Genomic DNA, 117,173 nt, shown 5'->3' on the forward strand with positions numbered 1-117,173 from the left:
CCCTTTGAAAGCCTGCTGTGATAGGAGTGGGTGTGCCCTAGCTACCTCCAAGGGCGACTAGCTTAGCCTTCTTCTTCCTCTTTCTGCTTTTATGAAGTGACATTAGGAACTCATGGTTTTTTGTACTTGCAACATGCCTGGCTAATTGCGGTCACCTCATTATTCTTTGAAAGCTGCCTTTCCCCCCACGTAAAATCATGTTGCAAAGATCTCCATCATTCCACTAAGTCCAAGATGTCATCCATGGTAAGCATGACACTATTCCCACGGCTTATGTGTTAGTGAGAAAGAAATTACATCATCCATCAATCTACATCACACAATTGATGGTAAGGAGCATCTTAATTTCAGTGAGATTAAAACAGGAAGATGCAGGGGCGCCTGGGTGGCTCAGTCGTTAAGCGTCTGCCTTCGGCTCAGGCCATGATCCCAGGATTCTGAGATCTAGCCCCACAGCGGGCTCCCCGCTCCGCGGGAAGCCTGCCTCTCCCTCCCCCACTCCCCCTGCTTGTGTTCCCTCTCTTGCTGTGTCTCTCTCTGTCAAATAAATAAAAGTCTTAGAAAAATAAAATAAAATAAAACAGGAAGATGCAAACACATTTGAATTTTTCTTTCTTTTTTTTTAAAGATCTTATTTATTTATTTGACAGAGAGAGACACAGCAAGAGAGGGAACACAAGCAGGGGGAGTGGGGGAGGGAGAGGCAGGCTTCCCGCGGAGCGGGGAGCCCGCTGTGGGGCTAGATCTCAGAATCCTGGGATCATGGCCTGAGCCGAAGGCAGACGCTTAACGACTGAGCCACCCAGGCGCCCCTGAATTTCTTTTAAAAGTCATGTTGTGTAACAGTCTACTGTGCTCTTTTTTTAAAAAAGCTTTTTATTTTAAGGGGCACCTGGATCGAGTCCTGCATCGGGCTCCTTGCTCAGCGGGGAGCCTGCTTCTCCCTCTCCCACTCCCCCTGCTTGTGTTCACTCTCTCTCTCTCTGATTTAAAAATAATGATAATAATAATGCATCGCAATTCTAGAACACTTACTGGGTGCCAGGCACTGGGTGAGGTGGCCCTGTGGTCACCCAGGAAACAGATGCTGTTTGCGGCGGCCAGCCTCTGAGATGGTCAAAGCAATCCTCACTCCCTGGCATCCACACCTGCCTTTCAGCGGCCCCCACTCACACTGAACAGGGCTGAGCTTTGTTACCAACGGGATAGTGTGATGATGGTGCAGAGTGACTTCCAAGACGGCATGGGTCCCTCATTGCTCTGGCTCCCCCATCTGGGAAGCCAGCCACCATGTTGTGAAGACGCTCAGGCCTAGATCCACGTGGTGAAGAACAGGCTTCCCACGAACAGCCATATGATCGAACTACCTTGCAAGTAGAACTTTCAACCCCAGTTAAGCCTTCAGATGATGGTAGCTCTGTCCAACATGCCATCTACAACCTCATGAGAAACCCAAGCCAGAACCACCTAACTAAGTTGCCCCCAAATTTCTGACCCACAGAAACTGGGCGGGATGACAGATATCGACTGTTATCTGAAGCTGCCAAATTTGGGGGTCATTTGTTACATAGCTATACATAACCAATACATTATTTCCTTCCTCTTTTATCGCTGAAGAAAATGAGGCTCTCACAAGTTAAGTAACCTGCCCGAGGTCACACAGAGCACAGGTCCTAAACTTGGTATTCAAATCCAGTATAACAGCCCCAGAGCCATGCTCTTCCACCAGGTAAATAGCAACGTCATTTAGCAAACCAATCCGCTATGGCTGAGCACGTAAGTTATTTCCAGATGGTCACAGGTGTGAATAGCTTGGCCACAAATATTCAGGTGCATACCTTTTTATGCATTTGTTTTCCTAGAGTGACCCTGGCAAGTCACTTATTCACTCATGACCTCCATTTTCTCAGCTGTAAACTGGAACCAATAAAAGTGCCCATTCCATGTGATTTCCATGCGGGTAAAGTGATAACATATGTGAGCTGCATAAAACAGGACTCAGCATCTAGTAAATATTAGCCTGTATTATTATTATTATCGCTGTCATCGTTATTGTTATTTCCTGGGGAAGATTCCTTTTCCAGAAAGTCAATCACCTCAGCCCTTTTACACACTTGCTCTTTGAAATATTATCAGCTTCTCTTTCTTCCCATTTAAAAAAAAAAAATACTGGGGCGCCTGGGTGGCTCAGTCGGTTGAGTGTCCGACTCTTGATTTCTGCTCAGTCACGACCTCAGGGTCCTGAGATTGAGCCCAGGGTGGGGCTCCACGCTCAGCGGGAAGTCGGCTTGAGATTTTCACCCTTCTCTTTCCCTCACCCTCTGCTCCTCCCCCTGCTTGCACTCTCCTTCTCTAAAATAAATAAAATCTTTTTTTTTTTCTAAAGATTTCATCTATTTATTCATGAGAGACAGAGAGAGACAGAGAGAGAGGCAGAGGGAGAAGCAGGCTCCCAAGGAGCAGGGAGCCCGATGCGGGACTCGATCCCAGGACCCTGGGATCATGACCTGAGCCGAAGGCAGACGCTAAACCATCTGAGCCACCCAGGCGCCCATCTTTTTTTTTTTTTTTTTTAAGATTTTATTTATTTGACAGAGAGAGAGAGACAGCGAGAGAGGGAACCCAAGCAGGGGGAGTGGGAGAGGGAGAAGCGGACTCCCCGCGGAGCAGGGAGCCCGATGCGGGACTCGATCCCAGGACCCTGGGATCATGACCTGAGCCGAAGGCAGACGCTTAACGACTGAGCCACCCAGGTGCCCCAATAATAAACAAAATCTTTAAAAAATAAAATACTAAAAACCTAGAACAGAAAAGGCAAGAGATAAAGCAATCACAAAGATCAACTGGGGAAGCAATGGGTTTCAGCAATAGAGGACCGGGGCTTTGCCTATTTTGAACATTTTGTCCCTAATAAAAAAAGGCAGTCGAAGATTACTTATTTGAGAAAGAGAGAGAGAGAGTGAGCGTGCATCCGTGCAGAGGTGGGGAGGGACAGAGGGAGAGGGCAAGAAACTCTCAAGCAGACTCCTCGCTAAGTGTGAACCCAAGGTGGGGCTCAGTCTCACGACCCTGAGCTCATGATCTGAACCGAAACCAAGAGTCAGAGGCTTCAACAACTGTGCCACCCAGGCGCCCTGATAATTTTTTAAAAAGATTTTATTTATCTATTTATTTGAGAGATAGAGAGAGGGCACGAGCAGGAGGGAGGGTCAGAGGGAGAAGGAGAAGCAGACCCCCGGCTGAACAGGGATGCCGATTAGGGACTCGATCCCAAGACCCTGGGATCCTGACCTGAGCAGAAGGCGGATGCTTAACCGACTGAGCCACACAGGCACCCAATTTTTGTCTTGTTTATAGATAAAAAAGTAGTAAAATATACATAACATAAACTTTACTCTCAATTCTATTCTGTTGGTCAATGTGTCTGTGCAGAGGCCAGCACCACACTGTTTTAATCACATAGCTTTATAGTAAATTTTCAAATCAGGAAATGTGAGTCCTCATATTCATTCTTTTTTTTTTTCAAAATTGTATTGGCTATTTGGGGGTCCCCTGAGATTCAGTATGAATTTTAGGATGGATTTTTCTATCTCTGCAAAAAAAGTGATTGGGATTTTAGTGTGGATTCCATTGAATTTGTCAACTGATTGCTTTGGGTAGTTTTTGACATCTTAATAATATTAAGTCAGGCACCCAGGGAATAGGAGAAAATATCTGTAAATCATATATCTGATGTGGGGTTAATGGCCACAATATATAAAGAATGCCTATAGCTCAACAACACAAAACACAAACAACCCAATTAAAAGAAGGCAGGGGGTGCAAAAGACTTGAATAGACATTTTTTTTTTAAGATTTTATTTATTTATCTGACAGAGAGAGGGATAGAGAAAGAGAGAGCACAAGCAGGGGGAGCGGCAGGCAGAGGGAGAGGGAGAAGCAGGCTCCCCGCCAAGCAAGGAGCCTGATTCAGGACTCGATCTCAGGACCCTGGGATCATGACCTGAGCTGAAGGCAGATGCTTCACCACCTGAGCCACCCAGGCGCCCCTTGAATAGACATTTCTGCAAAGAAGATATACACATGGCCAATAATTGCATGAAGAAATGAGCATCCTGAGCATGATTTCTTAGGAAATGCAAATGAAAACTCCAATGAGATATTAATGGCTTCACACCCATTAGGATGGTTACTGTTAAAACAAAACAAAACAAAACAAAAAATCAGAAAGTAACAAGTGTTGTCGGGAGAGTGGAGAAATCGGAACTCTTGTGTACTATTGGCAGGAACAGAAAATGCACCAGCCACAGTACAAAACGGTATGGCAGTTCCTTAAAAAGTTAAACATAGAACTACCACATGACCCAGCAATTTCACTTCTGGGTATTTACCCAAAAGAGCCAAAAGAGTTGAAAGCATATTCTCAAAGAGCTATTTGTACACCCAGCGTTCATAGCAGAATTATTCAGAATGGTCAAGGGGTGGAAGCATCCATCGATGGTTGAGTGGATAAACAAAACGTGGCCCATCCATCAGACAGAAGATGATGCAGCCTGAAAAACGAAGGACATTCTGACACCTGCTACAACGTGGAGGACATCATGCTCATCAAAATGAGCCAGACTCAAAAGGACAAACACTGTATGAATCCACTCCCAGGAGGTCCCCAGAGGAGTCCCGTCCACACAGACAGAGAGGAGAGGGTGGGAGCCGGGGCTGGGCAGGGGGTGGGGAGTCTGTGCTTCAAGGGGACAGAGTCTCCGCGTGGGGAGATGGAAAGTTCTGGAGACGGAGGGGGGGGTGGGGGGTGGCTGCACGACAGTGTGAGTGTGCCTCATGCCGCTGAGCTGTGCACTTTAAAATGGTTAAGATGGTACAGTTTTTAAAGATTTATTTTATTTTAGAGAGAGAGAGAGAGTGAGAGAGCGGGTGGGGATAGGGGCAGAGTGAAGAGAATCCCCAAGCAGATGCCCCGCTGAGTGTGGAGCCTGCCGTGAGGCTCAATCCCACAATCCAGGAGACCACGACCCGAACCAAAATCAAGAGTCAGACGTCTAACCGACTGAGCCACCCAAGTGCCCCTAAGATGGTACATTTTATGCTTTGTGTATTTTATCACAATTGGAAATTAAGAAAGAAAACAGAATGGAAGGAGAGAGAGGGAGAGAGGGAGGAAGAGCCAAATCTAGCCTCACAACTGTTTTTGTAGAGCCCTTGAGCTAAAGATGTTTTATCTTTTATTTTTTATTTAAGATTTTTTTTTTTTTTAAGATTTTATTATTTGTCAGAGAGAGAGAGCACAAGCAGGGGGAGCGGCAGGCAGAGGGAGAGGGAGAAGCCGACTCCTCACTGAGCAGGGAGCCGGATGCGGGGCTGGATCCCAGGACCCTGAGGACGACCTGAGCCGAAGGCAGACGTTTAACCGACTGAGCCACCCAGGCGCCCCTAAAGATGTTTTATCTTTTAATGTTTAAACAAAACAGAAGAATATTTCATAACAATGACAAAGTTCTAAGATACAGATACCAGTATTTATAAAGTTTTATTGGCACATAGCTATGCCTGTTAGTTTGCATATAGTCCACAGCTCTGCCCCATGAAGGCAAAGTTGAGCAGTTGCTAGAAACACTGTATGTGTCCTGCAAAGCCAAAGATATTTCTTTTTGGGGGGGGAATCTTTTTTAAGATTAATTTATTTTTCCTCTCTCACTGTATCTCTCTGTCAGATAAATAAATAAAATCTTAAAAAAAAATAAAACAGCCATAGTATCACAATCGCACCTTAAACCATTAGAACCATGATAGTGGCAAGAATCTACATGTGTGATCAGATTTCACCACCACCAAAAAGTACATGTAAAGCTGGAGAAATCGAAACATCTGTACCTGAGTGGACTGTATTGTACCAACATCACTTTTCTGGTTTTGACAACACACAGTGTTTATGGAAGACGTTATCATTGGGGGAAGCTGGGGGAAGGCCAGGTAAAACCCTGTGCTATCTTTGCGATTTCTTGCAAATCTGAAAACTGTTCGGAAAACTTAAAAATTGTAATAACAATAAAACAAACCCTGTAGGGATGCCTGGCTGGCTGAGTCGGTGAAGCCTCTGCCTTTGGCTCAGGTCATGATCCCAGGGTGCTGCGATCGAGTCCCCCATTGGGCTCCTTCCTCAGCCTGAGCCTGCTTCTCCCTCTGCCTGCTTCTCCCCCTGTTTGTGCTCTGACAAATAAATAAAATCTTATCTTAAAGAAAAAAAAAAAACCCTGTAAAATTAGGGTTTGGGTGAGGTCAGTGAGGTCATGCGTAACTGCAGAGTTGGACTCTTAAAAATTCTGATGTTTTCATCATCATTAATTTTTTCTATTGCATTCTTATTAAGATTTTATTTATTTATTTGACAGAGAGAGACACAGCGAGAGGGGGAACACAAGCAGAGGGAGTGGGAGAGGGAGAAGCAGGCTTCCCGCTGAGCGGGGAGCCCGATGCGGGGCTCGATCCCACGACCCTGGGATCGTGACCTGAGCCGAAGGCAGACGCTTAACGACTGAGCCACCCAGGCGCCCCTATTGCATTCTTATTTTTTAAAAATCACGCTAACAGGGGCGCCTGGATGGCTCAGTCGGTTCAGGGTATGCCTTCGGCTCAGGTCACGATCCCAGGCTTCTGGGATCGAGTCTGGCGTTGGGCTCTCTGCTGAGCAGAAGCTTGCTTCTCCCTCTCCCTCTGCCTGCCGCTCCCCCTGCTTGTGTTTTCTCTCTCTCTCTCTCTCTCTCTCTCTCTCTGTTAAATCAGTCAACATACTTTGAGCTATTTGGGGTGCTTCCTTAAATTTCTCTTAATTCCTGCCCTGAGAATCATGAACTCAGGGTATGAGCCCTGGAACACACATTTTTCAAAATTTAAAAATAATAATTATTTCTAAAGTAAACTCGCCCCCCAACGTGCGGCTGCAACTCACAATCCCGACATCCAGAGTCGCACGCTCTCCCGACGGAGCCAGCCGGGCGCGCCTGGAACACACATTTTTGTCCTCTCGCCTCCCGCCTTTGACACAAGCAAGTTGGAGCTGCGCTGCCCGCGGGCGCTGGGGAGCCGACGAGGGCTCTAGAGCAGGGGAGGCTCCAGTTAGCACAGATTCCAAAGGTTACTGTGGGTGGGGAGGCGGGACCGGCAGAGGGTCGCCCGCAGGGGCGGGGCAGAGCGAGCCGCGGGAAGCTGCGGAGAAGGGCCTCATTCCTCGGCCGGGGCCCCGCCGGGGGGCGCCGCGCCCGCTCGCCCTCTGCCGCGCCAGGACCCGGATGTGCAGCGCGCCGGGCCCGCCGGGGCTGCGCGGTGCTGGGCGGCTGGGCGCCCGGCTGCACGCGCTGGCCACCGCCGCGGTGGAGCACCCGTCCCCTCCCCCGACGCCGCCGGGCATCCGGGCGCGCACCTGGCTGGCCGCCCAGCGCGGGGACCGCAGCACCTGGCTGCATTGTTGTCACCGCCGCCCCCTCCCATCCTCCTTCCCTCCCCACACAAGACCCAGCACTCGCCCCCACCTGTGCGGGGCTCGTATTCCTTTAAGTAGCCAGCCGCCGCGAGGGGTGGGCGTGGTGGCCGGGGGAGAAGTGGGGGGGGCGGTGTCGGGCCGCCCTGATTGGCCCGAGGCCCGGGCGGCGGTCGCATGCGCCTGCGCACTGCGCAGCAGCGCGCGCCGGGGGGGGGGGGGGGCGGGCGCGCGGGCTCTAATTGGCTGCCGCGGCAGCCCCGCCCGCGAGTGGCGGGCGGTCACGTGACGCGACGGCTGGGGGCTCCCGGCGCGGGGGACGCTGGTGGCCAAGATGGCGGCGGAGCTGGTGGAGGCCAAAGTGAGTGAGCGGCGGCGGCGCCGGCCCGGGCGGGCGGGAGAGTGGGCGGGGGCCGGGCGGCGGGCGGAGGTCTGCGCCTTCCGCTTGTGGCCCTACGGCGCGGCCAGCTCGCGGTTCGCCGCCCGGCCCCCTCGCCCGCCCCTGGCCCTGGCGCGCCGGGTGCGGGCGGGGGGCGGGGAGGCCGGGGGCGGGGCCCCCCAACCCTTCCCCAGCCTTCGCGCTGGGGGTTGGTTCTCGGGCTTGAGGCGGGGTTGCCCCCCCACAGCCCGAATGGTTAGGGTCCAGTCTCCTTAAGCACGGGGACAGGGCCGCGCCTCCCGGCTAGAGGCACAGTTCCCCCGGACAGCAAGACGGGCTGGACTGTTCATCCCCTCCTCGCCCTGAGTCGGGGTCCTGCTCTTTGGCCTGGGGGAGTGTCTTCGCCTCCCGTGGCACCGAAGGCTGGCATCTGGGTCTTCAGCCTCCCCACCCAGCAGGCCAGCTGGGGTTGGCGACTCCCTGCTCTGAAGGGTCCGCTGACCCTTCTGCCACCGATTCCACCATCCAGGGTGATGAGCCAGGATCCTGAAGCATCCCCACAGTGTTTTCTTGGGGTTCGTACCCCGGGCTGGAGTTTGGACCCCTAGTTCAGGGCCCGCGTTGGTCCCAGAGCCCCGCCCCCCTCCTGACACCATCTCTCTCGCCTTCGGAGTGGGCACCGTGTCACTCGAGTTTGCTCTCCCGCCTGGGATGGAGTCCTGACCCCTGTTCTCTGTTCAAATCTTTCCTAACTCTTTTCAGTCTTGGGTCCTGGGCTCTGCCTTCCTCCCACTTTTTATCCTCCGGACAGCATCTGTGAGGTTTTGGACTCTGCTCCTGGGGTCTCTAAACTTCACACTAGCAAGATCAGACCCCATACTAAGTTTCCCCTATACTCCCTAGTGAGGCTACTAAGATCATACTTCCTCCATACAGCTCCCAAAACCCTGCTTTAGATCCTTTTATGCACCCCAGCTCTGGCTTCTGACGCTCCCTCTCTTTTTTTGCTGGTTTCTTGTGTTGATCCATGGAGAGTCCCCCACCTCTTTCTTCAGTGCCCTCAGTGCTTCTCCCTCATACTCCATTTTGGGGTTCAGGTTCCACATCCCATAGGTGCCATCCCTGTTCAGGGATGTACCTTCTTCCAGGTACCTCCCCAACGGTGAGGCTCCAGAGCCCTTGCCCTGAACTACGCTAGGGTTGTTCCTTTCCTCCCTGAGAAGTTTACTCAAGGTCTTTGGTGGCAGGGAGGTGGGGGACTGGACCTTTGCTGGACAGAGGCTCCTCCCCCTCCCTCCCCGCTGGTCTCCCCTCCCCAGGGTCCTGACCTGTAAATGTTTTCTTTCTCCTGTTCCTCTCTCTCCTTCCATCTCCCTTCCCTTCCTGCGGAGATCTGAAATGGAGCTCCCTTCCCCCTGGAGCGTCCCCCTCAATGCCTGTACTACACACTCTGCCCTTCTCTAGGGTTTTGAGAAATTGGGACTTCCCCTGGAGATGCAGAAGTCTGAACTCTGCAAGCCCAAGGTGGCAGTGGGTGGGCCCGAAGTCCCCTGGAGCCCTGAAATTCAGTGGTCCCATGGGGCTGTGTCACTCTGTGACTCTGGGCCCGGGCACCCACCCCCACCCCCACGCCCACCCGCACCAGAGGGTAGGAACTAAATTCTTTTATACCATCCAGGGCCTTGAAATATGATCTGATGAACTCTACTTGACCCTCTGGTGGCTGGGGCCCCCCACCCCAATTAAATCAACTTGACCCTTTTTTCAAGTTCTCTAGAATGTGAGCCTCCGTTCAGTGGCACAGCTTGCTCTGAGCCTCGGGAGCCTTTCTTCTTTAGTCTCTGGCTGTCACTGTGGAGTGTCGTACGTGTCATTGAAGTGTTCTCTTCTTTTAGGTGCTTACCTAACCTTTTGTATTAGGAGCTGGAGATTTCGTCTTTTGGGGTACAAAACTGGCTGCTCTGCGGGGAGAACAAAGGGGAGGTTGTTGGTAAACTTGGAAATCAGACTCTTCACCTGAGGCCCCTGAGAGGGCTTGGGGAAAGAGGTAGTCTGGGAACCCCTTGGGATGGTAGCATTTTGCACAGATCTCCCATTTCCTGGAGATAAGGACCTTCACTTTCCCCACGTTCAGAGGAACCTGTACCCGAGACTGATTAAGTTAAGCCCAGCAGCTCTATCCAGGCTGATGTTTTTCCACGCAGCTCCAAACAAGCCCAGAGTTGAGACTATGGAAGCCGTTGGGGCCTGGTGCTGTTTATAAACACAGATCTGAGGGGCAGGCGGGGTAGGATGAAGCCATGGCAGGAAGTGATTTGCAAAGCGCTTGGGGCTTCTTCCTGAATGTTTGTGCCCCTCTCACGCTGTCCCCCCTCCCAGTGTCAAGGGCAGGCTCCTTGGTGGTGGCAGCTGCTGAGAAATCCGAGTCGTGAACATATGGCAGCTTGAGGGACGTGCCCCAGGATGCTCGTGCGGCAGATCCGGGTGTCCAACCTGGTGAAAGGGCTAGGCCTCGGCGGGGGCAGGGTGCTCCCAGGGGCGGGGTGATGTTAGAAGATGTGGTATGGTCAGACTCGGCGTCCCAAGCCCACCTGCCTTTAGCTCCATGGAGGGCAGTCAGCTTTCACATGACATCGCTTCTCCCCTCCAAGGCCTTGGGCCTCTTCCAGAAGAAACATCTTGTCTGCAAGCCTATTTTCTCTGCTCAAGGTAGGAAGTCAGGCCAAGGAAGGTGAAGTCTTTGTTTTCATAAGCGTTCCGGGCTCTCTGAAGGCCAGCACACTGCTTTGGTCCCGAGGCAGGGCGTGTGCTGGGATGTGAGGGTCCCCAGGCCCCCAGATAGCTGGGTGGGAGTGGGAGGAAGTGCCCTTGGGACTCCGATGGACCCTGCCACTGCCACGTGGGAAGAGCCCTCATGCTTGGCATGCGGCGGACACTCCACGTCTGTAGTGCAGGAGCAGGAAAGGGCTCTCTCTTGAGATTTTGCAGGCAGGACAGGGCAGCTCCACACGTCTGTCTCTGTCGTTTTGTGCCTCGACAGCCCCTCCCCGCCATCAGCTGGAGCCTGGTGTAAGGCTGGGAGTGATCTTAGAGGGTTCCCATCCCACGTAGCTAGATGAGGTGCCCAAGGTGCAGAGAGGCCTGACGGAGGACCCACCGGGAACCCGGGGCTCCCATCAGTCTCCACGCCTCACCCTTCCACAGCCGGGAAACGGGAAACACCAGAGCCTTCTGGCATTGGGGCCGCTACGTAAACACCCTGGCAGGATTCCCACCCACCTCCAACTGTCAGACTCTCAAGTTGAATTTAAGGGCTTTATTGGTTTCCTTGGGTGCTGTCCTGCCCTGTGCCCGCCAGCTTTCGGTATACACCCTCGTCACTTGTACCTGTTTTCCCCATTCCCCTGGAAGTTTTTTTTTACCCACCACCTGTGTCATTCAACACAGGCCAGCTTTGGGGCTCAGTGTGAGTGGCCCTGAAACCCTGCTGGTGCATCCATCCTTCAAGGACGCTTTGCTCATGTAGCGTATGGGGAAGTGTCCCTCCGCTTGGGGTCCAGGGTCTCACAGAGGGCAGGCCATGGTCAGGCCGCCCCAAGGAAAACATCAGCTGAGCTCTCGTGTTTGGCTTGATTGAGTTGGAGGGACCCTGCCAGACCTCTTTCATCACTTCGCCACAGCTCACTTCACAGCCTCTGGGGCTGCCGGATTCCCAAAGCCTTCCCCTCAGACCCACGGTTCTCAATCCTATTCCCAGGGGGCACTTGGCAGTGTCTGGGGGACCTTTGTGATTGTCACCGCTGGGTTTTGGGGGGGCTCCTGGCATCGAGTGGGTGGAGGCCAGGGATGCTGCTGAGTACCCCACGGTGCTCAGGACAGCCCCACCCCAGAGAACAATGCAGCCCCAGCGTCCACGGTGTCGAGGTGGAGAGGGCCTGCTGGAATGATGAGCAGACGTTTGATGCTCGCCTGTGCTCAGCTCCATGTGGACGCTCGTCGTGCGGTAGAGAGAAATTATCCCTGGCTTTAGAGTCAGGCCTAGGTTTGAATCTTGGCTATAACGTGGAGCTCCCCCCAGCCTGGCAGGGCTGTTTGAAGAATCAGAGTTAAGTATATGATTGCATGTGCAGCTCAGCCCCTGGCAGGTGATTAGTATTAAATCGTGGCTACCATCCTCCAGACTGAAGGGAAAACATGTTTGTGGCCAACGTTGATTTACTCTGCTTTCCGTATGTTACCTCATCTGGTCCTTCCCACATCCTTACGAAGTGGATCCTGTCATCCTGACGAAGAGACTGAGGGTCAGAGAGACCATTAGTGTTCTTGGCTAGGGAGTGGCTGAGGTTGTTTACGGGTAAAGCAAGATTCCCAGTTTCTGCCCTGGGGATGCTCTCAGGCTTGAAGATGGGAAAAGAGAACCTAAAATAGAAGGCAGTGGTGTGTGTTGGGGGGGCGGTCAGAAGCTTTTGCTGCGTTGGCAATGCCGAGGAAGGTTTGAGGAGAAGGAGGGGAGGAGGGCTGAGCTGGGAGGGGGCATCACAGGGAAGGGTGAGCAGGAAGCCTGAGCAAAGGCATGGAAGTGGGACTGAGCCTGGGCCAGTGGGCCTGGTGCCAAAGCCGCCGCCGCCTCCTGCCAGCTAGAGTGAAGGGGACCTGGGGGCAGGGCGAGGCAGCACCTGGTGGGCTGTCACTTCGCTGTCCCCCAATTTAGGGCCCAGGTGGCTCCAGGAAGCCCCTTGCTGCATTGGCAGTCCCCGAATCTGGCCAGGTCTCATCTGAGCATGTGTGTCTGTTGTTGCTCTTCCCCAGAACATGGTGATGAGTTTCCGAGTCTCGGATCTTCAGATGCTCCTGGGTTTTGTCGGCCGGAGTAAGAGCGGACTTAAACACGAACTTGTCACCCGGGCCCTCCAGCTGGTCCAGTTTGACTGTAGCCCCGAGCTGTTCAAGAAGATCAAGGAGCTGTACGAGACACGCTACGCCAAGAAGAGCTCAGAGCCTGTCCCCCAGCCCCACCGGCCCCTGGACCCCCTGACCATGCACTCAACCTACGACCGGGCTGGCACAGTGCCCAGGACTCCCCTCTCGGGCCCCAACATTGACTACCCCGTGCTGTACGGGAAGTACTTGAATGGACTTGGACGCTTGCCTGCCAAGACCCTCAAGCCAGAAGTGCGTCTGGTGAAGCTGCCCTTCTTTAACATGCTGGACGAGTTGCTGAAGCCCACAGAGCTGGGTGAGTCTGCCACCGCCCTGGGGGAGGGGTGTCCCACCTTCTGCATTGCCCCAGTGCCTGCGGCCAGTCACGTCACCGACCTGGAGTGTCTCTCGGGAAGCAGCGAGGGCCAGGGGGTCGTGGGGGGCTTTCCCTCCTAGGAGGCATAGAAGCTTTCTCTGGATCTTTATATTAGCGATTTGTAGGGTTGTCTCACGAATAAGCCTGAATCGCAGCAGCTTAGCACAACAGGCACTTAGCTTGTGAGGGTGAGAACTTGGGAGTGGCTTAGCTGAGCGGTCCTGACGCACAGGCACTGGTGAGGTCTCCCGTTAGGCTGTTGGCTGGGGGCTGTCTCATCTGAAGGCCCGACTAGGGCTGGGGGCCACCCACTCACATGGCTGCTGGCAGGTCTTGGTCTCTTGCTGCCTGTTGGCTTGAGACCCTGGTTCTTGGCATGCGGGCTCTGGAGACTGTTTAAGCGTCTTCACAGTGTGGAATGGTGGTTTGCTTCGTCCGGAACCAGTGATGGGGGTGGTGGGAGGGTTAGTGTGCGCACATATGTGAGTGCAGGGGCAGCTAGAAGCCACGTCGTTTCTTTGACCTCCGCCTGGAAGTGACCTAATTTTGTGTTCCACATTCCGTCGGTCACACAGACCAACTCTGTACATTATGGGCCGGGACTGTTCCAGCCTGGACCATCAGGAGGCGTGCATCACTGGGCGCCTCCAGGGACGCTGGCTTCCATGTTCTGACTCCCTGTGGCAAAAGGGCTGGAAGTTGGATCTGACCTTCCTTCCTTCCTTCCTCCCACAAAAGGCTTGTTTCCTGGTAGGCAGCCTTGGGAGCAGCCTTGGCCAATGGGTTCAGGCCGATCACCACGGGCCAGCTGGTTAGGGAAGGCTGGCTGTGCTCCCAAGAGGTGGGACACCGCTAGGACTAGAGGAGACAATGCCAAGGCCTTGTGGTTCCTTTCTGCTCATTTCTCTGGCCCCCAGGTTGATGGCGCGCCGCGTGTGGACAGGCCCCTGGCCCCTCACTGGCAGCCGTGATGATGGGGCAGGGTGGGTGTCAGCCTGGTCTCAGCCTCACGTGCTCCCTCCAGCCACAGCTGCTGGTGCCTCCAGGGCTCCAGGTAGCAAGTCTAGGGTGACGGGCTTCTTGGCGCCCCTCGGATTTGACTGGCTGCCCACGTGGACCTGGAGGCCCCTCTGGTCGTCATTCTCACCTCTTCCGTCTTCTTCCCCTTGAGGGCCTGCCGGGTGGGTGCTCGTGGAATCCCACCCTGGGGAAGCAGCAGGGAACAAACAGAGCCCCCCACCCTTGTAAGGGTTCGCTCTGGCATTCCTTGTTTAGGGCCTAGAGGTGCCCCAAGCGCGCGTCGGTACTGTGGGTCCAGCTGCCCCCCTGCAGCCCCTCACCCACATCTCCCTTTCAACCCCTGCATCTTTACCGAGCCCCTCCTGCACACCAGGCTCTGGCCCTGGTTGTGAGTTGGTCCCTGCATGCCGTGGCAGAGGTCACAGCCCCACCATGCCCCCGGTCGCCATGCCCCCTGCGGCGTGCTTCACTCCCTCCTGCCCTGCTGACTCAGCATCCTGTCTTGCTCAGCCAAGGGGGCCCCTCTGTGCACGGAGAGTTCCACACCAGCCCCGTGCCAGCGAGCCCACTCTGTCCAGCCCTAGCTGCGGGGAAACGGGGAGATGCAGCTGCCTCTTTTCCTCCTTCCTGTAGCCCTTGAGCTTCGTGAGGTTGGACAAGGCGGCTGTGGTTCCGGTGAAGCTGGAAGGAGTTGCTGCTGGTCCAGGCCCTGGAGTCCCAAGGCCCCATATCAACCCGAGTCTCTGCCCTCTCCTGCCTTCCCTCTGGCAGTGTTGGTCACCAGCCCCCGAGTGGGGAGTAAGTTGTCCTAACAGCACCTGTCGTGGGGTTAACATGGCACCACTGGAGACCCAAGGCCCTTTCCTCAGTTTCTCCAGGACAGCCCCCACCCCGCCCCGGGTCTGCTCCTCCCGACTTCCCCGTGTGCATGTTGGAACCCATTCTCCCCCTACTCCCGGGGGTTCTCTGGCAGGCTCTGGAGGCCTGGGGACTGGCTGGCTCTGAAGGTTAGGCTGATGGTTCAGGTTCCTGAGGACTCAAGGGTGATGTTTGTAATAAGGAGGCTGGGTTTTCACTGGGAAGCAGTAAGTCGGGCTTGGCACTGGGCGGGGGACAGAGGTGACTTTGAACTCGAGGGCCAGCAGCCTCCCTCTCCTGCCTGGACCACGAGCTTCCTTCCTGCGTGGCCCACTCCCACTCCTGCCCCACAATGCATCACTTTGCCCTGAGCCCCCGGGGACCCCAGTCACCTGATCTCCGGGAGAGTCTGCTCCCCTGTCTGCACCAGGAATTACTCTGCTGGCAGCTCGGAACAAAGAGGCTGACCCCGCCCTGGCCTGGCTCCCACCTACTCCCCGCCCCTATCCTGAATGTACCCCTGTCTTGGGACTCCCATCCTCAGGGACCCTCCGGTGCCTGCTAGGTTCCTAGGGAGAGTCCTCGTCGAGCACAGGTCTGGTCCTGAGGGCGTCTGGCCCCCTCTATTCCGGGACCAGCAGTTTTGGCCCCCCGCTCCTCAACCTGGGGGCCTCCCTGTGGTGACTTCTACAGCGCTGGCATTGACCAAGAGCCACTTCACGGGGCTCGGGCTCAGCCAGCTTCCCCTTCCCCCTCGTTCCTGACCATGACCTGCTGACCAGAATGAGGTCCAAACACTCTGGTCTGTTTCCCCGGAAGAGCCGCCGGCCAGCTCCAGCTTCAGGATGGAGACTGCGCCGGGTGCAGAGGAGACATAAATCACAGGGAGTGGAATGTTTGGGTTGGGGGAGGGGAGGAGAATAATGGAGCTGGAAGGACCTTAGAAGACAGATGATCTGCTCCAGCCTGGCTGGCACCTAGAAAGGTCGGGAAGCTGGTGCAAGGTCACACGGCATCCTGAGGAGGGGGCCCTGGGGCCGCCGGCTCAGCCGTCTTCCTGACTCTGACCCCTCCCTGAGTCATCAGTGCCCTGCACTCCTGTGGGGAGATACCCATCTTGAAGCATGTGAAGGTCCTGGACCTCAGGCCTCTTCTTAGCTCAGAGAGCCTGGCTGTGCCACCCATCCCAGCCAGGAGAGGGGCACTTGCTTCCCAACCCCAGGAGACTCCAAGGGGGGCCAGGGAACACCGTCCTGGGCATGCCACTGCAGCTGGGGGCTCACTGGGCATCTGACAGCCACCCAGGGTGTGAGCGGCCGGAGTGTGACTGAGGAGGCCCCGAGCCCCGTCAGGGTGCGTGGGAGAAAGGAGAGGCCATCATGAGACTTGCGGGCGGAAGGAAGGAAACACGACCTGATGCAGTGCTGCTCTGTGAGGCTCGCCATTGTCCTGTGGTCAGCGTCTTGGGCTGTGGGGCAGGGTCCCTGCTGCTGCGAAGTGAAGGAGCCACCCCATGTCATGACAACTCCGAAGGGTCTCCTGATTGTCTCCGTGCCCCGAGGGGTGGCCAGCACCAGTGCTGGCTGGGGGCTGCTGGTCCAGCGCCTGCCCCGTTGTGCAGGGCACACGTGTGTCCCTCCTCCGGCCTTTGGCTGGTATCACCGAAGCAGCAAGGGAGGTGTGGGGTCCCCCAGCTGGCGTGTTTTGCCGGGAAGCTGCACTTGAGGTGAACGAACGGTGCCGGGAGAGCAGTGCTCTGCTTGGGGAGTGCAGGCTTCCTAGGGGGCGGTCAGGGCCGCGAGCTCCTGCTGATGCATTCGTGGGGAGGTGGCAGGCAGGAGGCTTCCTGGAGGAGGCCACGTTCCAGACCTGAGGGGTGAGTAGCCATAAGCCTGACAGAGAGGAAGGAGCAGGGAAGTATGTCCCAGGCCCAGGCCTGGCAGTGAGCGAGGGCTCGGGAACTGGAGCGAGGTGCGGCATGAGACGAGAGAGGGAGGGCGAGGCCGGAGAACACAAGGTGGGTGGGCCACGGGGCGGGTGGGGGCCGGCTGGACCGTCCCGAGGGCTTCGGGGTCGTCGAAGATCTGGTAAGCTTTCCTGGGGTCCTCTCTGAGGTGGGTGCTAGCTCCCGAGGTGCGCAGAGGCAGGGCGGCCTGCGTGCCGTCCAGGGGCCAGGCGGGGCTCACACGCAGGTGCGTGCGCCCTCCCCGGGCCCTGGGGGCCGGAGGGGTCACGTGGCATCCCAGGTCCGGCCTCCCAGCTCCAGGGGCCGGCAGGGCTCCCCCACCGCCCACCCGCCCAGCCGTCTCCCTGGCTCCTTCCCCCCACTTGCCAGTCTCCGCCAGCAGCCGGAGGGGGTTCTTTAAAACAGCCGTCTGGTTCTGTCCTCCCTCTGTTCCGAGCGCTCCCGTGACGCACTGACTTTTCTGCTTGGTTTCTTCCCTCCCCTCCGCTCCGCTCTCTCCCTTCCCCTCCCCTCACTGTTCCTCCAGAACACCAGGCCACGGGGCGCCTGGGTGGCTCAGTCGGTTAAGCGTCTGCCTTCGGCTCAGGTCGTGATCCCAGGGTCCTGGGATCGAGCCCCGCGTCGGGCTCCCTGCTCCGCGGGAGGCCTGCTTCTCCCTCTGCCCCTCCCCCTGCTTGTGTTCCCGCTCTCACTGTCAAATAAATAAAATCTTTAAAAAACAAAACAAAACACCAGGCCGTGTTGCCCTGGGGCCTTTGCACATGCTGTACCTTCTGTCCGTCACACTTGCTCAGACCACCACATGGCCCTTCCCTCCCGAGGCACCTAACCTGAAGCTCATTTTCCTTTCCTCCTTGCCTTTGCCTTCTCGTCACCACCCTCTCCCCCTCCATGGCCTTGCCCCCAGCCCTGGCGTGGCTTATTCATTTGTAGGTGTTCTTCTTTAACATCTGGGCCTGGGACTGGTTCACTCCCTCACTGCATCCACAGTGCGGAGCGGGGCAGGAGGTGCCCAGTCTGGGAGCTGAGAAGCAGCCAGGGAGCTGCCGTGAGAATGACCGAGAACTAGCATTCTCCGGCTGTCCTTCAGTGTGTGACCCTGTTGCATCCCCATGACCTCAGGAGTAGCAAGTCAAGAGCCCGCCAGCTGGGTCTGGGCACCCAAGTTCTGCCCCTGTGATTGGAGGAGTTGGGGTGTGAGCCCAGAGCCCCTGACCCAGGGTGGGTGCCTGCTTGCTCCCTGCTGTTGGCAAGGCCCCCTGCACCCATCTCCTCCCCTAGCACCACCTGCACTGCCCACACCATCTCTTAGACCTTGACTTCCGCGTTTGGAGAGCCGGGGCCGGAGTCAGGGACCTTATGTGGGTCTGGGGGCATTGGCCTGGAGGACGGGCCTTGATCCTTCTCTGAGGCCCCAGGGTGCAGGAGGCTGCAGACTAGTGGGAGGGAGGCCAGGCCTCTCTGACTGATTGGAGATCCCGGTTTCTTTGCCTCTTATTTAAACTTTTGTAAAATTGTGTGTGTGTTGTAGAAAATAGGATTAGGCCCCTGTTGGAGGTTTGGGCTTGTTCTTGCCACCCTCTTTTTTTTTGCATGTGTGATCCTCCAGAACAGTGGCTATGTCCTAATTACTGTTTTACCCTCCCCCCATGCCCCCCGTATCGTGTTCTCTGCCGGTGGTGGTTTGCATGGTGGCCTGGCAGCCAGGGTAGAGATGGTCACGCTGGGCTCCTTTGTTAGTGTCTTGGATTGAACCAGAGGCTGGTTCCCAGTCCTCCCAGAAGGCCTGGGAGCAGGGGATTCCCCCACGTTTAGTCCCTGGGGGACTCTGAAGCCTGGGGTGGATACCTCGTCCTAGCCCACGCGGGGCCCTCGTGGCTTTGTGGCAGCCTGTGTGACACGGCAGAGGTACTTTGGGGTTGGTTCAGTGTTCATGTCGAGCCAAAGACCCTGGGAAATTGTGTTGATTCTTAGGAGGTAAAAGTTTTAAAAACCGAGCGGGCAAGGAGATACAGGCAGTACCAGGATTGCAGGGGGCTGTGGGGGGGGGCTGGCAGTTTTTAAAGAAAAGCGCTCAGGGAAGTCTGTCGTTCTGGTGGAGTTTGGGCAGACCTCAGAGACATCAGGGCCATCTAAGTAGCTGGGGGAGGAACGTTCTGGACGAGGGGATGTTGAGTGCAAAGGCCCCAAGGCAGGATGTTCTTGGCACTTGGGGAACACGAGCAGGTGGCCTGGGAATCAAGGCCACTAGGGGTGGGGACAGCATCCCTCAAGGGGCAGGCGGTGAACTCGGGGGAGCCAGGGGGCCATTGAGGGGTCAGTGTACTGATCGGAGGGGTAAGGGTGGGGGGAGAGGGACCTCGCTAGTGTGTTTCGAAATTGGAGCCAACTGGGAATTGATGCTGGGGGGTCAGGGGGTGCCGAGAGTCGTGGATGCTGCCCACAGCCCAACCCTGAACAGCCAAAAAGGTGGAGCTGCCATTGGCAGTGGACGATGGAGGCTTGGGTTTGGGGGACCCCCACCCCCCTCCTATAGTGTAGGGTATGCTGTGTCCTGACCAAGGGGGCGGCTCACCTCCCACTGGCCACTTGGCTTCCTGAGGGAAGTCAGCCACCCGGGGCCCATGGCACAGCAGAAAATGTGAACGCTGTCCCCACGGTGGTGTCATCTAGGAGGGGGAGCCGTGGAAGGGCCCCCAGACTCTTGGCCTCCCATGATACCGCTCACCTGCCTGCCTTGTTTCTGGGGACGGAGCTCCCTGGCCAGCAGGTGGGATCGGCTTCTCGCTCAGTCGCCCGCAGCGCAGCTTGGGTATGGTGAGACCCCACCCCCACCCCCACCCCCCCGCCCTGTCCCATTGGAAATAATTGCCCTTTGGCTCTTAGGGCAGGTCTGGGCATGTCTACAGGTGGCCTGTGGGCCCCCCCCCCAATTCAACGGCCTTCCTCAAGGGTGCCAACCAGGACCGCACAGGGACTCGGCAAACAAGCGTGAATTGGTGGCGGCAGCTTGGTGGTTACAGCAGCAGCCTCTTGCTGAGCTCCAGCCTCATGCCCAGCTCTGCGCCCCGAGAACTGGGTCCCGGGGACGGAAGGCACCCAGCCTGGGGTGGAGGTAGGGATGTGTGCCCCAGGCAGAGCTGGGTTATGAACCTGGTGGTATGGCTTCTGAGTCTGAGCTGGTTTCAAATCCGAATTGTGTTTGCTTTTTACTTTTTTTTTTATTTTTATTTTTTAAAAGATTTGTATTTATTTATTTGAAAGAGAGAGCGTGAGCGAGAGAGATAGCATGAGCAGGGGGAGGGGGAGAAGCAGACTCCGCCGCTGAGCAGGGAGCCCGATGCGGGACTCGATCCGAGGACCCTGGGATCGTGACCTGAGCCGAAGGCCGACGTCCAACGACTGAGCCACCCAGGCCCCTATGTTTGCTTTTTAAATAGGTTACCTGCTGTTGTGGTTTGGAATTCAGAAGGTTCTGGAGCAGCGGTTGGCCGACTAGGGCCAGGGGCCAATTTCATTGGCAGCCTTTTTTCCTAAATCAAGCTGTATTGACACACAGCGACACCCATTTGTCTGTTTACTCTCCCTGGTGGCTTTCGTGGTACAAGGCAGAGTGGAGACGTTGAGGCAGAGACCATGTGTCTTACCAAAACCAAAACTATTTATGCTCCAGCCCTTCATAGGAACAGCATGCACACCACTGTTGGAAGGGTTGGCAGTACAAAGAAAGCTGGCTTCTAGCCTCTCCCAGTCACTCTGAGGCAGTGACTATGGCCGATTCTCAGGGGGCTCCCAACCCAGAGATGTCTCTTGTGCAGATGAGCAGACCTGCACTTATGCAGACCCTTCCCTCTGTCGGTGACACGAGTCCGGGTGTGATGCACACCCGCCCGCACCAGCTGCTTTTACCTGGCAAGAACATCTCAGAGGTTACTCCTTATCGTCCTTATCAGAGCGTGAAGAGCTTCTGGGTCCTTCGCTGTCTGTGTCAGGGTTGCGTAGTATTCCTTTGTAAGCTGCTCCGGAGTGCATCTTCACCAGACCAGGTCGGTGGGCATAGATTTAGGTCGTCAGCCATCGTTGGAAACCATTCTGAGTAATGGCTGTCCGTGGGCCTCAGTCATCCTGTGTGTGGGAGCATGTCTGCAGTTGTGGCTCTTAGAACAGAGGGGCCGCTGTGTCCACGTTGTGTGTTGGTGATTTTGGCAGATTGTGCAAGACGGCCTGCCCTCCCCAGAGGCTTTCGCTCCTGCCAGCCACGTCTCATCCAGTCTTCTGATCGGGTGGCTTTTCAGTGTGGTTGGTTGGTTTTGTTTTTGTTTTTGTTTTTTTAAGATTTTATTTATTTATTTGACAGAGACACAGCGAGAGCAGGAACAGAAGCAGGGGGAGTGGGAGAGGGAGAAGCAGGCTCCCCACTGATCAGGAATCCCGATGGGGGGCTCGATCCCAGGACCCTGGGACCATGACCTGAGCCGAAGGCAGACGCTTAACTGACTGAGCCCCCCAGGTGCCCCTGTGTAGAGGTTTTAAACCAATCTTGCATTCCTCGGCTAAATCCCAAGGGCCTGGATATTTGCTGATATTTTCTAAAGGGTTTTTCTGTCTGTGTTCGTGGGGGATGTTTATCTGTAACTTTCTTTTCCTGATACGTTTTTGTCAGGTTTCGGTATCAGGGTCGCGTCAGCCTTGTAAAGTGAGTTACTTGTTGTCTTCTTTATTTTCTGAAAGTTCATAAAAGTTTATACAGTTTCTTAAATATTAGGTAGAACTCACCAGTTGGATCTGCAGCTTTCTTTGTGGAAAAGTTTTTAATTATGAATTTAGCTTCTTTAACTGATAAAGGGCTTCTCAAACTTCTTGTATTTTTTGGTGCTAGTTTTGGTAATTTGCAACTTTGGAAGAATTTGTCTATTTCATTTAAATTGTCAGATTTATTGCCATGAGGTTGTTGGTTTCGTTCCTGTATTAAACCAAAAGACTAGGACCTGCACTACTGTCCGTTTTTTATTTGTGGCAGTGGGTGTGCTTACGGTCTTTTTTATTGTTTATTCTAGTTAGCTTGTCAAAGAAGGCTGGCCTGATTATTGTTTCTTGCTGACTTTCTATTTTTAATTTTCTTCTAACTTCAGCTTTAATTTGCTTTTTTCTAGTTTCTTGAGGAAATGCAAGGCCTTCATTTGAAACCTTTTTCTGTCTTTTTTAATAGAATCCTTTTAAAGCCATGATTTTGCTTCCAAACGACTATGTTAGCTGCTTCCCCCAAGTTTTGGCGCACTGTATATTCTCATTTAGTTAAGGGACTTTCTGATCACCCTTGGGGTTCTCGATGCAGTTATAATTGTGAAGAGCCCGCTTGTCACCACCATGGTTTCCATCCCCTGGCAGACATTGCTCTACTTCTGCGCCCCGGTGGGCACTTCGGGATGGCTAGTGTGGCTCCGTGTGTGGTGCCCCCGCTGCCCTCCTTGTGTCCCCTGCTGTGAGCCGGGCTGCTCCGTGACTCTTGTTCTGTGCACTTGGAGGTTCAGGGCTGTTTCACTTGCCTACCTCCTCTGCTGGCCATGAATGCCCGAGGCAGGACCTCTGTCCAGCTTGTCCCTGTCCCCTCCAGCAGTGCCTTGCAGGGCCTTTGCCGAGCACCACACAGACAGGCACACGCTTGCCAGGTGCCCAGAACAGTTGTGTGAGGTGGGGACAGAGTTGTTGGCATCTTACAGGGTCCAGGGGAAGCAGCTGGCCCAAGGGCGTGCAGTCTGTCCCACTGCATCCTGCCGGCCCGGCAGGCTCCTCCGTGAGCTGAGCGCTGCTTTTTTTTTTTTTTTTTTTTTTTTTTTTTTTTTTTAAGATTTTATTTATTTATTTGAGAGAGAGAGAGAGAGAGAAACAGCTTGAGAGGGGAGAGGGTCAGAGGGAGAAGCAGGCTCCCTGTTGAGCCGGAAGCACGATGTGGGACTCAATCCCAAGACTCTGGGGTCATGACCCGAGCCGAAGGCAGTCACTTAACCAACTGAGCCACCCAGGTGCCCAGGCTGAGCGCTTCTGTTTTCCTTAGAGACCCTTGAACCCCGGAGGGCTAAGAAGTGTGCTGCTTCCCAAGAGGCCCTTCCGGGGTTAGGGATGTTCCCTGAATCGTAGGCTGTGGTGTGGCACCAGGAAGGGCTGGGCGTCCCCTGCACCCTCATCCCTAGTGGCCCTGCTTCCATCCCACAGGCCTGGCTGCCAGGGTGAGGCTCAGCCTCCTGTGCCCTGCTTCCGGGTCTGAGGAGGGTCCGGCCCCTGGAAATGGGTGTGGCTGGCCCCCTTACTGGGGACCAGACATCACCCTGACCCTGAGTTTTGTGTTTAGTTCCACAGAATAACGAGAAGCTTCAGGAGAGCCCATGCATCTTTGCGTTGACGCCAAGGCAAGTGGAGCTGATCCGGAACTCCAGGTGCGCTGTGCCCTGCACCCCTGCTGGGCCTCCGCGGCAGGCAGTGGACCAGCATGGTGTTGGGCCATCTAGAGGGCCGGGCTAGGGGAGCCTTCTGCAGACCCGATGTGGACCCTGCGCTCCGCGGTGGGGGGAGGGGAAGCCCCACCCCCGCCCTGTGCTCGGCACCTGCCGTGTGTACTGGGCAGTGCGCCCCGTCTGCATGCTCTCACTGCCTCTGATGCGCAGTCCCCGCTTTAACAGAGCTCCCCTTGGCACTGTTGACATCGGGGCTGGATCCCTCTTCGGGGGGGCGCCCTGGGCACTGTGGGGGGCTGAGCAGCATCCCTGGCCCCACCCACTTGATGGCAGGACTCCCCTTGTTGTGATGGCTCTAGCTGCCCCAGACGCTGCCTGGGGTCCTGCCAGGGCAGGATCTCCCTGATGGAGACCCCGAGCCGTAACAGCCGAGGGTCAGAGGCATTCCCGGTGTTTGCTGTCCAAGACCCTTTGGTCTGGAGCAGCCGTTTGTTGCCCACTTGGCACATGCTGGGCTTCTACCCACCAACCTATTAACTATATCCGTGTGGATGCCCCCGCTTCAGTTGTACAGACGGGGAGGTCACCTGCCCAGGTCACCAGTGAGTAAAGAGGAGAGAACGTTTCAGTCAGCTCCCAGAGACCTCCGGTTGCCATGGGAGGTGGCAGGTGGAACCTGTCCGGCTAGCGCAGCTGAAGTGATCAGCGTGCCATGCTGGGTGCTCTCCTGCCTCACTGACCCCCCCTTCTCCTCCCCTCTGCTTCCTCGGCATGCGCAGAGAACTGCAGCCCGGGATCAAGGCCGTGCAGGTCGTCCTCAGGTAAGCCTGGGCCTGCCCACGTGCCCCGCTGCCCGTAGCCCTGCCCTGTCCACCCCAGGTGCATCCCCGTCGGGCCCCTCTCCCTCCCGACGGCTTCGCTGGTCCTACCCGGTCAGAGGTGGAGGCCTGCCCCTCCTGTCTTCCTGCTGTCCGTCCTTGCCTGCGGACACATCACCGCCCAGCCTTGCTCAGACCAGATCTGGGGCCCCGAGAGCCCCTTGTACGGTCCAGGACGGCGATGCATCTGCTGGGCAGAAACGGCCCTTGTGGCCTCCATGCCGGCCCTGCGCCCACCCCCCTCTCAGGGCCACCCCTCCGGCCAGAGCCCCTGCTGGCCTCACGGTCCATGTTGTTGTTGCAGAATTTGCTACTCAGACACCAGCGGCCCTCAGGAGGACCAGTACCCACCCAACATCGCCGTGAAGGTCAACCACAGCTACTGCTCGGTCCCGGTGAGTGTCCCCCACCACCCGCGGTCCCCCTCCCCCCCCCCACCCCTGCAGGCTTGGGCCACTGTGGGGTGGGGCAGAGAGGGCACCATGGAACCTCTTTCCGAGCTGTGAGCCCCCGCATCTGCTTCCAGGGCTACTACCCCTCCAATAAGCCTGGCGTGGAACCCAAGAGGCCCTGCCGCCCCATCAACCTCACCCACCTCATGTACCTGTCCTCGGCCACCAACCGCATCACCGTGACCTGGGGGAACTACGGCAAGGTGAGTGGGGTGGGGCTGACTCCCCTCCCCCCCGCCCCCCGCAGGCCCTGCCTCGGCCTCACCGCCCCTCCCCCACCTCTGTCCCCAGAGTTACTCCGTGGCCTTGTACTTGGTGCGGCAACTGACCTCTTCGGAACTGCTGCAGAGGTTGAAAACCATTGGGGTCAAGCATCCAGAGCTGTGCAAGGCACTGGGTGAGCTGGTGGGCCCGTGTGTCACCCCGGGGGATGTGGAAGGAGGGGGAGCAGAACAGCCGGCACAGAAGCCCTGAGGCAGGGACGTGGGAGGCAGGCCCTCCAGCCCAGGGAGCCTGTGTGGTGCGAGCCAGGGGCAGGTCTGGCATGTGGGCAGGGTGAGCACATGGGAGTCATCCCCACAGCAGCGAGGCGGGAAAGATCCTGGGGGATGTGTGCTGGAGGCTGATGCTTCTGACTACTGGGTGGGGACCAGGGACACGGGGGAGGGAGCAGACCCGATTCACAGCCGCAGGTACCGGGGAGTGGTGGAATCCAACCTGAGACCAGACCAGCTGTGTTGGGGGCGGTGGGGGGGACACAGTGAGCATTGAAAGTGAACCACCACCAAGACGGTCCTGTTTCTTGTCTCGTGTCCGTGCATGCGGTGGCTGTGTGGCCTCAGGCAAGTCACTGACCCTCTCTGGTCACTGCACCTTCTCACCAGATCCTCACAGTAGTCCTGGGCCAAGGGACTTGGTGATGTCCCCATCTGACCATTGGTGACCCTGAGGCGCAGAGTGGCAGGGCTCCCGCCCATGCACCCCACCTCACTGCCTCCCTTTCCCTCGAAGAGCCCTTTCTTCAAAATCAGCCCCCCACCTGCCCATCTCCCTGCAGGGACAATGACCGACTTGACCAGAGGGGGCAGGCATTGGCGTGGGGGCCAGGCGGGATTCATCCAGGCCGAGGCCCACGGGGCGGGGGCAGGGCACCCAGAGGTCTGGCGGAAGTCTGGGAGAGGCGGGGGTCCGCCAGGCTGGAGGGGCTGGTGTGTGCGGGACCGCTGGGGCCCCTGCGTGGCGCCGATGGTTCCGTCTCCTCTTGGAAGCCGCCCGCGGGCTGGCTCGCTGGCTGCTGCATTGTTAGCTGCCGCGGGAAGTCCTGCAGCTGTCTCACCGGTGGCCTTTTCGCTGCACCCAACCTTCTGTTTGTTGGGTGCGGAGGAGGCGGCCTCTCCTCAAAACCAGACGCACCTGAGTCCGTCACTGGCGTTTTGGCCACAGAGGCGAGCCCTGAGGTGGGAATTCAGGAGAAGGTGTGAACGGCTGATGCGGCCTTCGGGACATTGGGGAGAGGGGTGGGCCCAGGCCCCCTCAACCCTGTGTGGGAGGGAAGAGGAAGCTTCTGGAGGAGGGGCTGCAGGGGTTTCATGGAGGAAGGAGGGGCAGCTCCAGGGTCAGTCTGCCCTGAGCCCTCTGGGGGTCTGTCAGCCAGTCTCCCCATTCCCACTGAGAGCAGAACAAACGCAGAAGGAGCCTGAAAGGGTTCAGAGGGAGGGAGACTGTGCTCCTCCTTGTGGGCCTGCCCCAGGGTTTGCTCGCGTGCATTTCCTTCCAGTCTCTCTCCCAGCCGTGTTCACCGGCAAGAAGGGGGCCTTGTGTGTTGTTGTGGGCATTTTCCACGAGGCCTTCGGCTTCAGGTCACCCGAGAGGCCGTGCTCGTGGGCTCGCTCCTGCCCCTGCCAGGGTTGGGGGTGTCCGGGGATGGGGCCGCCAGGACCATCCTGGAGCGGCCCATCTTCCTTCTCGCTGAGCCCTCTCGGCTGGTTGGTGTAGGACGCACAGTCCCAGCGAACAGCCCCGTCTGCGGCTGTCGGTTGCCTTCATCCTTCTTCCAAAAGAGGCCTGTGGGCTGTGAAAACGGGCAGCAGAGGGGGCTTGTCAGGTCAGCCTGCCCCGTTGGCGTGCCAGGTTGTCCGAAATTACCGGCCCCTGCCCAGGACGCTTTCACAGGTGACCCTCGGGGCCCTGGGCCCTGGAGCTAAAACGTACATCTCGTCATCCTGGGAGGTGGATGTTGGGGTGCTCCGTGTGTGGACCGTCTTCCCCCTGAGATGGAGGGGTTGAGGCTGCTTGCCGCTGCCTTCCCCGGCGTCCATGGGTGCTGGAAAAGCCTGCATCTTGGCTCCGACCCTGCAGACGCCTCTGTCCCTTCTGCTAACAACGGCCGCCCCCTTCTCCGCAGTCAAAGAGAAGCTGCGTCTGGACCCCGACAGCGAGATCGCCACCACCGGCGTGCGGGTCTCCCTCATCTGCCCGGTGAGTCGGGCTGCGCGTCCTCTGCTCCCCACCTGCCCGCCACGTGGGGCCGCCTGGTGGGGCGGGGGGCCACTCACGCCACCCGCTCCCCCCCCCCCCCCGCAGCTGGTGAAGATGCGGCTGTCGGTGCCCTGCCGGGCAGAGACCTGCGCCCACCTGCAGTGCTTCGACGCCGTCTTCTACCTCCAGATGAACGAGAAGAAGCCCACCTGGATGTGCCCCGTGTGCGACAAGCCGGCCCCCTACGACCAGCTCATCATCGACGGGTGAGGCTCCGGGCGGCGCTGGGCAGCCCCTGTCCTCCCTGCACCCACCCTGTGGCAGGAGAGGCCACGCCGCGCGACTCCGGAGGCCCCTGGGTCTCCTGACTGTCCGGGGTCTGCGGGTGGCTCGGAAGCCCTGGCCGCAGGGAAGGCAGATGTCCTCCTCGGGCTCCGGGGCCTTTGTGTGCCGGCGGGGGCTGCTAGCTTAGGCTCTCTGGGCCCAGGAGGTCGGTTGTTGCTTGTGACCCCGCGGACCTGGAGTCTGCTTTTCCCCACATGAGGCAGGGACCCCGAGAGCCCAGTCCCACGGCCGCTGCGCGAGCCGGAGAGCTGCTCCCCACACCGCATTTAGCACTGCTGCTGGTACGCCGTCTGTACGGAGAGCTGGGAAGCACAGTCTCCCCGACTCTGGTCTTGGCTCTCATGTGCCCCTCTTCCCAGGCGGCGTCAGCCCCCCTCCAGGCCACGGGGGTGAGGGGAAAAGGCCGTTCTCCCCAAAAGGGAGACTTTGCTCAGGTCTTAGGTTTCCAGAAACCGAGCCCAACACCTGACCGAGCAGCTCCTGCCAGGCGCCAGCCACACCCACAGGACACCATGTCCTGTCCCCCGAGCTGGGGGAGGGGCGGGGGGGTTGGTTTTGGGTGGGTGGGGGAGATGCGGCCGCCAGGCTGGGTCTGTGCTTACCCTCTGCGCCTGGCAGTGCGTGAGGGCCGAGTGTGTGCGTGGGATTTGTGCATGCTGTGGGCCCGGGGATGGCCCACGGCCGGCAGGGGCTTGGCGTGAGTCCGTCCCCACGTTGGGGTGCTTGTCTCCATCTGGTCACTGCCCTCGGGCTGTTGTCCAGCCACCCCTCCCAGCCGTGCCAGCAGGTGGGCCTGGATCGTCCCCACCTTACAGATGAGGAGACTGAGGCTCAGAGGGGGCAGTCACCTGCCCTGGGCATGCCCAGCTCACAGGTGGCCGGGCCAGCACTGGAACCCGGGTCTGGCCAGCTCTGAGCCTGGCTCCCCTCCCCGGAGGAGCGGAGCTGCCGTGCCCCAGTGTCCCCACGCCATCTAGCCTTGCGGTGGAGTGAGGAGGCCCCTGGGGCCGGGCACAAGGGTCAGGGCTGAATGGCTGCTCTGTTCCTGGCCTGGCAGCTGTGTGGCCCCGTGCTTGCCTCTCCCCCCACCCCCACAGGCCTAGAGCGGGTCACCCAGGCTCGAGTTGCGGCAGCTCCGACAGCTCCAGGGGCAGATGGGCCTGGGGTTTGGGGGTGTGGCTGTGCCCCACACGCCACAGTCCCAGCATCCCACGGGCTCTGGGCATAGCCAGGGAGGCTTCCTGGAAGCGGGGTCCTTGATTCATGTGCTTCCTCGAGGATTATGCTCTTTTGTCCCACGCTTGGCCCTGAGCTGGGTGAAGCTGGGGTCCTCATAAGGACTCTGCCCCAGACTCTGCCTTCCGAGAACCCCCAGCCGGGCACAGGGAGCGTGGGGCACGAGCCAGCCAGAGGCACTCCTACTGCTCGGGCTGCGCACAGGGGCGCTCCGGTGGAGACGTTCACGGCGGGCGGAGCTGTGTTGACACCACAGAGTGGCCCCGGGGTGGTGGGTCTGTGAGTGGCCCCGGGGGGTGTCCTGGAGCAGGAAAGGGCCTCCCTCCTGTGTGATTGCGTTTGAGGTGGTTGAAGTTACGTGGAGGCAGGTGCCGCTTTGACCTGGAGTAAATATTGGGGGCCACATTGGCCCGTTGCCACTGCGGCACGTGTGTCCCCTGTACAGGACCTGGCCTGGCGTGGGCCCCCCTGGCTGCTGGAGTTGGTGGGCGCTGCATAGGCCTCAGAGGTGGGCAGACGGAGGCCCAGTGACCGGGAAGGGGCGGGGCCAGGAATGGAGCCCAGGCGGCCTGCTTTCTGGCCTCATTGGCTTTGGGGAGCTTCCCACCCCTCCCTGGGCCTCAGTTTCTCCATCTGTAAAATGGGTCTGGCTGGCAGTACCTCAGTGAAACAGTGCCAGGGCGTGTCCTCCTGGGCCAGGCTCGCGGTGGGTGCTCTCGGGGGTGTTGTCGTGTGTGCGGGGAACACAGTGGCCTCCCTTCTACTTCCTGCCCCACCCCAGGGCCTCTCCCGGGGCGGGGGTGGGGGGTGGGGGGTGGGGGGTGGGGGAGGGGTTGGGCTGTGAGCAGGGTGCACGGCCTGTACACGCCTGGCGCCTCATTTGTAGCGAGGGGCGGCGCAGGACCAAGACGGGAGGGCAGGGGGCCGTGGGGCAGAGGGGTGGCTGTAGGCCCACGGAGTGCTGCGCGGGCAGGCCCCTCCCTCCCGCGGGGCCGCCGGACCTCGGGCCCCCAGGCCCTGGTGGGTGCTGTCCTGAAGCCACTGCCGCAGAGAAGGAAGGGACTTATTTAGCAAGCGTCCCACCTGAGTCTGGGGGGGTGGGGGGGTGGGGGCAGACAGCGGCCCAGGAGTCAGCCCCTCGCCCCTCCAGGCTCCTCTCCAAGATCCTGAGCGAGTGCGAGGACGCTGACGAGATCGAGTACCTGGTGGACGGCTCGTGGTGCCCGATCCGCGCCGAAAAGGAGCGTAGCTGCAGCCCGCAGTGCCCCATCCTCGTGCTCGGTGAGTCAGCTCCCCCCCCCCCCCCCCCGGAGCCGGGCGGGGCGGGGGGCGGGGGGGGGGGGCTCTGGCTAGAGGGCCTCCCGTGTGCCGCGCCCTGGACGGGGCTCTGGGGACCCTGTGGCGCTCGTGGAGGCGGAGGAGCGGCCCGGGGCCCCTGCCCCTCACCGGCCGCCGCGCGCCTGCTCTGAGCACCTCTCCCTGTTGCCCGCAGGCACCTCGGACGCCAACGGGCTCCTGTCCGCCCCCAACGTCAACGGCGGCGGCGGCGGCGGCGGCGGCGGCGGCGGCGGCGGTGGCGGCGGCGGCGGCGGCGGCGGCGGCGCGCTTGGGGGCGCCGGGGGCGGGGGCGGCGCGGCGGGCGGTGTTGAGAACGGGAAGCCGGGAGCCGACGTGGTGGACCTGACGCTGGACAGCTCGTCGTCCTCGGAGGAGGAGGAGGAGGACGACGACGACGAGGAGGAGGACGAGGAGGGCCCGCGGCCCAAGCGGCGCTGTCCCTTCCAGAAGGGCCTGGTGTCGGCCTGCTGACTGCTCGCCGCCGCCGCCGCCGCCGCCGCCGCCGGCTGGACCCTCGACTTTCCTGGTGCTCACCCACGCGGATGGGGCGCAGGCGGGCCTCGGGGTGCAGAGGGAGGAGTGATTTTTTTCTTTTTATTGTTGTTCATTTCGTTTCTCCACCCCTTTCCCTGGCTCCTGGCACCTGTACCTCGGGACTCTCCTCTCGGAGAATTAAAAAAAGTAAAATGACAAAAGTACAAAAAAAAAAAAAAAAAAAGGAAAATGAAACAAAATCAAACTTTTACAGACAAGGCGAGCCACCCACACGGCTGCTTCCCCAGCCGGAGCTGAGCCCCGGGAAGGGGCAGGCGGACCCAGGGAGCCGCGCTCGGATGCCCCGCCTCCCCCCTCTTCCAGGGACCATTCCAGCTGGTGCAGAGGGACGGGGCGCGTGGGGGCGGTGGGGGCGGCGGGGAGGGGGGGGCGGACGGGCGCACGGCCCCCCTCCCTGGCAGCAGCCACGACTTTGACATGCGTCTGTTCCTTTGCTTTTTTTCTCTGCAAACACGTTCTCTCGCCCAGAGACCCTGGAGCGCACCGCTGAGCAGGGAGCATTTTAGCCAAGAAGCCATGGAGTGGGTTGGGGCGGGGAGGGGGGCGGGGGGGCACAGGAGGGGCAGTGGGGGGTGTGGGGGGGGGTCCGGGGAGGGTTTAGCCACAGATGTGTTGTATTTTTTGAAAGTGCAATAACTTGGTATTTTGAAGACCCAGCATGTGGCCAGGACCCCCTGTGGAAGGCGGGGGCCCCAGGGTGCGGCAGCGTGTGGCGTGGGGGGGGTCTCAGTTTTCTAGCCAGCTACCTCGGTAACTCCAATTCAGGTTAACTTCCCTACGGAACAGCGCAGATGTCCACAGACACCACCACCACCAGCCCTCCTCAGGGGGCCGGGGCGGGCGGCCACTTCCCAGGGGGCAGCAGGGACTCCCGCCCCACCCTCTCCACGTGGGGTGGCTCCTACCCCCCTCTTGCTCTTGGGTTTTCCGACGGGTAGAGGCCTGCCTGGCCACCACCCCACCCCCCCCCGGGAGCCTCACTCTCGTCTTCCAACAGGACCAGGCTGAGGGCCACCCGTCAGCGACTCGCCCAGCCCCTGGGGGCACCCGGCTTTGGGGGGGGGGGTCCCTACCGCTGTCCCCGATGCCTCCAGGAACCCACGGCTGGGTGCCCGGCCCAGCGTCCTTGTTCTCTGGAGGCCGCGCTCGGTTCTCCCACCGCCTCTGCCCTCCGTTCTGTTCTGCTTTTTTTTTCCTTGCTGTCCCCCAGCCCCGGAATAATTTCCTTTGTGCAAACAGCTCTTCTAGTCAGGAAGCAATACCGTTTCAGGTCTGAAGAAGAAAGGGACATCAATCTGGCCGAGGGCAAATTCAGTTTTACTGTATAAACTCGGCCGTGCAGCTCGGCCCCCCTCCGGCTGCACTGGCAGCTGAGGGCCGCGGTTTTCTAATATTTGTATTCTAATTTAATTGTTTTTTAAAAACGCAAATAAAAAAGGTCAAGGTGAAGCCACCGAGGCGTCCGCTTCTCTGTGCGTTGGGGCGCCGGCTGGGGGTGAGGGGATCGAGGGACGCAGGCTCCCCGTGGATGGTCCCCTTGGGCAGCATGGCGCTGGGGCTCCACAAGGTGCAGCGTTCGGTCAAATGCGGAAGGTTTCGCTTTGCGCTGCCGGGCCCGCCGTGGTGTCTTTCTGCTAGGCTGGGCAAAGGAGCCGAGGCAGATCTGCCAGATCCAGGATTGTCCCCGCTCGCCTGGGGAGCCGCTGAGCTGGTGGGAGGGACCTCGGACCACAGCCCGGAGAACCCAGTGGAGCCGCCGGGCGGGGGGCCTGCAGTCAGACAGTAGCAAGTGTCGGCGAGGATGCGGAGGGGCTGGAACCCTCACAAGGGCTGGCGCCCTGGAGGACAGGACACCAGGTCCTCCCCCAGGTGAGACACGGGGCGACCACGGGACAGCCACCCCTGTCCTAGGTTAGTGAGCCAAGCTCACGTACAAACCTGCACACGCATGGGCACAGCAGCCAGAAGGCGGAAACGGAAACAGCCCCGTGTCCGGCGACAGGCAGACGGATAAAGGAAAGGGTGTCCACCGCGTGCGGGCACATCCCACGACCGCGAGCAGGAGCGAGGCGCCCCCACGCGCTGCCCCGGGGCCGGACCCCGAGCCCACGACGCTCAGGGAGGGAACCAGGCACAGACGGCCACACGGGGTGTGAGTCCACGTGGTGACACGTCCACGGACGGGAAGGGGGCTCGCGGGACAGTGTGTGGGGGTGACTACTAACAGGGATGGGTTTCTGGGGGGATGGAACGTTCTGAAACCAGACAGGGGTGGGTTCCTGGAATAGGCTGCAGGATGAGTCTTGTGTGAGTACTATTTCAGTTAAAAACAGACTCCTCCCTCCTAGCAGGGGTAGGGGCGACACAGGGCACGTGGGAAGAGGCCCTGGTGGGCCGGTGGCTGCCTCAGGCCGCCGGCCCCACCCCCACTCTGCCTGCGTCTGTCCCCACGGGACCCCGAATCCCTCCCCGAGCCCTCGCTGGTGCTCTCCCAGGCTGTGGCATGGCCATCCCGCCCCTCGGTCCCCTCCATCACCCACCCCCCACTCCCCACTCGGGGCCCTGAAAGTGGCCATGTTTGGTAACCCCAACCCGGACGTGGAGGCTGCAGTCCGGGACCCCTCGTCGTGGGTGGGCAACGGCCCCCCTTCCTCCTGGGGGCGATGTCAGGGGAGCGGCCAGCGCCGATCCTTGATCATGTCATGGGGCCCAACGTGGGGCCGCACCCGGGGACCTCCAACAGACTTGGGGCTCCCCAACCAGACGCCCCGCCCCCGGCCTCCAGAAACCCTGGAGCTGGAGGTGACCGAGAAGCCTGTCGGGCCAGTTCTCCCTGCCCGCCCCTGGGGGCCCCTTCCTGGTGCCACCTGCCCAAGCCGGGGCGTAGGGGCCCCGGGCCTGCCAATGCTGGGGACCCCCACCCAGCCCGGGAGCCCAGAGGCCAGCTCCCACACTGCCTCCCAGGCCTGGCAGGACGGGTCAGGCTGAGCATGGGGCCCCAACTGGTGTGGGCGCTTAAGAGCCAGACCCTTGGTGAAGGGGCCCCCGGGCCCTCCGTCCCCGCTCCCCAGCCTCCCCCCCACCCACCGAACAAAACACAAAGAACATCAAAATCAGGCAAATGAGGCAGCAGCATTCGTAACAGGCTGCGTTTAGTGGTTTTTTATGTACAAGAAAAATGATTTTTTTTTGTCTGGTTTTTCATCTTTTGTCTTTTTGTTGTTTTTTTTTTTATTACTTTTAAAGCTTCTCCCCCCCACCCCCAAAAAGTGCATTTTTATCAATTGATTTTTTTTTAAATCTCCCACACTTTTATAAAGACTCTCAAATACAGTCTATGGAATGTCTGCTCTGTGCTCTGTGCCCCGGGGCGCCGCCCCTGCCCCCCATTCACCAGGCCCGGCCCCCCCAAAGTCCAAGGCACCTCGTATCCGGGCCTGGGCGGGGCAGGGGGGAACCTGGGTATCTGAACCCCTGGCCGCGGCCTCCAGGCAGCCTCAACTCCGGGACGGGGGTCTCCCCGGCCCCCTCCATCTCCTGGCCCTGCCCGCCCACCCCCCATGTAAATCTATGTATTTAGTGCGAGCTAGTCTTAACTCTGAGGTTATGGTTCCCGGGGCACCTGAGCCCCCAGGCCCTGACCCGTCCTACGCCAGCCACCCCTCCAGGAAGGCTGCTTCCTCAGCTTAAATAACTTTTTAAAATAAAACTGCAAATATAAATATCTTTCTTTCTCAAAAAATAGGATTTTTGCTTTTTTTGTTGGTTTTAAAATTTTTTGTCCTGCTTCTCCTTTCACTCTGTCTGGCCTCCTACAATCCCGGCTGCCTGGACTGCCTCGGTCCTGGGGGGGGGGGGGGGTCCCCGGGCCCCGGCCCCTGTCTCGGTCCCACCGCGTGCCACACGTCCGCCACTGCCCCCCCCACCCCCGACTCCGGCCACCTGTCAAAGGGTCTCAGTAGTGCAAAGACTCCCCAGAGGGCCCTGGAAGGGACTGACTGCGGGACCCTCCCCTCCCACCTGAGACCCCCTCCCCCCGGAAGGAAGCAAAGGGACAGCCATGTACAAACGGAAACGGGATGAGATGGCCACATGGGGTCTCCTGGGCAAGCCACCCAACGGGGGCAGACTTTGGTACGGCCTGCTGGAGCCCCGGCTGGGCGCAGGCCCACACCTGCGCCAGGCTGGGCCTGCTCCGGCACTTTACATACATTCACTGGGTTTTAAGGTTTTGTGTGTGTGTGTGTGTGTGTGTGTGTGTGTGTGTGTGTGTGTGTGTGTGTGTGTGTGTGTGTGTGTGTGTGTGTGTGTGTGTGTGTGTGTGTGTGTGTGTGTGTGTGTGTGTGTGTTTTGTTTTTTTTTTCTTAATTTTGTGTGTGTGTGTGTGTGTGTGTGTGTGTGTGTTTTGTTTTTTTTTTTTTTTCTTAATCTCAAAAGGCGGGGTCAGGGTTGGGGTGGGGGGCTAGGCAGGGAGGAGTAGCAAGGGTGTTAACCTCTCTCTCCCAGGTCCTGCAGGCCGGTGGACAGCTCGGGGGAGGGGGGCCTCCGCCACCCCAACCCCGAGCGCCCCCCCAGAGCCCCCCAACCCGGAGCCCCAGGCCGGGACCTCACTCTTGCACACGCGCGCACAACACACATCCACGCAACTTCACCAAGATGATGGAAATAACAATTTCGCTTTGTTTTTCTTTTCTTTTTTTTTTTTGTACCAGGCAGTTAAAAAAAAAAAAACACCCCAAAAAAAGAAAACACAAAAAAACCCCAAACAACCAAACAAAAAAACGTTTTGCTGTGTCCCTTCTGACCAGTCAGCACGTTCCCCCTCAAATATTTTTTGTTTGTTTGTTTCCTGAAACGCGAGAATTCAGCAGTATCTTTGGCAACACTTTATCACGACCTTAATTTAAAGAATAAAAATAAAATCGATCCACGTCTATATACAGTATGTGATTGCGCAGAGTTGGGGGGGCTGGGGTCCCAGCGCTGGGCCCATGCAGACGCTGCGGCCCTAGGACGGGCTGGCGGGCAGCAGGAGAGGGGTTAAGGCGGAGTGGGTGGGCAGGGCTGTCAGAAGCTGAGCTCAGAGCTAGGGGCAGGGGTTTAGTGCAATTCCCGAGGAAGTTTGTGTTAAAAGTGTGCTCGGCGGGGGTTCAGCCCTTGCCCCCGCCATAGTCCCAGAGGCCTCCATCCCCCAAGTCCAGTCGCCCCCACTGGCCAGGACGACAGCTGTGATTTTTCAGTTGGTTTTATTGCGAGGGGGTATACGGGTAGGGTGGGGGAGGGGGGAGAGGGCTGTCCCCTCAGGGAACCTCTCAGCTGGGGTTGGGGTGGGGGGGGAGGTCCCTGGCCTGGGCGCCCGAGCTCTCTGCTTGGCCTCCACAGATGGTTCTCTGAAAGAGCTCACTCCGTGACACCGGGGTGTGAGCAAGGCCACCCGGCCCTGGGCTCCCCTGCCACCCCCCCTCAGGAGGGGGGGTCCTGAGACATTTGGGGGGCTGACGGGCTCGGGGGTGGGGTGGGACACGAAAACTATCCTGTAGAAACAATGATGAAAGTTGCCTTCTTAAAAAGCTTCCCTTTAAAAAAAAAAAAGAAAGAAAAAGAAGACGAGAAGACGGAGTCTGTGTCACAGAGCAAAGGGGCGCGGAGAGACGGGCCAGCAGCTGGAGGGGGGGGAGCAGGGGCACCCCTCACCTTGGGCTTTGATGGGGAAGGGTCTCGGCTTGGCAGGGCGTCTATTTACAGGGTCCCACGCTAGGCATTGCATATGCGAGAGGGCGTTGGGGTGAGGGTGCCCTGGCCTCTGGCAACATGGTCCCCCGAGCCCTGGCCCCCTGTCCGTGGCCTGTGGCTCGGTCAATACCGGGCCTTTGGGGAGCCAGAGGCTGGGGGGAGGCAGGTGCCAGCCCCCAGATTACAGTCAGTGCCTTTGAATAAAAAGAGGGGTGGCTTGGGGGGGGTGTAAGGCCCTGGAGGTGGGGCCCCGTCACCCACCTCGACGGGGATGGCATGTCCAAGATGGCGGCTCCTTGGTGGCCACAAGGAAAAGCGGCCATGCTGGAGGGCGGGGAGCCCCGAAGTGGGCAAGGGATGAGGGCAGGGGCGGCAGGGAGGGGGCTGGGGGCTGGGGGCTGGGCTGCTCCGGCTGGTCGGAAGGCCAGCCCTCTCTCGGGCCCATCCCTGAGCTGGGGAGTCAGTAAGGAAGGTCCCCGCGGACACGGGTTGGCCACTGTATGGCTGGCGGGTGATGAGACATCTCCAAATCAGAACCAAAAAGGGACAGGAGTGGGGTGGGGGTGGGGGGGACACGGCAGAAACACAAAAACCCCACGGTCCTGCCTGCAGGGCAGGCCCCCGTGGCAAAGCACGAAGACCACCTCAGAAGACCTCGCCCCCGTGCCTTCCTGACCCCCTCCTCACCTCGGGGAACAGAAGTGGATTCTGCGTCTGTGGTGGGTTTTTTTTTTTATTATTTTGTACAAAAATAAATTGACTTTTAGGAATTTCTTTTTGCTCTCTCGCTCGCTCGCTCTCTCTCGCTCTCTCTCTTTTATTTTTTTTGTCTTTTCGACTTTTCATAGAAGTTGGTTGTAACTTGTAAACATGTTTTTAAATTAAGAATTAAGATAAAGTGTAGTACCCGTTCTGTTACAAAGTGCCAAGACTTCTATTTGTGGTTGGTTGTCTTTTTTTTTTGTTGTTTTTTTGTTTTTTTGTTTTTTTTCCTTTCATTTTGTAAAATCTTGTTTTTATTGCTTTTGTGACACTGGAACTTCTGGACTCTCTCCCCTCCTCCCTGCCGCCATGAGACCCTGGGCTCCCTCTGCTCTGGGCTCGTCCACCCCACACTGTTGCCTGCTCCTCTGAGGAAAGTATATTTTATATATATATACCTATATATATCTATATATAAATTTTGTTTTTAAGGAGGAAAAGAAAAAAAAAATCTAAAAAGTGCTTTAAAAACTTGGGAGAGGGCAGGGGCAGGGGAGGGTGAAGACAAAAAAGTTTTGAATCTCCAAACGTCTCGTGGGGTCTGGGCAGCCTGGGTCAGGGAGCGAGGCTGGGGGGCGGGGGGGGGCGCCCTGAGCAGCGGTCCAGGGTAGGGGTCCGCCGGGGTGTAAGTGCCGTGAAGGGAGGCGGCGGCAGCCCCTGGGAGCCGCCCTGGCACCCCCCGCCGCCGCCCACTGCCCCCCTCTCTCCAGGCCTGGAAATAAATAGATTTGTGTCACATCGGCCAGGAGACACAGAGGACCACAGGCAGGAACGGGAGGCGGGGAGGCCATCGGGGAGATGGAGGGGGGGAGACCCCCACTTAGTAAGTGCCCTGAGGAAGGAGGGTGGGGGTGGGGACAGGGTGCATTTTAACGTCCGCTCACAGCGGACAGAGATCGTTTAAGGTCCTGTCTGAAAGACTCCTAGAAACCAGCGAGGGGATGAAAACAAAAGCCCGCCCCCACCCCCAGTCCCCCGTGGCCACCCTCACCCCCACCAGGGGCCCGGGGCCCGGACCAGGCCTCAGAGGGGACCCCAGGCTCCATGCCGGGGGATGTCCAGGGGGCCTCCGAATCTCTATGTCCCACAAAAACCCCAAACCGAGCCCCGAAACCCATCGACGGGGTGGGGGGGGGGGGGGACGGGGAGCCGGAGCAGGGGCGAGGGTCCCCGTGGAGGGAGAGAACATCATGAAGGAGAAAAATCTGAGAAAAGCACTACCCTAGATTCTGTGACGCCTCATATATATATCTGTATATATATATATAGATATCTGTATATAGATAGATTTTCTTTTTTTGTGTTTTTTGGGGGGTGGTGGGTGATTTTCTCTCTGTCTCTCTCTCTCTCTCTCTCTCTCTCTCTCTCTCTCTCTCGGGTTTCTGTTTTCTCTTTTTGGTTTTCAGGCAAGTCCGGCCGCGAAGCTGCCATCGGCGGTGGGCCCGGCGCCCCCGTCGCCTCCCCCTCCGCCGGCGCCCGCTACATTCAACCTGCTCAGGCCGTCGGGGCTGGCCGCCTCCTCGTCCTCCTCCTCGTCCTTAAAGTGCTTCTCCTGGCCGTTGCGCCGGGCGTCGGGGGAGCCGGGCGGGGCCGGGGCGCCGGGCGGCGCGGCGGCCCCCGGGGAGGGGTCGGGCCCCCCGAGCCCCCCGCCCCGCACGCGGGGCTTGCGGCCGCGGCGCGAGGGAACGCCGTTGCAGCCGTCCTTCTTGAGGTGTCTGTGCAGGTGGTCGGAGCGGACGAAGGTCTTACAGCAGCTGTCACACTGGTAGGGGCGCAGGCCCGTGTGCACGCGCATGTGGTTCTTCAGGTCGTAGTTGTGCGCGAAGGCCGCCCCGCACTGCTGGCACAGGTACGGCTTCTCGCCCGTGTGCTTCCTCATGTGCACCTTGAGCTTGTCCTGCCTGTGGGGGGGGGGGGGGCGACGGGTCAGTGGGCACCGCCTGGGGGCCCCCCAGCCGCCCCCCCACTGGCCCGGAGTTGGAGACGGCTGGGGCAGGCGGGCTGGGGGACGTCGGCGCTCGAGCAGGGACAGTCCTGGGCATTATGGTGCCGGGGGGGGGGGGGGGGGGGCGGTGCACCGAGGGCCCACGGGGACTGAAAAAGGCCTCGGACCCCACTTGCTGTGTGGTCTCGTGCAAATGACTGAACCTCTCTGAACCCCTTTTCTTATCCACAGGAGGACGACGATAAGGGGCTTCCCTCCTGGGGCATTTATGGAGTGCCTGCTGAGTACCAGGCTCTATTCCAGGGGCTGAAATACACTACAGGGCACAAGGCAGGATGCCGGGGGCGGGGGAGGGGGGGTCTGGTAAAAGACGATGGCCAGCTGTCCTGGTTTTTAACACTGAAAGTCCTGCATCCCGGGGCGGCAAGTCTCCACCCCGCTGCCCCCAGTCCCTGTCAACTCTCCCAGCACCTCCGCCGCTCTCTGCTCTGGCCACACTGGCTTCCTAGCTGTCACCGCAACATGCTAAGCACGCGCCTACCTCAGGACCTTTGCACATGCTCTTCCTGCTGCCTGGAGCACTTTCTTCCCAGATCTTCGTATCTGAATTCCAGCTCTACCGGCACTTCCTCGGAGAGGCCACTCCCCGCTGCTACAGCCTAACCCCACCCCATGTCCCTCATACCACCACCACCGACTCTTCATCTGTGTGCAGGTTTCCTTGTTCCTCCTCTGTCTGCCTGACTGGATTGTGACCCCCAAGACAGCAGGGTCTGGGTGATTCCGGGACCCCTCCCTGCCCATCTTGCCCCATAGGGAACAGCATGGACCCCGCTCAGCCGGGGGCCTTTTGGCCCACAAAGCTGGTCAGCGTCTCAGCCCAAAGCAACTACAGGCTGGCTGCTGCTCAGTCGCCCACAGCAGCTACTGCTCACACGTGGCCCCGAGCCCTTGAAATGTGGCCCGTCCCAACTGAGATGCGCTAGAAGTGCAAAAGGCACCCCAGATCCTGAAGACTTCATCTGCTTAATGTAACGCAAAAAAAAGCTCATTTATGATTTGGCACATTGGTTACATGTTAAATGTAAAAAAAAAAAAAAAAGGATGTAAAATACGATTCAAATTACTTTCACCTGTTCCTTTTACTTTTTAAAAATGCGGCTATCAGAAAATGTAAAATCACAGAGGTGACTCACATGATGCTTTACTGCACTGTGTTGGTCTACAGTCATAGGAGAGGACTCCTGCCTGGACCCACCAGCAGGGGCAGAGACCTGGGTCTCAGGAGCGCTGGCCAGCATCTGACCCACTCCTCGCTGCGGCCTCTTGCACCCTACGTACGAGATGCCCTGGGTCTCTCACTTTTCAGACGCCCCAGACTGGTCAGTGCCAGGACTGACAAACTCCTATTCATCCTTCAAAGCCCCATATCAATTGCCCTCCTCCTCCAGGAAGCCTTTCCCACCCCTCAGACAAAGACTTGGTCTCCCCTAGGCTCGTCTAGCCCCAGGTCCCTCCCTCTGGAATCACTCACACAGCTGGTGTCCTTACCTGCTCTAACGCTTTCTCGACTCCTTACTGCTCTGAGGGTCAAGGCCTGGCCCTCTGCAACCACACCCCTGCCCATTCTCCAGCCTTATTTCTTCTATGTGCATCAAAAGAACTCAGGCCACAGTGAACTCATCGTTCCCAAGACTGACCGGGTCTGTCAGCAGTGAGGGGATGCAACTGCCAAGCTCCTTTCCTCTCACCCCCTCTAAGTCCACTAACGTGGTCCTCCAGCTGCCTTGCCCAGATCCCAGCCCAGGACCAGGTCCAGAGGGGACAGTAGAGGCTCGGACTGTTCGAGCAGTGGGCAGAAATCTCCCCAGGTGAGACTCAAGAGGCTCAGAGAGGGAAAGTGACCTGTCCCAAGTTGCACAGTGGGTCAGGGGCCGCACGGTGGTGGGGTGGGGGTGGAAGCAGCCTGTTTCGTCACCCCAAGCCCTGGTCTGGGTAATTATAGCCCCGGCTGCCACAGGTCCCGCTTACTCAACTCTCTAGTGTGACTCAGAGGGGCCCTGGGCTCCCTGGCCTGGAGGAAGGCGTGGGGGCTGGGGCCCTGGGTTGGGGGCAAAGAGGAGCCGGGTGGGCACATGCGGGCAAGAGGCGTAGCCCGGTGGCCCTCTCCCTGACTCAGTTTCCCTGACTGGTAAACAGGATCAGCCCGAGTCAGGGTGGGGTGACCAAGAGAACAGCAGGTCGGAATGAAACCGCCTCAGGCCTGTGCTTAGGGGTGCTGGGGCGAGTGGGGGGGCTCCAGGCCTCTGCTCAGCCTGGTCACCTCTCCAGACCGTGGCTTGCTGGGCCTCTGTCAAGCTGCCCCTCCTGGGCCCAGAGACCCCGGCGGGCAGGGCCCACAGCCACCTTAGGACTCCTGTCTGGAGGAAGAGGGAGGCCCCAAGACTACCAGCACCCCAATCTTACCGAAGGGGCGGGAGCTGGGCCACCAACTAGACTGCCTCCCTCCCAGCTGGCACCCTTTGCCCCTCGCCTGGGCTCCTGGGCCCTGCAGTCTGGGCCACACCCTCTTCTCCTGGCCTGCTGGGGAGGGGGCCAGGGGTCGGCCCCTAGGTCCTGTCCCCATGGGGCAGGGCCGGGAAGCTGGGACAATGGCCTCTTTCTTCAGCCTGGGTGGGCGTGGCTGGGGGAACCCCAGGGCGGGTGGGGGTAGGGGGTGATGCTGAGTCACCCAGCCTGGCCAGGCCCCTGCACGCCAGCCCCCCACCCCCACTGGGCTGGCCCACGAGGCCCAACCAGCCAGCTCTGGACTCTTAAGATCCAACCACAAATTCCCTTAGCCTGGCCTCCAACTCCTCCTGCCTAGAGACCAAGCCCAGTGGTGGCTCCTAGGCCCGTTTCCCTCCACGGGCTGTGGCGACCCCCAAGCTCCACTGGCCTCAGGGCCTTTGCACTAGCTGTTCACTTGGCCTTCCCCTTGCCTCCTCGGGGTCTCAGCTCTCTGTTTAAAACAGCTGCCGCCCCCCAACCTTGTTCTCTGCAGCTCTGCCAACTCGCGTTACCAATTCCGTGGTTTCTGATCTCAGATGCGCCCCATCGCCCCCACAGGGTCTCTAGTGTGTCTCTGCACTTCTGGGTCCCCGCTGCCTAGAACAGGGCCCGGCACCCAGCAGGTGCTCCATAAGTGCTGGCTGAAGACAGCGAGTCCTCAGGGCTCCCGGGAGACTCAAGGAGATCACACGGGCTCCCCGCGCCCCACGGGGCAGCCACCCTCTCCCAAGGCAAACATCTGCCTCCAGAGCAGTCGAGAAGAACCACCCCCCAGAAAAAGAAGAGCGACTCCCTGCGCCTTCCCTCAAGCCTCGTGTGGTTCGGCCCCGCCGCCCGCACGCTCACCCTGGTGAGGGCCTGAGCTCTCCCCGCAGCCGAAGGCTGGTCCCGAGGGGTGCAGGGGAGGCAGGCGCCCAGAAACGGAGGCGGCACCCTTCCAGGCAGGACAGCGCCGCTCCTGCGCGCGCAGGTGGTGTCTGTGTGTGGCAGGGGAGGGGCCCACACGCGGCTGCAGTTGAAGCAAAGGGCCCCCGCCGCCCCCGCCGCCGCCCCCGCCGCGGTGCCGCCGGCTCACCTGGTGAAGCGGACCTTGCAGATGTTGCACTCGTAGGGCTTCTCCCCGGTGTGGGTCCGGATGTGCCGCGGCAGCTTGCCGGCGCCCTGGATGACCTTCTCGCAGATGGGGCACTTCTGGAAGGCCTTGGCCCGGATCTTCTTTTCCACCTTCTGCGACCAGGCCGGGTAAACATCCCCGTCGTGGGCGCCGCTGAAGTACTTCAGGTAGTAGTCCACGACGCCCTTGTCGTCCGCCCGCGACTCGTCGTCACTGTCCCCCGCCGCCGCCGCCCCCGCCCGGCCCACCGATGACATCATCTGCTGCAGCAGCGTGCTGGCCGCCAGCCCGTCCGCGTCGGGCCCGTCCCCGTCCCCATCCTCGGCCGCACCCGACAGGAAGCCCGGAGAGTCGCCCGGCTCGGGGGCTGCCTCCGACAGCGAGGCTGCCTCCTCCTCCCCACCCCGGCCGTAGTGGCCATTCTGCGTGGCGGTGGCCGGCGGGGCCACAGGGGGCGGGAAGAGGCCCCCGGCTGGGGCGTCCTCGTCCCGCTCTGGCCATAGACCTGGGTTGCTGTCGCCCTCGTCCCCATCCCCGGCCGAGGGCCGATCGGCCGGTGGTCCCGGTCCGTAGAAGTCCAAGCCGTTGCAGTCGCCGGCGGCCACGGCAGCCACGGCTGCGGCCACGGCCTCCTTGGTGGCATCCAGGTCGTCGTCGGACGCGCCGAAGGCAGACCAGGGGAAGGCGGCGGCGGCGGCGGCGGCGGCGGCGGCAGGGGGCAGGCTGTTCATGGGGTTGCTCTGGAAGAACTCGAGGTACTCCTTGGCCCGGAGGAGGTTCCGCTGGTCGGTCTGATCTACGAGGTCCAGTTGCCCGGCGTCGGCGCCCGCGTCGGCCGCCAGGATCTGCCGGTCAAGGAGGTCGGCGCAGACATGGCTCACGGCGGGGATCTCGAGCAGGCGGGCGGCGCTGAGGATGTCGCCCACGTTGGCCGTGCTGACGGTGAGCGTGGCCGTGTAGGCGAAGTCCATGAGAGCCGTGAGCGCCTCGGCACTGACGAAGTCGATCTCGTACACGTTCTGCTGGTCCACCACGGCGCCCGACGTGAACAGCTTCTTGAAGTACTGGCTGCAGGCGGCCAGCACGGAGCGGTGCGTAGGGAACTCTCGGCCCTCCACCAGGATCACCACGTCGCACAGCAGGCCCTGCGTCCGCTGCTCGTTGAGTCCGCTCAGGATGTCGCTGCTGTGGTCAGGGAACGGGATCCCGATGGGGCCATCCACGCCGCCGGCCATCTTCCGCGCCGAGACCTGCAGCGCCAGGGAGGGAGGGGGTGCCGGTGAGGGACGCCGGCCGGGGCCGGAGACCCTCGGAAAGGAGCGCCCCGCCCCCAGCCTCAGTTTCCCAGCTGGGCGCCAGTTCCGTGTCATCCGTTGGCAAAACCCACGCCGGGTGCTTCAGAGACGGACCCTGGCGCCCTCTCCTCCACTAGAGGGCCCACTGCACTACTCGTCCAAGGGCTGAGCTGAGGTGGGATGAGCACACAGTAGGTGCTCAACCAATGCCTCACGTGACTTGCTTCCTAACGCGTCCGGGCGCTGGCTTCCGCCCACAGCCTCCCAGGAGGCAGGGACCCAAGGCACCCACTGTGTGCCACCACACCCGAGCCCCCAGCAGGCCTCCGGGCAGCACCATCCCCACGGTGGGAGGCGAGAAACCAGGACTCAGGCAGGAGCTGTGCCAGCGGCCCTGCAGCTGCAGCCCAACTCAAATCTTGGCTGCATGACCTGAGGGTCTGTGTCCGCCTGGCCCCTTGGCCTCTCTGACCCTCACTCCTGCCTCCCAGTGAGGCCCGGTTCTCTTTGGGCTGGGGGGCTCTTGAGTCAGAGGGAAAGGGAGAAGCCGAGACCCAGACACCGGGCTGGGGTCAACCGGCCGTAGGCGTGCCCCGGAGGGGCAAAGCCAGCGACGACGGCACAACAAACCCCCTCCTGCCCCGGGGAGGCCCCACCGCGCAGTCTGGCCTTGGTCGAGTAATGGGGGAATGGCCTGACACTCCTTTTCCCGGCCCACCCAGGCTGAACCCCACAAAGGTGAAACAAGGGGGACAGGGGCTTCCTGCCCACCTCAGGCCCACCCAGCCCCTCCCCAACTCTTGGCGACCCTGGCCACTGCTGTTCCGGCCCAGGGCCTCAGTCTCCCCATCCGTCAAATGGACAGAGGCCTTTGGAAGAGCGGGCCATGGCGGGGGGCGGCATTCTGTCTGTCCTGCCCCTCTCCTCCACTCCTTTTTTCCGCCTTCCCCTGGGCTGTGACTCATCCACCCACCCGGGCGCTTGTGCAACCCTCTGGCTCCTGTCCCCACCCCTCCACCCTCTCTGGGGAGCACCCGGCTGCCCCAAGCCACCCAACACAACCCACATTCCTCTGGCTGGTCAGCTCTCAGGACAGAGCCCCCGGACATCTCCCGGGGCAGGGATGAAGCTGTGCCTTCCCTGGCCACCTCAGGACCCCCCAGCCCCCCGTGCGGAGCAGCCCAACACAGGTCGAAACCAGATCCCTCCTGCCTTGAGGGGCCAGCCTGGCCAAGGACCCCAGGGTTGGTATGGCCGGACCCAAGGCCAGGGCGGGACTGTCCCAACCCTGGGCCGCCCTGGGGCTGACACAGAGGCCTTTGTGCGGCCACCCAGGCACGTACTACACTTCCCAGGACGCCTCTCTCTGCAGCCCGCCCCCTTTCCCCGCTGACCACACCAGCTGCTCCGTTCCCCGCTCTGTTCCGCCAGCCCGTTGGCGGGCGGGGCGGGGGGGGGGGGAGAGGCTCAAATGTGGCTGCGGGGAGCAGGAAGATGGGGGGCTGACCCCATCTGAGGCTCAGCCCCAGGAAGCCTCGGAGGAGCCCCTATGGCGGCTTCCACCCCCTGCCACCATCTGCTGTCTGGCCCCAGGCCCCAGGGAGCAAGTGGGCAGATGGGCTCCGGATCAGACTGGCCTCGGCCCTCCTCACCCCTTTCTGATCCGCCTCAAGATGGCCACCCTGGCCCTGCTCACCATTGTGCCCCCAGGTGCCTCAGCGTCCCCTTGGACCAAGGTGTCTCTGGGGGCCTCGAGGTCGGGACCTGAAATGGTTCAGATGATTCACCAGCCACCCCGCCACGGGCCGCTCCGCCTCCGCCTTCCCACGGGCACTGAGGCCGCCGGGCAAGGGGGCTGGCACAGCCCTACATCAAGGCTGAAGATGCCCGGGCTCTCATTCGCTGGAAACCACCCAGCTGGGAAGGAGGCAAGCTTGGGCCTCAGACCTGGCATGCGGCACCGGACCAAGACTGGGGGTCTGCGCGGGGTCCGAGAGTTTCTCTTTCCCCACATAACCATAAGGGATCCTCCCCCAAAGGGCCAGGCCTGGGAAGATGGATGCCGGCCAAAGAACCCCCCCCCTCCCCGTGAGAGCAGCATGACCCCCACCGAGAGAAGAGAACACAAAGGCCCAGACACACTCGGAATCCTGGCCAAGGGCGCCCGGCGAGCCTGACCCGCAGGGTCTGGCCTCCCACCTCCCCGCTCCCCCCACCGGCTCAGCAAGCCGTCACCTCGTCCCTCACCCTGGAAACTAAACTGGCTCTGCAGACACCTGGCCCACACCCTCTCTCCAGGAACACATGCCACCTGCCCGCCACGCCCTGGGCCACTGCCCCCACCCAGGCCTCTTGCAGCCCTCCCTCTAAAGAGGCAGAAGACCGCATGAGACGGGAGAGGGAGGGCAGGGCGGCTGAGCCCCCCCTGCTGGGTCAGGTGGGCTCGGGGCAATAAACAGCCCCGTCGGCTGAACACGCACTGTGCACCGCATCTTCTCACCGGGAGAGCCTTGTGGCTTCCCGTGCTCTAACAGGCCCGGCTGGCACCTGGCACCTAGCAGGTGCCCCCACACCAGGTGGTTTCCTTGGCAATGACAATCCAATGAAACTGCTCTCCTCTGGGAAGCCGCACCCCCACGCCGACCAGGTCCCCACCCTCAGCAGCAGGCCAGGGTCCCCGAGCTCAGGCCCACACCCACCCAGCCCATCTTTCATCAGAGCTCCGCCCCCGCGCTCGCCTCCGTGGGATTTCCGGGGCGCTGGGTGCTGACTCGGCGGCCGAGGGGCAGGCCTCAGCAGGCTCCTCCCGGGCTAGAGGTGGGGCACCCCTTCCCTCTGTGCTCGCCACCCCCACTGCCGCGGATGCACAGTAGGGGCGCAGCAAACCGGATGACCCGAGGACCACAGAGCTAGGCGCTGGAGAGAGCCCACACCCAGCCCCATCCACCTAGCTGGCGGGGTCCCCCCGTCCCACCTCCCATCTAACCCGGGGTTGCTTGCTGCACTTTCTCCAAGGCAGCAGAACCCAAGCCGGTTTCGGCCCTTGTGGGGCCTCCTCTGTGCCCCGGACATTTCAGGAACTAATTGAGGAACGAACCAGGCATCTTGACTTCATCCTTCCCGCGGTAACCCTGGGCTTTACTAAAGACGAGGAGAGGCTCAGAGCAGTGAGCAGACCAGCGGCCAGGCTGGGACTCGGACTCTCGGACCCGAGCTGCAGCCACTCAAATGCTGGGGCCCCAGGGTAAGGTCACGAGTGCCTTCCTCTGGTCCCAGGAGTAGCAGGTGCCACCCAGGAAGGACCCCAGGATTGTGGGAAGGGCGTCCTGAGCATGGGCAACAGCAGAGGCCAAGGCCCGGAGGTGGGCGCCTGGGAGAGGGACAGGGAGAGGAGGCTGCATCTACCAGGCTTCCCAAGGTCAGGCGCAAGGTGAGGGCTGGGGCGGGCCTCCTCCTCCTCCTCCCTGCACTCCTCAGGAAGGAGAGGGGGCGGCCAGCACGGGGTGGGCAGGTAACTGCCACCTGACATCTTCCTGGAGGAGCGGGGTGCAGCCTAATGAGGGGTCAAGGCCTTTCCACCCCCCACCCACGGACAGTACGACAGGAAACCAAAGGGAACTCTGACACCTACTATGTGCCACACACAGCAGCCTGGGCCCTCATCCCGGCTCTTGCACTTCCGAGGCTAGGACACTGGGCAAGAGGCGGTGCCTCTCTGCCTCGGTCTCCTCAGAGGTCATGACAGCAGCAAGGGGACTGGGTCTGCTCTAGGCCCAGGGTCCCGCTCTCGCCCATTGGGCAAACTCCTCCTGGGGACCTACTGTGTGCCTGCACCGGTCCCCAAAGGCCCAATGAGGCTGTTTACTGTCCCCCTCCTTGTGCATGGGGGGCTCTGAACCTAACTTCTGAACGTTACTGCAGGAATTCAACCCCTTCCCCACCAACGAACGATGTGTCAGGGGAGTGTGTGTGGGGGGCCCCAGGAGGAAGCCAGGGGAGAGGAGCCGTCACCTGGAGGGGAAAACCAGGCCCAGAGAGGGTGGGTGGCCGGGCCAAGGTCACACAGCAAGTCTGGTGCCCAGGTGCGGTTGCCAGGCCCACGCCCAGCCGCCCCCGCCCCCTCACAGGCCAGCGGCCTGTGTTGCAAGGTTGGTCCCAACGGGTAACCCCGCCCTGACCTGGTGCCAATCCCTGCCTGGCCCGGTCCCCGGCCTGGGGTTTAATGGGACAGGAATGCAGCGTCCCAATTAGGGAGTGGGGGGCACCAGCGGCCCGGCGTGGCTGCTGGGCTGCCAGCCCGCCTGTCCTCATAGGCCTCCCTCCAGGCCAGACACCAGCAAACAGGCCCTCGGCCATTTTATGTGTCCATTTATTGCCCTAAATGGGGAGGGGCTTCCTGCCCAGGCCTTAAAGGGCCAGAGGCAGGAAGGCTGCGGGCCCAGTGGGAAGTGTGTGTGTGTGTGGGGGGCGATGAGGAGGTCATGGGGATCCCATCTGACCCCCAACTCATGGGTGGGGCTGAGGCTCACCCTATTCCCACGCTCTTGAGTGCCGTCACGGGTCAGGAAGTAACAGCCCTGACACCAGCACTGGGTTCCAAGAGGAAGTCCAGGGAAGGGAGAAGCCGTTCATGGTGAGTTAGAAGGAATGAGCTTCCCATCACCTGGGGTAAGTAAAGCCAGGTTTCACAGAATCCCATCACTTCCTAGCCCGCCCCTGCTCAGGCTGCACCTGCTTGTACAAACTGCCCTAAGACGCCTGGGTGGCCTGTAGGAGCTGGACTCCTCTCTACCTCCAGACCCCGAGGCCTGCTTGTTACCAGGAGGTACCTGCACCACCCCCACCCCTGTCCCCCGCCTGGGCAGCTGGAGAGGGCTCAGCCTGGACGCCCCAGAGGGGAGCTCAGCCCATCGGGGCCCTAGTGTCCTGTGCCCACAAACCCGCCAAGTTCCCTCCCATCAAACACATCCTGGTGGGAGGTGGGACGAGGCCTTGTTTTCCAGTTAAACCAGAAAGGCGTGGGTGGGGACACTTCCACTGAGTGGCCGTTCACAGCCTGCTGGGGGGACAGATGGAGCGGCTGGTCCTTTGGCCATGCTCCTCACAAGCGCCAGATTCTCCACAGGGCATCTTCCGTGCTTTGGTGCTCCTGCCTCAGGCCCCGAGGGGAGGGGCTGCTCCCCCACAGGCTCCAGGGCAGCAGGGCAGGGCAGGGCAGGGCAGGGCGGGGGGGGGGGCGGCTGACGTCCTAACATCAAGCATTACAGGGTCTGTAATCATTGCCCCACTTCACAGGTCAGGAAACTGAGGCTCAAGAAAGGGTAAGGGACTTGCCCAGGGTCACACGACAGAGCTGAATTTTAACACAGACCCACTGGCTCTGTACTAACTGATCCTTCCAGGGCTCCATACCGCCCCCGCCACACACCACCCCTGGGGCACCAGCAAGGGACTAAATCCCCCTCCCCTGGGGGCCTTGGAGCTGAGGACAGCTTATTCTCATGCCCCCTCAGAGCTGCCTTGTGATAGCCCAGAAGAGGGAGAGGTTTGCCTGAGGTCACACAGGGCGCCTGGGGCAGGACCGGAGTCGGGCTGACATCTGTGAACTCGTGGCATCTGTGAACTCCGGGACAGGGGCCCCGGAGCCCTAGTCATCAGGACAGGGATGCAGCAGGGGCTCTACCCAGCACGGCAGGGACCCAGCAAATGCTCCTTAGGGCTCCTGGGGAATGGCTGACCAAACCCTCAGGCCTACAGATTTGGGCTGACAGCAAGACTGAGGCTGACAAGAGGGGCAGTGACCTCCCCAGGTAGACCTCAGGTGGAGGAGAGGGCTGGGCTGAGGCTGGACCACACCGGCCCCCACCCAAGCCTGTTCCTCTGGTCCCCACTGCCCAGGGCTGTTGCGGGGTGGTTTATGGCCCATCAGGTGCCTGGAGCACAAGGTGACAGGTGCGGGTGCTGCGTGTCTCAAGTGGCTGGCCTGGCGACACACTCCAGCAGAATCCCGGTGGCGCCCTGAGTTGACCGGGGTGCTCCCTCCACGAGGCAGGGAAGGAACAGGAACGCAGGTAGATCTTCAGGCACCACCCACAGAATACCCTATAACCCCATTTTACAAGGGGGGACACCCAGACTCCCAAAGGCCGAGGGGCTTGTCCAAGGTCACAGAGCAACTAGTGGGCCGTCATTCGAACCCCCCACAGGCCTCGGGCCAGCTCTGCTGCAGAGGGGCTGGCCCTGAGACTTGGCTTTTTCGAGGTGACCTCGGTCATCTCAGGTATAATGGGTCATAAAACCCAGAGAGCCCTGCCCGTCTCCAGGGGCCAAGGGGCCAAGGTGCCAAGGCGAGGGACTATGGCTCAGAGGGGGTGGGAAAGGCCCCAGAAAGCCGTAAAAGTGCCTGCCACAGAAGGCTGGCAGGCGAGAGGACAGGGGCTCATGCTGTGTGACCTTGGGCACCTTGCTGGCCCTCTCTGAGTCTCACTGTCCTCTTTGCGCAAAGGGTTTCATGAGCCTCAGGAAAGCTCCATGTGGCCTACAGGCGCCTGCTCTCGACCCCCAGGCCCTCTGGAAGACAGGTGGGTGGGCGCCGCTCAGCTGAGAGGAAGGAAGCAGTGGGCCTCATCCCGAGCCAGGAGGCAGGACCACGATGGTCAGACCCAGCTCTAGCGTGGTGACCTTGGGCTGCTCTCTGCTTCCCCCTGGGCCTCGGTCTCCCCCCCACCCCCCGCCACGCCACCAGCTCCCCGGGTTGCTGTAAGCCCCGCGCCAGGCCAGGCTCCTCTCCCAGCCTTGGTTTCCTCGTAAGGCAATGGGGACTGCCACCAACCTGCGCCAGCAATAGATCAGAGGGCCCCAAGGAAGAGAAAGCAAGGAAAAAAGCAAACGCAGGTACTTGCTACTGCCTCGGGAACCTTCCCCACTGGATGGAGGCTGAGCTCTGCCGGGCCTCAGTATCCCACACAGAGCGAAGGGTGCACCAGCGCTTGAGGCCACCCTAACCGCGGCTTCTCCCAGGGCCTGCGAGCGCTGAGAGTTTCGTGGCGCCCGGCCCGGGCCAGGGTGCTGACTGGCCACCACGCAGCCAATCAGAACTGAATAATAAATACCCCCCCAAAGTGACCCACGAATTAAAATTTCAGTGTCCCCGTTGGCTCCTCTTTCCTTCATTAGGCATGCGGATCCCAGGGCTTCGCTCTTCCAGTCACTGGCTCCTGCCCCCCCTTCTCCCCGAGGCTCCCGTCTCCACAGCGATGGCAGGCGGTAAACAGAGCCCCGAGCCCAGCCGACAAGTGCCAGGCCCGGTGTGCTCCAGGGGCCCCACGGGGAGGGGGGAGGGCGGGTGGCCCCCGGGGGGGGGGAATGCCCCCTGCCCGGAGCCGGCCACCGGGCAGCAACAGGGCCCAGCCTGGACTCCCCCGACCTCTCCCAAGAGCAGCTCTGCCAATAGGAAGTGATCAGCGGGTCCTGTCGAGGGCCCCCCAGTGTGGGAGCGGCACACTCAGGGTTACGCCCTGGCCCTGTTGTTGGGGGGGGGGTGCTGACATGGAATCCCGGATGCCCTCTCCAGCCGGGCCTGCTCCCGGAGGCAGCTGGCAGGGAGGAGGGGGGAGTAAACCAAGCCCGCCACCCATGGGTGAACCAGGTGGGCACGCCCGGGGAAGGGGCACCAGCAGCTCTCTCACTTCCGCCGCCTGCCTAGGGCGAGAGAGACGAGTTGTCGGCCTCCCCCTGCCGCTCACTCAACTGCTGGCTACATTCCCCAAACATTTAGCGGGCGCCCACTGGGTGCCCCGGCCGCGTTGGACAGCAGTCTCTTGCTGCGGTCCACCCGGCTCCCCCGCAGCCAGCCAGCGCGGGCAGTGCCTCCCAGAACCCGCAAAGGCCTGTGCCTGGGGGTGCACCCAGCCCCAGCGCTCAGCTCAGGTCCCTGCCTGCTTCCCAGGCCTGGGGCTGGGGGAGGGGGCTGGTTCCCAAGCCAGGGAGGGAGGAAGAACGAGGGAGGGGGCCGGATCCCACCAGCTCACCCCCTCCTCTGCCGGGGCTCAGGGTTCGCACGTGGTGGTGGCGTCAAGGGGAAGGAGGGGGGTCCGAGCCAGAGGAGAAGGGGTCACGCGCTTTGGGGGCGCGGGCGGGGGGAGAGGGGTGCTCTCCACCCCCTCCCCGGGGGCCGGAGCCGCGCGGCCGCGCGGGCGGGGCAAGGGACCAGGCCGGTCCCCCCACCCAAGGCTGAGTCAGGCCCGGGCGGGGGCAGGAAGCGGCCCCCTCCCCCGCCCCGGCCGCAGCGCGCGGCCCCCGCCCCGGCCCGCGGGCCCCCGCCGCGCCGCCCGCGCGGGGGGCTCCTACCTCCTTCCCGGGGCAGCGGCAAGGGGGCCCGGCCCCGGCGGCGGCGGTGGCGGCGGCTGCGGCTGGGCTGGCTCCCTCCGAGGGGCCGGGAGGCGGCAGTGAGCCTGGCCCCGCGCCACCCCCCGCCGCCGGCGGCCAATCCCCACCCGGGCTGGGGGGAGGGCGATGCAAATTACCCCGGATCTGGGTCCGCCCGCCCGCCTCCCCCACGCCCGGGCCCGGCCTGCACTAGGCCGCGCATCCCCGAGCTCGCTTGCGCCGCGCGGCCGGTTGGGCCGCCGCCCTCCCCGGGGAGCGCCGGGTGGGTGACCCCCCCCCAGGGCGGGGGGCCGAGGGGAGGGGGGCTGGGGACGGTTACACAACCAGGCGGGGAGGGGCCCCGGGGCGGGGAGGGGGCCGGCCCGTGGGCCGCGCAGCCGGAAGCCGGGGACCGCCACCGGCCCCCGGCGAGGGGAGCCCGGCTTCAGACCCCGCCCCCGGGCCGGCTCGGCCCGCCCCCGCGCCGCGCCGCGCGATCGGTCCGCGCCCATTGGTTCGCCGGCCCGCCGCTCACCGCCCCTCCTCCGCACCGCCCCTACCCGCGGACCGCGGCGGGCCGCCGGCGCGAGGCACCCTGGGACTTGTAGTCCGAGCCGCCTGCCACCTGCCAACCGCAAGCGGCAGGGGGACTACGACGTCCAGAAGCCCCCGCGGCCGCGCCCGCCCACTAGGACACTCCACCCCTTCCCCCTCCTTTGCAAAGCCCCCCTCCCTGTTTTTTCAGCCCCCTCCCCCCCATCCCCCATGGAGCTCAATCCTGGCCAACTCCAACGTATGCACGCAGCACCGAATAGGCCCCCGGGGGGCGAGAGCACCCCCAGTACCTAGCTGCAAACTTAGCACGCGACGCGCCCCCCTATCTCCCCACGCCGGTTTCCCCCACCCTCAATGCGGCCCCGCTTCCCCTCCCCCTCTCCCCGCGCGCCTGGGATCCCCGAAAAGCCATGCACCCGGGTGGGGGGGGGCTGGGGCACAAGCCCGTGCACTTCGCCCCCAATCCCCCTTCCCGGGCGGCGCCCCCTCCCCGCGCTCGGGATCCAGGGCGCCTCCAGCCTCCCGGCAGCTGCCAACCACCCCCTCCTCTGAAACTTGCGGAACGTCCGCGGCTCCCCTGATCTCCCCTTCCCGAGAGGGCAGAGGTGGGCGCAGCGCCCCCGGCCCGTCCCCGCCCTGCACCCCGTGCGGGGGGCCGCGCCGGGCGCTGACTTACCTCGCGCGGCCGGGCCGGGGCCGGGCCGGGCCGGGGCGCGAGGGGCCGGGGCCCGGAGTTGGGACTGGGCTCCTCGGCCGCTTGCCTCCGGGGTCCGCGTCTCTCGCTCTCCGCCTCTCGCGCTCTCCCCTCGTCGCTCCCTCGCTCCGGCGGCGGCGGCGGCGTCACTGCCCCTACAGTAACTGTACAGTACAGCCAAAGCCCCGTATGATGCTCGCGACTCCCTTCCTGGTTTCTCCGAGGGCAAGAGGGGTCCTCCCTTGTCTTAAAGGTGCCGCAGCCGCCGGCCCCCCCCCACGCCCAGCCCGCCCCCCCCACCCTGGCCTCGGAGGCCAGAACAGGCTCGGCAGGTCCCCTCTTGCCACGTCTCTGCCCTCCCGTGGGGCTTCGCCCGCTGCGCCGGGGAGACCGGGCTGTTATTAGGTTTTGTCAAGTTGGGGGGGGTCCAGCCCGCCCCCGGCGCGCCCCCCCTCCTATGACCTCTCCGCCCCGCTGCGCGGCGCCGTGCCAGCTTGCCAGCTTATCTGGCCCCAGAGCTCCCCGGGGCGCGGGGGGAGCGGGCCCCCCGGGGTGGAGGGGGGGTGGGGGCCTCCAGATAAACAGGCCCCCAGCCTCTGCGCAGGGGCGGGCGCGGGGGGGGCGCGGGCTTTGCCCCCGACGCCCGGGGCGTGGCAGGATGGCAGCGGGGGCGGGGAGGGCTGTGCGCACTGCGAGGACCGACGCGGGCGTGGGTCGCTGCGGCCGGGGCTGCTGGGGGTGGGTGGGGGGCGAGGGAGTGGGGACCCGGGCCAGGCGCCGGCCCTCCCCGGGCCTCAGTTTGCCCAGCCGCAGAAGGAACCCGGGGGCGGGTTTTCGAATGACGGCTTGGGTCCGCTGGGCTCCTGGGTCCCTAAATGAAGCAGCCAACCTGCCTGCCCGCGATTATATAAAAGAGTCGCCTCCGCCCGCTGCGCCAGGGGCGTAGCGGGGGAAGGGGTTGGCGAGGGGCGGGCTGGGCGGTTGTTTTCCCGGCTTTCCGAGTTCCCCCACCCAACTGCGGGCCGCTGGGCTGGACGGGGACCGGGCCCCGGACGTTTGGGTCCTGTGGGCCGCTCTCGCCAGGGTCTGCGTGGCTCCGGAGGGGCAGCGATGGGGAGTGGGGAGGCGTTGGCTCAACCCAACTTTTTTCCCTGTCCATTTCTCCCACTTCCTCCCCGGTCGTGGGAGAGGTCCGGCGGGGGACGGGGGAGGGGGAGGAGGGGACGAGCGGTGAGAACAGCCTGACCCGGCCCGGCCGGCTGCCCGCTGCACACAGTAGGCGCCTGGGGAGGGCTGGCTGGTGCGACCCGCCGCGTGGGGTCTCTGGGCCTCAGTTTCCCCTTCCTCCTTCCCTTGGACGGAGAGGGCTGGCACCTGCTTAATAGCTGCCTTTCCCTGAGCGCTTCTCGAGTGGCTGGCTCTGTCCGGGGTCCTGTTTACCTCCATTCTAACATCTAATCTCATTATACTCATTTATTGCTATTATCATTACCACCATTACCTTACAGGCAGGAAACTTGGGTGAAGTGGACTCAGTCTGTCCTTCTCTGACTTCAAAGCTTCCCACCGCCCCTTGTACTTTATTACTTCTACGCACAACATATTAAAGGCGCCTTTCAACTCCCAAACGGGTTGAATCGGCTTTTGTAATAATAATTTGGCTTCAAGGGGAAACCCGGGAGGCCCCCAGAGGGGAAGTGACAGCCCCAGGACTTGCAGCCTGAAACCAGCCCCTAATAGGTGGGAAGGGACCGAGGGAGGGGCCACGAAGGTCCCGGGTGAGGGTGGAACCCAGGGACTTTGCTCTAACGACCCTGCCTGGGACGTAAGCCCTTCTTCCTTCCTTAAACCACCCTGCCATCAGCCTTGGGATTAGAAGGGCCAAGCAGAAAGACACTTTGCAGGTCTCAGGGTTGTGCCTGGACTCCGGCAGATAACTAATGCTCTGTCCTTACTCCTCAAGGGTCTCACCGCCCCCCACCTCACCCCAAGCTCCACCCACTCAGCCAGTACTCAGTTTCCCCTCCTGTACCACCCAGTCTCAAATATCCTGCACCCTTTCTCTACAGCTGAGAACCTAATTCAGAAGCGGACGGGAATGCATATAGAAGATTGGCATTGAATCTAATCCTCAACACGCCCTGAAAAGAAAAAGGCCATTTTATATATGAGCAAACTGAGGCCCAGAGAGGGACCATGAGCAAGGATGTCAAAGGCAGCGTTCACCTGGCTCTGGATCCTGCCAGAAGGGCTGGGGGTGGGTCCTTCAGGATATGCCAGGATGGCAGACCCCTACCTCCCAGGAGCTCACTCCCGTCCCTGATATGAAAATAGTGAGGGAGGCAAAGCTTTGTCCTGACCCCCATTCCTCCGTCGCTACCCCCCCAAATACCCAAGTAGATACTATTTTAAAAGCTAATAAGGTTATAAAAGATTGAGTTACTGTGTGACCTTGGGCAGATTACTTAACTTTCTGATCTGCAAGAGTCCATTGCAGAGTATAATGATAGAGACTTCCTAGGGTACTAACAAGGGAGACAATAGATGGTACATATAACATTCTTTTTTAAAAAAAAAGTTATTTGAGAGAGAGGCAGAGAGAGAGAGAGAAGGAGACTCCCTGCTGAGCAGAGAGCCCGACATGGGGCTCGATCCCAGGACCCTGAGATCATGACCCGAGCCGAAGGCAGACACTTAACCAACCGAGCCACCTAGGTACCCTACATAAAACAGCACAGTAGGGCAGGAGAGAAGTCCTCCATACGCGCTAGATGTTATTATATTGATGTTATTACTACTGTTTGGGCCATACCCCTGCTCCTGTTCCTGGCCAGGGCAGCAATAAAACCCACATTTCAAAGATGAAAAGTTCACACACACACTCTGCATGTTTTACTTCATCGGCAGACCCCCATAAGTTGCTCGGCAAAAGGGTTCTCGGGGTATGTCAAGACCAGCTCCATCTTAGCAATAAAACAGCATGAAAATCAACAAATATTTGGCACTTGCCTCAGAACAAATTTGTTCCGGGGCAAGTAGTAACATCAGCTCTGGATTTCTGAATTCTACCTTCGAATGCAACTTTAGTCCCTCTGTGTAGCAGGGATTATCATCCCTGATGGACAGGATGATGGTGCAGAGACGCAGAGAAGGCATATAACTTGCCAAAGACACACAGCAAGTGAATGGATGGACCTGAATTCGAGTTACGTTGGCGAGGCTGCAAATGTGTATATTTCGAGCAGATAATTTTTGTCACCCTAAGCAGGGGTTGCTTCTGGGATGGAGAAACAGAGGGGATGGGGAGCAGGGTCAGAGACCTTCTGTTCACTGTCTTTGATCTTTTGAATTTTGCATCATGAAATTTTTTTTAAGTCACCTCTACACCCAACATGGGGCTTGAACTCACGATCCCAAGATCAAGAGTCACATGCTCTCCTGACTGAGCCGGCCAGGCACCACGATGCATATTTTATTTATAATGAAATTTAAAATACAGTCACATTTCTTAACTTCTGTGCTTCAGAGAATACCATCAAGAAAGTGAAAGAAAAACCCACGGAAGGAGAGAGAATATTTGCAAATCATAGCTATAAGGGTCTGCTGCTCAGAATATGTAAAGAAATTTTAAAACTAGCAATAAAAACAAAATAACCAATTGTTTGAAATGGGCAAAGGATTTTAATGGACATCTCTCCAAAAAAGATATACCAAAAAAAAAAAAAAAAAAGATACACACAAAAAAGTTGCTCAACATCATTAGTCATTAGGGAAATGCAAATCAAAACCACGATGAGACACCACCTCACCCCTGCTAGTATGGGCTGAATCAAAAAGGCAGACAATAGCAAGTGTTCGCGAGGATGGGGAGAGACTGGAGCCCTCCCGTCATACTAGTGGGAAAGCACGATGATGCCACTGCCATGGGGTATAGGCCGGCACTTCTTCCCAAAGTTAAACCTGGCAACGTGTGTGTACCCGAGACAAATGACATCTGGTCTACACCGAAACATGGAGGTGCACATCCATAGCACCATTATTCATAACAGCCCCAAACTAAAAACAGTCCAAATGTCCATCACCTGATAGATGAATGCACACAACGCGTCCATCCACACGCTGGATATCAGCCCCAAACAGGAGCGAGGCACCCACACGCGCTGCCCCGGGGACGGACCCCGAGCCCACGATGCTCAGGGAGGGAACCAGACACAGAAGGCCACACGGGGTGTGAGTCCACGTGGGTGACACATCCGCGGACAGGAAGGGGGCTCGTGGGGCAGTGTGTGTGGGGGTGATTGCTAATGGGGACGTGTTTCCTTTAGGGGTGATAAAAATGTTCCAAGATTAGATTGTGGTGATGGTTGTACAACTTTAGAGTACACTGAAAACCACTGAATCATACACTTTAAAGAGTGAATGTTTTGGTACGTGGATGACATATATTTTATTTATTTATTTATTTTTAAAGATTTTATTTATTTATTTGAGAGAGAGAGAATGAGAGAGAGAGAGCACGAGAGGGAAGAGGGTCAGAGGGAGAAGCAGACTCCCCGCCGAGCAGGGAGCCCGATGTGGGACTCGATCCCGGGACTTCAGGATAATGACCTGAGCCGAAGGCAGTCGCTTAACCAACTGAGCCACCCAGGCGCCCGACATAAATTTTTAAAAAGCAAAGCAACGCAACACCCATATTCACAGCAGCATTTTTCACAACCGCTAAAATGTAGACGCGACCCAAATGTCCATCAGCAAAGGAATGGATAAACAAGAGGCGGCTCATTCATATACTGGAATATTACTCGGCCTGAAAAAGGAAGGACATCTGACACCTGCCACGATGCGGAGGGACCCTGAGGACACTGCTCAGTGAGAGGAGCCAGACCCAGAAGGACACATCCCGCAGGACCCCACTCCCAGGAGGTCCCCAGAGGAGTCCCGTCCACACAGACAGAGAGGAGAGGGTGGGAGCAGGGGCTGGGGCAGGGGGTGTGGAGTCCATGCTTCGTGGGGACAGAGTCTCCGTGTGGGGAGACGGAACGTTCTGGAGACGGAGGGTGGGGCCCACCGAGCAGGGAGCCTGACGCGGGACTCGATCCCTGGACTCCAGGATCATGACCTGAGCCGAAGGCAGTCGCCCAACCGACTGAGCCACCCAGGCGCCCGAAATGGTCAATTTTCCGCCATATATATTTTATCACGATAAAAAAGTAAAAAGAAAAATAAGTCGACCTGAAGGAAGATATGAGGGTGGCCATGTTCTGTCTGGTTCCAATGTCCCAGTGGATGGCACATCCCATTAGTATATAAGTGTGGTTGTTTAGGAATAAAATCCAATTTTTTTCTTCCAAAAAATTAGAATTAAAAATGGAAAGGTGCCCCCAAACAGTGTGAGGGGAAGATGTTAGCATTACTTTAAGCAGATGACTGCCCACCTTTATGTTCCCTCCGTCACACCCATGGCCGAGTGAGAACACCCAGCAGGGCATGAGCGGCCTGCTGCGGATCTGGGGTGGGCATCCGGGGGGCACAGACGGAGACAGCAGTAACAGAATGAAGACTGGATCTACTTTGAAGGTCAAGTCGAGAAGATTTGATGCTGCGTCAGATGTCAGGGGGATGGGAAGCAAAGAACCCAAAGGGCTTCTGGGGGCCACAACACATTGGTTTGGGAAGACAGCAAGTGTGAGGCGTGAGCCATGACTCCGTTCTTCTTCTTCACAATGGAGATGTGTCCATCAGATGTCCAGAGGCAGTGGACAGATGGATCAGGAGTGTCAGAGAGAGGGTGGGCTTGGCACTGGGAGTGGAGGGGTTGGTCTTCCCCAGCTCGAAGGCTGCATGGCATCCCCCAAGGGAGCACGGACAGAGAGGGCATTCCCGGGCACCCCAATGCTGGAGTCCAGCAAAGGGGGCAGAAAGGAGGTCAGTGGGAAACTAGAAGACGACTGGGTCACGGCCAGCAGTTTCCAGCAAACAGGCCTGGCCGCTCACCGCCTAATCCCCAGGGCTCAGGATACAGTCCTGCAGAGTGGTGCCCGCTAAACACCTGCTTAAAGAACGAACATTTGCCTTTAAGCTTGCAGACGAGAAAAATGGCGAGCATCAGGAACCCTCATGCAATCACTAGGGACAAGTCACACCAAAGCAGGTCTTCATTCGCTTGTTAGAGCGAACCATAGAAGGAGACAGGCAGAGGGTACCCCGAATTCCAGCCAAGTCAGGAGCTGGGCGGTGCCCGGGAGTGAGGAAGAATGTGGCCGGGGTATGCTGAACAGCAAACAGACCAGGGTACACATGGCCCGTTCCTGGACCTGCCTGTGTGTATGTGTGTGCACACATTTCGTTTTACTCTTAACCTCAATGTTATATAAATAGTATAGACACAATTATTTTTTAAAAGGCTCCTGATCTCTTTCTTCTGTCTTCAGAACTGGCAGTATGACATTCTTCCAAGATCTCTCTGACCCTCCTACCCTCCTCTTGTAATGGACCCTATAAAATATATCAGCTGCTTTCCTAGGGTTGCTGTCGTAGGCTCCCCAGACTGGGTAGCACAGAACAGCTGAAAGACAGTCTCTCAGTTCTGGGGCCAGAAGTCCCAAGTCGAGGTGTTGAGGTGTTGGTGGGGCCACGCTCCCTCCCAAGACCCCAGGTCCTGGCCTCTCTCCTAGCTTCCAGGAACCTCATAGACCCATGTCCTGGTCCCAGGATCGCCTCCCAGCGCCCTCCCTCTGTGCGGGTCTGTCTCTCCATGTCCAGATGTCCCCTTCTTATAAAGACAGCAGTCATAGTGGATTAGAGGCCCACCCTCCTCCAGCATGACCTCATGTTAACTAATCATATCGTCTTCAATAACCGTATCTCCAAAGAAGGTCACATTCTAAGGTGCTGGAGGTTAGGACTAGAACATGACATGTGTGTGCGCGTACACGCATGCGTGCGCGCACATGTCCACATATAAACACATCTACCTACCTACCTGGCTATCTACCCATCACCTGTCATTTTTACCTTGACTCGAGTGAAGATGCCGAGGTGCTGAAGGCGAGCTTATCAACCATTCGGGAGCCACATCTGGCTGAACAGAGCTATGTCTGGATTCGAGGCACACCACGAAAAAACCCCCGAATGAACACCAAGTTTCCTGGAGGGGCTGTAAAGATTCTGTGCATGCTCTCAAAGGCCAACTGGCTGCATGGGGACCGAGGTCCAGTCTGGGAAGATGAGAAAGTTCTGGAGACGGGTGGTGAGCATGGCCGCTCCCCAGGGTGAGTATTCGAGGCCTCTGAACGGCACACCTAGAAAGGGTTAAAATGGTAACTGTTACGCAATGTATAATTTACTACAATTATTTTTTAAAAGGGGGGAAAAGTCAGTTGGCTAACTGCAAGGCGGGGTCCTGGATGGGGTCAAGAAACAGAAAAAGGGCCTTAGTGGAAAAACGGGCGTAGTCCAAATCCACAACAGAGTTTTACTGATGGGGGTTTATGGATGTTGGTTCCCAGCTGTGACAAATAAAGGTGGGGGTGTATGATGTTGGCTTTGGGGGAAGCCGGGTGAAAGGTGTATGGGAAGTCTCTCTAGAATCTTCGCAGCTTTTCTATAAAATTCTAAAAGTTTCCTAAGAGGGATGTCTGGGTGGCTCAGTCGGTGAAGCGTCTGCCTTTCGGCTCAGGTCATGATCCCATCCCACCAGGGTCCTGGGATCGAGCCCCTCATTGGGCTCCCTGCTCAGCAGGAGACTGCTTCTCCCTCTGCCCCGTGTCACCCTGCTCATGCTTTCTCTCTCTGTCTCAAATAAATGAATAAAATCTTTAAAAAAATAAATAAATAAAACTTTTCTAAAATGAAGCTGAACAGCCAAAGACAGCAAAACTCAAGGTTACGTGGGTGTATACATTTGTCAGACCCATCAAACTACATAATTAATATCTGTGCATTTTACTTTATGTAGCCTATATCTAAATTTTTAAAAAGATTTTATTTATTTATTTGAGAGAGAGAGCAAGAGACAGCACAAACAGGGGGAGTGGTAGGCAGAGGGACAGGGAGAAGCAGGCTCCCCGCCGAGCAAGGAGCCAGACACGGGACTCAATCCCAGGACCCTGGGACCATGACCTGTGCCAAAGGCAGATGCTTCACCGACTGAGCCACCCAGGTGCCCGTAGCCTATACCTTAATTTAAAGATACCCGGCAAAAGTCACCTGATGGAAAACGTCCATCAGATTGGCCCAGAGAGTCCACATTTTAAAAATGTATCTAAAGGAAATATTTTGGGTTGTGCTTCAAGACGTAGCTGCAAGGATGTTCCACTGAGCGTTGTTTATAAAAGCAAGATACGGGGAGATGATGCAAATGTCCTGTGGCAGGAGTTTTGGGTAATGAAATACACAGGGGTGATATTTAGAATATTTGGCCACCTGATAAAGCCTGAGCACTGAGTGGACAAGTACCCGAGAGGGGGATGTCAGACCAGCTCTTGGTCGCAGCTGAGCCTCTGCCTACTGTCTGGTACACTGCATGGGGCACTCTAGCCCCGGGCTGGCAGATGTGCACAACCTCAGGAGAATTTCCTGGAAGCCTTGTGGAGAGGCCTTCCATCAGACTCATCAGGTCCAGCTCCAAATCGCCAACAGGGCTGCTGAGGCCTAAGTCAGAGAATCCAGAGCGAAGTTTAATTCCTAAAATTATGTTGGTGTTTGCACACCATGTTCGTAGTCGCCAAAAGGTGCAAGCAACCTAAAGGTGTCCATCCATGGATGAAGGATACACATGGCGTGGTCCATCCACGTGTGGGAACACGCTCCAGCCTCAGGAAGGAAGGGACCCTGACACCTGCCATGACGTGGAGGGACCCCGAGGACACCGGGCTCAGTGAGAGGAGCCAGACCCAGAAGGACACATCCCGCAGGACCCCAGTCCCAGGGGGTCCCCAGAGGAGTCCCGTCCACACAGAGAGGAGAGGGTGGGAGCTGGGGCTGGGGCAGGGGCAGGGGGTGGGGAGTCCGTGCTTCGTGGGGACAGAGCCTCCGTGTGGGGAGATGGAGCGTTCTGGAGACAGCAGGTGGGGGTGGCTGCAGGACCGGGTGAGTGTGCTTCACGCCGCGGAGCTGTGCGCTTAGAGATGGTTACGATGGTGACTTATGTATATCTTACACAATAAAAATATCAAGAGTTCTGATTTTTTTTTTTTTTTAAAGACTAAAAAGAAGGAAAGCAAAGAATATCAGGGTCCAACTCCGCAGAGGCCAGCCTTTTTAATCTGGCAAGTAAGGATATTAGTAAAAAAAGAAGGGGCACACTGCTGCCCACAAGTACAGAGACAAGGCCCCCCTCCACCCCAGACTCTGAGTCCCGCTGGGGCCACAGCGCTGAATTTGGGGGCCGCCACGTTACAGGCCATGGGTGCCCAAGAAACCCGGGATTGTGTGTGGGCCACGAGGGAGGCTGGGGGCCGCCAGGAGCCCCTCTGCGCTCCTCCCCTGCAGGTGAAGCCTCCTCCCACTCGGGCTCCTCCCAGGTCCCCGGGCTCCACCCGAACCCGCTCCCGGGCAGAGCTAACATTTAACCAGCACGCCCAGGGTGGCCAAACCAGGTGCGCAGGTATGAAGGAGCATACCTGCCTGGCAAATCACTGCCGCTTGGAGCGCCCGGAAGCCTCTCCAAGTCAGCCCCGGAGCATCACAGGAGTCCTGCAGCCTCCGGATCCACAGCAGCTGGGGAGAAGCCCAGCCTCCTTGCGCCTGGGGGGCTAGGGCACCCCGCCCCCTGTAGGCTCTTTAGACTTGGCCCACAAGGTAGAGGAAGGGGGGTCTTTTCTTTTCTGGCACAGCTTGCGGTCCCTTACTGCACCCTGCAGCTCAGTATTCCTATCTGTGCAATGGGCCTTGCAGCCGCCACTCCCGGAGGATGCCTCTCTCTGGCCTCTCTCCCCGCCTGCGCCCTGGTCTCCTGGATGCCCCTGCACTCCCAGGCTGGACGAGGACCCCAGGGCCTCTCAGAACCTGGACAGAGGGCTCCAAAGCCGGGGGGCGGGGGCAGCCTGCCTGCCTTTGGGGACTGGCTCAGAGCTCTGTCTCTGCCAATCTCTCCCTGGCCTGGCCCCACGTTGTAAGAATTTGCTGAGGGCCATGGGTCACATGAGAGAGGGTGATTCCGCATCCCCCCGGGCCCCCCCGCTTACATAGGGTGATGTCTGGGGACATCAGTGGTTGTGACACTAGGGGGTGCTCCTGGCATCGAGGGGTTGGGGCATCGAGGGGTTGGGGCATCGAGGGGTTGGGGCTGAGGATGCTGCTGAACCCCCCCCCCGGCCGTGTGCTCAGGACAGGCCCCCCCCCGAGAATGATCAGGCCCCAGATGGCCACAGTGCCGATGGGGAGAAAGTCTGGCCTGGGTCTAACTTCAATCCTGCCTGCTGCCAAGCGTGCCCCTTGCTTCTCCCTCTTTGTGCTCTGCAGAGAAGGAATACTTGCCCCATGGCTCAGGACAACCTAGGACTTGAGCCATCCCGCTGCCCACTGCCCCTGCCACCCCAGGCAGCGCGTCTCCACTCAGGGCCTCAGCTTTCCATCTGGGCAATGGGCCTGAAGCTGGACAACGAGGGAAGCCTCAGAGATGGTCCCCGGGGGTCGGCTTCGCCTGCGGGACCCCAAAAGGACCAGGTCGGTCCTGGCTCCGCGCCCCCAGCCCGGCTGGAGATGGAGAGCAGAGGAGACCAGACCGCGGGGGTGGGGGTGGGGGGGGGAACGGGAGAACACTGCTGCATTTCTGGTCCGAGTTCTTTCTTTTTTTAAAATCACCGCAGTTGAAAGAGCGACTCCTCCCTCCGTCCTGCGCCTGCCACGTGGGCCGCCCGGCAGCCGCCCCTGTCCCCCAGCCCTCCCTGGGCTGGGCCGGGCCGGCAGCAGGAGCTTTGGTTTCACTTTGGTGCCACCGGTTTCACTTTCGGGCAGGAGAAGAAAAGAGAAGGCCGAGCAAGGGATGGAGAGCGCACAGGAGGCTCCGCCGGCCACAGGGTCAGCCGCCCGCCCGCCCGCCGCCTCGGCCGCCGCACTCCCATCCCGGGGGGCTGCCTCCTGACCTTACTCCTGGCCCGGGGATTCTCGTCTCTCTCAGAGTCAAGGTCAAGGGGTCAAGGTCAAGTTCGCTAGTGATTGTGGGCGGGGCAAACCACCTCCTCCCTCTGGGCTCCTTTCCCCAAACCCACCCCCTTGAAAGTGGGGCTGAGAGTCACTCCACCAGCCAACATCAAGGACCGTCCCACCACGTCCCCAGTGGGGAGCGGGTGGGGCAAGGTGCAAGGCAGAACAGGATGTCGGGTCAGCTGACTTCCCCCGGCAAGAGACCCTTTGGCCCAGAAACCACTAGGAAGGAGGCTCCATGTGGTCCGAGTCTGGGCCTGGATATGTGTGTGTGTTGTGGGGGGGTGGGAGAGGACAGTGTCCCTGAAGCCACCTGCCGTGGCATCTGTCTGGCAGACCCAGGCTGGAAGCCCAGCTGCTCTGCTGGCTTTCCGGCACACCTGCCCGGCTCTGGGACTCAAGTGTTCTCATCTGTGAAATGGGCGTGGCCTTGTTGCTTAGCCCCATGCGCCCCTCTCCTCCTTGGGGGGCCCTGCTGCCCTTGTGCAGAATGGGGGTCCACTGCCTTCTGAGCCTGAGAGCCACACCAGGGCAGGAACCGGGCCCCGTGCCCCTGTCTCTGCAGCACAGGTTCAGGGCCTGGTAGAGGACTCGCCAGACAGGACCGGGGAGTCACCCGAGGCATATGTCAATAACATGGCGTGGGCAAGATAAGACAATATGTGTGCCAATGGGACAGGGTGGCTTGTTTTTTTAATAACAGCTTCATTGAGATATTAATTCACCCACTTCAAGGGTATAATTCACTAGTTAGTACATTCACGGAGCTGTGCAACCACTACCACTAATTCTGGAACGTTCCATCGCCCCAGAAAGAAGCCCTATCCCGTCCCCTCCTCACCCCCGGCCCCCACGAGCCCCCTTCCCGTCGTGGGTGAGCCCGTTCCGGACGTGTCACCCACGTGGACTCACACCAAGTGGGCCCTTCTGTGTCTGGTTCCCTCCCTGAGCATTGTGGGCTCGGGGTCCGTCCCCGGGGCCGCACATGTGGGCGCCTCGCTCCTGCTCGCGGCCAAGGGACGCCCCCGTGCGTGGGGGGACACACTGTGTGTATCTGCTCTTCAGCTGATGGACATGTGGCCTGTTTCCAGCCTGGGCTCCGGTGAATCACACTGCTGTGAATGGGGGCAGGTGTTACGGTGACCACAACAAGTGTTGACTAGTGTGTGTCCACCCCCCAGTAAGTGATGTCTGGGGACCCTGTGTTTTGTGGGGTAACAAGCACCACAACGTGCAGAGAGAGGAGGGGCAGTCCGCAGTGGGGCTCTGGCACCCAGGCTCTCCAGGTCTCTGCTGGGCTCCGGGAACCCCTTCCCCACCCCCTAGGTTGGCCCATTGGTGAACCCGGGACTCCCCCAGAGGCCCCCAGAGGCTCCCCCACACTCAGGGGCAGCCCTCAGGTGCTGGCTGACAGAGTGCAGGGGGCCAGGCGGGCAAGGGAGGGGAGAGGTGGGGAGGGGAAGGAGGAGTCACACAGGGAGCGACTTCCTGCTCTTTAATGTGGGGTGAAGACAGGGGACAGCACACCTAGGGGTTCCTTCAAGCATCCCTCCTGACCCCCAACCCCAGGACCCCGGGCCTCGGCCTTGCCAATGCACCTCCCAGGTCCTGGTGCTGGGACCCCGCCCCCCCTGCGGGCCAGCCAAAAAGCCAGCCCAAATCCAGGTGTCATCCGTGGGGAACCAAGTCCAATGTCTGCTCGTGGGTCCAGCGGGGAGATGTCCATTCCAACCCTCTGCCTGCTTTTTAATTGGGGCGCTTGTCTTTTGGTTGCTGAGCTGTAAGGATTCTTTATGCTCTGGACCCTAGAGCCATCTCCCACTCTCTGGGTTGTCTCTTGATGGGGTCCTTTCATGCACCCGGTTTGATCAGTCCAAGCGCACCTGTGTTTTCTTTTGCTGCTTGTGCTTACGTGTTATGTTGAAGAACCCACTGCCAAGTCCGAGGCCACGAAGATGGAAGGTGGGAGAAAATCCAACAAGCAGCGGTGCTGAAGGTTCACTGGAAGGTCTGGTGGCCCCAACGGTGGCCCTTGTTGGGGCGGGGGTGGGGTGGGGGTGGGGAGCAGGCTGCCCTGAGTGGGGGGAGGGGGGATGTTTGTCCTGAGCCTGAAGTTTGAGCAGGAGTTGGGGGTGGAGAAGGGTGATGACAGAGAAGCTTCCAGAACAGGGAGCAGCAGGTGCACACAGGGAGGGAGGCAAGAGTGAGAGATTTGCACTTCCCCTGCGCCCCTCCCCTTCCTCCCCCCCCCATGACCCCTGGACAGCCCCTGCGCCTGCACCCTGGGTCCCAGGGCCCAACAGACATGGGGGTGGTGATGTGATTGTGTTTAGAAACCTGGGTCCCTGTGAAAAAATCCTGTCACTGGAAGAAAGGAGATGAGGGTCAGGGCACGGGGGTGGCGAGTGACCCCTGCATGAGCTTGTACGTGAGCGGAGGGGGTGACTGCAGCCACACAGGAGGGTTACAGGGGTGAGGAAAGCAGGGGTGTCCTCCCTGAGAAGGTGAATTCTGAGCAGCTGCCCACACACCAGTGAGCAGGAGCTAGGCAGGTGCAGAGAGAACAGTGTGTGGAAGGGCTCAGAGGCGAGCAGAACCGGACATGTGCAGGGAGTGGACAGCCGAGCCAGGTGGGCTTGGTTCTTTGGGGGGCAGGGGGCACCCAGGACAGCTTCTCAGGGGCCAGCCTTCACCTCCACGTGAGGCAGGCCACCCAGCCAGGGTCCCTGTGGAAGAGACAGATCTAAGGGCTGGACCCCAGGGCAGGCCGTGCAGGGGTCTCCAGGCCACAGCCTCGCCCTGCCCTTTAGGACCCAGCTCTGTGACGTTCTTTGCACTCCGAGGTCTGCTTCCCTGAGGCCCCCCACTGATGCCTGGACGTGCACCCCCACGTCGCTGGTGTGGCCCCAAGAGGACAGCCACAGTCGGGGCTAGACCCCCGTGTGGGGCAATCTGTGCGTCCTGCTCCTTATTAACTCAGCTTCCTAAACCTGTTTGTCTGAGGTTACTGCCTGGCTCGCGGTTGGCAGCTGTCCCTGGCACACACGACTAGTTTCTTAGCCAGACACCCAACTGACCTGGCTCCCGGCACGGCCACCACCCAGTCCTGCGCCCAAGGCCAGTGGGGGGTTGAGTGCTAACAGACTTCAGTTCCACCTGGTGGCCAACAACCCGGCCCCTTTATTTCCCACTGCACCACCTGAAAGGGTCAATACCAGGCACAGCGGGGTCCCCTGACCCCCTTTGGAACCCAGGTCCCTTCCCATGTCCAGGGGGTGGTCACTGCTCCACGGGATGGCTGTTAAGTATTCTGAGCCCCATTCCCCCTCCCCAGGCCGGCGGATCTTCTCCAGGGCCCATGTTCTGTGGCCCCACTGCCAAGCCTTGGCCTCCGGGGGTTCCCCTGCTGGGGATGCCCCCTGCCCGAGGGCCCTTGGTGACCCTCCTTCACAGGCGGTTCTCGGCGAGAACACCCAGTCCACGGGGTTCTGCCTCGCTTTGCCTTTAGCCTTATGGGCGCTGTGAGTTCTGTCCAGCTCTATGGCCAGGCTGCGGACCCCGTAGCGGGGCATCAGTGGATCGAAAAGACAGTGACTGAGTCAGAAGAAAGCGTGGCTTTGGCGGCGGCAGCATGGCCGGCGTTTGTCCTGGGGTAGGTGGGACCTTCTGGGTGGGCCCCATGTCACCTTGGGCAAGTAGCCTAGCGTCTCCGGGGGTCAGAGACCTATGTGGCCCACAATACGGGGTGTGGCCGGGGTGGAGGGAGAAGGGATTCGGGGCTGCTCTGGAGAGGATCTGCTCGGTAGGCCTGGGAGGACCCCCTCTGCTGGCGGGGAAGGGGGGGCTCCCGGGGGCATGGCCTCCCTTGAGGCTGCAGAGCCAGGGGGAAAGCGGCCACGGGGTGGGAGTCCCAGGGGAGGGGGCAGGAGGGCCACAGTCCCTCCCTCGCCCGAGGCTCCCGGTTCTCCAAGGGCTGCTCTTGCGGGCCCCCCTCTGTCCCCTGGGAAGCCCGGGCAGAAACCCGAGACTGAGCCTCGGCCTCGGTTCCGGCTGTTCAGGCTGCGGTGGGGCCCAGGCCTCTCCCTCCGGCCCTCCTCCTCCTCCTCCTCCTCCTCCTCCTCCTCCTCCACCTCCTTCTCCTCCTCCTCCAGAGCCAGCCCCACGTTGCCATGGGGACGGCAGACCAGGCAGGTCCTCCACCCACCTGGCCCGGGGCTGCCCCAGGCTCACACACCTGGTCAGCTCTGAGCCCGGGAGGGGCGGGGCCTGGAGGGCCCCTGCTGCTTTCGTTTTGAGGGCACCCCTTCCCCTTCCTCACCCCCACTCCGCCTCGGACCCCACTTTCTGGGAAACCCTGTGGCCGTTTCCTCTGACCTCTGTTAACCCGGAGTCCATGGCCCACAGAGGGAGGCCGACTTCCGCCTCTGACCTGAGGCTTCCTGCCCGGCACATACCTCCGCCCAGAGGGCTGGCTGAGCACCCTTCTCTGGACTCCCCACCTTCCAGAAGGTTCCGGGCCCCCTCTGCCCACATCCCTCCTGCCGCACCGTGTCCCGGACTATGGCCACAGGAAGTCCACTGGTCCGGGCAGGGAGGCTGGGACACAGATGCTCTGCCTCTTGGTCCATCAAACTGGGGTAGGGTTTAGGGCTGAGCCAGGCTCTACACCCTCGGCATCGTCCCCGGGGCGCTGTGGGGGTGGAGCAGCACCCCCAGCCCCACCCCCTCGATGCCAGGAGCTCCCCAGTGTGACCACCACAGACGTCCCAGACATGGCCCAGTGTCCCCTGGGGGCAGGGTTGCCCTAGGTGAGACCCCTGGGGTGCCGCACACATTTGGATACACACACTGAGGGACATCTGGCTGGCTCTGTCGGTGGAGTGCGCGGCTCTTGACCTCGTGAGCTTGAGCCCCACCTAGAGCTTACTTAAAAATAAACAGATAAACACACAGTGGGAGGGAGAGAGGGGGTGACTCATAGACACCGAGGTCACCCTGGTTTGTACCCTGGGGGCTTTACTCTGGGGTCCAGCATGAGCAGGGGCTGGACTCAATTTCTTTTCCAAATAATTAACACAGGGTCTCTCCCCCGCCACCGCCCCGCTGCAGCCATTCGGGATCCTTCTCTGCGGGGCATCCAGGGCGCTGTGGGGGACTGAGCAGCCTCTCTGGCCCCCACCCACCGAATGCCAGGAGCACCCCCAGTGTGACCACAGACATCTCGGACATGGCCCTGTGTCCCCAGGTTGAGACCCAGCGGGCTGACAGCCGGTGCAGACAGAGAGCAGAGCGGGCTTGGGCCTGTGCTGCCCAACGCGGCCCCTGGCCCCGGGGACACGGCCACGCTGGGTTGAGGTGTGCTGTGAGGGCAAAAGACACGCCGGATTCCAAAGGCTCCGTGCAAGAAGAAACAAAAAACGTAAAAGACCACACTGCTAATTTCTCCTATTGCTTACAAGGTGAAAGGGTAGTGTTTCGCCTCTGTTGGGATGGATAAAACATGCCATCACATTACCTTTCCCTGTGTCTTTCCCCGTTTTGCAGCGCCGGGAGGTGACACTGGCGCCGGCACGCCGCGCCGGGTGGTGACCTGGGCTGGGTCTGCAGGCTTGTGCCCTGCACTCCGCCCGGGCCACCCCGCCGCGCTTGCTGCGGGAAGGGAATGCGGGGGGGCTTTCCTGGGGGAGGGGGTGCGCCACCCGGCCGTCGGGTGAGCCGCTCAGGGCTCTGCGGCACCAACGGTGCGGAAGGGAACCAGCCGGGGACGGGGCCTCCGCTCCGGGCACGCAGGGAACAGGAGGAGGAAAGCCGGCGCACGACACTCGGGGTCTTCTCCCAAACCAAGCGCGGGAACAAAAAAGCGAAGACAACACAAAAGAACCCAACCAACGCGCAAGATCCCAAAGCTCTCATGCCTTTCCTGACTGATTTTGTTTGGACAGAGAGGTCAGAAAGATGGGGTGTCCGGGGTCACAGGTGTCGTGTCTGCAGGGGCCCCCGAACACGGAGGCGGGGTCTTCAGGCTCCCGTACTTGGTGGCATCGGGATTCTTCAAGAGGAGCCAAGAAACCTCAACACGGCCACACAAAACGCTCTGTTATCTCCTGAGGGCCACCTGCTGCCTGACCCCCATGTCAGGAGACCCCCAAACCAACAGCTCCCACGCAACTCATGAGGAGCCTGCCCCCTCGCAATAGAGCCTGTCAGCAGGTCTGTCGGGCCGACGGGAGGGCTGGGTGTGTGCAGGGGACGGCGGTGCAGGGGAGACACTGGGAGGTGCCGGCCTAAGGGCCCCAAGGCTCTGGTGAGCTCCTGGCTTCCTAGGAGCCTGGTCTGGGACAGACAAGAAGAGAAAGAGTCCACTTCTCTGTGCTGCGGCCCTGGGACACGGTGCAGTGGGGGCCGTACCCCGATTCCAAATCCTCCCCGAGCCCTCAGGACCCAGGCACCGTGGTCTCTTACTCCTTGAAAATGGCAGCCCGTTACTGGAGGCTCGGCGGCCGTGGCGTGTGCAGGACAGGCCCCAAGATGCGGCCCGTCATGGTGGCCCGCGCCGGGCCCCGCCACCCAGACGCTGACCCACCTTCCCGGCCCCATAGAGCGACAGCTGCGGACTTCGGGGTATCTGCTTTATTCTCAATGGGTGAGACTTTGGGGACTAGGAAGTGGTGGAAACCCAGGAAGCCGGTGGAAGGAGGCAGCAACTCGTCTCCTCTTTGGCATCCACAGGAAAAAGCACAGGAGACTGGGAGGGCAGCCTCCAGAAACCCAGGGCTGGCCGCCTGCCGCGCCCGCAGAGCAGCCGGGCCCCAGGACCCGCTGCAGCGTCCAGGGGGCGCTCACAGCCCCGCCATCTTCAGAGCTGGGGGGAAGCCTCAGAGGCGGCCCGACCCTGGGTCCTGGGCCAAGTGCGCATCCAGATGGACATGAGAACTGGGACCACCTCACCCTCACCGTTTCCTTTCCCAGCAGCTGGCGCTGACCTGCCGGGGGGCCTGAGGGACGTGCCCCGGGCAGTCACTTCTGATTCTCTGCGGAAGCAGAGGTGACACGAAGAGCCACCTGCCTGCGTCTGCCAGCCTGGAGGCGTGGGGACAGCACAGGCCCTTCTGCTGGATCTGCAGGGCTTCTCGACCACACTGACAGCCTGGAAGCCCACTGCTCTCTTTCTGCCAAGTGTCTGCTCAGCAACTGCCACCAGGAGTTAGATGTGTCTGGCCCCTGCAGCACAGGAGGGGATGAGCAGGTCCCTCCTGGGGGTAGGCCACAGGCTACTGAGCACAGGCGGGTCAGTGGTGTGACATGAGGGAGGGAGGGAGTGGACCCCATGACCACCAGTGGGCCCTGGGGACCACCTCCAGGGGTGAACGTCGGGTGCCACGCAAGGGATGACATAGGAGCGTGGGGCGGCGGCACCTCCCTTTCTTTTGCTGAAAGACACCAAGGTCTAGAGGTTCCCTGAGTCTCCATCCCCAGTTGCTGGTGTCCCCCCCCAACCGCCCCTCTGCCCCAGGTGGGCGGTGGGCTCGGGGCTGGGACTGCCAGCCCCCCCCCCCGCCCCCCGAACAAACAGAACAAGAAGTACAATGGGCACAGTTTGCTTTTTCTTTCCCTGTTTTGTTTTAAACCTAAGAAGCAGGTCCGAGAAGACCCCGCGAGCAGCGTCACCCTCCCCGGGGACCGGAGGCTCAATGTCCACCGCGGGGTGTGCGGGCAGCTCCGCGGAAGGCGGAGGGAGAGGCGGGCCGGGCCGGGGGAGAGGAGGCCCTGGCCTGTCCTGGGCAGGAGGGGCGGGGCACGGGTGGGACGGCGGGCAGGTCACCCATGGGACCCCATCACACGGCAGTGCGCGTGGGTGTGCTGGGCTGGTTCAGCCGCAGCGTTTTACACAACCAGCCGGCAAAATCCACTTCTTCCACCTCGGACCGCTTGATGAAGGTGTGGCTCTGCAAGGGGAGGAGAAGCGCATCAGGAAGGAGGGAGGCCCGGCAGGCCAAACGGCACTAAGCCTGAGTGGGAGGCGATGCTGCGCTCACCAGACCCAGGTCACCACCCAGCCCCGCCGGTGCAGGGGCCGGTCACACTCTGGGAGGGTGAGCAGTGTCCCCAGCCCCCACCCCCTCGACCCCTCGACGCCCAGAGCACCCCCGCCGTGAAGCCCGCAGACGTCCCCAGACACCGCCCTGTGTCCCCTGGGGACAGAGTTGCCCCTGGGTGAGAACATCGGATCTGGAACGAGAGAAGCCTCCGTGAGGACAGGAAGTCCCCGACTCGTTCCGTCTGATGTGGCAGCCACTGGCCACGTGAGGCTCCTGAGCCTCGGATGTCGGCTCCTGGGGCTGAAGAAGAGAAGCGCACGTTCCGTTTCAAGTAACTGAGATCAGCACACGGCTGGCGGTTCCCGTTCGGGATGGCACAGCAACAGAGGTTCCTGGTTGAAGGCTGGGGGCCGTGAGCAACACTACCCCCACAGGGTGTGCGGGGGAGGGGCGGTCCTGGGGGGTCGGGGTGCACGGGAGGAGGCCTGGGCCCACACAAGATGCCCAGGCGGGGGGGCAGGAGACGCCATCCCAAGGAGACAACCTTCCCAAGAGTCGGCACAGGCTTGGGGGCGACAGGACGGAGGGCCAGACTCCCACGGTCTGGGGCAGCAGGCCCCACAGAAAGCAGTTTAAGTGGGGCAGAGACCTGGGGGCCCCCCGGGGACCTCAACATCAAGGAGCTTGTCTAGGTCACAGATCTGTGCATCTTACACCCAACACGCATTTGTGACATCGCACGAACACTCTCCACGGCGGACACAACAAAGACTCTCCAAGAACGAGGGCGGGCAGACCCTTCCCACATGGTGCTCTCGGCGCCCAGGACCGGGACACGCTGGCTGTCACCGAAACTAACAGGCAGGGCTGCGTGAGGCGCTGAGGCGGAGACCCCAAGATGGGGACAAGCCAGCCGAGAGCGGCAAGGGACGTGTCCCCCAGGGAGCAGGCCTGTCCTTCGCAAAGGCCCTGAGGTGGAGGCTCTTTGGAGGAGGCAGGAAGGCCGTGGCCCCCTTAATGGAAAGGCTGAGTTCTGACAACGAATAGAGGCTCGAGTTCTGCCGCTTGCATGCCCGAGACAAAGGACCGGCGCCCGTGACTGTCACGGTCTCATGTCGTGGAGGGGTGTGAAGGGTGGGCTGCCGCAGGCATGGCAGGGGTGTGGGGGGACGAGAGCCGGCAGTGGAGGGGGCTGAATGCGCCAGTGGCCTTGCAGCCCTGTCCCCAGCCTGCTAGAGGTAGGGGAGTCTTGACGCCCACCTTGGTTCTCAGGGACATCAGACAGTGTGGACATACAAGGGGGCTAGTAAGCCCGGGTCTTCCCAGCCTGTGGGGCCCTACCACTCTCAGTAACACCCCTGACCACGGGCATGGATGGGCCATCCCGTGCCTCCACGAGCCGCGGGCACCACGGCTGCTCTAGATCCTCCCCACTAACGGAGCCAGGAGACCGCAGACGCGCTCTGGTGGGACACGCGACCCAGGACGGCAGAGCCGGCTCGACGGCTGGCTGGGGTCTCCCTGAGGTGAGCCCGTGCCCCTGTCATCACCTACCATGAGCATCTTCAGATCCGCTCGCTCTGCTGGGTTCTTTATTAGGCTGGAGAGGAAGACAGAGGGTGGGGGAGACAAGGCAGGGCAGTTAGCCAGCGGCCACGGGAACTTGGGTTTTGAGCTGTGATCGGTCAGCCCCGTCCCTGCGCCTGGCCTGAGGCTGGATGCAGCAAGGAACGGAACCCGCTCTGCTGTCCCTCGGGTGTAAGGGCAGGCCCCTGGGGAGGGAAGGGTAAGGGTCTGAGACCAGGACAAGAGAGAGGGGGAAATGCTGAGGGGACCTGCTGGCCACTGCCCGGTCTGAGGCACAGCACAACCGCACTGCTAACAACCCCTAACCTGGGAGTCTGAATGTCAAAATGGAACTTTTTCCTTCAAAAAAGCAGAACTGCCCCTAAAGACAGTTGCTCAAATCGGCCTGAGGCCAAACGGTGGCTGTTCAGAACCAAAAGAAAATGAGAGGGCTAGAGAAACATTCACGTGGATCCCTGGATTCGGGCCAGTGGCTGTGCAAAGGGCCAGTGGCGCAGGTCTGCTGCTGTGTGTGATGTGCTCCCCAGGCCAACTCCACCCGCCCTGACGTGCAGCACGGCCCTCAAGGTGAGGGGTGGCCCCGGCCCCTCCTGTTGCAGAGCCTGTGCGCCCCAGGCCCTGCTGACGCATCAAGAGCAGCTGACCGCTTGCCAGAACCCGACTTGGAAGCCTTGTTGGGAAGCTGGTGGGTTACAGGGCTTGAGGGCTTAGGAAACTGGGACACGGGCTGGCGGAAGGCAAGGCAGGAATCCTGGTTTGTTCTGGCCTTGGGGACAGGATGGGGACAGCAGCTGGACACTGCAACTCAGTAACCTTGGAAAGGGAACCTACTGGGTTCTCATGTGAGCTCCAGGTGCCCCCAGATGCCGTCGATCTTGGCAGAGGGGCCCAGCCCAGGACCAGGAAGGAAGTGTGCATCTGGGCCGGCGGCCAGGGTGTGGGCAGCCGTCCCGGGAGGCAGGCGGGGCCTCTGACGGCCTGGCAACCCACCCTGGGGCCACCCTGAGACTGTGGCACCTTACCATTTATTTACAAACTCCTGGAAGTCCTGCGTGAAGACGCCGCTGGGCAGCTTAGGAGGTGGCTGTGGGAGAGAGCAGAGATGCGGGTCGGATGCTCGAGGATGGTTCTGGAATCACGGGGAGGTGCTTCATGGCCCTGAACCCGTGAGAACAGCACTTTTTGGGGATCCTCAGAAGGCATCTCTCCTGGCCCCAGTCCCTTCACCTTGCTGGAGGGGGAGCCCCCCCCACCCCATGCCCGCCTTCTGGCAGCTTCCCCACAGGCCCTGCCACCCGCCCTGCCAACTTGGTCAGACCCTTCTGGTGTTCTCTTTGGAAAGCTCTGGTTTTGGGATCACAGCTGGTTCCAGGGGGGAGTAGAACAGGGCCCATCCATTTCCAGCTGGGGGTCCAGATCCTCGGGGGGAGGGGTGCAGGGTGGGGCAGCAGGTTCCAGAAGCCCAAGGAGCCTGGCCCCATATATATGTGCCAGGATGGGGATAGCTGTGTGCAGGGTCAAGCCCCCGTCAGGGCAGGCAGTGGGCAGGTGGCCTGGTGAAACCCACGGGGCCTTCCTCCACGCAGGGGTCGGGGGTGCTGGCAGGCTCCCGGGAGGAGGTGCTTGCTGGGCCTAGGTGTGGCTGCCAGGTGCAGGGCGAGCTGTGTCACCAGAGCCAGCCCGTCCTGTTCTGTCATCGCCAGCCCCACTCCGAGCCACTCACCCCAACACTCAACCCTATACCAAGCCAGTGCCACAGGGCACCCGGCCACCCCATTTCCCTGCCCTGACTGAGGGGCCCCAAAAGCACACTTTGGCCCACAGAAGGCCCAGGAACGGTGACCCAGCCAGGCAGGGAGGGTGGGTTTCAGGGTCAGGTCCCGCTCTGCCCCTTTCCAGCTGCAGGCCCAAGGAGGCTGGTCCCATCCCTGTACAACCACGACGGAAACAGTCCCATTACCTGCTCACACAGTGGTGAGGCAGATCGGGACGGGGGTGCTGGGCCTTCCGTGCCTCTTCCCCTGAACTTTCCCCGAGGAAGTGGATCACTCATGACTGCACAGGCAGGGACTCCGAGATGCGCAGAGAGCTCCCAGGGGCAGCTCCGGGGCCTGGGCACTTGGCTACAGCCTTGGGGGGTGTCTTTACCCACACCCACACCGGCACGTAAACTCCTCTCAGGACGTGGCAGACTCATGAGGTATGGCAGGAAGGCTATGCACTTCTACCCCGATAACTGACCACTGAAAAGAGGTCCCTGCCCTGCCCCCCACTCCTCCCCAACAGAATCGAGTCTGCGTGAATTCCCTTCCCTTGGGTAACGAATTCCAAGTCCAATGGCTTAATCCGCCGTCGTGAAGACGGGCCAGAGGGGCCTCCGGTACACACCTCGTTCACAATATAGTCCAGCAGCTCGAAGATGGCCATGGCCGGCCGGCTGTCCGTCCCGTGACCTGCTCGGGCAGACAGAGACAGGGGTGAGGCGGGCGTCAGCTGGGTACCCTTCCCCCGACACTGGCCTAAACCAGGGGAGGCGCCCTGGTGGGGTCCTTGCTGCTGAGCTCGCTTTCTTGGGAAAGCAGCTTCTCTGCGAGCCTCCGCCGAATTAACAAAACAAAACAAAACAAAGCAAAACGCCAACGTGAACAGGGGCATTTTTTGAGAAATCACACATTTGGCACGGGGCTGCTTCCAGGCTGTGCCAAAGTCACAACCCCTGCTTTCTGGCGCACAGGCAGGGTGTGGGGGGTGGTGCTGACCAGTAGCAAGGACAGCAGCGTGACCTTGCACAGAGCTGTGGGTGAAGGCAGCATCAGGCCCCAAATGCTGCCCAGAATGGACGACCGGCTGGGGGTAGCTGACCCCTGTCTTTGACCCAGCTGGCCAGGGCCGGGTTTGGCAGCTGGACTTTCGCCTTCTTTCCCCTGTCCTGGAATGGGCACGCGGGCCGGGGCTGGGGGAGGGGCTGGCAGGCCAAGGTGGCCTGGCACGGCCCGCCGCTCCTCCCTGCTGGGACGGGGCCCCAGCTGAAGGCCCGCGATGCCATCTGGGAGCTGGTGCTGGGAGGGCCAGGGCCAGGGCCCGGGCACACAGATGGGGGCGGGGGGTTCTCCCCTTGGAGAAAATCAAGACACCCCAGCGATGTGGGTCTGGCACCAGGAAAGGAGGAGCTGAGCTTGAAAATACTGTGAAAGCTGCCACTTGACGGCCCATGTCCATCAGCAGCGAAGACACACAACATGGGCCATCACAAGCAGGGATACGTGGCCTCGGCCATGAGCAGGAGCGAGGCACCCCCACGCGCGGCCCCGGGGACAGACCCCGAGCCCACGACGCTCAGGGAGGGAACCAGACACGGAAGGCGGCGCAGGGTGTGAGTCCACGTGGGTGACACGTCCGGAACAGGCTCATCCACGGACGGGAAGGGGGCTCGTCGGGGCTGGGGAGGGGGATGCAGATGGGGAAGGGGCTTCTTTTTGGGGTGACAAGACTGTTCCGGAACTAGGTAGTGGTTATGCTGGCACAACCTTATGAAGATACAAAATTCCACTGATTTGTACACCTTCAACAAGGGAGCCCCGTAGAGCTGAAGTCTATCTCAATAAAGCTGGTATCATACAAACGCAACCCACCCGCACTCGGCTGCACACCCCTTCAGACTCACTCAACTCCCTTCCTGTCACTTGACTTAAAAAACAGAAATCACCAGAGTCCTAAGTGCTGCTTCCTAATTAAGCTGCGTCCACCGTAACCCTTCCCCCCTCGCCACCTCCAGAATGGTCAAAGGGTCAGCCTGAACCCCTCTGGCATGGGGGCGCCCCCCACCTCCCAGGGGCCTGCTGCTGGCCCGGAAAGTCTCCTGGGAGCCCAGCTGTCCCCCAGAGCCCCCCAGCCTCTTGTTCCCTCCCACACTGTGTATCAGGACTGAATCTGACAGGCCACCCAAGGAAATTCTGAGTTATTACTTTCAGTTTCTGAAAGGCCCAGCCCAAACGCAGCAGAACATTTGCTGCCGAGTCCAGGCGGTGGGCACACAGGTGGCTCGCTGGGCAATCGTGGCAGGCCTTTTACTACGTTTGAACATTTTTGTGATGAAATGCTGGAAAACCCACCCAACCAGCGGCTTGGCTGAGGAGTTTGTTTCGAGAACAACCCGCCCCCCCCGGTCCCCCAGCTGGCTACAACCCACACAGCTGCCCTGGATGGCAGTGGCCTGGGGAGCTGTCCCCAGAAGCCTTGGGACCATCTGTGGACCACTGAGCGCAGTTACCGTGACCCAGGGGGACAGGTGGTGCTGACGGGGGCCAGAGGGGAGGCAGCTGCCACCCCCGGGTGCGGCTCTCCCCGCATGCGGATCACGGCCTGTCCCAGCCCAAAGTTCCAGAGTCAGGCCGTACCGCTGATGGGGCGTCCAGGGGGTCTCGGCCGTGGTGAGATGCTGTGAGGCTCTCCTTCTACCCCGTCCACCACGGGCCGGCCAAATATGGCCTCTAGCTCCTTGGCGTCTGGTGGGGGGATGGGGTACCTTCCGATGGACAGCTCCACCAGGGACAGGCCCATGCTCCAGATGTCCGACTGCACCGAGTAGTGCGTGCCCTGCAGCCGCTCTGGCTGTCGGCGAGAGAGAGCAGAGAGACGCCCCGAGGGACGCTGGGGCCCGGGAGCACTGACGGGGTTCCCCCCACAGCCCCACCTGGGCCCCAGGCCACCCTCCAAAGACCCAGCACCTCCGTCTCCTCCCTGCCCCCGCTGCGGGACCACCATGTCCTAGCCAGTGCTGACAACAGTGCTCAACACCCAAATTGGCCCAGGAGGCAGCGGGGTGCCTCCGTTTCCATGACGATCCCAAGACTAGCTTCCCAGAGTCTGCTCCTGAGATCACCCAGACGCTTCCTGAGATATCGGGGGGGGGGTAGTTTCTTGGCTCAGAGGTTGACTACCTGCTCCCCTGGACTAGTCTCTTCCTGCTAGAGGGAAGCCACCGGGCGGGCATTTGCAGAGAACACCCTGAGCAAGGAGACAGCCGCAACTAGAATCTGGACGGAAAGGAGAAACCGAGTGGAAACAGAAAGTGTGCTATGGAGAACCGCAGGCCTTGGAAAAGCTTCTGGAACACGGAACAGCTGACAGGACGGGGGAGGGCACAGATGCCCTCACGCCCAATGGACTTACAGACATGTAGGACCGAGTTCCCACGAAGGAGTTGGCCATGGAGTCGATGAGCTGCCCGCTCACCCCAAAATCGCACAGCTTAATCTCCCCTCGGGAGTTGACGAGGATGTTGGAAGGTTTCACGTCTGAGGGCACAGCCAGTGGCAGGTGAGGGGGGCCTGGCCTGCCCGCCAGCCCTGCCCGACCCCCAGACGCCCCCATCCAGCTCACCTCGGTGCATGATCTGGTGCTTTTCCCGGAGATACGCCAATCCCCGGAGAACCTGCAGGGGAGCCCCAGGGAGGGGTCAGCAGGGCAGTGCCGTGGGCGGACCTGAGGGGCCGCTCATCTGGGACAAGCTCAGGGAGCCCACATTGAGGGCCAGGGGCAAGTGAGAAGAATGGCAGGGACGGCCACACCATCCTAGGCCAGTGGGCAGATGCCCGGCTCACCCGCCCTCACCACCCTGCCCTGAAGGTCACACAGGCCCGGTGGGCATTGGCTGGTGAGCGCTTCTGTGCTGGGTTTACGTGGAGGCCCCGCAGACGGATGGCTGTTTCACCAAGGCTGGGACCCTGCCACTCGGGCCCCGGGCACCCCCCACACCTGTATAGGGCAGGGAAGCATCACTCCTGTCTTATGGGCCACGAGATGCCACGTGCCAGGCCTGCAGCTGGCAGAGATGGGCATGGGCTGCTCCGACCCTGGCCATGTGAACGGGGCGGGGTAAGAACAAACCCGGCAGAGCACAGGGCCAGGAGCCTGTGCCTGCACCCCCAGTGTGCGTGGCCTGAGGGGGCTGGAGCCACTTACCGCAATGCTGACCTTCCCCAAGATCTCCTCAGGAATTCTCTTGGCTTCTTTCAACACCTGATCCAGAGAGCCACCATCCTAGGGTCGCCACAGAAGAGAAAAAGCAAGCCGTGCTAAGCAGTTGGCCGGACAGTGCCTGCAGGGCACAGGAGGGCTCCCAGAGGGACACCGGGGCAGCAGGTATAAAAGCGAAGCATTTCCCCGCTTCCTGACAAGCTGCAGCTCAATTTCCTCCACAGGAAACGGAGGCCAGACCACAGCCAAACGCAACCCGCTGGCCCAGAGCAGGGCCTCCTTTGGGCCCTGCCACCTCTGGGGCCTCCGGACAGCCCATCCAGTAAGGAAGGAATAAGGGCGCTAGCATGCTCCCTCGGCAGCCCGGCCTTCCGGGAAGCCAGGCCCGGGACTCAGCCGGCCCCTTCCCCGGGTTGCCACGGCAGCAGCGGGACGAGCGGAACTGCTGGGCCTGCAACCAGAGCAACCGCGAAGCCTGCTTCTGGGGCCTGGGTTCTACTCCTGCCAGCCTGCAGCAGCCCCATCACACCAGGGATGGAGAGCCCAGAGGCGCCAGGGCAGGAGAACGCAGGCCGAGCCGCTGCTGCCCACTGCTCCCCACTCCCCTGCCCCTGGCCCCGAGGTCCTGTGCTCGCCACCATGCACTGGCGCGTCCTGCCAAGGATGGGACGCAGGTCCTCCCGGTCAGCTCCCCACCCCAGGCCTGGCCTCAAATCCACAGGTCGCCTGACAGCAAACCTGGAGACCGACCCAGGCCAGGGTCCCCGCCGGGCCCCCTGGGACGCTAGGTGGACACACTGAACTGAACCTCGGAGCAAGTGCTTTCTCTCCTGTGCTGCTCCAGGCCACCTAGAGCCACACGGCTTCGGCCGCCAGAGGAGAGGGGAGGGGGCCGGGGAGGTGGGGGGGAAGCCTGCAGTCCCAGGGATGCCGGGGCCTCCTGTCTCAGCACTTCTGCCCCAGCCTTGCTCAGTTAGAAAGGCCGTGGGTGGGGAGTTCTAGAAAACCCAACACCCTGTGAAGCTTCTACAACCTGCACGTGACTCTGGATTAGCTCCAGACTGAGGATGCGGGACTGAGCACAGAGGGTGGCTGTGCCCAAGGAGAAAAGCACGGGACCAGCATTCCTGGCTCTGCCCAGCTTCGCCTGTAGGACCAGGGGAAATGCCTTCTATTCTCGTTTCTGTATCACCCAACCTTAAAAGAATACAAAAAACCCTTTTTATTTTATTATTTATTTATCTGAGAGAGTGAGAATGGAGAGAGAGCACATGAGAGGGGGGAGGGTCAGAGAGAGAAGCGTGTGGGACTCGATCCCGGGACTCCAGGATCATGACCTGAGCCAAAGGCAGTCGCTTAACCAAATGAGCCACGCAGGCGCCCCCAAAAAATCTTTTTAAACTATGACCCTGCTTCCCAACACAGCTCCTTTCGTTCTGAACGTTTATGGAGCTGTGACAGGTTTATATGTGAGGATGTCCGGGGGGAGCATCCACAGAGGCCACGATAGGCCAGGCCTTGTGTGGGGCTCCTCGGTGAGTGGACAGTTCTGTTCTCTCTCTCCGGCTGGCTCTGCCCCACCCCACCCCTCGTGCCGACCACAGATGTCCCCAAACGTGGCCCAGCGTCCCCTGAGGCAGGATCACTTCCAGATGAGACCCCGTGGTCCACGCTAAGAAGAGCATAAAATGCTCAAGTCAAATCGACAGGAAGTGGTACAGGAGATAGCACACAACTGGGTCCCTCTGACCCCAAATCTCACACCCTGTGCAGCGTCACATGCTTTCATTTTGTGTATGTGTTCTAAATATTCTGGAAATTGTGCTTTTATTAAGTTAAGTGGTACATGAATACCGTTTTATAAAAAAACTCAACTGCAGGGGCACCTGGGTAGCTCAGTCGGTGAAGCATCCGACTCTTGGTTTTGGCTCGGGTCATGATCTCAGGGTCATAGGATCAAGCCCCTCACTGGGCTCTGTGTTCAGCACGGAGTCAGCTTGAGACTCTCCCTCTGCCCCTTCCCCTGTTCACTCTCTCTCTCTCTCTCTCTCAAAACAAAAACAACTATAGGTAAGTAACACTCTCATCTCCCAAAAATTCCACTTGCCTCCCCTGAAGTGTGACTTCCAGATCCTTCTGTGTGTTTGCATATGCATCCATATGCACTGGGAAATACAGAGTTTAAAAAATATATCTAAGTGGGCTCACATTATGCATATTTTCTCCTCGGGGATTTTCTCCCTCGGCACATACACACCATCTCGTTTCTCCACTGCCAAGTGGCCCGGTACAGCTCTCTCTCCCTTACCAGCAGATGTGTGATTTTTCACTATTACAGAACAAGGAGGCGTGTGCTTCAGATGTGACTAGATCCCAAGAAATACCAACAGGTGCCTGTGAATGGTCAGTAAGCTGCCCCCCCCAGATGACCACTGTCTGCAAGGTCCGTGCCTGCGGTTGCCCCAGTGATAGCCCCAGGCCCCGGGGAAACCACCACCCGCTCTAAGCGCCAGACGCTGGCCCAGTGAGTTCACCCTCCTGTGCTGAGTCTGGGCTGCTCATCACCAACTCAGGGTCTTTGCTTGCAAGCCGGGGCTGGAATCGACCAGTCAGAAACAAGGGCCAATTCACCCCCAAACCTGCACAGAGATGAAGTCTCACCCTCTGCTCGCTGCTCCAGATGCCGCAGGAAGACTGGCTTCCCCCACCCCAGCCCCAGGAGTCAGGCACTGGCACCCCTCAGCTCTACAGGTGGAGGCGGGAGAACCTGGTCCCAAGTCACGCCACTAGGAGGTTAGCGGTGGAGTACACGCCTGACCCCAGGGTGTCCCCCACTACGGCACGCGAACGAATGTTGCAGAAATGTCACGCATGCACGCACGCACAGGAATGCCCTGGGCACGGGGCACAGTTCTGGAGCGGATTATGTGACGTGGAAACACTGTGAAGGGCGGTGGGGCGGGGGCTACCTCCCCCTTCCGGTACTTTGACATCATTTTATTCTCCTCGCCCCTTCCTTGCCCACAGCGCCCCCTCCTGCAGGCTCATTGCTAACTTGAGAACAGCGGAGCTGGAGCTCCGTGCTGGGGGAGCACAGGTGCACACCTCACCTGACGGTCGCCAGGGCACTACTCCCTCACTCCGCTGCCCTTCTACGCCCGGCACAAAAAGCACACCAAAAAATCCAACCAGGAATTTGCAGAGGATGAGCACAATAAACCACTGGGATCATCTCCCCCCGCATCAGTGTAGCTCGCTCCTCATGCTGAAAACCTCTGCTTCAAGTTCACTGAGAACAAAATCAGAAGGTGAGCCAGCCTGTGACGCTCCCCCTCCTCCAAGAGTGCAAGCACCGCCTTCAGGGAGAACAGGGAAAGGAGGTGGAGGGACTCCCTGCATGGCAGTGAGTGCCGGGCAGCCGGCGGGTCCCACTTCCGTCTCCCTTTGCAGGGGAGGACAGGCTGCGGTGGGGCGCCGCCGGGCGGGGGGCCTGGGCCCAGGTAGGGGCAGAGCGGGGGGGCGGGAAGCACCTTCTCCAGGGCACGGCGACACCGCCACGCGGCTGCTCTTGGTGCATTCCTCACTGGCGCTTGCTCAAATTCACTTCCTGCCTCCGTTACAAAATCGTCAGTGGGGACAGCGCTGCGCCTGCGAGGCGTAACCGAAGCTGCTGGGCCTAAGGCCACCGCATCCTGGTTTTGCAAGGGCCCCGAAGGGCCTGAGCCTGGACAGCCGGGCGGCAGGCAGCCCCGTACCCGACGAATCAGGCTCGGCGCGGGGTCGGCGGCATTTCCTCCCAGGGCCCTCAGCTCTGACCACTTCTGCTTTCACTGTCCCCGATCCCACCCATTTCTGAGGTTCAAGACCAGAATTTCTTAACAAGGGGGCTCATCGGAACCAACCATGGTGGTTTGAAACAAGATCGGTTCCTGTGTTCCACCCCAGAGCATCTGATTCCACAAACCTGAGCTGGGCTGCAAAGCCGGGCCTCGCCTCGAACAGAGCACCCAGATCACTTCTCTCTGCTCAGGGGGTGCTTGGGAAGCAGCCACCCAAGTCTCCGCCACACAGGCCCTCGGGCCCAGCAATTCCCCCTTTGGGACCTTATCCCACCTCTGGCCCAAGGACATTTCTCCCGCTGTCGCTCCCCACAGGTCAGAAACAACCTGTGCCCACCACCAAGACAGCGTTCGATAAACTACCTCACAGGCCCTCGCCGTGGCTGGAACATGGGACAGTGGGGAAAATGATGCCAGCTCCCTGCACGCCAGCAGGGAACGGCTTCCACCACGTATCGGGGAGAGGCCAGGCTGGGCGAGAACTCCCGCCGTTCACTAAGCATCTTGTGCTTAGAGAACCAAGGGATCTACGGGCACACGCCTGCACAGCACGGAGTATCTCCAGAAGGACCCCTTGGAAACAAGTGTGCTTTGCATCTGAGGACGCGGGCTCAGACAGGGGGGCAGGGAGCGCACTCACCATGTGCTCCATGCAGATGCTGATCTCACCGTCGCTGTAGAAGGCCCCGTAGAAGCCCACAATGTACGGAGAGTTACACTCGTGCAGCACCTGCAGCTCACGGATGATCTGGTTCCGGATGGCCGGCTTGATTTCCAGGTGGATTAGCTGCGGGGGAAAGCAAAGGGCGCTCACAACCAGGCCTCTGAGGGGCCCAGAAGGAGGGGCCTTTGGCCCCCTGCCCCGGATGTGCACACGACAGCATTCAAAACTGTGCAATCCACTCCTAGGCATTTACTTAGAGGGGAAAAAAAAAACATGTCTACACACAAGCTTGCACGCCTGTGTTCACACAACAGGACTCACGATTGCCAAAGCATGGAAGCCACCTAAGTGTCCACCCAAAGGTGAACAGATAAACACGCACCCACACACACAGAGGCACGCTACTCCGCCAGGAACAGGAGCGAGGCGTTCTTAAGAAGAATTCTCTTCCCATCCAACTGTACAAAGTACCGCCTTTCCCAGGACCTAGACCAGGGACGCCCATGACCTCGCCCCTCTCAGTGGGGGTCTGCTTCTGGAACCCTTCCCCCTCCGGGCTGGAGACGACACAGAGAGAGCCTCAGACCGCCACCCGAGGAGGCTCCTGGCTCCCCTTAGACCTGAGTTCAAGTCAGTAGCCGTGGGTCGTCACCCACGGCATCACGACGTTCAGATGGGAAGACACCCGAGGACTGCCTGGAGAGATGCAGGACACAGGTGACAAAGTGCCAAGAGCAATGCCCAACAGGAAAGAGTTGAGGCCGGGGCTCCACGTCCTGGCCACTTAGAATCTCAGTTGCTCCGACCATTGCAACACGACAAGAAAAAGGTGATTTCTACCCACCTGTCAGATCAAGGGTGTCTGAACCTGTCGCCACAGAGCCTACATTTCATCGGAACCCTGTGATGGGGAGAGGGAATGGCAAAGACTTGCTCGGAGTGGATGCATGCCTGGCAGGACACGTGGGAGTTGGCCAGACGGATACGGTGGGGGTGGGTGTTCCGGGGGGGGGGCAAAGTGCTGACTGAGGGCACCAAGGCACGAAGGGGCATGTGCCAAGTTCAGGGAGGCACAGGGTATGTGTGCGGAGCAACACCCGCTCCCCAGTGACCCTGCCACCTTGGGAACTGCGGTGGGTCCTGGTGGGATGGTGCCCGGGGCTTCTCGCCACTCCCAGCAAAGCTTCATGCCTCCCCCTGCAAAGGCAAGCTCTGGCCACGGGTTCCAGGCCCCGTACTCCCCCCAGCGCCACCCCCAGCAGGACCCAGGGACGCTCTCTCCTTTGGTGGAACCACACCTGTGACGTGATGCCCAACAAGCACACACGTGAGAGGCTGGGTCTGAAAATGAAGTGTTGCGGTCTATGTGGAAGGCAGGAGGTCTGCTCTCAAAAGCCCAGAGAGGATTCACTGAGACCAACAGATGGACCATGGAGGGTGATGGAGGCCAGCACCAGCCAGGAGAAATACAATCAGGCCTCATGTTTAATTTTAAATCCTCTAGCTGCCGCATTACAAAAGTACAAAGAAACAGATGAAATGACCATTTTTACGTATTTTAACTCAATGCAGTATATCAAAAAATTACTTTCAACATGTAATCCATGTAAAAATATGAATGAGATTGCCCCATGCTGAGCCCTTGAAATCTGGCATATTTCTTTGCACGAACAGCACATCTCAGCTGGACTGACCCCATCTCAAGGGCTCTGTGTCCAGAGCTGACCAGGGCAGCCGCCGTGGACACTGCAGCTCTCGACCCAAGAACTTCAGAAGAGCCACAGATGAGTGACCGAGCTGGGGAGCGAGAACCCTACAGGCTTCACACAAAGGAAGGGGTGGACAAAGGTGGGCAGCACTGGACAGAAACCCAGAGGTCACCGGAGCCCGGAGTTGGGGCCTTCCACATGAAGTAAGGCCACAGGAAGTCAGAGGCTTTTGGGGAAGATGCAGTAGGGAGGACGCAGGAGCTCACGGGCCCCTTGTATCCGGGCCTGTAGAGCGAGCCTTCCAGATCACTGAGGAGCCACGCTGAGAGCATACGGAGAAAGCAGGCACGGGAAGCAAGGGCACATTTCTGAGCATGCGTGGTCACACCTCACCCTGACAACAGCCCTTGCGGGGATCGCCCCCACTGCACTGATGAGCAGCTTCAGGTTCTGAGAGGCTCAATCCTGTTTCCAGGGGCACATGCTGCTGAGCAGTCAAGTCCGTGTCGGGGCCGGGCTCCCAGATCACCAAAACCCACGCTCTCTCCACGCCACCACCTTAGGGTTATGCACACTCCAGGAGCTGCTTACATAGGGATGGCGCGAGGCATTCGAACCCAACACCAAGCCCATCTAGGAGTTTAAGGCGATTTCTACGGCAGAATGGGGGTGCGGGGAGTACACACAAGAGAAAGAGAAAAATAAATTCTGGAGGTGAAACAATGACATCTTCCATCACGTCAGGACCAACTGCAAAGGGCAGACCTGAGAGGGTTCGAACCCAATTCAGACGCTGACCCACCTTGGCCTGTTTCCTCATGTGTAAAATGGAGCTGTTGCTCAACTGAAACCAGAACACGACACCGGCTCTGACACGGGGCAGTCACGTGAAGGACGGCCGAAGGACCATGACGTGGCCTTGCAGAGTCACAGACCTCCATCAGAGGCAAGCAAGCCCTCGGGGCCCACACAAACGCGAGGCCCAAACACGCTCCTCCCGCAAGTCCAGGGGAGTCGAGGAAGGCACGTGCCTAACACACACGCTAACTTCATCATATGGCTCTCCTGGCCCGAGCAACGCAGAGGTTTTGCTCTTCGGGCTCTCAGAAGGATGCAACAGGAGTCAGAACGCCACGCATGAGTCAAGAACACGCTTACCATCACGTGCAACTGTAAAAATTGAGACCAGTTCACTTGGGGCTTACATAACTGGTCGCCCTGCTCTCCCGGCAGGTCATACTGGTTAGGAAAATCCTCTGCCGATCGAAGGGGCTACAGGGATGCTGGCAACAAAGGGTGCTCGCCCGCGGGGAAGCCCCACCCCAGCCCCTAGTTTCCAGCCCTGTGGCAGGCTGAATTTGGAGATCTGGTGAGCTTAAGTACTTGGAAAGCACAGAATCCATACGCGGCACCTGGGAATTCAGAGTCCACCCAGGGTAGTAGGGAGAAGGACCGAGGCTGGTTTCCCCAAAACCACTTTGCCACATCAATTTCCCATTGGTGCCCGCAGCTGAATAAAGACAAACTGGCCTCGCGGGTGAACTGGCATTCTAGCTAGACTGAAAGGAGCCCTTGACTCCTGGGGACCGGCGCGAGCTCCGGGGCCATCACCGAGTCACAGCCCGGAGCCACACGACGGCCGGGTGGCCGGCCTTCTTATTCAGCGCGCTCACCAGATGCTTGGGAGCACAGCTGCACCCTGTGCCCACTGTCCGGGGCGTGCGGCCGCTCAGGGCTCACACCACGGGGGAGCTCACCACCTACAGAGAACCAGACTGGACGTCCTTCTCCCCCCAGATCTCAGACCTACTTTCCTGGAGCTTTTTACTTTGAAAGACTTACGGAAGCTCGGGAAAGCTCTAGCACCAGCAGTGCCCTGTGCAGCCTCCACTCACTGCCCACGGTGGTGTCTCCTGTGGCTGAGGGACGGTGTGAAACCTGGAAACCTGCATCGGGCCGGCACCGTGACCGCCCGGCACCACTCATCTGGGCGCCCAACCTCATTCATACCCTCAGATCTGGCTCCAAAGGCTTCCACCAAAGTTGCGGAGCAGCTCCCGGAGTCATGCTTACAAGGCGCAACCGTGCTCCCCGCCCCAACCCCACCAGGTGACGGCTCAGCTGGCTTGGGGACGCTCCGAGGTCCCTGACGCCGACCTGGGTCAGCGCTCCGTTTGCAGCCCCCCTCCCGCCCCGCCATCCTCGGAATCTCACGTCTGCCTTTCCAGTCCCTGTTCACGAGGTGACGGCAGACCCGAGATGTCCGGGGCAGCTCCGGGGCAGCCAAGGCTGCCCGTGGTGCGGGAACAGAGCCAGGGCTCGGAGGGCAGGCAGGGCTCCGGGGGCAGAAGTAGTTACAACGCAGAGAGCCAGCACAGCGCTCCCGCAAAAGGCAGGGCAGCGCCCTCCACCCGGGCGTGGGGTGGCCGGCTTTCCGAGCACACAGAGTGGGGACTACAGGGGAAGGGGCTTCCAGAAGAGCCGGCTCTCCGTGCCCGAGAGAACACGCCTGTAGGAGCCGAGTAATTTGTCACATAAGGTTCCCTGGTTGTGTCTGGGAGCCACTATCCCCAAAGGGTCACATCCTCTTCTCTACCCGTCCATGTGTGAGGGAGGCTTCTCGACCGCTTAGCTGGGAGCCCGGGTGAGGAAGCCAGTCCAGAACAGTCAGGATGTTTCTGAGAATGGGAGTTTAAGCCCTGGAGGGCAGAGGTCGGCGACGGAAGGGAAGAGCTGCTCGAGGCAGACGGGCCCTGCCATGTCTTAACCAGAGGCCGGCTCTCCCTGAGGACAGGGTGAGTGCTGAGCGCTCGGAGCCCAGAGGCGTATCAGAAAGCAGAGGCCTGCACCTTTCAAACCTCTCTGCCATTTCCGGGGGGGCCTGTCTCATCACACACCGCGGCAGGGCCCAGGGATGGAGCGCCCGCCCTCACCGACAGCCTCTCACCTTTCTCGCCATGATGAGGCCGGAAGGTCTGTGCTGGACCTTGGTGACCACCCCACCGTTCCCGGCTCCCAGCTCCGAGATTCGTTCGAAGTCATCGTCCTTGAGTTCCCCGACCTTGGCCTTCTGGGTGAGGAAGGCTTCCAGTCGCTTCTTCTGCTGCTCGTCGAGTTCTAGCTCTGCTAGCTTCTTCTGGAGGTCCACCAAGTTTGCTCTGCAAAGACCCCAAGGGCAAGGGCTAGTGAAGAATGTGCAGGCTGGACCCGGCCAAGCTTATAGGGAGGCCGCTGTGTGCCAGGCCCCAGGTGTGTCGCTGCAAGGACACGGGGATGGATCAGACACCAGCCCCTCCCTCAGGACTGGCTCTGGTTCAGTGGTGCGAGTCTCAGACCCAGGAGCCCCCCTTCCTGACACGAGGACTCCAGACCACGTTGGAAGGAGATGCGGGAACGGGGGGCGGGGGGGGGGGGGGATGCTGAGCCACAGATCAGGTGAGTGAAGGCTCAGGCCGGGACTGAGGAGCAAACTTGTTCTGAGTGGTCTCAGGGCCAAGAGCAAGAACCAGCGGGCAGAAAACAGAAATTGCAGGATGTGTGCCTTTAATGCACATGAATGACGCATGAGCACTTGAGGGGAAATGAAGAGGGGCAGAAAGCAAACAGTGCAGACATTTCCAGGGCATGCTGCTCAGCCAGCATACTCTTATGATATGACTCTAAACATTAAGCATTTATATGCACAGACATTCCTGGAGCCAGTCATTAAAAAAACCAACCAGGGGCGCCTGGGTGGCGCAGTCAGTTAAGTGTCTGATTCTTGATTTTGGCTCAGGTCATGATTTTGGGTCATGAGATCAAGCCGAGTCAGGCTCCATGCTCAGTGCGGTGTCTGCTTGGGGTTCTCTCCCTCCCTCTCCACCCCCACTCTCTTGTGCTCTCTCTCAAATGTTTTTTTCTTTTTTTTTTAAAGATTTCATTATTTGACAGAGAGAGACACAGCAAGAGAGGGAAATAAGCAGGGGGAGTGGGAGAGGGAGAAGCAGGCTTCCCGCAGGGCAGGGAGCCCGATGTGGGGCTCAATCCCAGGACCCTGGGATCACGACCTGAGCCGAAGGCAGACACTTAACCGACTGAGCCACCCAGGTGCCCCTCAAATAAATAAATCTTAAAAAAAAAAAAAAAAAAACCACCCAACCATGTAAACTGCACTTTATTGGGTGATTCGAGGAATTTCCCAAGGAATTTTGATAGTAAGCTATTTTCACTAACGCCTTGACTTTGAACCAAATCCTGGAGTCAAAAGCAGCTCCCCATAACAGGCGGGCAGACATTAGCTCAATGCACACAAGGACTAACCCAGTGCTGTCCAAAAGAAATAGTATAAAAGTTACGTGTGTAATTAAAATTTTTCTAGCCATGTTAAAAAAAAATATCAGGTGAAATTAATTTTATCATATTCAACTTAACCCATCAAAAATATAAATTTCAGTATGAAATCAGAAAAACAAATTAATGAATATTTTCCTTTTTCTTCATATGAAGTCTTTGGAATCTGGAATGCATATTATCCTTCCAGCTCCCCTGAATTTGGACCGGCTAGCCACATTTCAAGCACTGGCAGTGGCCACGGGACCACAGAGGGTGGGTAGCTAAGAAAAGTCTCTAAAGGACCTTGGGTGATCCCCAGCCACCAATTTCTGAGGGCATTTAAGCCCAGGCCTGACCCCCAACCCGGGGGAAGACGTGGTGGGGGGATTCAAGCAGGGAATGAAGGGGGAGACTGGAGCTCTCTCAGGAACCTCCCAATCCTCAAATTTGACTGTAACTAGGCTAGAACTTAGAGGCTTGAGCAAAGGGGCACTGGCTGGGAAGGAGATGAGGAAAGTCATCTGAGCTGCTACAGCAAAGTTGCTAGAAGGCAGGGGGCTAGGTGCCACTTCCTGAGCACATATCAGGGCTTTACAAACCCCACTTTGTTTCACTCTCAAGATCTTCCTGGGACGTGGGTATCTTGTAGTCCCAGCCCACGCAGGAGGGAACAGGCTCAGAGAGGTTAAGTAACTTGCCTGTGGGTCACAATGGAAGGAAGTGGCAGTGCCTGGAATCAAACCTGCATCCTCCCGCACCGCAAAGCCCTGCTCATCATGGCATGATGCTGAGCCAGGACTGTGGGCCTACTATGTGCTCCCTGAATGCCTGGTTAACAGAGACCTGGATGAGGAAGGGACAGAGGAGGGAAGGCAAAGGAGGTGGCTTTTGAGGCCAGACTCCGCAAAGTCGTCTTCGCACTGCCCTATGAGCTCGAAAATGTGTTCTGGAGTCAGCTGATTAATCCCCTTTAAATGTAATAGCGACCCAGCTGTGGTTATAAAAAAAACCCTGGAATTCCAATGGCTGGCTTTCTCTGCAGGGGGAATTCTGGAAGGGATGGAAATCAGAAACCACGTAAAAGAAAGGAGAGAGAATGAAGGAGGCGCTCTCCTGAGAAGAATAGGCAGCAGACTTTTGGAAATAAGGAACACATCCCCATGTTGAGCTGCCTGCTCAGAGAAAGACGTCAACTCACACACACAGGCATCAGACTCTCTGGCTGGGGGCGCAGGAGCCATGTCCCCTGAGAGGCACCACACAGGCTGCTCCCCATCACACCTGGTTCTCAGGGGGTCACACCACAAGCACAGCAAACAGACCCCAGCCAGGGGCCTCTGGAACCGTCCTGCTCCTCTTTAGCATGGGGAACAGGAGTGGGGAGGTCACAAGGACTTCTTCTGTGGCCAAGGGGTCACCCTCGCTTGACCTCGCAAGCATGTGCCCCTCCCACAATATGATGCCGCCCATCTGGAGACCCCACTGTCCCAGATGCTCCTTTCTGTCCCTTCCCCCCAAGTCCTCCTGTCTGCTTCGGTGCCTGCGGCTCCAGCCCCTAGAGGCTCCTTCTCCTCCTCCCCACCAGAATCCTGCAGTTGACCTCACTACTCAAGGGCCGCGCCTGGCCCTGTCCCCTCAGAGACCCCTCAACCAGTCTTCTCCCCTCAGGGGGTCCTGGCTCATCTTACCCTTCAGGGAGCCCTCAACCACCCTTCCCCTGGAGGGAAACTTCCCCCCATTCCTCTCCTCCCAGGAACCCCTTCACCCCATTCTTTGGTATGCAAGGACCTCCACCATCTACCTCACTCCTCAGGGACCCCCCCCCAACTCCAATTTCACTACTCAGGGCCCCATACCCCATCTTCTCCCTCGGGGACCTCCTCCTGCCTTGATTCACCGCTCAGACTCCTTGCCCCATCCTCTGTGGGCAGGAACCCTCCCTCAACTCCATTTCACTCCTCAAGACCTCCCACCCCATCCTCTCCACTCAGGGACCCTCTCCTGACCTCGGTCCTCAGGGTCCCACACCCCATCCTCTCCACTCACGGCCCCCCTCCCCTCAACCTCACTACTGAGAGCCCCACACCCCATCCTCTCCACTCAGGGGACCCCCCCCCCCACCGACCTCACTGTTCAGGGCCCCACACCGCATCCTCTCCATTCAGGGACTCCCACCCCATCTTCACTCAGGGCCTTTCTGCCCCATCCTCTTCACTGAGGGACCCCCCTGCCCCGACCTCACTGCTCAGGGACCCGCACCACATCCTCTCCATTCAGGGACCTCCTTCCCCCATCTTGCTACTCAGCGCCCCACAACCCATCCTCTCCACTTAGGGACCTCCTCCCCTGTCCTCATCACTCAGGGAACTCCCACCCCATCTTCTCCTTTCAGGTCCCCCCCTTCTACGGACCTCACTACTCAGGGACCCCCTCCCCTTCCTCACCCCGGCCAAGCCCGGCCCACTCACTCGGAGGCGCCCTCGCTGGTGGGGGACGGGCCCTCGGCGATGGCGGGGTTGATAGTGAGCGCCGGCAGCACCGGCTTCCTCCGGGCCAGCATCGGGGCTCCGCGGGCCGGCGGCGGCGGCACCTCTAACCGGGGCCCATAGGGGGCGGGCCGGGAGCGGGCGGCGCCGACGCGAGCCCGGGGCTGCGGCCGCGGCCTAGGCGGGCGCCCGGGTGGTGAGTGAGAGCGTCGCTGCGGACCCGGGCCGAGGGGCGCCGAGGTGCCCCGGGGCTGAGGCCGAGGAGCCGCCGCCGCCGCCGCCGCCGCAGAAAAGGCCCGTCCGAGGCTGACGCTGCAGCCGGAGCCCGGGAGGCCGCGGGCAGGGAGGGGGAGCGACGAGATCGCGGGCCGGCCTCTCGCGAGAGCCAGCACCCCTCACCGCGAGGCCCCGCCCCTCACCGCGGCGCGTGCGCACCAGCCCGAGGCCGCCTTCCCCGTGGGGGAAAGGGGCGGGGACCTACCGAGGCGGTGCCCGGAGTGTGCGCACTCGCTCGCTTCCCCCTCTGCTGCTTTGCGCATGCGCCTGAGGCTCTGGGCGGAGGCGCAAGGGAGGCGGAGCCTGAGGGAGGCCTCTTAGGGGCTGATGAGAGTGGGCAGGTGCGCGGAGCTGAGGCCAGGCCCGTGTAAGCCTTGTGGTGCCCGACTGGGGCTACAGGAGCCACGAAAATCCCCAAAAGTTGTGCGAGAGACCACCCAGAGTCAATTTTAGTCTTGTTGTCGCTAATGGACACACAGCCCCCCGAAAGAAGGATCATTTCAAAACATTTTTTTTAAGTTGTGGTAAATATATATGACATAAAATTCACCACTTTATATTCTAAGTGTACAGCTCAGCGGCATGAAGTACCCCTGTCCTGCGACCACCCCCACCCTCCGTCTCCAGAACTTTCCATCGCCCCAAACTGTCCCCACGAAGCACGGACTCCCCACCCCCTGCCCCAGCCCTGGCTCCCACCGTCTCCTCTCTGTCTCTGTGAGCCGGACTGCTCTGGGGACCTCAAATAATTGAAGTCATGTGTTAAAAAAAAGAAACAACAGGCCCAAGATGGATTCACTCGTGTTAAGCCCCACGTCAGCAAAACGAGACTTAGTACCTAACCTAACTGCGGTTGTTTTTTCTTTTTAAAGATATTTTTTATTTATTTATTTGACAGAGAGCACAAGTAGGCAGAGCGGCAGGCAGAGGGAAGGGGAGAAGCAGCCTTTCTGCTGAGCAGGGAGCCCGATGCGAGGCTCGATCCCGCAACCCTGGGATCATGACCTGAGCCGAAGGCAGCCGCTTAACCGATTGAGCCACCCGGGTGCCCCTAGCCTAACTGCAGTTTTGGCCTTTCCCAAGAATGTGACCTTTAGTCAATCCGGTGGTCACAAGTGAGGCAATCCGCCTGATAGACCCCCCCCCCCCCGCCTTCCCCCAAAAGAAGGAGACTCCGGCCTGAAACAATCTACTCTTTCCTAGAGACTTCCTTTTTCTGCCTGCTTCTGCCTATAAAAACCTTCCCTTTTGTACAGCTTCTCGGAGTTCCTTTCTACCTGCTAAGATAGGATGCTGGTCGTTTTATTAATTATTAAATAAAGCCAATTCGATCTTACATTTACCCAGTTGAATTGTTTTTTTAACAATAGAGTATTTGTTCTTTTGCGCCTGCCTGATTTCACCAAACATAGTGTCCTCAAGCTTCATCCATGTTTTAGCAGGTGTCAGAATTTCCTTCCTTTTTAAGGCTGAATAATATTCCATTGTGTGAATGGATGGCATTTTGTTTATCCTGTCATCCATTGGGGGGTATTTGAGTTTTTCTGCCTTTGGACTGTTATGCATTCCTGCTATGAACACAGTGCACAAATATCGGTTCAAGTCCTGCTTTTAATTCCTCTGGGTATCTACTCAGAACTGGAATTGCTGGGTCATATGGTAAGTCTATGTTTAATTTTTTGAGGAATCATCATACTAGTTTCCCCAGCAGCTACTCCATTTGATGAGAAAAGGACACTCTGACACCAATTAAAAAAAAAAAAAGGGAAGAAGTACATGGCACAGAATAAAGAACAGTCATTTAAATGGGAAAAAAGTTGACTTCACAAAAATCTCACCAACCACATTGGGCTTCTTTTTGTCACATCCTTGAGCATCCATGTACATATCATGGTGGCGTGCACCTTTGGGAACCACGTGCAAAGAAACAGGGAAAGGCTCAATCGACACCCATCTGCCAGGGTCCAGCCCAGGTCCCGTGGTCACCCTGGCTCAGTCCTGTCCCCTTCTTGTCCAGCTGTCCTTCAGTCATTCCTTTTTTTTTTTTTTTAACATTTTACCCATTTATTTGAGAGGGAGAGAGCATGAGCGAGAGCAGCAGAGGGAGAGGAAGAAGCAGACTCCCCACCGAGCTGGAGCTCGATCCCAGGACCCTGAGATCATGACCCGAGCTGAAGGCAGCCACTTAACCAACTGAGCCACCCAGGCGCCCCTCTTTTTTTTTTTTTTTCTTCAAAGATTTTATTAACTTATTTGTCAGAGAGAGAGAGACAGAGAGCACAAGCAGGGGGAGCAGCAGGCAGAGGGAGAAGCAGGCTCCCTGCTGAGCAGGGACCCCCCCCCCCATGCAGGACTCGATCCTAGACCCCGGGATCATGACCTGAGCCAAAGGCAGACACTCAACAGACTGAGCCACCCAGGTATCTCCCCTTCAGTCATTCTTTTGGCCTTCAGGTTGCAGTGCTCTTTATATGACAGATACTGTAGTGGGCACAAGAAACACAATGTTTAAAAAATAGAAACATTATATATACATGATTACAAAATGTAGCGATGATCAAAATTGCAGTGTAACTCTGGTTCTCCCTGATTAAACCTGCTTCCCCATTTCTATAAGCTGAGCCTTTTCAGCTTTTCCTCCAGCTGTTCCCACCCACTCACTCAAAGTTAGGAAAAAGGTTTATCTGCCTTCAAATAACACCGCGGCCTTCCCCAGCTCTGGGTGTTTCTCTACCTTCTTTCTGTTCTGCAAAGTGATCTCTCCATCATTGTATTTTATTTCAGGCTCTATGTACATATAGTCTTTTCATTTAGCTGTAACTCCCATGTAATAAATGCGCAGTTCTTGAATGTTTCATTCCTTGAGCTTTTGCAACTGCATATACCCAGGTAAGCATACCCATGTAGCAAACAAGATGTAGAGCCTTTCCATCACTCCAGAAAGTTTCCTCTGTACCCTTTTCAGTTAATCCCTCTCGCTCCTACCGACAGTGGTGTGCTGGTAAATGTTTAAAAAAGGGTTTTTGAAATGAGAGATGGACTGGCAAACAGAGAGATGAAAGAGAGAGAAAGAGAGGGAGGAAGAGAGAGAGACAGACTGATTTGTAATGTGTAGTATTCGCCCTTTCTCATGGTGTAAATATTTCCACCGCGGCTGGTTTTCTCCTATCGTGAAGTCGTGAAGAATGGTAGCAATTGGCAGGGATGAGGCAGGACGGGCCACTGCACACCACTACCCTACAGACACCCCAGAGTCCGATTTCTATCCCCATAGATGAGTTCTCTGTGTTCTAGAGCTTCGTGGAAATATAAGTATGTACTCTTCCGTGTCTGACTTCTTTGGCCCTGCACAATGTTTTTGCGATTCATCCATGCGGTTGCATCTAACCGTGACTGGTTCTATTTCCTTGCTGTACGATACTTCAAGGTGTGTCCTCTGGGCATTGCCCTTCCCTCTTCTTGAGGAGGATGAAGAGATCAAGTGTTTTCTAAATGCTCAGAATTGTTGGTTTCCCCTAGTTCAGACTTGAGGGCTCAGCTCACAAGCCCCCTTTTCCATAAACTCTGATTCTGCCAGTTGCTGCTAGCCCCCTTCTTCTGGAATTTCTGATATACCCTGCCTGTTTCTGGCTTTTACCTCTTGTCTTCCAACCCACCGTGCGTTATGTCCTCCCCACAAGTGATGAACGTTCCGAGGGCAAAGAAGTTCTTGGATTTGTGTCTTTCTCTCCCAGTCCAGCTCCTTGGATATAGTTAAAGCTTTCTACATATATGCTGCTTGAATGAATGTAATGGGTGTTTCTGTCCGGGGGGACACAAGTTTCCTGCTAGTCACGTGGTTCTCAGCACTTGCTAGAGAACACGAGCTTTTATTGTTGCGATAACAGTATTGATTCATGCCCTCTACCCTCCTCCTTATCTCTACTGGCGAGCACATTTTGCTCTGCAACCTTTCCCTGTTACATATCTCTGAACTTATCATTGAATCTAATCACAACTCTCTTAGTACATTGGTTCCCTGGTCCCAGAAACTTGGGTGTCTCCTAAATCTGCCCCCAGCCCAGGAAATACATTTCTAATAGCTTTGTTGATAGAGTCAATCCAAGGTGACATTTATCTGGTTGTCGAGGCACCATCTCATGTTAATAGCGCATGTGTACACTCTTCCAATCTCGAAATGTGCCCTGAACTTTATATTTCTTACCTGTAAGATGGATATTAACAAAAACGATGGTTGACATGACCCCCCCCTTTTTTTAAAGATTTTATTTATTTACTTGACAGAAAGAGACGGAGAGGCAGGCTTCCCACGGAGCAGGGGAAATGCAACCCCGATGCAGGGCTCGATCCCAGGACCCTGGGATCATGACCTGAGCCGAAGGCAGACGCTTAACGACTGAGCCACCCAGACGCCCCGACATGACCCCTTTGGAAAGCAATTTAGTACTATCTAGAATACATACAACCCAGCAATTCTACTCGTAGGCATCTAGCCTAGGAAACTCCTGGCTTGTATAACCAGGAGGCATATACATGAATGTTCTCAATGGCAGGAATCTGGAAACTACACAAATACAAATCAATGGAAAAGATATGTTCTAGAATAGTCCCACAAAGAGATACTAAGCATCAGAAAACTCACAAATGACAGCAAACAAACAAACAAAAGTCTTGGGAACATGGGGCCCCCGGCTGGCTCACTTGGTAGAGCAGGCAACCCTTGATCTTGGGGTCATGAGTTCGAGCCTTGTGTTGGCCATACAGCTCACTTAAAAAAATAAAAGTCTTAGAAATATAGAGTTATAGAATGTGTCTTTATGACACCATGTTTATAAAATGAAATTGGCTCAGCATCGTTAGCCATTTTGGGGAAATGCAAGTTAAAACCCCGATGAGATAGTATTACTACTGCATGCCACTAGAATGGCTAAAGTAAAAAAGGTTGACAATACCAAGTGCTGGCAAGGATGCAGAGGAACTGGGATTCTCATACTTTGTTGGTGGGAATGAGAAAACAGTACATCTTCTCTGGGAAAACGGTTTAGTGGTTCTTAGAAAGGTAAACAAGCACTTCCTTTACGACCTAGCAATCCCACTCCTGGGTTGTTTACCCAAGAGAAATGAACTCTTAGGTTCACCCCAAATCTGAACATGAATGTTCATAAAAGCTTGACCGGTAATAGACCAAAAACTGGAAACAACCCAAGTGTTCTTCAATGGGTGAACTGATAAATTCTGGATTGAATGAGTAAAAAAAAAAAAAAAAAAAAAAAAAATTATGGATTAACTCCACACAAGAGAATACTACTCAGTAATAAAAAGGAATGAACTGAATATACACACGAACTTAAGGGAATCTCAACGGCATTGTGCAGACAAAAAGAAGGTAATTGCAAAGAGTTAACATGATGCAGAATTCCATTTATGTGAGGTCCCTAGAGGAGTTGCATACATGGAGACAGGAAGTAGATGGTGGGACCCAGGGGTGGGGGAGGGGGATAAAAAACAGTTGCTTGGTGGATACTGGGTTTCCTTTTGGGGTGATGACAATGTTTTGAAACCAGATAGAGCTGATGGTCACAAAACATTGTGACTGTATTAAATGCAACTGAAGGGCACCTGGGTGGCTCAGATGGTTGAGCGTCTGCCTTCCGCTCAGGTCATGGTCCCAGGGTCCTGGGATCGAGTCCCGCGTCAGGCTCCCTGCTCCTTGGGAGCCTGCTTCTCCCTCTGCCTCTCTCTCTCTCTCTCTCTCATGAATAAATAAATAAAATCTTTAAAAAAATAAAAAAATAAATGCAACTGAATTCTTCACTTTGAAGGGGTTAATCTTATGTGACTCTCATCCCTTCCAACTACATGACATTTTGCCATTGTGCATGCTTTTTATTTTATTTTCCTCTATTTTCGTGACTGTACCTGTTTGGTGGAAATAGTATATGATGGTGAGCTGCTTAGTGTGTACCTCTTCTTTCTTTTTTTTTTTTTTAAGATTTTTATTTATTTATTTGAGAGAGAGAGAGAGAGAGTGAGCATGAGCAGGGTGAGGGGCAGGGGGAGAAGCAGGCTCTCTGCTGAGCAGGGAGCCCAACTCAGGGTTCGATCCCAGAACTCTGGGATCATGACCTGAGCTGAAGGCAGACACTTAACTGACTGAGCCAGCCAGGCGCCCCTTACTGTGTACCTTTTCAACTTGACTTCATTGACGTCACATTGGCAGCCTGAAGTGGGCCATGGTGGGAGTATTTGCATCATGGAAATTGGCAAATGTCACAAATGAAGGCTGAGTGTATGATGTTGTTGATTCTCTAGATTAAGGGTCAGAAAACTTTTATGGTAAAGGATCAGATAGTATATATTTTCTGTTTTGTGGACACTTCCAGTCTCTATTGCATCTGCTCAAGCCTGCGGTAGTAGTGAGAAAGCAGCCAATAACCCAATAGGCGTGGCCCTGTGCCAATAAAACTTTATTTATATAAACAGGCGGAGGGCCACAGCATGCCGACCCGCGGCTTAGGCTTTAAAAAGTGATGGGAGGGGCGCCTGGGTGGCTCAGTCGGTTGAGTGTCTGCCTTCAGCTGGGGTCGTGGTCCCAGGGTCCTGGGATCGAGCCCTGCTTCGGGCTCCCTGCTCAGCGGGAGGCCTGCTTCTCCCTCTGCCTCTGCCTCTCCCCACTGCTCGTGCTTTCTCTCTCTCACTCTCACAAATAAATAAAATCTTTAAAAAATACTAAAAGTAAAATAAAAATAAATAAAAAGTGATGGAGAGGGGCACCTGGGTGGCTCAGCTGGTTGAGCATCTGACTCTTGGTTTGCCTCCGGTCATGATCTCAGGGTTGTAAGATCAAGCTCTGCCTCAGCTCCATGCTCAGTGTGGAGTCGGCTTGAGGGTCTTCCCCCTCCCTCTGCTCCTCCACTTCTGCTCCCCGCCCCCCCGCTCGTGCTCTCTCTCTCTCAAAAATAAATTAAAAAAATCTTTAAAAAAAAAGTGGGATGGAGAAAAATTAATAATGCAAATCACACTTTAAAATGTGTCACGTCTGGGGGCGCCTAGCTGGCCCGGTCAGTAGAGCGTATGCCTCTTGATCTCGGGGTTGTAAGTTCGAGCCCCACCTTGGGGGTGTAGAGATTATTGTAGAACTTAATGTAGAGATTACATAAAAATAAAAATAAAATCTTAAAAGACAATGTCCTGTCTCTAGTTGTTAGTTTGTGGATAGCACAAACAATTGGGGCAACATTTTTTCCAGTATTCCAAATCTATTATCATATTCATCAAAGAAGACATTCATGTTATCGGTGAACAAGTGAAATTCCAACATATGCCCTCACTTTCATGTTACTTATTAACATAAATGAAAATATTGCCAACATTCATGTCAGAACTACACTTGTTCCATTATTTGCCACCATAGGTTTGCTATGGGTACAAGAGTTTGGCAAGAATCAACAAAACCATATTTTGACATTCAAGTGACTATTACAATAGACTTTGTAATAGAGCATTGCATATTTTATTATTATTTGTAAATGGTGTGCTACACATACTTTATGTCAGTAACGCCTAATACATACATATGTTGTAGGCATGCAGAGTATATACGCTGCACCCAGTAGGTAGAAATATATATGGTCTCTCCGGAGAGCCGGTTGTTGAACATTGACCAGCACACCATTACCTTCATACATTTGAGAGTTGAAATATTCCTTCATCAACACCGCATGCATTCATTCAACTATCATTAATTTAGTGTCTATTTCCTGCCGGGCAGAGAGATGTATCCGAGGGGATATGGATATCCAGCAATCATTTCATGCAGTGAAAATATTTTGTGACCCTTCCCTGCACCGACATTGGTCCAAGCACTCAGCCAGTCAGAGGGAGGGAGGGGTGGGGAAAGAATGAACCAGCTGGGGAACAGAATGTGCAGAGGCACAGAGTTCCACTTGTGTTGGGGTGGGCTACCATTCTTAGAGGCTTTCTCCTTTTGTTTTTTTTTTCCTCATCTGCTTTTATTTTTTATTACTTTTTCATTGATATATGGTTGACCTGTAACATTATGCTAGTTTCAGGTGAACAGCACAGTGATTCAATTTATGCATATATCGTGACAAGACCACAGTGTCCAGGTAACAACCATCTCCTCTCATAGTTACAAATTTTTTCTTGTGCGAACTTTTAAGATGTACTCTCCCAGCAACTTTCAAATACGTAATGCAGTATTGTTACCTGCGGTCATCAGGCTGCACACTACATTCCCGAGACTTATTTATTTATTTATTTTAAAGATTTTTTTATTTATTTTTTGACAGAGAGAGAGACAGCGAGAGAGGGAACACAAGGGGAGAGGGAGAGGGAGAGAGAGAAGCAGGTCTCCCGCCGAGCAGGGAGCCCGACGCGGGGCTCGATCCCAGGACTCCGGGATCATGACCTGAGCTGAAGGCAGACGCCTAACAACTGAGCCACCCAGGCGCCCCATGGACTTATTTATTTTATACCTGGAAGAAGTTTGTACCTTTGGACCTCCTCTGCATCTCTCACCCACCCCCAACCCTAGAGCTTCTTTATAATTTTGTACCAGGTCCTGATCAATGGGTGGTCCAGATGATACCCTTTTTACAGCCGTGCCAAAAGGATCTTTGCAGATAGACAAGAGCCAGGAGAGAATGTGGGAAAATGGAAGGAACATGACTAGGGTAATAGGTGAGATTTATGTTTTGCCTAGTATTTATTTATTTATTTATTTTCCCACGACACTTTTTTTAGCAATAACTTACACCGATGGACATTGTCTTTTTTACTTTATTATTTTATTGAGACAGCATGTATGTAATGTCAAATCCACCCTTCCCAAGTGTACAATTCAATGGTTTTCTTTTTAAGGATTTTATTTCTTTGTTTGAGAGAGAGAGCATGAGAGGGGGGAGGGTCAGAGGGAGAAGCAGACTCCCCGTCGAGCAGGGAGCCCGATGCGGGACTCGATCCCAGGACTCCAGGATCATGACCTGAGCCGAAGGCAGTCGCTCAACCAACTGAGCCACCCAGGGGCCCGGTTTTTGTTTTGTTTGTTTTTTTAAGATTTTATTTCTTTATTTGAGAGAGAGAGAGACAGAGGTAGTGAGAGAGAGCACGAGCGGGAAGGAGAGGGAGAAGCAGGCTCCCTACTGAGCAAGGAGCCTGACGTGGGGCTCGATCCCAGGACCCTGAGATCATGACCTGAGCTGAAGGCAGATGTTTAAACAACTGAGCCACCCAGGAGCCCCCAATTCAATGGTTTTTAGCATATTCCCCATCTTATGCAGTCGTCACTACGATCTTGTTCTGGAACATTTCCATCATTCCAAAAAGAGACTCCATCCCCATCAGCGGTCAGTCACCATTCCTCATCACCCCAGCCCCTGGCAACCACGAATCTGCTTTCCGTTTCTGTGGATGAAGGTTGCCTCTTGCTACCAACTTCTGACTGTGTTAATAAAATACCTCCTGAAGGGATCAAGTCAAAATGGGGTTTTAATATGATGTTGTAATCACTCCGATCAAAGTCCTAAACTCAAGATTTCTAAAAAGAGCAATGACTTTTTTTTTTTTTTTTTTTTTACAGGGGCAATTAAAAAATCTTCAGGGCTTGGCAAGATCTGATGGGTGTGTTCAGATTTCTCTCTCAAGGTCGGTATCCTACATGACCTTCAGTTTATGAAGGGACTCACGGGTCCGATTTCTGTGTTTCTTGTAAAAGCAAAACATATTTTTCTTGTAAAAAACAAAACATGTGAGGTATTGTTTCAATAATTTGGCAAATGAGGAATCCCTCAGAAATGTGGGGTCTTGAAAAACTCACTTCAGGGCGCCTGGGTGGCTCAGTCCTTAAGCGTCTGCCTTCGGCTCAGGTCATGATCTCAGGGTCCTGGGATTGAGCCCCACATCGGGCTCCCTGCTCAGCGGGAAGCCTGCTTCTCCCTCTCCCACTCCCCATGCTTGTGTTCCCTCTCTTGCTGTGTCTCTCTCTGTCAAATAAAGAAATAAAATCTTTAAAAAAAAAGAAAATCTCACTTCAACCCACTGGGCCTCAGTTCCCCCTTTGGGAACATGATTTCCTCCTTTGACACTAAATCAGGGCTCTGCAAACTTTTTCTGTAAAGAACCGGATAGTAGATATTTTCTGCTTTGAGGGCCAGAGGGTCTCTGCTGCAACTACTCAACTCTGCCTCGTAGCTAGAAAGTAGCCACAGCCGGTACATATACGGACAAGTGGGCGGGGCCACGTGCCAATAAAACTATTTATGGACACTGAAATTTGAGTTTCATTTTATTTTCAGTGTCAGAAAATAGTCTTAATTTTTTTTTCAGCCATTAAAAAATGTAAAAATCACTCTTAACTTACAGGCTATGTAGAAACAGGTGACAAGCTGGGTTTGGCCCGTGGGAGGTATAGAAGGGAAGTCTAAGACAAGGCTGCTGTTTTATTTTATTTTTTTTTTAAAGATTTTTATTTATTTATTTGAGAGAAAGAATGAGAGAGAGAGCTCATGAGAGGGGGTAGGGTCAGAGGGAGAAGCAGACTCCCTGCCGAGCAGGGAGCCCGATGCGGGACTCGATCCTGGGACTCCAGGATCATGACCTGAGCCGAAAGCAGTCACTTAACCGACTGAGCCACCCAGGCGCCCAAGGCTGCTGTTTTAAATAGGATGGCAGGGAAGGTCTCATTGAGAAGGTGACATTTGGTCAAAGGCATAAAAGGTGGGAGTGGGTCCCATGGGTGTCTGGAGGAAGAATTTTGAGGCAGAGGATACAGCCTGTGCAAAGGCCCTGGGGCAGAACTGGGCCTGGTGTGTTGGACGAGCAGGGAGGAGGCCTGCGTGGCCTGGGTAGAGTGAGACAGGGGGAGAGTGGCATGCACACAAATATAAGGCATACAGATAAAAAGCACAAATTAGGAGTTTGTAGGTATATGTTGGAAGGGGCTTTGGAAAGTTCAAATTTGTTGGCATCCTTGACTAGCTGAGTGTGATTGAATTCAAGTGTGTAAAGCATGGTGGGATGGTGGGAGCATGGTCCCAGGATGGGGGAGAGCTCTGAGACCTTGCCAGGACGCTGGGGGCAGAATCAGGCCAAGGAAGGGACGCAAAGATAACCCCGCCCCCACTTTCCCTGGACGGGAGCGCCCTAGGGAAGTGGGTAGCAGTTGCTAATAGTGTCCACTAGAGGGCGCCAGGGACTGCGAAGCCGACCTCAGCGTCCCCCAGCCTCAGGCCTGCCCTGGGTGGGATGGGAAGGAGGGTCCCCTGGGGATGCTGGGCGGCTGGAAGAGGGTGGGGAGGTCTATGTCTTTGAATCTGGACGGCCTTTTCTATGCTTCCAGAATTGGGGGTTTGGAGGAGAGGGGTTGACAACTTAGGGCAGGAGTCTGCAAACATTTTCTTAAAGGGCCACATACCCACAAGTTAAACCAAACCACCACACACAACATCTCAACAAATGCGCGTGGCTCTGTGCCAACAGTGTTGTTTTTGGAAGCTGAAATTTGAATTCCATATAACTTTCCTGTGACACGAAATAATCTTTTCCATAGTTTTTAACCATTTAAAAATGCAAAAACTGGGGACACCTGGCTGGTTCGGTCGGTAGAGCACACGACTCTTGATCTCAGGGTCGTGAGTTTGAGCCCCACGTGGGGCGTAGAGATAACTTGAAATAAATATAAATAAATAAATAGTAAAAAAAAATAAAAGTGCAAAAACTGTTCTGAGCTCTCTGGCTATACAAAGGCAGCCTGGGGGTGGGGGGGGTGCGTAGTTCATCAGTGGGGTAACTATGGTAATAAATATTTGTTTGACACTTACTAGATACCAGGTAGTAAGTGCTTAAAGGCAGTGGCTTGTGTCACACATGTAATGAATGGCCCAAGTAGATTTTGTGCTAACACCCCTAAATCTATATCACAAAGAGCCTCAAGAATAATTACGAAAAGCAACGAATAATAGTAATGGCCAGAAAAGAAATCTAGAGTGAAAATTTTTCTTTTATTGAGCATCACATGGGTAATCATGCCAGTAACGTACATAAAATAAATACCACGGTCCAATAGAGTGCAAAGAGTAATGGATGGATACGTTTTCATTCCATTAATGATTTTCTTTCTTTTTTAAAAATATTTTATTTAGGGGCGCCGGGGTGGCTCAGTCGTTAAGCTTCTGCCTTCGGCTCAGGTCATGGTCCCAGGGTCCTGGGATCGAGTCCCACATCGGGCTCCCTGCTCCGCGGGAAGCCTGCTTCTCCCTCTCCCACTCCCCCTGCTTGTGTTCCCTCTCTCGCTGTGTCTCTCTCTGTCAAATAAATAAATAAAATCTTTTAAAAATTATTTATTTATTTGAGAGTGAGAGAGAGGGAGAGCACAGAGGGGGAAGGTGAAGCAGACTCCCCGCTGAGTAGGGAGCCCAATGCGGGGCTCGATCTCAGGACCCTGAGATTATGACCCGAGCCAAAGGCAAACGCCCAATCGACTGAGCCACCCAGGTGCCCCCATTAATGATTTTATTTTATTTTTTTAAAGATTTTATTTATTTATTAGAGAGAGAGAGCACAAGCAGGGAGAGCAGGAGAGGGCGAGGGAGAAGCAGGCTCTCCTCTGAGCAGGGGGCCAGATGCGGGGCTCGATCCCAGGACCCTGGGATCATGACCTGAGCCGAAGGCAGCCACTTAACCAACTCAGCCACCCAGGCTCCCCTAACGATTTTATTTTAAAGGAAAAGTTATCCTTACATACTGGTCTGTTACAGTGATGAATAATAGCATGACCGTTTAATAACTGGAAACAATCAGATAAAAATATCAATTTAAAGGAAGAAGATAGGGCACCTGGGTGGCTCAGTTGGTTAAGCGACTGCCTTTGGCTCAGGTCATGATCCTGGAGTCCCGGGATCGAGTCCCACATCGGGCTCCCTGCTCAGCGGGGAGTCTGCTTCTCCCTCTGACCCTCTTCTCTCTTGTGCTCTGTATCTCTCATTCTCTCTCTCTCTCAAATAAATAAATAAAATCTTTTTAAAAAAATAAAGGAAGAAGATATTTTAATCGTAAAGATATGGCTCAAGTTCAGTAAAGATATTCTGTGTTTGAATTAAAATCTGAGCTGACCGAAAAAAAATGCAGGTCATTTAAATAAATGCAGGTCAGCGCACTCTTAAAAATTTTAGACACAATTAGAACCTTCAAGTGTTCAGATACAATAAAGGAAGTGAAGTGGCGCAAACTCTGTTTCCTTGTATTTAAAACAAACGGGCTAGCGTTGTTTCTTTTGCATCTACTGTTTTAAGATTTTATTTATTTGTTTGGGGGGGCAAGCAGACTCCCCGCAGAGCTCGATCCCACAACCGTGAGATCATGACCTGACCCAAAATCAAGAGCTGGAGGCTTAACTTACTGAGCCAGCCAGGCGTCCCAAATCTACTGTTTAAACAGAAGAATGTGTTAACACCACAAAGGTGCCCAAAGAGGGCTCGAAAGATCTGGACTAGTTCAGGAACTAACTCTCAAGATGGACACGTGCAGCTGAGTCTGTGTATGTTCTGGCCAAATGCACAGCAAGGAGTTCTCCAAAATCCCTTCCAAATAGGATACAATGTTTACCAAAGGATAAACAAAGAAAATGTGCTAATTCAAAACTTCCAACTATTAAATATCACTAGTACTGGCAGCAATTAGACCAAGAGTTGACAAACCATGGCTTGCTGGCCAAATCCAGCTCAATGTCTATTTTCGTAGGAACTAAGGATAGTTTTTCAACTGGTTGGGGGAAAAAAGATCAAAAGGAAAATAATATTTCACGACATGTGCAAAGTATATAGGATTCAAATTTCAGGGTCGGGAATAAAATTTGGTTGGCACACAGCCACGCCCGTTCATTCACAAACTGTGTGTAGCTGTTTCCCACCGGGGCCTCAAAGCTGAGTAGGTGCCATCTGGTGCACGGTGCTGAAAATATTTACTGTCTGGCCCTTGATAGGAAAAGTTTGCTGACCCCCTGCTTAGATCAAGACAAGATTTCTTCGGGGGAAGATTCTTGTCATTGACGTTGTTCAGAATTGCCTATACACAGATATAATAAAAACACAGATCATAAAATAGGGCTTATTATCAATTTTTGAATTTTCTTTAGACGATGTGCCCCTCTGTGACTAGCACCTGCAGTGGGCTGCTTGCCCTATCCCATCCTTGGTATGGCACTGTTATGTGTAGGAGCTCACGGGATCTATACAGTTATCCCCATTTTGAAGAGCAGAATGCTGAGGCACAGAGAGGCCAAGTGACTTGCCTCCGATCACACAGCCTGCAAGAGGAGGGGCTGGGATTGAATTCACAGGGCTGTGACCGTGACGTCACATGATCATCCTGCCTGACATCGCCAGGAGCACTGCCACTCAAGAGCATCCCTGCCTGGAATCTCAGGATTGCCATGTACAAACTGCCCGTACACCTTTGGACAAGAGACATCCCCTCCTCCTGCCTCCCAATGCCTCAGTTTCCTCAGCTGTAAAATGGGTATGACCAATCCCCCACTCACTGAGATTTCTGGAGGATGGAGTTTACATGTGTACTTAGCATAGGGCCTGGCATAGTGAGGGATCAATAAATATTAGCTGGAGGGGCGCCTGGGTGGCTCAGTTGGTTAAGCATCTGACTCTTGATCTCAGCTCAAGTCTGGACCACAGGGTCACGAGTTCAAGTCCTGCATTGGACTCCACACTGGGCATGGAACCTACTTTAAAATAAATAGGTAGGGCGCCTGGGTGGCTCAGTTGGTTAAGCGACTGCCTTCGGCTCAGGTCATGATCCTGGGGTCCCGGGATCGAGTCCCGCATCGGGCTCCCTGCTCAGCAGGGAGTCTGCTTCTCCCTCTGACCCTCTTCCCCCTCGTGCTCTCTATCTCTCATTCTCTCTCTCTCAAATAAATAAATAAAATCTTTAAAAAAATAAATAGGTAGACAGATAAATAGATAATAAATAAATAAATAAATAAATAAATAAATAAATAAATAAATGTTGGCTGTAGTTTTTATTAGATTGTGTGCTTAGACCCAGAAGCTGGGCCTAGAGGGATGGTGGTGTTTTCCTTGGACAAAGAAAGTCCGAGAGAATGGGGTGTTGCAGGGATTCAACGCACAAACTGAGTTCGTGCATGCTTGTGGGCACATTGAACACACAAAATAAACCTAATGAAAGGTAAGAGACTGCTTCCTTTTCAATCCCCTCCTTTAAAAAAACTTTTTTTTTATTTTCTTCTTGAGTCATCTCTATGCCCAACGTGGGGCTGGAACTCATAACCGTGAGATCAAGACCTGCGCGCTCCACCAACTGAGTCAGCCAGGAGCCCCTTGATCCTCTTTTAAATCTTCTGATTATGTCGAGGACTACTCAAATTGGGAGCTTCTGTGTCTTTAATATCTATTTGTTAATCTCTTTTTAAGCGTCACCTAATCCAGAACCTTCCACAGGCCACAGTAGCTGCCTAAGATTTAGTAACATTGTTTATTTTCCTTTGCATCTAATTTAGGCATCTGATACTGTGGTTTTTTATTTTTAATATACTCTAGTGTTATAATGTTTCCTTTTAAGATAAATGTATCAGAGGAAAAATGTTTAGTACAGTCTTGGACATTATTGTGAACTTGGTTTTTTTCTTCCTTAAATTGATTTTTTAGAAAAACAATTAGTGACCTGATGGTAAATTGAGACTGATATCAGATGCCCTAAATAGAAGGTAGCTGTAAAAATAAATGTTATTAAATCCCACCAAAGATGGGTGTACATAAGCTGGGCGATCTTTCCAGTGTATTCCAACCTGGAGATTCTTTTTTGTTTTGTTTTGTTCATTTGACAGAAAGAGAGGGAGAGACAGCGAGAGAGGGAACACGAGCAGGAGGAGTGGGAGAGGGAGAAGCAAGCTTCCCCTTGAGCAGGACGCCCGATGCGGGGCTCGATCCCAGGACCCTGGGATCATGACCTGAGCCGAAGGCAGACGCTTGACAACTGAGCCACCCAGGCGCCCCCAACCTGGAGATTCTAAGTTGATGGAGATCCAAGGGATCTGAGGTTCTGCCTGCTGCAGGCAGGGAGTTCTGTGAGGAAATTCATAGCATGTCTCAGTGAGAAGAGCCAAGGGGCAGTATTTTCTGAACCCCTTCTCAGCATGGCCAACCTCACTGCTATGTTGGTGGGGATTGGCCTCTAATTGGTGGGCTTCTCCGTGTACCTGAACTGGGGCCTGTCGCTTCAATCGAATGCCACTCCTGATCCGATTTTCCCTGGGATTAAACATTAACCCCCAGGTTTGGCCTTGCGGGGGGCTTTATATAACCTTTAGGTCAATCGTCACATTTTACAGGTGGGGAGACAGAGTCTCAGAGGGAAGAAGTGATGTGGAGTCACAGCCAGGTTTATTGCTGAGCTGGGGGTAGGACTGAGGTCACACAGCATCTGGTCCAGAAAGCCACTGTGCACAACAAAATGGGAGAGTCAGTTATGAACTGATGAGGGACGCTGAGGCTGACACGTCCCAAGTTGGCCGAGCGCCGGCACGTCTATCTTGGAATCCACAGTGCGCACTGAATTGTGGGGTTCATTCCACAGATGTGTTTGGAGCCACTTTGGCGCTCAGGGGCCATCAGTGGCCAAAATAGACAAGAGCCTGTTCCCTGGGGTGAACAGGTAACATAGACAGATAAACAGAGCCCCTCCCCACCTCCAGGTGCTCTGCTAGAGGGACCGAGGTGCGGGCTGCCTCCGGCTGGGGTGCTCAGGATGGCTTCTTAGGGAGGTGACAATTGGGCTGACACCACCGGCTTTGAGAAGGTGTTGTGGTTCATAAGTTGGAAGCCAAGCCCCCAGGACCTCAGAGTGTAACTGTATTTGGAGATAGGGTCTTTACAGAGGCGATCGAGGTAAAATGAGGTCACTGGAGCGGGCCCTGATCCATACGACAGGTGTCCTTGTGAAAAGGGGAAATATGAACAGAGACGCAGGGAGAAGATGGGGTCTACGTGGCAAGGGGCGGCCTTGGAAGGCAGCAGACCTTCTGACACCTGGATCTTGGACTTCTAGCCTCCAGGACTGGGAGACAATAAATTCTGTGGTTCAAGCCACCCTGCCTGTAGATTCCTTTCAGCAGCCTGGCAAACCAATTCAGAAGGTGAAGGATGAAGGGGCAGGACAAATTCAGGATCTGGGGACATGGAAATGCCTCTGCACCCCTACACTGTGGGCTCCTTTCCAGAATGCCCTGGGGTGGAGCCGGAGGAGACGCCCCCTCGGCCCCCCGCGGCCACGGGAAGGAAGCTGGAGTGGTCACAGCCTCAGCCAGTGGAGGCCTCCTTCCCTGTGAAAGCATCGCTGTGACCCTTGGACCAGCCGGCCATAAAGCAATCACCAAGGTTTGATGGCGGCTAGATGTGGAGGGAGGGGTGGGGATGGGACGGTGGGGTGTGGGCCGGGAGAGGAGTGGGGGGCCGGCTCTGCTCACTGCCCTCCGCTCAAGGCCTTCCTGGGGCATAGCCCCAGGGGCTGCCCATCCTCCTGAAGCTGGGGAGCCACCTTCGTGTGACTGGCCAAGAGTAAGCCCCAGACACCAGGCTTGGAGAACAGCATCCCTGACACACCGGGCCTCCCCGTTCCGTCCACACACGTGTCCCACCCAGACCCCCACAGAAACTTCTAGAGTCATCAACAACTGACCGTCACGGGCCTGACCATCAGCCTTCTCACCCGGGAACAGGCCCTCAGCATCCCTGCCCGCACCTGCCCCTTGCTCACTGCACTTCAGCCCCATGCCCTCCCTGCTGTTCCTCCTATTTCTCTATGCACGGTGTCTTCATCTTCCTTGTTTACGGGCTTTGTGCAAACGATTTTATTTAGCCACTGTCTCCCCGCATCGGAACATGACCTCCACCAGGGAGCCGAGCGGGGGATGATTTGTCTGGTATGCTCCCTGCTGTGTCCCCGACACCCAGAACATAGCAGGTGCTCCCATAAGGAGTGACCACAGGGATAAATGAATACATGGGTGAATTCTCAGCCATAATGTCCTTCATCCTTTAGGGAAAACGGAGGGAGCTCACTTCCTGCCAAGCGCTCCTCCCAGGGTCTCCTTGGAGACCCTGGTTCAAATCACGGGTCTTCACCCACCCCCAAGAGCTCAGAACTTCCTGGACGCACCGAAGCACATGGTGTAGGAGGAGGGAGGATGGGCAGCCCTGGGGATGAGGTGCTAATCACTGGGCATTGACCAAGAGGTGGATCAGAGTCCCCCTGCACGCCCCCCCGCCCCAGCCCCACGCCTGCCCCTGCCACACCCATATCACGAGGGCTTTACTCACTGCCCGGCCCGGCGGTACACCAAGGGAGGGTCCCGGAGGTAGAGGAGGAGGAAGTGGAGGGGGGTGGAGAGGAGGCAGGCAGGGAGTTGGCCAAGGAGCTGCTGCTCCCAGACCCCCTGCTTCTTCTTCCCCAAACTGACCTTAAAGGGAAGTGTAAAGAGAACCTTCCAGTAAGAAGTCAAATTAGTGGGAGAGGTGACGTGGTGGCCAGGGGTAAGCCCCCCGTCTGGAGCAGGGAAACCAGGCGTTGTCTGAGCCGTGGCTGACTCACGGAGTGGCACGGTGAGTCATAACCCCTTATTAGCGTCTCTGTCCTCATGGGCGAAGTGGGGACTGTTGTCATGACCAGAACTGTGCTGAGGCCAAAGGGCTAAGGCGGCCGGAAAGCGCCAGGCAGGCGCCCACCGAGTGTCTCAGGTTTGGAGCACCGGGGATTTCTTACAGGCGGACGTACTGGTCATAACGGAAACCAGTGCAAAGACAGCAGATTTAGGGACCCGGGTCTGTGGAGATTCCTTCTCAGCACCTCGCATGCTTTCATTTGTCGACTCCTGCCAACAGTTCGGGGAGGCATGGCCTTTACCCCCTTTTGCAGATAAGGAAACTGAGGCAGGGAGAGGCAGAATCGGAGGGCTGCCGTCACACAGCTGCACGTGGCGAGCAGGATGCGCACCCAACGCCGTCTGGTGGAAATAGCACGTGTCATTTGAAAATTTCCAGCAGCTACATTGAAACAGCACACAGTAAAATTAAGTTTCAACCTAATAATACGGTTGGTTAATCCAAACAATTGGATTAATAAACCCAAACAATTATCATTTCAACTTGTAATCAATACCAAAACCATAGTTTTTTAAGATTTTATTTATTTATCTGTTAGAGAGAGAGAGAGAGAGAGAGCACAAGCAGGGGGAGGGGCAGGGGGAGAAGCAGACTCCCCGCTGAGCAGGGAGCCCGACGCAGGGCTCCATCCCAGGACCCTGGGGATCATGACTTGAGCCGAAGGCAGATGCTTAAGGTACTGAGCCACCCAGGTGTCCCAATACCAAAACTATTAATATTTCACTTTTCAGAATACTAACACTTGCGTATCCCTAGTGTCTTTCACATCTAAAACACACCTCAATATGGACCTTAAATTCTCATCAGAAATCCTTGATCTGTATTTATAGAGTTCGTAAACTTTACAGTTACAAAGGTAGATTCATGGAGCCAAGCTGTTCCGTAGGTACCAAAAGTTGTCCGTTAACTGAATTGAGTATTGGTCTTTAAATGCAAATTAACCAAAATGAAGTAACATTTCCAATCCAGTTGGTCAGTCACACTGTATACCAGATAGTAAATATGTTCAGCTCTTCAGGCCACGGGGTCTCTGCTGCAACTACTCACCTCTGCCGATGTGGCCAGAAAGCCGCCGTAAACAGTCAGTAAACCAAAGGGCATGCCTATGTGCCAATAAAGCTTATTTACAAAACAAGCAGAAGGCCAGAATTGGCCCACAGGCTGTAGTTTGTCAACCGTGCACTAAACTCTGTGGTTATATTGATACATCTTCGGTTGTTCCTTCCACAAACATTGGTCGGGTAGCTCCTGTGTGCCAGGCACTGGGGATTCCTACATAGGTCTTGTCGTAATTTTGCAGATAATCCTAGCTGGAGACTTTCTAGCTCTCCACAAGGTACGCCCAGCCTACCCTTTCTCTCTCTGACTCGTTAAGCACTTGGACCAATGTTGATGCAGGGAAGGGTCAAAAGGCATTTTTTGTTAATGAAACAATTAATGACTATTCATCTCTTCTAGGATGCTGCCCTCTGCCTGGCACAGGCACTCAATAAATGTTTGCTGAATGAATGCATCCCTGGTAAATAAATAAAACATATGGTGTCTCAGAGGATGGTTAAGTTTCTATGAAGACATGTAAAGCAGGATGGGGGATGGGGATTGAGGGGGGAGTTGCAATTTTAAAGGAGGTGGTCAGGGAGGGCTTCACGGAGGAGGTGGATTTGAGCAGAAATCTGAAGGTGAAAAGAACCAGCCACAGGGAGATCTAGGAAAGGGACTTCCAGAAAGAGAGGACAGCAAGTGCAAAAGCCCTGAGGCAGGACTGTGCCTGGTGTAGGTGAGGCCCGTGTGGAGTGAGGGCGGGAGAGAGCAGTGGAAGACAATGCTAAGGTGGTAAGGGAGAGGGCACAGGCCCCGTACAGACTTTCATGCCATGATAAGGGAAGCAGACGGTGGTGGGGAGTGAGGGCCAAGCCAGGAAGAGGGCGAGATGGAGGAGAGTGCTGATGGGGCTGGGCCGGGATGCGGGAACGCAGCAGGCAGGGAATGAACGTGTTTTGAAGGCAGAGCTGTCAAGACTCATGGGTGGATTTTAATAAACACCAGCCAATCCCATTGCAAGATAAAAATAAGTACGAGAGTGGGATGTAATGAAAGGAGGTAAGTGGCAGATATTCAGGAAGCAGAGCAAAAGGGCACGGAAGTCAGAACAGTGGTAATGACTAGGAAGGAGCTTCTGGAGTGAGGGGGAAGTTCTTGTCTTGTTCTGGGGGCTGCTTATACAGATCGGTATATACACGTAACAGTTCACCAAGTTGTACACTTATATTTGAGAGGGCTGGTATTATATATGAGCTTGTATATAATATATATAATATACATTATATACACATACACATATAATATATAACATATATCATATAATATTATATTTATATTACACATATATTTTAAACAATTATATTTTAAACAATTAGGCTCTGGTTGCAAACTCATGCTTAATAGCCTGCCACGAGATTAAATAATTTAAGTACTTTCAGTGATTCAATAATGGGACCTTGACAGTCAAAAAATAGGGAGAAAGAAACCAAAGCTATGTGGGTAGGAAAGAACCCTTTTGGCAGAATCAGAACTGGCCATTCCTGAGTACTCCTCATGGCCTGAGTAGTGTCAAGGGAGATGAAAAGACCTGCCTTCAAGGGGCTCCTTCTCGTCGTGAAAAGACAAGGCAGACAGATGAGACCGATCAACAGACACCCAAGGGGAATATGTTAATGCTAACCCCCATGATCCATATTCAAGTGTGCAGTTTGAGTGGGAAAGAACTCTGTGGACAGACTTAATCAGGGAAAGTGAATAGTTAGCTCCCCACCCCCACCCCCCGCCATGGAAAGGTCAGAAAATCAACCGAAATTTTTAAGCTGAAAAGGGAATCCACTGACTCACATTGCTGCCATGCATCTGAAGCCAAGGATTGGATTTCAGGTATGACTGGATCCAGGACATCAGACCATGTTGTCAGGGATCAATTGCTCTCTCTGTCTGCTCTGCTCTGTTCTGGGCGGGCTTCATTCTCCCATCGTGGGGTAATGACGACCAGCAGCCCCAAACCTACATTCCTTGCAGCCTGGCATCCCCAGCATGCCCAGCATACCCTTTCTACAGATATGGAAAGAGGAAGTGCAGAGTGAAGTGACTTCCCTAGGGTCTCACACAACACTTGTGAGGAGTGAAGGTAGAGTTCATGCACTGGTCCATCTGGCTCTGAACCCTGAGTTCTTCACTACTGAATCATACTGCCTCCTGTGGACCTGTCCTCAGGCTGTAGAGGAAGTGGTAGCATTTTCTCAATTTCAAGAACTCTCTCATCTGAGTTTTTCCCAGTCTTTTCTGACTTCTAACTGCCACGTGTCTGAGCTAGAGTCTGGTACAGTATGTAATCTCCAGTCAGTAAAGATCCAGGAAGCAGTTCCTCCATGCCCCCATGTCTGGGGCGCCTGGGTGGCTCAGTTGGTTAAGTGTCTGACTCTTAACTTCAGCTCAGGTCTTGATCTCAGGGTAGTGAGTTCGAGCCCCATGTGGGGCTCCCTGCTGGGTGTAGAGCCTACTTTAAAAAAATAAATATTGCCCCATATCGGTACATACAAACAATCGTCATTCATTTTCAAAGCCATATAACATTCCATTATGGGAATACACCAAACTCTATTAACCAATCCCCTACTGATGGCTATTTTGTTGTTTCTAATGTTTTGCTAAGTGTTTTCTGCCATTGTTCATTTTATATTTTGTACACTTTTTACTGAAGTAGAATTAGTTTACAGTAATAATGCACAGGTCTTAGGTGTGTCCAATTTGACAAGTTTTGACAACTCTATACACTCATGTAACCACCACTAAAAATAAGTTCTAGGGGCGCCTGGGTGGTTCAGTGGGTTAAGTGTATGCCTTCAGCTCAGGTCATGATCCCAGGGTCCTGGGATCGAGCCCTGCATTGGGCTCCCTGCTCAGCAGGGGAGTCTTCTTCTCCCTCTGCCCCTGCTCCTCCCCAATCTCTCTCTCTCTCGCTCACTCTCTCAGATAAATAAATAAAACATCTTTAAAAAAATAAAAAAATAAAAATAAGATCTAGCATATTTTCCCCACCCTAAAAAGTCTCTTCATGCCTCTGTCCACTCAGCTCCCCACTCTACCGTAGGCAACCACCCTCTGTCCCCAAAGATTACTTGGTCTATTCTCCGGATTTCATATAAATGGAATCATACAGTGTGGTACCATCATATGGTAAATGCATGTCCAACTTTATAAGAGACTACCCAATCTCCCAAACGGGGTAGAACATTTTGATTCCCACCAACAACGGAAGAGTTCTGGTGGCTCCTTATTTTCCACCAGTATCTGATGTCCATCTGTTTCATTTGTTTTACTTTAGTTGTTCTGGTGGGTATCGTTAACCTTTTCACCCGTCGGTAATGGTTCAGAAGCAACCACGTAAACATGAAAAACAAAACCCACGCTGACACAATTATGTTTGGGAAATGCTACAAACTCTGTCCGCTCTAAAAACACAGCAGCGCAGTGTAAGGGCTCTGGTCTGTGCCGCAGAGCTGCTTCTTAATGCGGCGTTCCTTAACTTGTTTGGCTGGGGCATCTCTTGTGCTGCGTTTCACGCTTACACATGTTGGTGGAAGCTACTGTGGGAGTGTTACTTTGCATTCCAGCTTAGCGTTG

The 117,173-nt window shown here is 57.3% G+C and overlaps 3 protein-coding genes and 1 long non-coding RNA gene across 13 annotated transcripts; 2 read left to right on the forward strand and 2 right to left on the reverse strand.

Moving 5' to 3' along the window:
- The first annotated feature begins 7,725 nt into the window (after positions 1-7,725).
- On the forward strand, positions 7,726-31,289 carry PIAS4 (protein inhibitor of activated STAT 4). 4 transcript variants are annotated; one of them, XM_027582920.2, is made up of 12 exons: positions 7,726-7,850; positions 12,678-13,104; positions 14,818-14,982; positions 23,358-23,442; positions 24,240-24,281; positions 24,643-24,733; positions 24,865-24,993; positions 25,082-25,187; positions 27,195-27,268; positions 27,374-27,534; positions 30,000-30,130; positions 30,342-31,289. In XM_027582920.2, exons 1-12 carry the CDS (start codon positions 7,824-7,826, stop codon positions 30,656-30,658), a joined length of 1,755 nt encoding a protein of 584 aa, XP_027438721.1. In that variant the 5' UTR covers positions 7,726-7,823; the 3' UTR covers positions 30,659-31,289. The 4 variants fall into 4 exon arrangements, with proteins under 4 accessions (XP_027438721.1, XP_027438722.1, XP_027438725.1 ...); XM_027582921.2 differs by having other exon boundaries at positions 23,358-23,415; XM_027582924.2 differs by lacking the exon at positions 14,818-14,982 and having other exon boundaries at positions 23,358-23,415.
- Positions 31,290-33,855: 2,566 nt separating this feature from the next.
- ZBTB7A (zinc finger and BTB domain containing 7A) lies at positions 33,856-54,574 on the reverse strand. 2 transcript variants are annotated; one of them, XM_027584374.2, is made up of 3 exons: positions 53,740-54,574; positions 42,808-44,096; positions 33,856-39,138 (listed from the first exon to the last, which is right to left on the reverse strand). In XM_027584374.2, exons 2-3 carry the CDS (start codon positions 44,079-44,081, stop codon positions 38,640-38,642), a joined length of 1,773 nt encoding a protein of 590 aa, XP_027440175.1. In that variant the 5' UTR covers positions 44,082-44,096; positions 53,740-54,574; the 3' UTR covers positions 33,856-38,639. The 2 variants fall into 2 exon arrangements, with proteins under 2 accessions (XP_027440175.1, XP_027440174.1); XM_027584373.2 differs by lacking the exon at positions 53,740-54,574 and adding an exon at positions 52,491-52,923.
- Positions 54,575-64,361: 9,787 nt separating this feature from the next.
- LOC113917013 lies at positions 64,362-71,384 on the forward strand. Of its 5 annotated transcripts, none has more exons than XR_003518094.1 (6): positions 64,362-64,779; positions 65,971-66,085; positions 66,832-66,913; positions 68,414-68,557; positions 69,310-69,542; positions 69,985-71,384. It is a non-coding gene; the product is annotated as an uncharacterized LOC113917013 (long non-coding RNA). The 5 variants fall into 5 exon arrangements; XR_003518095.1 differs by having other exon boundaries at positions 70,015-71,384; XR_003518096.1 differs by lacking the exon at positions 69,310-69,542 and having other exon boundaries at positions 64,369-64,779; positions 70,015-71,384.
- Positions 66,368-93,879, reverse strand: MAP2K2 (mitogen-activated protein kinase kinase 2). Of its 2 annotated transcripts, none has more exons than XM_027584399.2 (11): positions 93,502-93,879; positions 89,670-89,880; positions 84,990-85,136; positions 80,496-80,573; positions 79,914-79,965; positions 79,704-79,828; positions 78,929-79,142; positions 76,920-76,984; positions 75,554-75,615; positions 74,499-74,544; positions 66,368-67,631 (listed from the first exon to the last, which is right to left on the reverse strand). In XM_027584399.2, exons 1-11 carry the CDS (start codon positions 93,591-93,593, stop codon positions 67,581-67,583), a joined length of 1,143 nt encoding a protein of 380 aa, XP_027440200.1. In that variant the 5' UTR covers positions 93,594-93,879; the 3' UTR covers positions 66,368-67,580. The 2 variants fall into 2 exon arrangements, with proteins under 2 accessions (XP_027440200.1, XP_027440199.1); XM_027584398.1 differs by lacking the exon at positions 66,368-67,631 and adding an exon at positions 72,502-72,851 and having other exon boundaries at positions 93,502-93,878.
- Positions 93,880-117,173: the final 23,294 nt, after the last annotated feature.

Source organism: Zalophus californianus, chromosome 1 (genome assembly GCF_009762305.2).
Source record: "Zalophus californianus isolate mZalCal1 chromosome 1, mZalCal1.pri.v2, whole genome shotgun sequence".
In the NCBI taxonomy this organism is placed as follows: Eukaryota; Metazoa; Chordata; class Mammalia; order Carnivora; family Otariidae; genus Zalophus; species Zalophus californianus.

Coding starts and splice junctions, on each gene's coding strand:
- ZBTB7A (XM_027584374.2), bottom strand. CDS start 44,081: ATGGCCGGCGGCGTGGATGGCCCCATCGGGATCCCGTTCCCTGACCAC. Junction 39,139..42,807: donor TGCAAGGTCCGCTTCACCAG/GTGAGCCGGCGG, acceptor CCCCCCCCACAG/GCAGGACAAGCTCAAGGTGC.
- PIAS4 (XM_027582920.2), top strand. CDS start 7,824: ATGGCGGCGGAGCTGGTGGAGGCCAAA. Junction 25,188..27,194: donor AGAGCTGTGCAAGGCACTGG/GTGAGCTGGTGG, acceptor CCTTCTCCGCAG/TCAAAGAGAAGCTGCGTCTG. Junction 27,535..29,999: donor GACCAGCTCATCATCGACGG/GTGAGGCTCCGG, acceptor TCGCCCCTCCAG/GCTCCTCTCCAAGATCCTGA.
- MAP2K2 (XM_027584398.1), bottom strand. CDS start 93,593: ATGCTGGCCCGGAGGAAGCCGGTGCTGCCGGCGCTCACTATCAACCCC. Junction 79,966..80,495: donor TGGGGAAGGTCAGCATTGCG/GTAAGTGGCTCC, acceptor GCTCCCCTGCAG/GTTCTCCGGGGATTGGCGTA. Junction 76,985..78,928: donor CCCTGGACGCCCCATCAGCG/GTACGGCCTGAC, acceptor CTGCCCGAGCAG/GTCACGGGACGGACAGCCGG.